The sequence below is a fragment of the Lithobates pipiens genome, unplaced genomic scaffold (genome assembly GCF_037356315.1).
Source record: "Lithobates pipiens isolate NorthernLeopardFrog02 unplaced genomic scaffold, aLitPip1_a1.2 Scaffold_13, whole genome shotgun sequence".
Classification (NCBI taxonomy): domain Eukaryota; kingdom Metazoa; phylum Chordata; class Amphibia; order Anura; family Ranidae; genus Lithobates; species Lithobates pipiens.
Genome location: NW_027507718.1, coordinates 528,394,463 through 528,538,641, shown reverse-complemented (window position 1 = coordinate 528,538,641; position 144,179 = coordinate 528,394,463). Strand labels below are relative to the sequence as shown.

The 144,179-nt window shown below is 43.7% G+C and overlaps 6 protein-coding genes and 1 pseudogene across 8 annotated transcripts; 1 reads left to right on the top strand and 6 right to left on the bottom strand.

Annotated features, from left to right (window-relative positions):
* Positions 1-24,104: 24,104 nt before the first annotated feature.
* LOC143975673 (gamma-crystallin-3-like) lies at positions 24,105-96,809 on the bottom strand. Of its 2 annotated transcripts, none has more exons than XM_077478168.1 (3): positions 96,774-96,809; positions 28,225-28,467; positions 24,105-24,427 (listed from the first exon to the last, which is right to left on the bottom strand). In XM_077478168.1, exons 1-3 carry the CDS (start codon positions 96,780-96,782, stop codon positions 24,152-24,154), a joined length of 528 nt encoding a protein of 175 aa, XP_077334294.1. In that variant the 5' UTR covers positions 96,783-96,809; the 3' UTR covers positions 24,105-24,151. The 2 variants fall into 2 exon arrangements, with proteins under 2 accessions (XP_077334294.1, XP_077334293.1); XM_077478167.1 differs by lacking the exon at positions 96,774-96,809 and adding an exon at positions 31,234-31,384.
* Positions 47,457-50,953, bottom strand: LOC143975678 (gamma-crystallin-3-like; annotated as a pseudogene). Its single transcript, XR_013272407.1, has 3 exons — positions 50,875-50,953; positions 48,032-48,274; positions 47,457-47,779 (listed from the first exon to the last, which is right to left on the bottom strand). The product of XR_013272407.1 is annotated as a gamma-crystallin-3-like (transcript).
* LOC143975669 (gamma-crystallin-3-like) lies at positions 69,597-72,825 on the top strand. Its single transcript, XM_077478164.1, has 3 exons — positions 69,597-69,725; positions 70,664-70,906; positions 72,498-72,825. Exons 1-3 carry the CDS (start codon positions 69,627-69,629, stop codon positions 72,771-72,773), a joined length of 618 nt encoding a protein of 205 aa, XP_077334290.1. The 5' UTR covers positions 69,597-69,626; the 3' UTR covers positions 72,774-72,825.
* On the bottom strand, positions 87,566-96,879 carry LOC143975676 (gamma-crystallin-3-like). The gene is made up of 3 exons (XM_077478170.1): positions 96,774-96,879; positions 91,286-91,528; positions 87,566-87,893 (listed from the first exon to the last, which is right to left on the bottom strand). Exons 1-3 carry the CDS (start codon positions 96,780-96,782, stop codon positions 87,618-87,620), a joined length of 528 nt encoding a protein of 175 aa, XP_077334296.1. The 5' UTR covers positions 96,783-96,879; the 3' UTR covers positions 87,566-87,617.
* A 12,821-nt stretch (positions 96,880-109,700) lies between these two features.
* On the bottom strand, positions 109,701-116,629 carry LOC143975671 (gamma-crystallin-3-like). The gene is made up of 3 exons (XM_077478165.1): positions 116,480-116,629; positions 114,842-115,084; positions 109,701-110,028 (listed from the first exon to the last, which is right to left on the bottom strand). The coding sequence occupies exons 1-3, from the start codon at positions 116,576-116,578 to the stop codon at positions 109,753-109,755; spliced, it is 618 nt and encodes a 205-aa protein (XP_077334291.1). The 5' UTR covers positions 116,579-116,629; the 3' UTR covers positions 109,701-109,752.
* Positions 116,630-123,094: 6,465 nt separating this feature from the next.
* Positions 123,095-126,256, bottom strand: LOC143975666 (gamma-crystallin-3-like). Its single transcript, XM_077478161.1, has 3 exons — positions 126,134-126,256; positions 124,526-124,768; positions 123,095-123,423 (listed from the first exon to the last, which is right to left on the bottom strand). The coding sequence occupies exons 1-3, from the start codon at positions 126,230-126,232 to the stop codon at positions 123,148-123,150; spliced, it is 618 nt and encodes a 205-aa protein (XP_077334287.1). The 5' UTR covers positions 126,233-126,256; the 3' UTR covers positions 123,095-123,147.
* A 7,595-nt stretch (positions 126,257-133,851) lies between these two features.
* Positions 133,852-136,889, bottom strand: LOC143975667 (gamma-crystallin-3-like). The gene is made up of 3 exons (XM_077478162.1): positions 136,789-136,889; positions 135,184-135,426; positions 133,852-134,180 (listed from the first exon to the last, which is right to left on the bottom strand). The coding sequence occupies exons 1-3, from the start codon at positions 136,885-136,887 to the stop codon at positions 133,905-133,907; spliced, it is 618 nt and encodes a 205-aa protein (XP_077334288.1). The 5' UTR covers positions 136,888-136,889; the 3' UTR covers positions 133,852-133,904.
* Positions 136,890-144,179: the final 7,290 nt, after the last annotated feature.

Below are 144,179 nucleotides of genomic sequence, written 5' to 3'. Positions count from 1 at the left end.
GACCCAGAGGACTCAGAATCGAATCCCTCTGCAAAATTACGCTGCATGGCCTCCCTGATTCTGCAAAGCCTGTGAAAAGACCCTAGGATTCGTGGAATCAAGGAGAGGGATCATTACTGGCCGGCAACCCTTCTTGATCCACGTTACAAGGGTAAGGTTGCAGAACTCATCCTGCCTTCGCAGAGGGAGCAGAGGATGAAAAAATCTTCAGGAGGCCTTGAAGAAAGGTTTTTGCAGCGCATTTCCAGACCCTGGGAGGTTACATGTTCCTGGTGCTGGACAACGTGTTGCTGAGGTTTCTTTCAGTCAGAGGAAGAGCAGTGGAGAAGGTGGCCGGCTGACCGATGCCTTTAGACAATTTTTCAGTCCTCAGCGCCAAGGTCTGATCGGTTCAAGCAACCATTGCCAGCGTCAGAATTACATGGTGCAGGAATATCTAGGGGCAAGAGCAGACTTGGAGACCTTTCCAACAGAGCATCCACTGGGTTACTGGGTCTTGAGGATGGACCACTGGCCAGAACTTGCTCAATATGCAATTGAGCTACTGGACTGTCCTGCATCCAGCATTCTTTCTGAACGCACATTTAGTGTTGCTGGAGGGTTTGTAACGGATCATAGAGTGTGCCTGTCCACAGACTCCATTGATAGGCTCACATTCATAAAAATGAATCAGTCTTGGATCAGCAGCTACAGACATGGCCAAAATTGTTGGCACCCCAGAGATTTTTCCAGAAAATCAAGTATTTCTTACAGAAAAGTATTGAAGTAACACATGTTTTGCTATACATATGTTTATTCCCTTTGTGTGTTTTGGGACCAAAGCAAATTGGACATAATGTCACACAGAACTCCAAAAATGGGCTGGTCAAAATTCTTGACACCCTTAACTTAATATTTGGGTGCACACCCTTTGGAAAAAAATAACTGAAATCAGTCGCTTCCTATAACCATCAATAAGCTTCTTACACCTCTCACCCGGAATTTTGGACCACTCTTCCTGTGCAAACTGCTCCAGGTCTCTCTTATTGGAAGGGCGCCTTTTCCCAACAGCAATTTTAAGATCTCTCCACAGGTGTTCAATGGGATTTAGATCTGGACTCATTGCTGGCAACTTTAGAATTCTCCAGCGCTTTGTTGCCATCCATTTCTGGGTGCTTTGTGACGTATGTTTGGGGTCATTGTCCTGCTGGAAGACCAAAGATCTCAGACGCAAACCCAGCTTTCTAACACTGGGCTCTACAGTGAGACCCAAAATCCTTTGGTAATCCTCAGATTTCATGATGTCTTGCACACATTCAAGGCACTCAGTGCCAGAGGCAGCAAAACAGCCCCAAAGCATTATTGAACCTCCAACATATTTCACGGTAGGTACTATGTTCTCTTCTTTGCAGACCTCATTTTTGTTTTTGGTAAATAGTAGAATGATGTGCTTTACCAAAAAGCTCTATCTTGGTCCCATCTGTCCACAAGACATTTTCCCAGAAGGATTTTGGCTTGCTCAAGTACATTTTGGCAAACTGTAGTCTTGCATTTTTATGTCTCTGTGTCAGCAGTGGGGTCCTCCTGTGCCTCCTGCCATAGCGTTTCGCTTCATTTAAATGTCGACAGATAGTTCACACTGACACTGATGCTCCCTGAGCCTGCAGGACAACTTGAATTTTTTTGGAACTTGTTTGGGGCTGCTTTTCCACCATCTGGACTATCCTGCGTTGCAACCTTTCATCAATTTTTCTCTTCCGTCCACACCCAGAGAGCTTAGCTACAGTGTCATGGGTTGCAAACTTCTTGATAAGTTGCACACTGTGGACAAAGACAGTTCTCTTCCCCTCTTTCTGTTGCCCATGCTTAGTGTGGCACACACAGACACACAATTTAAAGATTAAGGCTGGGTTCACACTGCTGCGGGGGGAGATCCGGATGTGATTCGCACCGCAAATCACATCCGATCTCCGTAGCGATGCGAGTTCAGCCATACAGATAGTATGGCTGAATTCGCAGCGCTCCCGCAGCAAACTCGCACGGGACCCTTTTTTTGGTCCGCAACAGAATCGGATCGCATGGGGGTTCACACCATGCGATCCGATTCCTGTGCGAGTCGGCAGATCGCATTGCGATATGCGGACGGATCTGGGGGTGTCATTAACATATCATTGACACTCCCAGCCGTCCGCATAGGGCAGTGTGAACTGCCGGCGGGAGTAATGCGATGCGGGAAAACGCCGCGGATTCGCGGCGTTCCCGCATCGCAGCGGTGTGAACCCGGCCTAAGTGTGAAAGTCTCTCCTTTTTATCTGCTTTCAGGTGTGATTTTTATATTGCCCACACCTGTTACTTTCCCCAGGTGAGTTTAAAGGAGCATCCCATACTTGAAACAATCTTATTAATCTTATTTATCCACAATTTTGAACGGGTACCAAGAATTTTGACCAGCCCATTTTTTTAATTTTGTGTGACATTATATCCAATTTGCTTTTTTTCCACCCTTATTTTGTTTTGTTCCAATACACACAAAGGGAATAAACATGTGTATAGCAAAACATGTGTTACTGCAATACTTTTCTGTGAGAAATACTTGATTTTCTGGAAAAAAATCTGGGGTGCCAACAATTTCGGCCATGACTGTATCAAGCACCTGATGCTGATGTAACTAATTGATTTTTCTATGGATGTGGGATCCCTTGAAGACTGCCTATGTTGAGTGACTATCCTATTCCTCCTCAATCTTGATGATGCTAGCTTCCAACAATACTTTTGGTTTAGGGCACTACCACCACTGCCTAAGGCCCAATTTTTCTGTCCCTGTTTAACAGGGGCATGTAATTACAATTTTTGATCTAATATTTCACACCAGGGCCCATTCATGCACCCAACAAGAGTATCTGTGAGGGGTTACAGTGTTGTGGCACCACCGCCACCACCACAGGCCCAATTTTTCTGCCCCTACCCCAGCAGCAGAAAAAAAGGACAAGCTTGCCCTACGGCCACCTGCAGAGGATGCACCATGTCCATGACCATCACTGTTGACTGTAGACACAAAGGCTGCTTGCCCTCTTTTAGTGGCCTGTGAGCATCTGCCTCTCCTTGGTGGCCTTCCGGACATGATGTATATTTTGTTTTGCAACACCACACTACACTGTATTGTCTACTGTGTACACCACCAGAAAAGTAGTAACAACTGCATTATGGCTGCACTGTATTTTGTAATGTGTACACCACCAGACCACGGAATATATAGGCTACACTATATATATATATATATATATATATATATATATATATATATATATATATATATATATATATATATATATATATATATATATATATATATATATATATATTAGACATATACTAGACTGTGTGTGTGTATACATATATATATATATATATATGTATATATATACAGTGGTGTGAAAAAGTGTTTGCCCCCTTCCTCATTTCCTGTTCCTTTGCATGTTTGTCACACTTAAGTGTTTCGGAACATCAAACCAATTTAAACAATAGTCAAGGACAACACAAGTAAACACAAAATGCAATTTGCAAATGAAGGTGTTTATTATTAAAGGTGAAAAAAAATCCAAACCATCATGGCCCTGTGTGAAAAAGTGATTGCCCCCTAAACCTAATAACTGGTTGGGCCACCCTTAGCAGCAACAACTGCAACCAAGCGTTTGCGTTAACGTGCAATGAGGCTTTTACAGCGTCCTGGAGGAATTTTGGCCCACTCATCTTTGCAGAATTGTCCTAATTCAGTTACATTAGAGGGTTTTCGAGCATGAACGGCCTTTTTAAGGTCATACCACAACATCTCAATAGGATTCAGGTCAGGACTTTGGCTAGGCCACTCCAAAGTCTTCATTTTGTTTTTCTTCAGCCATTCGGTGGTGGACTTGCTGGTGTGTTTAGGATCATTGTCCTGCTGCAGAACCCAAGTTCGTTTCAGCTTGAGTACACGAACAGATGGTCAGACATTCTCCTTCAGGATCTCTTGGTAGACAGCAGAATTCATAGTTCCTTTTATCACGGCAAGTCTTCCAGGTCCTGAAGCAGCAAAACAGCCCCAGACCATCACACTACCACCACCATATTTTACTGTTGGTATAATGTTCTTTTTATGAAATGCAGTGTTCCTTCTACGCCAGACACACACCTTCCAAAGAGTTCCACTTTTGTCTCATCGGTCCACAGAATGTTGTCCCAAAAGTCATGGGGATCATCAAGATGTGTTGTGGAGAAATTGAGACGAGCTTTGATGTTCTTTTTGCTCAGCAGTGGTTTTCTCCTTGGAACTCTGCCATGCAGGCCATTTTTGCCCAGTCTTTTCCTGATGGTGGAGGCATGAACGCTGACCTTAACTGAGGCAAGTGAGGCCTGCAGTTCCTTGGACGTTGTTGTGGGGTCTTTTGTGACCTCTTGGATGAGTCGTCGCTGCGCTCTTGGGGTAATTTTGGGCGGCCGGCCACTCCTGGGAAGGTTCACCACTGTTCCATGTCTTCGCCATTTGTGGATAATGGCTCTCACTGTGGTTCGCTGGATTCCCAAAGCTTTGGAAATGGCTTTATAACCCTTTCCAGACTGATAGATCTCAATTACTTTCTTTCTCAAATGTTCCTGAATTTCTTTGGGTCTCGGCATGATGTGTAGCTTTTAAGGATCTTCTGGTGGACCTTACTGTGTCAAGCAGCTCCTATTTAAGTGATGCCTTGATTGTGAACAGGTGTGGCAATAATCAGGCCTGGGTGTGGCTAGAGAAATTGAACTCAGGTGTGGACAACCACAGTTATAGTATGTTTTAACAAGGGGGGCAATCACTTTTCCACACAGGGCCATGATGGTTTGGATTTTTTTCACCTTTAATAATAAACACCTTCATTTACAAATTGCATTTTGTGTTTACTTGTGTTGTCCTTGACTATTGTTTAAATTGGTTTGATGTTCCGAAACACTTAAGTGTGACAAACATGCAAAGGAACAGGAAATGAGGAAGGGGGCAAACACTTTTTCACACCACTGTATATATATATATATATATATATATATATATATATATATATATATACACTACCGTTCAAAAGTTTGGGGTCACATTGAAATGTCCTTATTTTTGAAGGAAAAGCACTGTACTTTTCAATGAAGCTAACTTTAAACTAGTCCTAACTTTAAACAAATATACTCTATACATTGCTAATGTGGTAAATGACTATTCTAACTGCAAATGTCTAGTTTTTGGTGCAATATCTACATAGGTGTATAGAGGCCCATTTCCAGCAACTATCACTCCAGTGTTCTAATGGTACAATGTGTTTGCTCATTGGCTCAGAAGGCTAATTGATGATTAGCAAACCCTTGTGCAATCATGTTCACACATCTAAAAACAGTCTAGCTCCTTCCAGAAGCTACAAAACTGACCTTCCTATGAGCAGATTGAGTTTCTGGAGCATCACATTTGTGGGGTCAATTAAACGCTCAAAATGGCCAGAAAAAGAGAACTTTCATCTGAAACTTGACAGTCTATTCTTGTTCTTAGAAATGAAGGCTATTCCATGCGAGAAATTGCAAAGAAATTGAAGATTTCCTACAACGGTGTGTACTACTCCCTTCAGAGGACAGCACAAACAGGCTCTAACCAGAGTAGAAAAAGAAAGTGGGAGGCCGCGTTGCACAACTAAGCAAGAAGATAAGCACATTAGAGTCTCTAGTTTGAGAAACAGACACCTCACAGGTCCCCAACTGGCATCTTCATTAAATAGTACCCGCAAAACACCAGTGTCAACATCTACAGTGAAGAGGCAGCTGCGGGATTTTGGGCTTCAGGGCAGAGTGGCAAAGAAAAAGCCATATCTGAGACTGGCCAATAAAAGAAAAAGATTAAGATGGGCAAAAGAACACAGACATTGGACAGAGGAAGACTGGAAAAAAGTGTTGTGGACGGATGAATCCAAGTTTGAGGTGTTTGGATCACAAAGAAGAACGTTTGTGAGACGCAGAACAAATGAAAAGATGCTGGAAGAATGCCTGACGCCATCTGTTAAGCATGGTGGAGGTAATGTGATGGTCTGGGGTTGCTTTGGTGCTGGTAAGGTGGGAGCTTTGTACAGGGTAAAAGGGATTCTGAATAAGGAAGGCTATCACTCCATTTTGCAATGCCATGCCATACCCAGTGGACAGCGCTTGATTGGAGCCAATTTCATCCTACAACAGGACAATGACCCTAAACACACCTCCAAATTGTGCAAGAACTATTTACAGCAGAAGCAGGCAGCTGGTATTCTATCGGTAATGGAGTGGCCAGCACAGTCACCAGATCTGAACCCCATTGAGCTGTTGTGGGAGCAGCTTGACAGTATGGTACGCCAGAAGTGCCCATCCAACCAATCCAACTTGTGGGAGCTGCTTCTAGAAGCATGGGGTGCAATTTCTCCAGCTTACCTCAATAAATTAACAGCTAGAATGCCAAAGGTGTGCAATTCTGTAATTGCTGCAAAAGGAGGATTCTTTGACGAAAGCAAAGTTTGATGTAAAAACAATGTTATTTCAAATACAAATCATTATTTCTAACCTTGTCAATGTCTTGACTCTATTTTCTATTCATTTCACAACGTATGGTGGTGAATAAGTGTGACTTTTCATGGAAAACACAAAATTGTTTGGGTGACCCCAAACTTTTGAACGGTAGTGTATATATATATATATATATATATATATATATATATATATATATATATATATATAAATACACCACCTGAAGTATATTAGAAATAGTACAACATGGAATGAACTGTAGATATAGTCTACAGTGAATGCAGATCTCTCTATCTATCTATCTCTATATATATAGATCTATCTATCTATCTATCTATCTATCTATCTATCTATCTATCTATCTATCTACAGTGCCCTGCGAAAGTATTCGGCCCCCTTGAACTTTTCAACCTTTTGCCACATTTCAGGCTTCAAACATAAAGATATAACATTTTTATTTTTTGTGAAGAATCACCAACAAGTGGGACACAATTGTGAAGTGGAACGAAATCTATTGGATTTTTGAAACTATTTTAACTAATAAAAAAATGAAAAGTGAGGCGTGCAAAATTATTCGGCCCCCTTACGTTAATACTTTGTAGAGCCACCTTTTGCTGCGATTACAGCTGCAAGTCGCTTGGGGTATGTCTCTATCAGTTTTGCACATCGAGAGACTGAAATTCTTGCCCATTCTTCCTTGCAAAACAGCTGGAGCTCAGTGAGGTTGGATGGAGAGCGTTTGTGAACAGCAGTTTTCAGCTCTTTCCACAGATTCTCGATTGGATTCAGGTCTGGACTTTGACTTGGCCATTCTAACACCTGGATACGTTTATTTGTGAACCATTCCTTTGTAGATTTTGCTGTATGTTTGGGATCATTGTCTTGTTGGAAGATAAATCTCCGTCCCAGTTTCAGGTCTTTTGCAGACTCCAACAGGTTTTCATCCAGAATGGTCCTGTATTTGGCTGCATCCATCTTCCCCTCAATTTTAACCATCTTCCCTGTCCCTGCTGAAGAAAAGCAGGCCCAAACCATGATGCTGCCACCACCATGTTTGACAGTGGGGATGGTGTGTTGAGGGTGATGAGCTGTGTTGCTTTTACGCCAAACATATCGTTTTGCATTGTGGGCAAAAAGTTTGATTTTGGTTTCATCTGACCAGAGCACCTTCTTCCACATGTTTGGTGTGTCTCCCAGGTGGCTTGTGGCAAACTTTAGACGAGACTTTTTATGGATATCTTTGAGAAATGGCTTTCTTCTTGCCACTCTTCCATAAAGGCCAGATTTGTGCAGTGTACGACTGATTGTTGCCCTATGGACAGACTCTCCCACCTCAGCTGTAGTTCTCTGCAGTTCATCCAGAGTGATCATGGGCCTCTTGGCTGCATCTCTGATCAGTCTTCTCCTTGTCTGAGCTGAAAGTTTAGAGGGACGACCAGGTCTTGGTAGATTTGCAGTGGTCTGATACTCCTTCCATTTCAAAATGATCACTTGCACAGTGCTCCTTGGGATGTTTAAAGCTTGGGAAATCTTTTTGTATCCAAATCCGGATATAAACTTCTCCACAACAGTATTACGGACCTGCCTGGTGTGTTCCTTGGTCTTCATGATGCTCTCTGCGCTTTCAACAGAACCCTGAGACTATCACAGAGCAGGTGCATTTATACAGAGACTTGATTACACACAGGTGGATTCTATTTATCACCATCAGTCATTTAGGACAACATTGGATCATTCAGAGATCCTCGCTGAACTTCTGGAGTGAGTTTGCTGCACTGAAAGTAAAGGGGCCGAATAATTTTGCACGCACCACTTTTCAGTTTTTTATTTGCTAAAGAAGTTTAAAATATCCAATAGATTTCGTTCCACTTCACAATTGTGTCCCACTTGTTGGTGATTCTTCACAAAAAATAAAAATTTTATATCTTTATGTTTGAAGCCTGAAATGTGGCAAAAGGTTGAAAAGTTCAAGAGGGCCGAATACTTTCGCAAGGCACTGTATCTATCTATCTGTCTATCTATCTATATATCAAATAAACTGCCACTAAATGAATAACCTGCTTGCTTAATCTAAACCACGCTATCTCTCTGTCCTCGCCAACAACACTGAACAGGGCTGCCCTGTAGGCAGCCTTATATAGTGTGGGGCGTAGACTTAGTCCCCCTGAGCCATGATTGGCCAAAGGCACCCTGCCTTTGGCCAATTATGGCTCTCTTAGCAGAGGACACTGGGAAAGGCCAAAGCATGGAGGTCAGGTGCATGCTTTGGCCAATCATCATACAGCAATGCACTGCGATCTCGCAGTGCATTATGGGGTATTCTGTGGCGTTCGAAATTTTCCGTGAATGCCCCATAATGTTCATTTTTCGGTGAACGGGTGAACACCTGATGTTCGACCCGAACATTGAGCTCAACCCTAATACTCACCTTTACGCAATTTTCCTTTCCTGATGCATCTTCATGGCAGCATACAGATGCCCACCCAAACACCCAAATACTGAGAGTTACAGAGAATACTGTGAGCCAGGTCTGTCTTTGATTTATAGTTAACCAAGTCTATCAGGTTGTGGGGGGCGAGTCATAACCTATTGTATGCCCAAAGAAGACACTATTTTTTCCAGATGCTAAATACCTGCTCAATCTCTCAGAAATTGAGATTTGTTCAAAAAGGCTTTCTAGCTGTGTTGCAAACCAGTATGCTGTTGCCATCTTTAGTATTTTAAAAAAGACACTAAAATGTATTTTCTTATGGATGCTAATAGCCTGCTCTAGCTCTATGAAATTGTAGTCTGTTCCTGGTGCATCTTCATGGCAGCATAGAGATGCCCACCCAAACAGTCAAATGGTGAGAGTTACAGAGAATGCTGTGAGCCGGGTCTGTCTTTGATTTAGAGTTAACCAGTCCTATAAGGTTGTGGGGGCGGAGTCACAACCCATTGTACGCTGCCATGAAGATGCACCAGGAAAGAAAATTACGGAAAGGTGAGTACACAATTTTCCGATTTCTAGCTGTGGTTCAAACCTATAGGCTATTTTCATTGTTGGTGCTCAAAGAAGACACAATTTTTTTCCAGATGCTAAATACCTGCTCAATCTCTCAGAAATTCAGATTTGTTCTAAAAGGCTTCCTAGGCTAGCTGTGTTGCAAACCAGTATGCTGTTGCCATCTTTAGTATTTTAAAAAAGACACTAAAATGTATTTTCTCATGGATGCTAAATGCCTGCTCAAGCACTATGAAATTGTGGTCTGTTAAAAAAGCCTTTCGGGATGTGATGCAAACTAGTATGCTATTTCCATCAAATTAAGAAGCTAAATGCCTCCTCAAACTCTCAGAAACGTCAGCCTTTGGTGCAAACCTATATGCTGTTTCTATCCTCAAAGTCCAAAAAATGCACTCTAATATGTATTTTTTTTAATAGATAGGAAGCAGGGCTCGAGTCCTGCGGGAACGCGTGGGAACGGCGTCCCTGCACTTTTTTCACAGCAGGAACGCCATTCCCTTTGCAGGACTAGAGCCGCCTGAGCCGATCCTTCACTAAGCATTGCCGCATAGTGAAGGACGGTGTCCTCCCCTCCCTCGGTCCTCCTCCCAGGGCCGGTGCTACCACTAGGTGGACTAGGCACTGGCAGTCGCCTAGGGTGCAGCCACAGCCTCAGTGCGGGAGGAGGTGGGGAAGGATCTGGTAAAAGCAACAAGCCGGCAGAAGTAAGTGAGAGATGCAGGAATTAGTTCCAGTCACCGGAAAACCCATCCACCTTCTCCTCTCTTCCCCCTCCCTCGTCCGTCCTCTGCGCTCTGTCAGTGCCTGTGTGTGGACAGTGCAGGTGACGGCTCGGCAAGTATAGCTGTCCTAGGTGGAGGGGATGGATCCATTCCTCACGTTGCTCCATCCAACTCCACCTCCAGCATGCCTGGATGCAGCCTGTCCCAAGCAGCTTCACACACATCGCTTCTCTCGACCCCCTCCCTGCTCGCATCTTCAGTCTGTGAAGGAGAGGTGGGCGGGAAGATTAAAAAGAAGCAGCTGACAGACACACTGATACTGTACTGCTGATTAAATCAGAGAGCCTCCAGGAGCCTTCCAAGTGAGTGTGTGCACTTCCATTGACTCTCTCCGACCTCTCTCTCTCTTCCACACCCCAGCTTCTAGAAAACCTCCCTTTGCAGGGAGAATGGCTCTCACTTCCAGGAGCTCATATTCAGGGACAATCTCCCCATTCCTTCTCTTTGCATGTTTCCAACCTTTTCTTTCACTCTTCATCACTGAGGAATACCACACAGCTTTAAGGGTCCTTTCACACGGGGCGGATCAGTGCTGATCCGCCCCGTGGATATGCGCTTGCACAGCGGGGATGGCCGGAGCGATCTCGGCTGAGCAGGAAGATGACAGGTCCATCTCTGCACACTGCGCAGGGATGGACCTGTCACAGCGCCGCTCTCCCCTATGGGAGATCGGGTGACAACGGACCGCAGTGTCCATCTTCACCCAATCCGATGACGGATGGAAAAACAGCTTTTTCCTCCGTCACACTTTTTCGGATCCGAGCGGGTGGGATGTCAGCGGATTTCTCTTCCTGCAGGCAGCCAGACTATATTTGCAGCAAAGTGGACTGTGTTTTTAAAGCGGTTTTCCACCCTAAAGTGGAAGTTCTGCTCATGTGATCCCTCCCCCCTTCGGTACCACAATCGGCACCTTTCAGGGGGGAGGGAGGTGCAGTTACCTGGATAATCCAGGTATCTGCACCCACTTCCGGGACAGCCCGCCGCAGATGCCCCCCCCCCCATTGTATTCTGGGAAACACACAGTTCCCAGGACACAGCGGGGACCAGTGGAGACGCACAGCGTGACTCGCGCATGCGCAGTAGGGAGCTGGGCTGTGAAGCCGCAACTCTTCACTTCCCGATTCCCTGACAAAGGATGGCGGTGGGGGCAGCAGAGAGACGAGCGATCGCTCGTCATCTGCCGCTGACATCGCTGGACCCTGGGACAGGTAAGTGTCAATTTATTAAAAGTCAGCAGCTACTAATATTGCAGCTGCTGACTTTTAATATTTTTTTTAAAGGTGCAGAACCGCTTTAAGTTTATTTTATCGCTTTTGAGTATTTTTTTTTGCTTTTCATAAAATAAAAATCCTTTTTGAGTTTTATTTTGTGTGTTGGTCACAGCCTCATATTGGTGCAATTTTATATATTTTGATAAAATGTTATTGATTTAAAAATATTTTTAGATAATCTTTATGCACAATAACCCTTTCACACCCACAGCACCCAGGTGTCAGCGGTATTTTTAGCGGCACTTTTCAGTCATTTTTGCAGTGCTTTTCGAGAGTTAGCAGAGTACTTTTAATAGCTGCTAGCGGCCTTAAAAGGATTAAAAGCGTTGGCAAATTGCCACTGCAGCGGGTCGCTTTACTGGCACTTTGGCAACGCTGCCCTATTGATTTCAATGGGAAAGGGAGCTTTAGGAGTGGTGAATACACTGCTCCTATAGCACTGCAAAGATGCAGCTTGCAGGACATTATGCATTTGTATATGTATATGTATGGAACAGGGTGTATTTGTGTTGGAAATTCCCTGCGAGGGAAAGATAATCACCCACTGTGGTGATTATTCTGTTAGTTTGACAAGTTAACTTATTTTATTTTTGTAAACTGGCACTTTAAAATAAATGTTACACTGTATTTTCTGTGAAATATGTATGCATATGAGCGTATCATAATTTTTTTTTTTTTGGTGGGGGAGTGGATCTTGGGTGGGAGTTCCCACACTTTTTTCCCCAGGACTTGACCCCTGATAGGAAGTATTTCTAGACAGCCACACTCTGAAAAAATTACCTTTTAATCAAAAAAACACAGGATCAAAAATACATGCCACAGCAGAATGGACAGAGGAACTGACGCGTTTCACACTACAAACAGTGCTTACTCATATCTGTTTAAGCGGTTTGAAGAGGTTTACCATTGTTTGAGCTTCCTGAAGAGGTGACACTCCATCCTTTCTATTTTTTTTTTTTATGGGTGCTGAATGCTTGCTCAATCTTTGAGACTGAGAAATGTCAGCATTTCCAAAAAGACTTTCTATCTGTGGTACAAACCTGTATGCTATTTTCATCATTGGTGTAAAAAAAAAAAAAAAAAAAATGCTAAATAATATTTCCATTCTCAGTGGCCAGAAAAATATAAAAAAAATTTCTAGATGCAAAATAGCTGCTTAATCTATCAGAAATTGCAACCTGTCCAAGCAGGCATTTTAGCAAAAAAGCGAACTTGTATGCTATTTCTATAATTGGTGTAAAAATATACTCTTTTTTTATGGACTATAAATGCCTGTTTAATTGCTCATGAATTGCAAGCTACCCATGCAGGCTTAACCACTTTCAGACCGGACCAATTTGCTGGCCAAAGACCAGACCACTTTTTGCGATTCGGCACTGCGTCGCTTTAACTGACAATTGCGCGGTCGTGCGACGTGGCTCCCAAACAAAATTGACGTCCTTTTTTTCCCACAAATAGAGCTTTCTTTTGGTGGTATTTGATCACCCCTGCGGTTTTTATTTTTTGCGCTATAAACAAAAATAGAGCAACAATTTTGAAAAAAACGCATTATTTTTTACTTTTTGTTATAATAAATATCCCCCAAAAATATATAAAAAAACATTTTTTTCCCTCAATTTAGGCCGATACGTATTCTTCTACATATTTTTGGTAAAAAAATCGCAATAAGCGATTATTGATTGGTTTGCGCAAAAGTTATAGCGTTTACAAAATAGGGATAGTTTTATAGCATTTTTATTAATAATTTTTTATTATTTTTTTTTTTACTAGTAATGGCGGCGATCTGCGATTTTTATTGTGACTGCGACATTGTCGGGGACCCATCGGACATTTTTGACACATTTTTGGGACCATTGTCATTTATACATTAATCACTGCTATATAAATGCAGTGATTCCTGTGTAAATGACACTGGCAGTGAAAGGGTTAACCAGTGGGTGGCAGTATAGGGGTTAAGTGTTCCTAGGGGTGTGTTACTAACTGTGGGGGGGTTGGGCTTTCATTTAGTGTACACTGATCTCTGCTCCAATCACATGGAGCAGAGATCAGCGTCACTAGTTGCTAGGCAGAATGGAAAAATGTTGTTTATACAGCGTTTCCTCCATTCGGCCGCTCCGTGAGAGGATCGCGGGGATGCCCGTGGCGATCGAGTCCGCGGGTCCCGCGACTGGACTCACGGGGGTCCCGACCAGCGCTGGAGCGCGCCGCCGGCGGCGCGCTCCCGATGGCAGGGCGGCATTGAATATTGGACGTACATGTACGCCAATATGCCTGCCCGTGCCATTCTGTCGACGTACATCGTCGTGCGCTGGTCGGGAAGTGGTTAATAGCTGTTTGCAAAAGCGTGCCATTTTTTACATCTTTAGTTTTCCAAAGAGAGACACATTTCTAGGTACAAGCTGATTTCTCGCTCTCCTTCCAAAATGTTATGCCTATACGAGAAAGTGTTAAAAGGTGTACTTTAAAACGGTTCCATTTAAAAGCATAAATGTATTTTATTGGGATTTTATGTGATAGACCAACACAAAATGGTACATAAAGCCCAAGGAACACACCAGACAGGTCAGGGATAAAGTTGTGGAGAAGTATAAAGCAGTGTTAGGTTATAAAAAAATATTCCAAGCTTTGAACATCTCATGGAGCTCTGTTCAATCCATCATCTGAAAATTGAAAAAGTATGGCACAACTGCAAACCTACCAAGACATGGCCGTCCACCTAAACTGACCGGCCGGGCAAGGAGAGCATTCATTGGAGAAGCAGCCAAGAGGTCCATGGTAACTCTGGAGGAGCTGCAGAGATCCACAGATCAGGGGGGAGAATCTGTCCACAGGACAACTATTAGTCGTGCTCTCCACAAATCTGCCCTTTATGGAAGAGTGGCAAGAAGAAAGACACTGTTGAAAGAAAGACATAAGAGGCCCTGTTTGCAGTTTGCGAGAAGCCATGTGGGGGACACAGCAAACCTGTGGAAGAAGGTGCTCTGGTCAGATGAGATCAAAATTGAGCTTTTTGGCCTAAAAGCAAAAGCTATGTGTGGCAGAAAACTAACACTGCACCTCACCCTGAACACACCATCCCCACTGGAAACATGGTGGTGGCAGCATCATGATGTGGAAATGCTTTTCTTCAGTAGGGACAGTGAAGCTGGTCAGAGTTGATGGGAAGATGGATGGAGCCAAATACAGGACAATCTTAGAAGAAAACCTGTTAAAGTCTGCAAAAGACTTGAGACTGGACGGAGGTTCACCTTCCAGCAGGACAGCGACCCTAAACATACAACCAGAGCTACAATGGAATGGTTTACATCAGGGATATGCAATTAGCAGACCTCCAGCTGTTGCAGAACTAAAATTCCCATGAGGCATAACAAGACTCTGACAGCCACAATCATGGCACCCAGAGGCAGAGGCATGATGGTACTTGTAGTTTTGCAACAGGTGGAGGTCCACTAATTGCATATTACAGAATGGCCCAGTCAAAGTCCAGACCTACATCCAATTGAGAATACATGGCAAGACTTGAAAATTGCTGTTAACAGACTCTCTCCATCCAATCTGACAGAGTTTGAGCTATTTTGCAAAGACGAATGGGCAAAAGTTTCACTCTCTAGATGTGAAAAGTTGGTAGAGACTTCCCCAAAAAGACAATGCAGCTGTAATTGCAGCGAAAGGCAGTTCTACAAAGTATTGACTCAAGGAGGCTGAATACAAATGCACGCCACACTTTTCACATATTTATATATGTGAGTTGGTCTATCATATAAAATCCCAATAAAATTAATTTATGTTTTTGGCTGTAACATGACAAAATGTGTACAATTTCAAAGGGTATGAATACTTTTTCAAGGCACTGTATAACTCTAAATGTTCTTTTTTTTACATGTAATGTAATTTGCCAGCTAACTCCCTCTGAAATAGAAGAATGACAAGAAAGCTCCAAGATGGTTCCATAATGTGCTTACAATTGTTTAGGTATACAATCTGAGGAAAAAAGACAATGTGATTTGTTTATCCCCGCTAGGGATGAGCTTCGTGTTCGAGTCGAACATACGTTCGACTCGAAAATCGGCTGTTCGCCCGTTCGACGAATTCTGAACGTTATGGGCCATTCGCGCCAAATTCGCGTGGCGCTCACGGCCCACAATGCACTGCGTCATCGCAGTGCATTGCTGGCTCATGAATGGCCAAGTATGCACTGTGACCCCGCATGCTTGGCCAATCACAGCGCCAGCAGCGAGGAGAGCCATGATTGGCCACAGGCAGGATGCCTGTGGCCAATCATAGCTCAGGCTGTGTAGTACACGCCCCACACTATATAAGGCCGCCAGCGCGGCGGCCTAGTGTAGTGTGTTGGCGTCTGAAGCAGTTAGTGGGTGTTCTGTGTACCTTCAACACAGTACACACCGATCGTTTTGTGGCCAATTTTCGATCTTGCTGTTGTGTAGTGGTTGTTGTCTGTGTGCCCTGACCGCAGTATACACCGCTATATTCACCTCACCTATATAGCTAGTGATCTATCTTTTATAATAGAGCTTGCAGTCAGTAGTGTTAGGAGCTTGTGCGTGCTGTCTGCGTGCTCTGTACCCAGTACACACCGCTATATCCACCTACATAGCTCTTCTCTATTTGAGCCCACTTGTCATCTGCAGGAGTTATTGGAAGTTGTGTGTGCCTCCAGCACAGCACAGAATACATCTGTATATACCCCTTTATCTCTGCTGTTCTATAAAAAAGGCATCTACAGGAGTTAGGCCGCGTACACACGCGGGGACTGTTCGCCCAACTTTGTCCGCTGAACAGTGTTTCGGCGGACAGTCCGCCCGTGTGTGGGCTTTCAGCGGACAGTTTCAGCGAACAGTTTGCTGAACAAGGTTTTTCGGAATTTCCGAAAAACTGTCGGCTGAAACTTTGTTTCAGCGAACAGTCCCCTCGTGTGTAGGCTTGTTCGTCAAACTAAGTTCCGCGCATGCTCAGAAAGGATTTACACGCCGAAAGTTATAATGCAGTGTATAGGACGTCGTATTTTTCGTCCCGTCGTACGTGCCGTTCACGTCATCGCGCACGGTTTCAGCAAACTGTTCGTTCGTCGTGTGTGGCCATGTCCGTCCATGCTAATTTTGAGCGGACTGTTTGCCGAAACTGTTTGACGGACAAAGTTGGGCGAACAGTCCCCGCGTGTGTACGCGGCCTAAGTGGGTTTTTTGTGCCTCCAGCACAATATACACCTGTATCTACCCTTTATTGCTGTTCTCTAATAGAGGCATCTGCAGGGCTTAGTGGGTGTTATGTGACTCAATTACAGTATACCCCTTTATCTCTGGTGTTCTATAATAAAGGCATCTGCAGGAGTTAGTGGGTGTTGTGTGACTCCAGCACAATATACACCTGTATCTACCGTTTATTGCTGTTCTCTAATAGAGCCATCTGCAGGGCTTAGTGGGTGTTGTGTGACTCCATTACACTGCTGTTTTACCCAACTCCCTTCAGGCCATTACCATGTCTGGAAGGCCAGCAAGGAGAGGCAGACAGGCGCGAGCCGATAAAAGAGGGCAAGCAGGCTCTGTGTCTAGAGACAACAGTGCTGGTCGTGGACGCGGTGCATTGTCATCAGCACGTGGCCATGGGACACGCTTGTCCTTCTTTTCGGCAGCTGGACATGTTGAACCGCAACATCCCAACGACTTGGTAGAGTGGATGACCAAGCCCTCTTCATCCTCCTCATCCTCTCTCACCCAGTCTCAGGGTACTAGCAAAGCAGCTGCCAATGCATCGTCTTCCCTCCTCTCAATGTCATCATCAGTGACTCCTTCCCTAGACCCACCACGTCCTCCTGAGGAGTCTCCTGAACTCTTTGAGCACAGTGTTGGGTACATGCTCCAGGAGGATGCCCAGTGTTTTGTGGGCTCTGATGATGACACTCAGCTAGAGGAAGGCAGTAGCGTGAGCGCAGAGAGAGGGGGTGCTCAAGAAGGACAGCAATCTGGCAGTCATGTTCCACAAGCTGCAGCAAAAAGCCAGGTTTGCTACAGCGATGAAGAGGGAGGGGATGATGAGGGCACTGACTCCACGTGGGTGCCTGGAAGGAGAGAGGAGGAGGAGGAGGAGGCACATGTCCAACGAGGCAGGATGCCCTCCGGGGGCCAGCTTAGGGGCAGCACACCGACTGAATCACACCGCAGAGCTCCGCCTGTGCAGGGCGCTGCCTCTGCGCGTTATTCTAAAAGTTCTTTGGTGTGGGCCTTTTTTGAGACGAGTGCATCAGATCGCACCGCTGCTATTTGCAACATATGTCTCAAGCGTATCTCGTGTGGCCAAAACATCAGCCGCTTGGGCACCACATGCTTGACCAGACATATGTTGACCTGCCATGCAGCTCGTTGGCAAGCGTACCTCAAAGACCCACACCAAAGAACAAAGCGGACCTCTCCTTGCTCCTCATCAGCTGGCATCTCCAACCCCACTAGACCTTCAGTCCTCTCTGAAACCTGCTCTGAGAGGAATGAAGGTGTAGAATTAGGTGTGTCACAGCCAAGTGCTTCCGGGAACTCTGCTAGCGGTACACCCACGTCCGATTATAGCAGGCAAATGTCCCTGCCCCAGCTGCTGGACCGGCGAAAGAAGTTCACTCCCAGCCATCCACATGCCCAGCGGTTGAATGCTAGCTTGGCTAAATTGCTAGCACTTCAACTGCTGCCTTTTCAGTTGGTAGACTCGGCCCCCTTCCGTGAGTTTGTACAATGTGCGGTTCCTCAGTGGCAGGTCCCCAAACGCCACTTTTTCTCACGGAAGGGGATTCCGGCTCTCTACCGGCATGTGAAAGGCAATGTCCTTGCCTCACTGGACAGGGCGGTCAGCGGTAAGGTGCATATTACCGCTGACTCATGGTCCAGCAGGCATGGACAGGGACGTTACCTGTCTTTCACGGCCCATTGGGTCACTCTTCTGGCAGCTGGTAAGGATGCAGGACAAGGTGCAGTAGTGTTGGAGGTTGTTCCGCCACCACGCCTCCAAAATCCTACTATTGGTTGTGACACACCTCTCTCCTCCACCCCCTCCTCTTCTTCTTCCTCCATGGCCTCTTCCAGTGCTCTGTCCTCAGAACCAGCGGTGCTTCGTAGGCGTTCCAGGGGCTACGCAAGTACGCAGGCAAAACGATGCCATGCCGTGCTTGCGCTGGTTTGTTTGGGGGACAGGAGCCACACTGGGGCGGATGTTTTGTCAGCTCTGCAGGGGCAGGCCGAGAGGTGGTTGACGCCACGCCAGCTTAAGCCAGGAATGGTGGTTTGTGACAATGGCACCAACCTCCTCTCCGCCCTCCGACAGGGACAACTGACCCATGTGCCCTGTGTAGCTCACGTCCTTAACCTGGTGGTGCAGCGGTTCTTGGGCAGGTACCCCGGCTTACAGGATGTCCTGAAGCAGGCCAGGAAAGTCTATGTGCATTTCCGATGATCATTTAATGCCTGTGCTCAGCTGGCTGAGCTCCAAAAGGAGTTGAACCTGCCCAAGAACCGCCTTATATGTGACATGTCCACCAGGTGGAACTCAACGTTGGCCATGCTGCAGCGGCTGCACACGCAGCAGAGGACCATCAATGAGTACCTGTGCGACTACGGCACCAGGACAGGGTCAGGGGAGCTCGGTTTTTTCTCACCACGTCAGTGGGGCATGATCAGGGATGCATGCACTGTCCTGTCACCGTTTGAGGAGGCCACAAGGATGGTGAGCAGTGACAGTGCATGCATCAGTGACACTGTACCTCTTGTCCACCTCTTGGAGCATACGCTGCATGGAATAATGGACAGGGCACTTGAGGCAGAACAGAGGCAGGAAGAGGAGGACTTCCTAGCCTCTCAAGGCCCCCTTTATCCAGACAGTGTTCCTGCTGTGCCACCCATCACACAGGAAGAGGATGAGGAGGAGGAAGAGGAGGAGGAGGATGATTGTGTCAGCATGGAGGTGGAGGCTGGCACTCAGCATCAGCAGCAGCAGCAGTCTTGTAGGGATGATTTACAGTCCCAAGAAACACGTGGACTTGTACGTGGCTGGGAGGAGGTAGCTGCGGATCATGTTGTCCTTAGTGACCCAGAGGACTCTGGACCGAATGCCTCAGCTAACCTACGCTGCATGGCCTCCCTGATCCTGCAAAGCCTGCGGAAGGATCCTCGTATTCTTCGGATCAAGGAGAGGGACCATTACTGGCTGGCCACTCTCCTTGATCCACGGTACAAGGGTAAGGTTGCCGACCTTATCTTGCCATCGCAGAGGGAGCAGAGGATGAGACATCTCCGGGAGGCCTTGCAGAAAGGTCTGTGCAACGCGTTCCCAGAGACTGGGAGGTTACAAACTCCTGGTCCTGGACAACGTGTTGCTGAGGCATCGGTCAGAAGGAGCGGTGGAGAAGGTGGCCGTCTGACTGATGCTTTCAGACAATTTTTTAGTCCGCAGCCCCAAGGTATGATCGGTTCCAGCACCCATCGCCAGCGTCTGATTTACATGGTGCAGGAATACCTAGGGGCAAGGTCAGACTTGGACACCTTTCCCACCGAAAATCCTCTGGCTTACTGGGTCTTGAGGATGGATCACTGGCCAGAGCTTGCACAGTATGCAATTGAGCTTCTGGCCTGTCCTGCATCCAGCGTTCTTTCGGAACGCACCTTTAGTGCTGCTGGTGGCTTTGTTACCGATCACAGGGTGCGCCTGTCCACCGAATCAGTTGATCGACTGACCTTCATCAAGATGAATCAGTCTTGGATCACCCACAGCTACCAAGCACCTGAAGCTGATGTAACAGACATTTTGCATTCCTTCAAGACTGCCTATGCTGATGCTGAGTGACTGTCCTGTTATGTTGATTGTCTATCCTCTTCCTCCTCCGCTGATATGTTGGAAGAACATTTCTGGTTCTGGGTGATGCCTAAGGCCCAATTTTTCTGCCCCTGTTTAACAGGGGCGTTTAAGTACAATTTTTGATGCAATGCTTTGCAGCAGGGCTAATTCCTGCAATAAAACTAGAGTATATGGGAGAGGTTGCAGTGTGGTGTGTATATATATATATATATATATATATATATATATATATATATATATATACCTGACTATCAGCTAGGTGTAACGGTACAGAGCCTGAATCTGGGACACACATATTTGCCATCCTGGATGCAACCAGGTGATCTTACCTGCCTGTTGTCACATATGATATTTGTATTTTTGACATTTTACTGCTTTACACAGTACTGCATTGGTGGGGAATTTCTACTGATGTTTACACATTCTGCATACCTGTGACCCATTTTCACCGGACTAAAGTTTGCTGTCTGCTGATGTCACAGATCTGGTCCAGGCTCAGGCAAGATTTGCGACAATGGAGTTGGGACCCCCCTACATGCCTAGACCGGCACCCGGCTCAGCCTATAGCCTATGATTTGTTTAGTGTGCCGCTCAGGCTATGGGGAGCAGTGTGGGTCATACTGCAACCACTACAGGAGTGCCAGCAAGGAATGGAGCTTGTCCCAGCTCCTGTAGTCACTGGAAGGAAGAGAAGAAACATCCCTGGTGCCGCACATCCATAGAGTCCTATAGTGGTATGAGAGAGAGACAACCACAGCCTAGGCTTCCATCAGACCACGCCCCAATGCATTTCACTCTAGCCGCCAGAGCTTAGTCACCCCCATGGGGCAGTACCATAGTGGGAGAAAGTCCACAGACGATCTCCCAAAAATGTAAGCCCACGCTGTACCCGTCTTTCAGCTATAATGCAGGCGAGAATAGGTTAAGCTCATTCCAACGTCTCCAGATTTCATTAAATCTTGTATAGGAATAATTTTGTAACTGGATCAACTCTTCCAATTATCTGGTTCTATCAACTTCTCTAAACAATTCTGGCAAAGTTGGTATTTTCTTTGATTTTCAGTGTTTTGGGATTAATACTTTCGCTATAAAATAATGCATTTGGGTGGCAAAAATATGAATGCAATCTATGCACTGGGGGGAGAACGTCTGGGGGAATCTAGGATAGAAAAGAACCTGGGGGTCCTAGTAGATGATAGGCTCAGCAATGGCATGCAATGCCAAGCTGCTGCTAACAAAGCAGACAGAATATTGGCATCTCCAGAGATAAAACGATAATTCTCCCGCTCTACAAGACTCTGGTCAACCTGGAAAGGTTGCGAGCGCTGAACTTATTCTCTCTGGAGAGGGGATATGATGTCTTCATACAAATACCATACTGGTGACCCCACAATAGGAATACAACTTTTTCGCAGAAGGAAGTTTAACAAGACACGTCGCCACTCATTAAAATTAGAAGAGGTTTAACCTTAAACTACGTAGAGGGTTCTTTACTGTAAGAGCAGCAAGGATGTGGAATTCCCTTCCACAGGCGGTGGTCTCAGAGGGGGGCATTGATAATTTCAAGAAACTATTAGATAAGCACCTGACCGACCCCAACATACAGGGATATACAATGTAATACTGACATATAATCACACACATAGGTTGGACTTGGTGGACTTGTGTCTTTTTTCAACCTCACCTACTATGTAACTATTTAACTATGATTGGCCCTTTACCCCGATCTGTGATCAGCTGTGTCCAAAAGACACAGCGATCACAGATCCCTGCTGATGCACACCACAGGGATTAAGGCTGGGTTCACACCAGTGCAAATTGGAATGCGGTTTTCCCCACTCTATGGAGCCGGTTCACACATCTCTGGAGAGGCTCCGGTGCGAATTGCACAGGAGTCCTGTGAGTCTTCTAGTCCATTTCAGGTCTTAATTCAGCCAAAAACATGGGCTAAAATTGGACCTGAAACAGTGAATGGAGACGCACCGGACCCCCTGCTGTGAGCCTCTCCGTTCCTCAGTGTGAACCCAGCCTAATACTTTGGCTGCATTCAACAAAAATGGAAAAATATAAATTTTATATTTTTTCCTTGACTCGCTAGTGGCATGAAATAAACATTGCCAAGGGTCATGCCCAATTTCGGAGTTACTGATCATCTTAATTTTATTTACATTTTTTTACCTTGTATATCTTAATGATTAGACGGTGCCACCATATATGGGCATGTGTTCCCTCACCACCACATTCCCTCCAACATTCCGATGACATCCCTAAATTGTTCTTATGTAATTTTGATGGAACATAATACTTCCTAGTCAACAATGTATAGTTCATTTATTTTATCCTCATATCTATTGAGGTAGAGTATACATAGTATATTGCTGCATATACACGGTCGGACTTTCTGGCGGGAAATGTTCGATGTGAGCTTGTTGTCAGAAAGTCCGACCGTGTGTATGCGCCATCTAACATTTGCTGTCGGAATTTCCAGCCACAAATGTTTGAGAGCGGGTTCTCAAATTTTCCGTAACTTCACTTGTTGTCGCAAATTCTGATCGTGTGTACACAAGTCCGTCGCACAAAAGCTCACGCATGCTCAGAATCAAGCAGAAACACTGGCTATTGAACTTCCTTTTTCTCGGCTCGTCGTACGCCTTGTATGTCACCACGCTCTCACGTTTGTAATTTCTGAAAACATTTGTGTGACCGTGTGTATGCAAGACAAGTTTGAGCCAACATGCGTCAGGAAAAAAATCCATGGTCTTGTTTTTGGAAATTCCGATCGTGTGTACGCGGCATTAGACTTTACACTTTAGATCTTTTGAGATGGGTTCAAGCGCCCATCCATTCAAAAAACGTGAAACCCTGGGATCCAGGGATGACATCAGCTTTTTGTAGATATTAGAAATACCATGCTTAGTTGTCCCTTCCTGATCCATGAGTGTCTCCATTGGGTTAAACTCACAAATTGAGTAGAAGAAAGACCTTTAAGAATAATAATAATGCACAAACACAAGGGGTGGGGATATTTCATACCATACACAGAAAATGTATTGTAGCTAACATTTTTTATTTATTTTTTGATTATTTTGTGAGTGTGTTGCAAATTGCTTCTGAGAGTAACACTGCGTACACACGGTCGGAAATGTTCGATGTGAGCTTGTTGTCAGAAAATCCAACCGTGTGTAGGCTCCATCGGACATTTGCTGTCGGAATTTCCAACAACAAATGTTTGAGAGCTGGTGCTCAAATTTTCCGACAACACAAAATTCCACACATGCTCGAAATCAAGCAGAAGAGCCTCACTGGCTATTGAACTTAATTTTTCTTGGCTCGTCATACATGTTGTACGTCAGCGCGTTCTTGACGTTCGGAATTTCCAACAACATTTGTGTGACCGTGTGTATGCAAAACAAGTTTGAGCCAGCATCTGTTGGACAAAAATCCACGTTTTTTTTTGTCGTAATATCCGATCATCTGTACGTGACATAAGAATACATATTTTATACACCTAACATGTGTCTAAACAAGCATTGATATTAGTGTCTTTAATTTTCTTTAGTCCAATTGGTTGTGTGAGTACTGTACTTTGCATATTGTCATTACTCATGACCCCTCATCATTGAGTAAACTTAATTGTATAAATAAAAAAATAAAAAAACACATACGCAACAAAAGTAAATTTTCATAAGATTTATTTTAGGGCAAACAAATTTCTGTCCTGTTTAGAAGGAATGGCGAAGGCATCTGAAGGATCCAATCCTGGGGCTTGTGGCTCCCCAGTCGGTGTATCTCCTGTACTCTCCAGGTCTCAGGTAATACTGACGTCCCCTGTAGTTGGGCTCCTCATAGAACATCCAGAAGCCATCTTGAACTTGAACAGAGTGGATGTCATTATAGCGGAATTTTTCGTAGACATTAGGACAATCCTCATTGAACTCCATCATCTGACCTTTGAAGTCTTCTCTCTCATAGACCCTGATTTTGAAGGACCCTTGATGCTAAGAAAACAAATTAAAACAAATTGTGATACTATTAAAAAATAATGACCAATGTCCATTCATGTATCAATGACCTCAATATTTAAATGGAGCACTTGCCAAAGCTGTATTCTTTTGTTGAATAAAATAGGGTAGGGTTATTCGCATATCCAATGGCTACCCAAAATCCCTGAAGGAAGCTCTCCAACTACCTCCAGTGCCACTCTTTGTTGAACATTCCAATTCTTTTACAAGAAAATTAGAATTCTTTTTATTTTAAATGAAATCACTAGGAGAGCAATGACTACAGAAGCTCAGGTGATGGCAAAGAGTATTGCAGTGGAAGTCACACAGCAGTCAATAGCCCAGTTAGATTAAACCATCTCCCACAACTCAAAATATGAAAAAAAAAAAGTTTCTTATGTACATTGTACTAAAAAAGTCGGTTTATGGCTAGTGTACATTAGTTGAATGACATCTAAATCCAAGAACAAAAATGTATTATCAGTTCAGACATGGTAGCTGCGTTAATTTTTTTTGTTTGTTTTGGTATTTTTTGGGCTTTTCCCATAATTTTTTCCAAGCTCTCCTGCCTAACAAATTGTATGTCCTAGGTTGACAATGGTCACTGTTCCTATGTAGAACCAGCATTGCTGTTCAAGATTGCTCATCTGATTTGAACTATAGAACATCTTCCTTCCCTTACATTTTTATTATTATATATATATATACTGTATATATATATATATATATATATATATATATATATATATATATATATAGCACCAACAGTTTATGCAGCACAATTACAGTACAGTTCAATACAGAAGGGACAGGAGGACCCTGCTTGTAGAGCTTACATTCTAAAGGAAGGGGGTGGTGATACAAAAGGTAATAGATGTGGGGAATGATTTGATGGGGGTGGCTTGGGGACAGTTGTTAGGTGGGTGTGGGATAGGCTTACCGGAATAAGTGGACAGGTTAGGGGCTGATCAAATATATAGGGGTAGGGAGTTCCAGAGGATGGGGGAGGCTCTGGAGAAGTCCTGAAGGCGAACATGAAAGGAGGTAAGAAGGGAGCTAGAGAGCAGGAGGTCTTGGGAGGAGTGGAGGGGACGATTTGGGCGATATCTGCAGATGAGGTTGGTGATGTAGATGGGTGGCGATGTTGTGAATGGCCTCGTATGTTGTGGTTAGCATTTTGAATTTTACACGGTGGGGTAGGGGAAGCCAGTGGAGGGATTGGCAGAGAGGAGCAGCAGTCACGGATTGGTTAGTGAGGTGTACTAGTCTAGCAGCAACACTCATAATAGACTGAAGGGGGGATAGCATGTGAGCATGTGTAAGGGTAGGTCATTATGGAGAGAGTTGCAGTAGTCAAGGTGGGAAATAATCAAGGAGTAAATAAGTTGCTTTGTGGTGTCATTAGTTAGGAAGGGTCGAATTCTGGACATGTTGCGGAGGGTAGGGTGACAGGATTTAGCCAGTGATTGGATGTGGGGGCTGAAGGAGAGGTCAGAGTCCAGGATTACACCCAGGACGCTGGCATGTGTGGAGGGACCAATTTTTGCTACATCAACAATATTGGGGAAGGTTTTTTGTAATATACACATGGGAACTGGGAAGATTAACAGTAGTTAAGACTTTGGTTCAGTGTACAGTAGGGAACAAAGACATTACATTTTGGCAGGGTTCAAGGTACTTTTTCTGTGCTTCCATAAATTATCACTTAGCCTGAATAAATACAACAAATGAAACCACCACATACAAGGACTGGTAAGCTGAAATATATAAATTATTTTTCCTTCTTGTGTATAGATATAGTTTAACATCAGCTTACATTTTTAGGTTTTTTCATCTTTGTCTTTTGTTCTTCCTGCCTGTATACAAATAATATATTGGGATCTCAGGTACTGAGGTTATCGTATGCTTTAAAAATTCCCAAACCGATGAAGCTGCTTGTTGGTGTCTGACAGTGGGGGATTGAGGGACTTTGGTACAGCATGGACTGAGTGGGATGGGGAGGGGGTCCAGTGTAAGGCCACCTTCAAAATTTTCTGTAAAGGTGAACTTACACTTTAAAATCTGGTTTCAACGGGAAAGGATTTGTCCAATCAAGGCATTGCTCCCCTCCAATGCTGGCCAGACATGGATAGGAACTCAGCAAGGACTGGCTGAATTTTGATCCATGTGTGGCCACTCCAACTGACTACTGTTCAACCTCCCTGTCAGATAAAAGCCACTCAATAAGTGCAGCAGGCAATAGTCTGCAGTGCTGATCTGTTTATTCTGACAATGGGCAAGTCTGCTCACTGTCAGAATACAATGACACAGCGGAAGTATTCCCCCCATCCATCTTGAATGTGTGAATGGAGGAATTGAGTCAGTTAAAAAAAATCTACCCATCTATGGGCTGCTTAAGGCTCACTTTAATGCATCATCAATCACAGTGACGTAGCTTGAAGCTTGTGGGACCCGATGCAAAAGTTGACATGCCCCCCACCCCCACTACCACCTACCACCTCCACCATGCATGCAGATACAGCGACAGCACGCCTAGATACTCAAAGCTTAAGAGTTTAGAGTTTCCAGAGTTCCTCCTTTCATTAGAGGACAGGGATCACTGCTGGATAATCAGAGGACAGGGACCCCTAGTAGGTCACTTGGCAGAGCTATTTTCCCATCCCAGCGCTGTATACAGCTCCCCCCCCCCCCCCCCACACTACACAGGGCCAAAATCACATTCCTTTACACACAGTCTGTCAGCCTTCACAGGGTGTATCTGGCTTTGTATTGCTGTTCTGACCTGTGAAATTCTCTGGTCAGAACGGCAGTATAATGATACAACCTGTGAAGATCGTGGTTGACTGGTTGTGTTGTAAAGAAATGTGATTTGAGCCTTACGGAGGAGGAGCAGTATAGAGTGCCGTAATGGCAAAGGAGCTCAGCACCTGGGCATAGCATTCAGGGTGGAGGGGGTGGTCAGGGGACTTTGGGGGGGCACAACTTAGATCTGGGGGGGGGGCAAAGCCATGTGACACAAAATCTGGAGCATGCAGCCCCTTAGGAGATGTTAAGGGATTTGTTTTAGCAATTTCTGAAGGTTTCTCTGTCAGTGTTGGGGGAAGGTCACCTCCCGGAGGTGTGTGTCTTTTCCCCAGTTGTCAGGGAAGTGGGGGGGGGGGGGGGTACAAAGAATCCCAGCTGGTGACTAGGAGACACTGAGCAGTGTCATACCTCACCAGTAACATCAGTCCCATCATGGCTACAGGACGGCACTTTTCTCCTCTTAACTTGCTGAGCTTGGTTACCATTCCATGTTGCCAGCACTCAGCACAGACACTTCCCCATCCTGGGCTCTTCTCACCTCGTGCTCCTCTCCATTCAATAAATGGCTCACAGCTTCTCCCCAGCCAATGAGAACAGAGAGGTGTGGACTGTGGAAGGCAAAATGGAAGCCCAGTATTGGAGCGTGACTGTGGGGCCCTAAGGCAGATCAGAGCTGGACTTTGTGGAGGATATTGTAATAAGACAGGGAGGCTGCAGGGGCCCCCTGGAGCTTGGGCGGAGTTGTGATTGTGACCCCTGCAACCCTTTATGCTACGCCCATGGTCAATCACCCCATTTACAAATATTCCTTTAATCCCCCTCTGCTCCTTTTCACAACCAGAATGTTTTGTGGACCAACGTGTGCCCTACAAGAAAGCTAACACTTGGCCACTATTAAGTTATGCACTATGAACATGATCATTGCATTTTGTTTTTGGTAAATACCTGTATTGGCCATAAACCAACACTACATCATTGATTCTTAATACCTGGGGGCTCAGACGGCAAGATCGAATGGAGTCATTGTAGCCCATCCACTGCTGGAAGTCAGGATACTCTCCTCTATGGAGGAAGTACTGGTGTCCTCTGTAGTTGGGGAGCTCATACAGGATCCAGTTCCCACTTTCCACACGGATGGAGTTGCAGCGTCTGAAGTATGAGGACAGATCGGGGCATTCAGAGCTACACTCGTAAGAGCGACCCTGGAAGTTCCTGTCCTCGTAGAAGATGATCTATGAAATGGAAATAATACAATGTGTATTTATACATAGTATAATTAAATGCATGCACAGTTTAAGCTATGCTAAATGTATCCATACTAAAAGCGACCTTGTTCAGTTGAAAAAATAAAGATCATAGACCCCTGCAATCAAAGAGCTCTTAAATGTGAACATCTTCATGTCTCCTTCTCTATGACCCAATGTTGAAGCCTCTTCGTATTGGATCCTGTATTTCCCATAGCGTGCTATGGTCCTGTGGTTGGGTCCTCCAGCCCCTCGTCATTACAGGACCCAGCAGTGGCCAAGTGTTTTTGGAGGGGGACACTGGACTATGCCCTGAACATCATTACCCCAGTACTTAGGGCACTTGCTGTTCATCTCCTCTGCCCCTGATGACCCCTTCCAGCCAAATTACCAGCAAACCTCAGCTGTCACTGGAGGGACTTTCCCTCGTGATTGGCTGGGACACAACAATGGCGCCATTGGCTCCCGCTGCTGTCAGTTAGCCAATTAGGAGAGAGAGTGGGGCAGGGCCGAAGCGCGGCTCCATGCCTGAATGGACACAGGGAGCTGCAGCTCGGCTCGGGTACCCCTGTGGGGTCGCTCAACAGGAGGGAGGGGCCTGGAGCACTGAAGAGGGCCCCTGAGAAGAGGAGGATCCAGGCTGTTCTGTGCAAAACCATTTCACAGAGCAGGTAAGTATAAAATGTTTAATATTTTGATAGAAAAACAAACAAGACATTAGTATCAGTAAGTATAAAATGTTTGTTATTTTTATAGATATACAAGCAAGATATTAGTATCACTTTAATTAATAATTGCAGAATGTCTCACTAAAAAACACAATGTAGCAATAAAACATCATTATCGTTACATTGTATTTACATTAAAAAAAAAAGTTTTAGATTGAATTTGTTCCTACATAATCCCGTATTGAATGAATGAATGAATGAATGAAATACTTGTATAGCGCACAATGCGAACTGAATCGCCTCTAGGCGCTGTGGCGAGCTTTGATCATCTGCTAAGTGGGAAGGTCTTGAGTTTTTTCCTAAAAGCCAGGTGATTTTCTTCCAGGCGGATGTTGATTGGTAGAGCATTCCATAGCCGAGGCCCTTGGACAGCGAATCTCCGATCCCCCTTGGATTTATACCGGGCTTTGGGCACGAGGAGGAGGTTTTTGTTGGCTGATCGAAGACCTCTTATTAGTTAACTTTAATCAGACCTAATTAACTAAATTCTTCCCTTTTTTTCCTTGGCCATTATTTTCTGCTTTTTCTTTTTCTTACTACTAATTTTATTTTTATTTTTTTTCACATTAATTAGCTTTTTTAGTGTTTCATTAAAAATGCACAAAAATGACAAAAAAAATACGTATTTATTCCTCAATAAGTTTTGTATACAAAACACAATTTCTTGGCATTCTTATTGGAACAAATTACAGTATAGAGGAAACATTTGCATTTTTTTATCCACAGTAACATTAAGCTATAAAAAAAAGTTGGTGTTGTTACATCTTTGCTCAATACATTGTATAGAAAATAAAATAATTTGTGGAAGACAATATTGCAAAAATGAAGCCTTGTATGTACCAAGGAAAATAGGATGTGTATTACTTTGTTATCTTAAATTGCCAGAATGTATTTTACAGAATGTTTTGCATCATGCTTCAATGTATACAGTTCTCCTAAGCAGATTTTTAATTTTTTTAACTAGTTCCTATTATAGGGGGTGCTTAAAATCTGACTTATCTTAGTGCAGACTTATGGGGAAATCGGTTTGTCAATCACAGGCAAAAATAAATAAAAATACACTTTTGGAGGTGTTCTATACACCAAACGTGTACACAAGGCTTCAGCTTGCCACATTGCATTGAATTTTACAGAAAATTACACAGGAGGCAGATTGAAAATGAACGTTAATTTTCAATTACATTAAATTGCAATATGGCTTGCAATTTAATGTTATTAATTGTATATGCCATTATATATATATATATATATATATATATATATATATATATATATATATATATATATATATATATATATATATATATATAATATTATTATTATTATTATTATACAGGATTTATATAGGGCCAACAGTTTGCGCAACGTTTCATATAAATATATATAAATTGTATACGCCATGTCGTTATTTTCCATTTATTTATTTTTTTCCATGAAACTACCATGAAAGTAGAGTTGCCACTTAAATAATGACAAGGTTATTTGCAAATCAATACTTTGAAAATTAAAAAATTGCTCTGACCTAGGCGAATATAGTACAAAGTACCAACAATAAAAAATAAAATACTAAGTATAAATAGTAATATAAGCACTATTAAAAATATATAAAAAAAATAAAAATAAAACAAAAAATGTAAATAAAAAATACAAAATGTAAAAAATAAACTAAAAATATACTATAAAAATAAAATATGCTAAAGCAACATAAAATAATATAAAATACTAAAATACTTAAATAGTAATTAGTTATGAGCCACACTAACTAAACACTTTTTAAATCATTTATATTATTTGCTTTTCTAATTTATATATATTTTTCTTCTTCTTTTTTTTGCAGCGTAACAAAGCTTTAAAAGTTACCTGGTATTAAAAGTTTAGTGAAAAATATTTATTTATATTATTTACTTTTCTAATTTTTTATTTTTTTTTTGCAGCGTAACAAAGCTTTAAAAGTTACCTGGTATTAAAAGTTTCGTGAAAAATATTTTTTTTTCTTGTTAATGAAATTTTCATATATTCTCCTTACCTTTCCCATTTTGCTCGGTTTGTCAGTGGGCTCACTTGTTTAATCCGCGCTGATACACTACTGGGGGGAAATGGCCTTTATATACCCTGTACAGATCCTCACGTGTTAACGTTTAGACCAGTAATCAAAATGAATAGCTATTTTCCCCTTTATTATGTTGAGGATTGTTCAGTGTTTCTGTGTGACTATTGTGCGTGTCTTTTTTTTTTTTTTTTTTGCTATCATCAGCACCCAAACTGCTTTACTTAGGCCGTCTAACTGGAACAAATCCTTTTCTGACAGCAGACAGTCATGTGAATGGTCTGAATTCTCTCTATAGGTGTGCTTTATGTAGGTAGTTACAGTCTGTCACTAAATGTCACTAACTGTGAAAAACACAAAAAAAAAAATCTTTTATGTATTAATGAGACAAAAGGGACTGCTGAAGGTACAAGTTTAGGTGTTAAACTGAAAAAAACTATTTTTTTTTTATTAGACTAATTTGAAGTGATGAACACATTGGCTGGGGTTTGGTTTACAGAGGGTCAGGCACATTGAATTAGGATTTTTGCAAATACGAAGTTAGAGTTGAAGTCGATTAAAGTTTACAGAGAAGTTTGTAAATTCTGTCCATTTTATGAATAATTAGCAAGCTCTTGTAAAAAAAAAAAAAAAATGGTTAAAAAAACAAAAAAAAAACAAGGCAGCAATAAAAAAAGACCAAGAATTGGTCTTTAACCATGACCTACGTTACTAGAAAGCAGTAGGGATTGGGCGAACATCCCCCCCCCCCCCAGTTCGGTTTGCGTCAGAACACCTCGATCCCTATTAAAGTCTATGGGAAATGAACATGAAAAATCAAAAATCCTAATTTTAAAGGCTTATATGCAAGTTGTTGCCGAAAAAAAGTGCATGGGGACCGGGTATTGCCCCAGGGGACATGCATCAAAGCAAAAGAAAGTTTTTAAAACAATCGTTTTTTAAAGGAGCAATGATTTTAATGATGCTTAAAGTGAAACAATAACAATGAAATATTTCTTTAAATATCCTGCATGTGGGGGTCCCCTTAGTATGCCTGTAAAGTGGCGCATCTGTACTGTGTATAGAACCTGCCGCAGCAATAATGACATTTTTAAATGAAAAAAAATTATTTAACTACTTATATTGTTTGTTAACCCAAAAAAATGAAAAATAAAGGTCCTGCTGCAGATTCACTGCAGGCAAAATGGCACAGCGGGGCGAAAAGACGTTACCTTACGTCGCTTCGCCACGCCCACAGTGTGTGCCCGAAGACAAAGCGAGAACCGGGATCTGTGTGTGTGTGTAAACACACAGATCCCAGTTCTCTCAGCAGAGTAGAGACAGATCGTGTGTTCATACTATGTATGAACATTGATCTCTCTCTCCTCTAGTCAGTTCCATCCCCCCTACTGTTAGAAACACCTCCCAGGGAACACATTTACCCCCGTTTAACCACATTTAATGCCGAACAGCGAACAATATGCAAATTCGAGTGCCACGGAACACTCCATAATGCACTGTGAGATTGTAGCGGCCGTACATAGTGTAATTAATGAGAGCAGCAAAATGAAATTTCTAAAGGAAAACATTTTATTTAAAACTGCTCGTGGCTCTAATGTATTGTCGGATCCCGGCAATATAGATAAAAATCATTGAAAAAAATTGCGTGAGTCCCCCCCCCCCCCCCCCCAGTCCATTACCAGGTCCTTCAGGTCTGGTATATATATTAAGGGGAACAACCTGCCAAAATTTGAAAAAAAATGGCATGGGGCCCCCCAAAATCCATACCAGGCCCTTCATGTCTGGTATGGATTATAAGGGGAACCCCACACCAAAAATAAAGTCCATACCAGACCTTTATCCGAGCATGCAACCTGGCAGGCCGCAGGAAAAGGGGTGGGATGAGAGAGCAGCCCCCCTCCTGAACCATACCAGGCCACATGCCCTCAACCACAACCACCGGGCAAGGGTTGCGAGGGTGAGGCCCTTGTCCCAATCAACATGGGGACAATGTGATTTTGGGGATGACCCCAAAGCACCCTCCCCATGTTGAGGGCATGTGGCCTGGTATGGTTCAGGAGGGGTGGTTCTCTCTCACCCCCCCCCCCTTTTCCTGCAGCCCACCAGGTTGTGTGCTTGGATAAGGGTCTGTTATGGATTTTGGGGGGACCCCACGCCATTTTTGTTTTTTACATTTTGGCACAGAGTTCCCCTTAAAATCCATAATAGACCCGAAGGGCCTGGTATGGATTTTGGGGGCTCCCACATGCCATTTTTTTTAAATATTGGCACGGGGTGCCCCTTAATATACATACCAGACCTGAAGGGTCTGTTATGGACTGGGGGGGGGGACCCACACCGTTGTTTTCAATGATTTTTATGTATATTGCCAGGATCTGACAATACATTACAGCCATGAACAATTTTATATTAAATTTCTTCCTTTAGAAATGTGATTTTGCTGTGGTACTATTATAAACATGGGAAAGATGCACTACTTTACAAGTAGACTAAGGACATCCCAGGCACAGTATTTAATTACATTTTTATTGTTTCTGTCAGGAAAGGCCGGCTGGGGACAGTGGTCCATCACCTGTCGCGTGCGGAAACTTGTGCGTGCGGTTACCGGTGCCAGGCGGGCTATTTAAACCCAGTTCTCCCTTCAGATCTTGCTGCTTGAGCCACAGCGTTCCTGAGCTTATTGTCTGATCCGATCTGATCTTGTGTTGACCCGGCCTGACCTGTGACCTTCCCTGCCTTCTGCCTGCCTCTGACCTCCGGCTTGTCTACGACTCTGCATCTGTCATATCCCCTGGTCCATCCATGCTCATCTGTTGCCGACCCGGGCTGTTTCATGATCCTGTCTCTGCCTTCTGGATCTGTTCCTGCACTGACCATCTGGTTTGACCCTGCTTGCCTGACTCTCCTGTGTGCCTGCTCCTGAGGGACCTATCTGTTCCTGTGGTTTCCCTGCTGTCCACTGCTGCTAAGGTCTAGCAGCTCCAGCTACAGTTTCCTGAAGACTGCCTGATCCATCCTTTGACTGTTGATCCTGCCAGGCACTCACGCTATTTTTGACTCCCGTGCCTCCTGTCTCCACTATCAGGGCTCCCGCTGCTATCAATCAAATGCTGTACCAAGCGAATGGGCAGAGCAAATGCAGACAGGACGGCTCAGGAGCAAGCCTGCATGGGTACCCCTATGGAAAGCCACTTGCTGAAGACGAGCCTAGAGTGTCGGCGGCGGACTCCAGAAGAAGAGGATTGGGGCTGCTCTGTGCAAAACCATTACACAGAGTAGGTATAACATGTTTGTTAGTTTAATAAAATAAATTAAGCTTTAACCGCTTCCGCCTCTGAAGATTTTACCCCCTTCCTGACCAGAGCACTTTTTAAGTTTCGACAATTGCGTGGTCGTGCGACGTGGCACCCAAACAAAATTGACGTCCTTTTTTTTCCCACAAATAGAGCTTTCTTTTGGTGGCATTTGATCACCTTTTTTTTTTTTTTTTTTGTGCTAGAAACAAAAAAGAGCGACAATTTTGAAAAGAAAAGCAATATTTTTTTACTTTTTGCTATAATAAATATCCCCCAAAAATATATAATTTTTTTTTTTTCCTCAGTTTAGGCCGATACGTATTCTTCTACATATTTTTGGTAATAAAAATCGCAATAAGTGTATATTGATTGGTTTGCACAAAAGTTATGCGTCAACAAAATAGGGGATAGATTTATGGCATTTTTTTTTTCTATTAGTATTTGCGGCGATCTGCGATTTTTATCCAGACTGCGACATTATGGCGGACACATCGCACACTTTTGACACTATTTTGAGACCATTGTCATTTATACAGCAATCAGAGCTATAAAAATGCACTGACTATGTAAATGACACTGGCAGGGAAGGGGTCAACCACTAGGGGGCGATGAAGGGGTTAAGTGTGTCCTAGGGAGTGATTCTAACTGTGGGGGGGATGGGCCCCAGGTCACTTAACAGCGATCACTGCTCCCGGTGACAAGGAGCAGTGATCTCTGTCATGACACAAGCCAGAACGGGGAAATGCCTTGTTTACATAGGCACTTCCTCCTTCTGAGGCTGAGACATTGAGTCCGCCGGTTCCGCGGGCATGGTCAGGCTGTACGCGGAGGGTGAGTGCACGCCTGCTATCCCCAGCTCTTAAAAGTGACGTACAGGTCAGGTACGCCCATTTGCCCACCAATGCCATTGTGCCGACGTATATTGGCGTGCAGCAGTTGGCAAGTGGTTAATATCGCTTTAAATTTAACTTTATTGCTATCACAAGGGGTATGTCTTCTTGGAAGCATCAAAGGTCTTCTACCCCCTCCTCCGCAATCTTTTCTGCCTTCCACTGCAGATAATTAAAGTGGGAGTAGACTCCCACGTAAGACATTTACCAATAGGTAATCCTATAAAAAGGCTTACCTATAGGTACTGTAAATATCTCCTAAACATGAACTGTTTAGGAGATATTTACCTTAGATGGGGCCCGAGACGTCACTGCGCATGTGCTCTGAAGGAACAGCATACCCATGCCGTAAACAGCGGCTCCCGCACACACATGCACAGGAGTGATGTCATTGCCTGCTCGACCAATCAGATAGCCAAAGCCTGTGAACCCGGAGGATGGAAACGTCTTCAGCGGTGACAGCGTCCCACTTGTGGGCTTCCTTCTCAGGTTAGTCTTTCATAATCTGCTAAAAACATAACATGTCAGGAAACATAAAGAAGAGGCCGACACTCCACATAGCATAAAACGGTTCCAAAGTTTATTATACAGTAAACCCAAAAAAAAAAAAAAATTCACATTTTAAGAAACAAACGGCGTTGTAGAAAGAAAACACTTGGGGACATAGAACACTTCCGCATGTGTGATGACATCACAGTGTCACCTCTGTGTGAAGCATGGAGGAGGAGCACAAGCGGGCTGTGGATGACACACAGGGGAGGTTTTCTTATGCTATCAATGTGGTTTATCTTTCCCATGTATGAGATTGAATTTCAGAGAGATATCTCTAATATTGGTTATGGTGGAGGACACTCGTATGTGTTATAGCACTGTTTGAAGGGTATTTTTTTTTGTGGGGGGGGGGGGGAGTTCCTTGCAGAAGTTGTGCTGTTTTGTGCTGGTCTATACAATGACGATTAAAGTGGTTGTAGACCTCAGACATGAAATACGAACAAAGCACATCCCTCTATGGTGTGCACTTGTCTTTTCTGTCTGCTGTCCAATTTCTGTCTGCTGCCTCCTTCCTCTGCTATCAGCAGGAGTCACTTCTGACAAGTTTTCCTGACAACCAAAATAAAGAAGGGGACAGAGGAGGGATTTCCAGCTGATTGACAGCCTCAGCTCCGTTCCTCAGCTGTGTGTGTGTAGGGGGGGGGGGGGGGGGGTGTCTCTTCTCTCCAATCAGCTCTCAGAGCTCTCCTCACTGAGCTCTTCAGAGTGTAACTTCAGCTGTCCACCCGCTTTTATCTGAGCACTCAGACAAGCTTTAAAATTTATCACTTTGAACAGACGTAGATAAGTGAAATCGGCAGATAATCAGGTACAACTTGTGTAGGAGGATTTGTCCCTTCACTGGGCAAAGCTTTTTTTTCTCAGGGAAATAGGTGCAGGTACTCCCTCTTTTTAAATCACCCCTGGTCTCTGCCCCCGACCCACCTCTAAGCACCATCCCTTAGTTCCACTCTCTACCCACCTCCGAGGGCCATCCCTTGGTTCCACCCCTACCCACCTTTCCGTCCCTTTCAGGGAATACAGAACCAAGTAATTTGTATGGTATGGGATACTGATAACAAGAAAAGCAATAACATAGATCTCCTGCAGCCCACAAAAGTAGACACCCCCCATCTATACTAGACCACCAGCAACAATAGAAGTCAGAAGAGCTTCACCTCATTCACTAAGCTTTGTGGGGGAAATTGCCTTGCAATTTGCCTATTTGCTTTTAGAAAATCAACACCAATGTGTGGCGATGACTCTCAAACAGGGGCGGACTGACCATTTGGCCACTTGGGCATTGCCCAAGGGCCCGGAGCCACTAGGGGGCCCCGTCAGGGTTGCCAGCCTCAGTAAAACCAGGAACACCATGTAAAAATCTGTGTTTTTTTTTACATCTGTCTCTGAAATGTCCCTTGCCGACATCCTTTTGGTCTAAAAATCCAGAGATTATAGCTGCCCCACCTCTCCAGTACCTTCTCAGCCAATAGAAACATGTCTGTGTGTACTGTGTGTACATGTCTGTGTATACTGTGTGTACATGTATGTGTATACTGTGTGATTGTATACTCTGTGTTTGTGTGTGTGTGTGTATACTGTGTGGCCCCATAATCTCTGATTGCCTGGGGGCCCTATAATCTCTTATTGCCCGGGGGCCCCATGAGTTGTCAGTCTGCCCCTGCTTTCAAAGTCTCTGTGATGCCAGCTGAGAGCTGTTCCAGTACCCACACTGCCATGGTCTGTTCTGGCATGGTGTAAAATGTCAATATAATAATCCGCTCTTGTTGTAAGAGAAACTCAAATGGATTGTAGGGATTTGTTTCCTAGCAGCCTCACCATATTTTGTTTGTGTAGTCTCTCCTGTATTAAGCATGGAGAAGGCTCCTGAGTCATGTGTCAGGGGTGGTTACAGGGAACCCTGTATATTTGATCAGCTTGCCAATCCCTGGTGAACGTGCCATCAATCGTTTGGACCTAGTTTTTACAAAATAGGGTTGTAATGGTTTGGAAGGGCCCTTTCACAGTCCCCCCCTCCTGAAAAAAGGTGTCTTGTTTCACATCCCAATTTTGGCAAAGTTTTTTGCCTTTCCTTCTCCTAAGGAGAGGGGGGGGGGTGGCTCTTTCAGCCCTTCCCATGCGGGGGAATGGGTGTTTGCTAGCAAAATATGTGTATCTGTTTTTAGGCCCCAGGGCTGGAGTTAGGGTCTAGAGCAGTGATGGCGAACCTTGGCACTCCAGATGTTTTGGAACTACATTTCCCATGATGCTCTGGCACTCTGCTGTGTAGTGGAGCATCATGGGAAATGTAGTTCCAAAACATCTGGGGTGCCAAGGTTCACCATCACTGGTCTAGAGGATATTGGGAGCTTGGGCCTAGAGGATCTTTATGGCAGGTCATGTGGACCTAAGAAGATATTTTCTGCTAGAGACAAGACTGGAACAGAGTTGCACCACAACCTCCTAGTTTGTGGGCTATGTACACCACAAGAAATTCTATGCAACATTTATGCATGCTGTGACCCACCTAGTGACTGCTAGCCAAGGAGTTGTAGAAGTCCGGTGTAAGTTTTGGGTATTCAACTCTTCTGCTCTTCTGTCTGTACTTAAAAAGTTTCATGAGGAACTTTACTTTACTTACCTGGTTGCGCAGGTCCTGCACATTTAGAGGACTCACACACACCCAGTGGATCCAGTGTTGTCCTGCTGCGGTCTGCTTCTTCTTCGGTCTGCTTCTTTTCTGCACCCCCCTCGGGCCATCCTCTTCTGTGGCGTCTCATCGGTAAGCTGCCGGCTCTTTTGGGTTAAGCTTACCAATGACGCGCTGCCTGGCCCTGCCCTCTCCTCTTTTCCCAATGATGGACTAAGTTTCCTGGGATATGGACGTCTCATATCCTGGGAGGTATAGACCTTTATTGGGCAAAGCGATGTGGGCATACGTTTGTGTGTGTGTATGTTAGTACATGGGTGTATGTAGGGGTTGGGGGCCTCAAACATTTTTTTTTAGAAGATTTTATGTGCTTGGGTGTACCTTCAATTTTTTACAGTTTCAAATTTTTTATTTTTTTTACTTAAAGTGGTTGTATAGTCATTTTTATGACTTTTACCTACAGGAAAGCCTATAATAAGGCTTACCTGTAGGTAAAAAAAATATCTCCTAAACCTGTACGGTTTAGGAGATATTCCCCTCGCAATGCGCCACTGACTGCAGCGGCGCATGCGCACAGGGAATTCTTAGCTGAAAGTCCAGCAGACGCTGGACCCTGCCGGAAAGTAATCTCCCAATGCGCATGCGCGGGAGTGACGATATCGCGGCTCCGGCCACTCACAGTGCAGGAGCCGCGATACCTGGAAGAAACACAGAGGGAACATGTCAGCTTCCTCAGCGTGGATCGGGCCAGATGTCGGGGCCTCGTTCTAAGGTAAGTATTTCATAATGAGCTAGTATGTGGTGCATACTAGCTCATTATGTCTTTTTCTTTGCAGGTCAGGGAAAAAAAAAAAAAACTTCAGTGGGTATACAACCGCTTTAACTTATAGGATCCCCTATGTAATGATATTTTGGTGACAAGTTCTCTTTAACCGCTTGCTGCCCACCCACTGTCAAATGACGTTGGGGCGGTGCAGCTCTTGTTCTGCGGCGGGCCAGAACGGCCATTCTCACGTGCCTGCGGGAGTGCGCAGCGCGTCGATCGCGGCCGAACCATGTTGCCAGGAAACGGTGCGACCCCGATCTGTGTAAAGAGCCGTGTCCGCGGCTCTTTAACCATGTGATTGGCTGTGTCCAATCACAGCCGGTCACATGTAAACACGGAGATGCCGGTAATCGGCTCTCCTCACCTCACACTGAAAGAGTGCGAGGAGATCAGCGGCATCTCTTCACAGGGGGACATCTAGGGACTGATCATCAGTGCCCTGATTACAATATATAAAGTGTAAAAATGCAGTGCCCACCAATGCCAGCATACAGTGCCCACCAATGCCAGTGATCAGAGCCCACCAGTGGCAGCAATCAGTGCCCACACTGCTCACAAGTGCCACAATACAGTGCCCCATAGCCATGCCAGTCAATGCTGGCAATTAGTGCCGCCTATCAGTGCTGCCCATCACTGCTGTCCATCAATGCCCAGCAGTGTCGCCCATCAGTGCCACCCATCAATGCCCATCAGTGCCCATCTGTACCGCTTATCCATGCCGCCTATCCGTGCCCACCAGTGCCACTTATCAGTGCCCGCCAGTGCCGCCTATTAGTGCCCATCAGTGCCGCCTATCAGTGCTCATCAGTGCCACATATCAGTACCGCCTATCAGTGGCCATAAGTGCCGCATATTAGTACCTCCTCATCTGTGCCACCTCATCAGTGCCCATAAGGGCCACCTCATCAGTGCCCATCGGTGCCGCCTCATCAGCACACAACAGTGAAGGTGAAAAATTACTTAGTTACAAAATTTACTGAAAAAAAGTAAAAAAAATTTTTTTTTTCTCCAAAGTTTTTGGTCTTTTTTTTTGTAAAAAATAAAAAAACTCAGCAGTGATTAAATACCACCAAAAGAAGAAAATTATAAAAAAAATTGTTTGGGTACAGTGTAGCACAACCGCGCAATTGTCATTCAAAGTGTGACAGCGCTGAAAGCTGAAAAATGGCCTGGGCAGGATGGGGGTGTTCATGCCTGGTAGGCAAGTGGTTAATGAAACACCCTGAATGCCCCCCCCCCCCCCATGCTCCAATGAATGTAATGCAATGCATTACATTCTTTCCCGGTTGGCTTTGGGAATTCTGACAAGGGGACCCGGAAATGATGTTTCACACGTTGCTTACAGGTCAGCAACAAGAAGGAGAGGGGAATGGACGCATGTTCACTCAGCCCCCTCCCCTCTACCCAACGGCACCTGCTATGCCAGTCCTGGGCCCTCAGATAGACAAGCATCCATGCCCTCATTGATGTCATTTGTGATGAAACCAATAGGGCGGACGCGGATACAGGCTACTGAGCATGTGCAAATGAATAGTGGCCATGTTTTGATGCTGGAATTTCATGTTGCTGTACCATGTGTGTTACTTATGGACGTTTGTAAGTGCTTCGACTTAATAAATTCCTTTTTATGGGTGGTTTTAGGGAATGTTTTTTTTTTATGTGGAGTGTCTCTTTTATTATATGTGCTTCGTTTCCTGCTGAGCTAATTCCCTAGTGGTGCAGCGGTTCCCTGCAAGTTGTGGATGTATATGGTGACAACTGACCGCAAAATTCCTAGTGAGGCCCAGAACAGAAAAGACAGAAAAGAAAAAGTAGTGCAGGGCCGGGCATGACCATGTGTTTAGGGGAGACAATGCATGGGTTAATATGAAGAGCTAAGAGGGGAGGGGACAGTGAGTAAAGTCCAAGGGGGAGTGGTAATATGTAAGGAGGAGGCGGGGCTGGGCTGGGGAACAGAAAGTTGTGGGGAAAGAAAGGAGGAGGCAGTTTTTCCCACCCGCCCTCCCTATATGTTGTCTGTGTATGTTGGTTTATGTGTTTTCTTTCTTTCAGGAGCATGGCAGATGGTCCTCATGGCAGCTGTGGATTGGCAGTGTTTTGTTGGTCTTTGACGGTGGCAGTAAACATATGTGATGGAAAGGGGTGGGGGGCTCATCGGTAGTATGTGCCCCTCCGGTGTATTCCAGCGAAAGGTTAGCTGGAATACTGTAATGGTTGCACTGCGGGAAGGGGGTTTTCTCCGAGCTGATTATCCGCTGCAGGCCTATCGTGTGGAAAAAGGTCCCGCAGTGTATTGGTGGAATATGTGTTGGAGTTCGGGGGGTGCTGTCAAAGACCAACAGACTGGAGTTAAACAAGTTGTTACGGAGGTGACACTCAGACGATGTCTATGAGGACGAAACGCGTCAGAGGGACTCCACTGCAGCCAATTTTTTTTTTTTTTAAACTAAGAGTTTATTAATAATTTTCATGGTACACAGATGTATACAAGCTTTACAGAAGTGAAAATGTGAGTACAGTTTGTTACAAGAAAAGAACATAAGAGTTCCGTTATATAGCCGTGTTCGTCAACAACGATTGGTAGTAGGAGTAGTAACAACATTACTGATAGAAAGGGCGAACATGGAACAACAACATAGGTAAGGACATGGCTGAGAGGCCATGCGGCCACATTACAGGACCGCAACACAGGATACATACGCTGATTAGTATAAGTATTGTATATACCTAACCTTAAACTATAAAAGAGAACAACAAGAGCGTGGTACATAGCAGAACTTTACGCTGCGTGAGTCTGGTGCCAGAGATCATGTTAGATGTATGCTCCTCGGATCATTGATCCAAGGGTCCCAGTCCCTGAGGAACTTTTTTGTTGAGAGGTGAGCCTTGGAGAAGTTGTGTTCCAGATCAAAGTTGGAGTTTATTACTTCTCTGATATCTGGAGGTTGTGAAGATTTCCACTTTCGAGCAATAGCCAATCTTGCGGCAATTAAAATGTGGTTGGCTACTGTTTGGAGTTTTTTGGGCCAGGATGGAATCGTTAGTCCGATAAGGAGATCCAAGGGTGTTAGGTTTGGAGCAGCACAGTTAATTGAATGGAGAACAATCTTAATTTGGGACCAAAAGTCCTTTAGAGAGGGGCATTCCCACCAGATGTGAAAAAGAGAGCCTATGGATCCGCAACCCCTCCAGCATAGGGGTGATACATCTGGAAAAATCCTACTGCAGCCAATTTTTATTTGAAAAGCGCTTGATTCACTTCATAAATGTAAGTTTGTTACTATTATTACTACTTTTAGTCCAATATTCTGAGCTGGACCTCTACACAGCTGGAGAAAACCTATTACTATCCACTATATGGGCGGAGACATTGTTCTGATGCTTTCTTGGTGATTCAACCTTCGCGAGTGTGAATTTCTACTGATACTACACAAGCCTGTGTGACCCTTTTTTTGGGTCAGATACGTCCGGTAAGCCCGCATTCACAGTGGTGGTGGGATTGTCACGTGGTGTTCACATGTCATCCCTTTAAGAGTGAAGGTGGATTGAGAATCTGATTACACACGTGGGATTTGATTATTCTTATCAAACAAAGAGATTTTATTGTTCTTTTTTTTGAACCATCGAACATTTTGATTTTGGAGCACAAAGTAAAATAACTCTATGTGGCAATTGTCCTTATATACACATCTTTAAGTGGCAGATTGTCTTATTAACACAATTTTGGTGTTTATCTAGATTAATGTTCTCATCATAAGGAACATTGATGGAGCCCTAGGTGGTGGCACACGGGGTTATTATATAATTTTGTGTATTTTTTGCACATTTTCTTGTTCTCTTGTATTTTTGTTTAGCGCTACACTTTTGTATAGATTGTACACTTTTTATCTTTTTTTTTTCAAAATTTTCATTTTTTTTTCTTTTATGACGCAAAAATTAAAAAACCCAGTGGTGATTAAGTACCAACTGGGAGGAAAAAAAATACCACCAAAAAAGTGCTCTATTTGTGAGGAACAAAATGATAAGAATTTTATTTGTGTGCAGTATTGCGTGACTGAGTAATTGGCCTTCAAAGTGTAAGAGCGTTGAAAGCTGAAAATTGGTTTGTACAGGAAGGGGGTATAAGTGCCCAGTATTGAAGTGGTTAATAACTAAGACCCCAGTCATGCCGAGCCGCCCATAGCGTCGGCGGTAAAATGCCGCTATTTTTAGGACTAGGAATACTGTTGGATTTGCGGCGCATTTCGGCCGCTATTGGGAAGCTTTTAAAACCACCCGCAATGCGCCCCAATAGCAGTGTTTTGCCGGCGGTATAACTGCCCTGCCCCATTGATTTCAATGAGGAGCAGTGGTGGAGGAGCGGTAAACACACCGCTCCTCCACCACTCCAAAGAAGCTGCTGGCAGGACTTTTCCTGATGCCCTGCCAGTGGACCGCTCCAGTGTGAAAGCCCTTCAGGCGTTATTTTTAACGCTATAGCGTCTGCAAAATGCCCTCAGTGTGAAAGGGGTCTTAGTCTTTTTAAAATTTGGTACAACTCCAAACTAAAAGGTGAGAACTGCAGTAAAAAGCTGTTTTTTTTTGTAATTTTACCGTTTTAATAGTCTATTTATTTTCATTCTGTAAGATTTCTTGTGTTTATAAAATACAGGCTGTTGGTCTGACATGATCATGATCCATCTCAACTAATGTATCCAATATCTAATGAGAGGATTCAATTAACGTAACAGTAAAGTAGCTATATCTGACCATTTTTTTTAAAACATACGTTTATTTTAATGTAGGAATATGGACTACCATTGCAACGAACAGCTATTCCCTGCCCTATCAGCATAGCATATTATCCCTCTAGTGCCCAGCTTTACTAGACTGACATCATATGTCTGAGCCCAACCAAAGAGTTTGGGGATTGGTAGTTCCATCAGATGGCTGTTCCCTTGCACTACTATATACCCGGACTACATATCCCAGGGATCTTTGCTACCCCCAGGGAGAGTGCTAGGGAGAGCTATAAAAGACGCCAGAGACCCGCCCCATGCTCTCTTTCCACCTGGGCCTCGTGTGTGAAGGATCTCTCCGTGCCTAGGGAGTGAGGCCGCTGCCTACCACACGGTCCACATTTTCCTGCCTGACCGAGATGGTATCCAGCGGTGCCTGCTGTTCATCGCACATTTGACGAGCATCACTTCTACAGTGCAGCAACCCACGCTTCGGTCGTTAGTGAGAGGGCTACTACCCATCTTTGCAAACCTTTCTTTTAATGTTTCACTTGGACACTGTGCACAGAGAGCTTTACCTTGGGAACACTTCACTGCACCTTGATTTGAATACATAAGTACCTTTAGCCAGTGGCGTATCTAGGGTATGGCACATATGGCAAGTGCCATTGTCGTCATATGAAGGGGGGGCGCTCTTGAGTGGCTGGGCAGGAAGCAGTGTTGCCAACCGCGGCCACCCATATTTTTCAGCAGTCTCCGAAGCAGCCCGATCCGATCCTGTATTGGGCCAGCGGGCAGGGCCGCCCAGCCCCGAGGGCGGATTTGACAGAGGCTAGGCGGGTGGCGTGCTACTACTGGTGGTAGGTGAGTGATGTCATGGGGCATCCCGCCAAGCATGCCAGAATTTAAAAACAGTCACCAGGGGCAAGAGGCGAGCTGTGCAGGAGGAATGGAGGAGCCCTCATAGTGGTCTGAGTGTCCTGACGATCCAGAGAGTGAGGGAAAGAGTGACAGCATGAGTGTGACAGCCCAGGCCAGGCATCCGCAGCACGAACAGACCAACCCAGGGCAGGCAGGCACATCTTAAAGTAATACATAGAGGAGGTGATAGAGGCAGGAGGGGTGGATCATGGAGGCAGGAGGGATGGTGTGGTGGTGACAGGAGGGACAGTGTGATGGTGACAGGAGGGACGGCGTGATGGAGGCAGGAGGGATGGTGTGATGGAGGCAGGAGGAATGGATCATAGAGGCAGGAGGGATGGTGTGATGGAGGCAGGAGGAATGGATCATAGAGGCAGGAGGGATGGTGTGATGGAGGCAGGATGGATGGTGTGATGGAGGCAGGATGGATGGTGTGATGGGGCAAGAGGGATGGTGTGATGGTGACAGGAGGGATAGTGTGATGGAGGCAGGAGGGGTGGATCATGGAGGCAGGAAGAAGGGATAATGGAGGCAGGAGGGACAGTGTGATGGTGACAGGAGGGATGGTGTGATGGAGGCAGGAGGGATGGATCATGGAAGATCAAAGAAAGGCAAGGCAATCGGTGATGGTCTTGGTGACTCGGAGGCAGTGGCACTCCCCTACAGAAAAGATGGTCAGGACACCACACTACTGTGGGGGGTGAATTGGACAGAGGAGGATATACTACACTATTGTATATAATATAATTTGTTAAATGAAAGATTAAAGAGCTTGACTTGTAGTTTTGTTAGCTGTTTTTTTTTTTTTTTTGTTAAGGTTGGGTTTCAAATGTTTTGACAGGGGCGCAGTTTCAGTGTTTGCCGTAGGTGCCCTTTTCACTAGATACGCCTCTGCCTTTAGCTACAGTCACCACAAGATATACTACCACTCTGTTACTACACCTTATTGGATACAATTAATGAGCTGAGTTTGGGCTGTTAACCTCAGCTGAATTATCACCTCTTTTGTACAACCGTATCTTAAAGTGGCGTGTAAACCCTTTACAACCACTTTAACCTACAGGTAAGCCTAGATTAAGGCTTACCTGTAGGTGCTTGAAATATCTCCCAGACCTGCACAGTCTAGGAAATATCTGCAAATCCCCGTAGGGCAATTTCTTCTGTCCATGTGCAGGGGTTAGAAAGGGCGCGCTGTGCCGTTTCTAGCTCCGGTCATGCCATGCACAAGGCGGCTCCCATGCACATGCGCGGGAGTGACGTCACGCGACTCTGGCCAGTCACAGAGGCCGGAGTTCGCAGCCCCAGAAGGAAGAGGGGTGAAGAATGGACGCTCGCTACTAGCGAGGATGATAGGAACATTGCGGGCTTCTCTTGCAGGTAAGTGTCACATAATGGGTTATTATGCGATGCATAGTAGCCCATTATGCTTTACCTTTGCAGGGAAACAAAGAGGAAGTAACACCCATCAGGGTTTACTTCCTCTTGAACTGAAATATTTCAGTAATCGTTCATAGAATATAAACATCTTGATTGCTGTCTTATTACGTAAAGGTGTTGCAATGATGTCTAAACCAAAAGTGTCAGGTGGGTTGGGATGTTCACAGGGTCATGGCAATGCAGATAAGCAGGTAAATCCAAGCAGTCCACAAGAGGGCCGTTCTACATTAATATTCAATTTGTATTTTGTTAAGTGGATATTTGATATAAATTCATAAATTAAACTCTAATGTCTTATACAAGCACACACGGATCTATTTTATATAGGAGGACTTATGCCGCGTACACACGAGCGGACTTTTCAACATCCAAAGTCAGACGGAATGATTCCGTCAGACTATTCGATCGTGTGTGGGCTGCAACGGACTTTTGATTCGCAAAAGTCTGACGGACTTTAGAAAAAGGAACATGCTTCAAATTTTTCCGACGGAACTCCGCCGCACCCGGTCCCTCCGAAAAATTCGCTTGTGTGTATGCTATTCCGACGGACTAAAACCGACGCTAAGGCAGCTATTGGCTACTGGCTATGAACTTCCTTATTCGAGTCCAGTCGTACGTCATCACGTTCGAATCCGTTCGAGTTTGGTGTGATTGTGTGTGGCCAAGTCCGCTCAGTCGAAAAATCCGTCAGAACTCTGTCGGAACTCCGGCAGAACTCCTTCGGAAGTCTTTCGTACATAAGTCCTCTCGTGTGTACAGGGCTTTAAAGTATTTCCAAAAAGATATTTGTCACCTGTTGTCTTTAGTTTAATATTACATTTTTTGAAAATTGTGTTTGTTACTAATTGCTCCTCTTCCCATTGAAGGGTGACATTGCACGGATAGTAGTTTTTGTAACTACAGACAAATATATGTGGAATGGACTGAAAAAGGTCATTTTTAAATCAACTTTATTGTAGTGATCATTCATTTTTATGACTTTAGTAGGAGTGGTGGAGACGTCTGAAGGACCCAATTCTGGGGCTTGTGGCTCCCCAGTCGGTGTATCTTCTGTACTCTCCAGGTCTCAGGTAATACTGACGTCCCTTGTAATTGGGCTCCTCATAGAACATCCAGTAGCCTTCATGGACATGGACAGAGTGGATGTCATTGTAGCGGAATCTCTCATAGACATGAGGACAATCCTCAGTGAACTCCATCATCTGACCTCTGAAGTCTTCTCTCTCGTAGATCCTGATTCTGAAGGAACCTTCATGCTGTTAAAATAAATCATAGCAGAACAAAATAAAAAAAAGTTAGTACTCAAAAAAATTACAAGTCACCTCTGTACTACTAAAATTACAATTTCAAGTTGAACTTCGCCCAAACAAAGAATATATACTTCTACCCTGGCCTCTGACCTTCTGCTTGCCATGGAAGGTCCACTTTTATGACCCAGATGTAGGGTTTGTGCAAGACTTTGTGTTTCTCTTTACCAAAGTAAACATTTTAGCTGTTATTTTTATTACCTGGGGGCTGAGGCGACAAGACTTTATGGAATCATTGTAGCCCAACCATTGCTGGAAGTCAGGATAGTCTCCTCTATGGAGGAAGTACTGGTGTCCTCTGTAGTTGGGGAACTCATACAGGATCCAGTTCCCATTCTCTACTCGGATGGAGTTGCAGCGTCTGAAGTATGAGGACAGGTCGGGACATTCAGAGTGACACTCGTGGGAGCGTCCCTGGAAGTTCTTGTCCTCGTAGAAGATGATCTGTAAAGTGGAAAGAGAAGATTCAGGAAAGGAGAGCTAAGTATTATCTTTTTTGTGGAACCTTTTCCAGGGCCTTCATTTAAGTTGATAAGGACACGTTAACCCACTTGCTGCCAGAGCCATTTTTGCATTTTTTTCAACACATGTTTAAAAATAAACATTTCAGGCCTGGAAATTACTTTAAACACCCAACACATGATATATTTTTTGAAAGCAGAGACTCTTGTGCCGCATACACACGATCGGAATTCCGTCCAGAAAAAGGCCAATGAGAGCTTTTCATCGGAAAATGCGACCGTGTGTAGGCTCCATCGAAATTTAGCTGTCCGAATTTCCGCCAGCCAAAAATTGATAGCATGTTCTCAATTTTCCCAATGGAAAAGCTTTCTATCGGTAATTCTGATCGTGTGTATGCAATTCCGACATGCCAAAAATCACGCATGCTCAGATTCAACTACGAGATAGAAGCTATTGGCTACTGGCTATTGAACATCCTTTTTCTAGTCCCGTCGTGCATGTTGTACGTCACCGCGTTATAAATGATCGGAATCTGATGTGACCGTGTGTAGGCAAGACAGCTTGAGCGGATTTCCCTCGGAATTCCGTCGGGAAAACCAACAGAGCTTTTTCCGACGAGAATTCCGATTGTGTGTACGCAGCACTGGAGAATAAAATAGTAATGGTTCCAATTCTTTGTGAAAATTTTGTGCAATGGTTTATCAAGCAATTACCTTTTGTACCACCACCCCCTCCCTTTAGAATGTAAGCTCTACGAGCAGGGCCCTCCTGTACCTTTTGTATTGTACTGTAATTGTGTTGTCCCCCCTATACATTGTAAAGCGCTGCGTAAACTGTTGGCGCTATATAAATCGTGAATAATAATAATCGTGAATAATAATAATCAAGTGCAAATTTCCAATAAAAAATACATTAACCACTTCCTGACCATAGGACATCCATGGGTGTCCTTGGGTTGGGGTATTTATACTGGGGTGATGTCTGCAGCTACAGAATTAACATCAGCCACAAGCAGAAGTGATTTGAGTGGCTGAACAACCGCTCTATCACTTCCGTGGGCGGCGGAAAGGGGTCCCCCTCTCACTGCCACCTTTTCCAAGCTTTTGTGTCCGATTGCAGAACCTGGGAGCGCTGTAGTCAGGGGCAACAGCTGAAATACCCAGACAGAGAGGAACTGACATCCTCCATCTCCGTGACCCTGGGAACCAGAAGCAACAAGGATTTTTTTCAGACCATTGACAGCTGATCACATGATGTAACAGAAGAGCGGTAATCATTTTTTTTCCTCCTCAAGCTAAAATAAAAGTGTATCACCGGCTTCTGTGCAAGGGACATCGGCCCCGAAAAGGAAGAGGCGAAGCCGCCTCATCTGTGCCCACCAGTACTGCCTGCCAGTGCCCACAGTGCCACAAATCAGTGCCCACCAGTGCATAAGTGCCAGCAATCAGTGCCACCTATCAATTCCCACGAGTGCCACCTAACAATGCCCACCAGTGGTGCCAATCACTGCCTCATCAGTGCCACCTAGCAGTGCTGGCTATCAGTGTAACCTAACAGTGCCGATCTGTGCCCATCACTGCCACCCACCAGTGACCATCACTGCCACCTATTAGTGCCCATCACTGCCACCTATCAGTGCCCATCACTGCCAGCTATCAGTGCCACCTATTAGTGCCCTTCAGTGCCACCTATCAATGCCCTTCAGTGCCGCCCATCAGTGCCACCCATCAGTGCCACCTCTTAGTGCCCACCAATGCCACCTAGCAGTGTCCACCAGTGCCACCTCATCAGTGCCCACCAGTGCTGCCTATTAGTGCCCATCAGTGCTGCCTATTAGTGCCCATCAGTGCAGCCTCATCAGTGTACATCAATGAAGGAGAAAAATTACCTGTTAGCAAAATTTATTAACAAAATATAAAACGGAGTTGTATTTTCTTTTTGAATTTCGGTCTTTTTTAATAAAAAAAAAAAAATCAAAAACCCAAAGGTTATTAAATACCACCAAAAGAAAGCTCTATTTTTGGGGGAAAAAAATATAAAAATTCCATTTGGGTACTGTGTTGTATGACCGCATAATTGTCATTCAAAGAGTGACAGCGTTAAAAGCTGAAAATTGGTCTGGGCTGGAGGGGGGGGGGGGGGGGGGGGTGTGTTTAGGTGCCCGGTAAGGAAGTGGTAAAAACCATAATTAACTGTGAATAATGGGCCTAGAATTGTTTCTGTCACCCCAGTGTGTGTGTAACTATGTAACATGTGTAGAGCAAGAGATGTTTTTTTCATGTAGGCAAGGCATATTTGTATGCTCATATATGTACGGGCTAGGTGGGCACAATTTTTTGGGGGGGGAGGGGCTTTAAGTGCTTTAGCTTTAAATGTCTAATATTCATTGTTTCATTGGAAGGAATATTGATAGAATCTAGAAGTGATACATGAATTTCATCACACTCAAGAATCCGGGCATTCAGTTTATGCAAAAAATATACAAAATATAAAGCATATTTTAAAAATGTAAGTTAGCAATTTGCCAATTTTTCTAATTTGCCAACAAATGTACTCATCATTATTCATATATTTTTTCTCACCTTTCCCATTCTGCTTGGCTTATTGGTGTGCTCCTGTACTGCCAGCTCTGGTATACGGCTGGATGGACATGGTCTTTATATACCCTGTACAGGGGCCCACATTGTGACGTTTTGCTCAATAATCAGAATGAATAGCTTTTTTTTTTTTTTTTTTACTATGTTGGATTGTTCAGTGCTTCTATGTGACTATTGTTTGTATATTTGTGCTTGCATCAGTACTCATATAGTTTACCCAGGCTGTCTAACTCATACAATCCCTTTCTGCTATACTCAGTCACGTGATTAGGCTGCAATCGGAAAAAAAATGTGTGTTTTCTGTATGTAGTCCCAGTATATAACTAATTTCTGTAGCACGACACAGCACACAAAATTCATTACGATAAAACTGTAGAAAGGGGGAGAAGAATACAATATTGCTTGTTTAGTAGACCAGAAAATTACACTTTATGTTTTCTGAGTTGTTTTAATTAAAGTCTAACCCTAGACACAACTTTGTATTTAATTTTTTAAAATATTATTATATTTAATAAATATATATATATATATATATATATATATATATATATATATATATATATATATATACCATTTATTTTATTAATAATTATATAAATAATTATTTAAATGATCCACCATACACAAAGTAAGCAGTAATTGGGGACTCCAAACTTTTCAATATGAGGGCACATTATATTTTTTACAAGTAATCGCAGGCTGAAAAAAATCTGTTTTAAGAAAAATTTAATGAATAATGAATGAATGTCTGACTCACTTTTTAGGGATCAGCATGATATGATTCAGTCAAAAAAAAAAAATAGAAAGGAGATAAGTAAAACAAAGAGAAGTCCTTCTTACATCAGGGTCCACATCAGAGGACATTCTCATAAAAGTCCATTCTCTTACATCAGAATCCCTCTTAAATCCTAGTCCCCATCAGAATCCCCTCTTACATCAGTGTCCTCAACATTAGCATGCCCCCTTAGATCATTATTCCCATCAGAATACCCCTTTCAGAGACCTCTTTAGATCAGCGTCCTCATCAAAATCCCCTCACATTAGGGTCTCCATCAGAGCAGTTCTTACGTTTGGGACGCCATCACAGTCCCTCCTTACACTTGAGTCCCCATTAGAGTCTACCCATATCCCCTTACATCAGAATGTTCATTCGAGCTCCCGCTGATATCAGGATCTCTATCAGAGCCCCCTTTTACATCAAGGCCCACATCAGCAGAGACCAACTGACCAAGTTCCCCGCACTGTGCACATCAACTGTGGGAAAGATAAACATTTTCGGGGGGCTGGATGTGTCCCAGGGGCTATAATCTAGAAACCCTTGGTAAAAATTGAGATTTAGAAGTATATGCTGATGTTTCAGATATAAAGGGTACCATGGGGTGCCAGGAAGGGGAAAGCATTAGATGGAAATGGCCTAGTGCCCAGAGTTAGCAGAAAAAATAGTATAAATTGTGTAGGAATGTTTTTTTCCGTGGGCAATCTGTAATCTAGCTGTTAAAGTTGAATTCCAGGTATGATGGATACTATGAGATATATGAATGGTGCACATGCCAAGAGGCCTGACTCCTGTTCACAATGCAGCAGGGCAGCAACTAGGTATGAAACCTGGAAGCCAGTGGAGATCACTGGAGTAGCTGTGTCTACTACATGTGGATCCCCAGAGGCATAACCAGAACCTTCAAGGCCCCAGTGCAAAAAAAAAAACATGAAGGGCCCCCTGACTCACTGGTCCTGAGGCCCTTCCCTCCATGCCCATGCGCCTTTGCTCCCATCATGGGGCCCTTTTATTATGACCCTGCAGTGGGACCTTTTCACATGTTCTGCAGTGGGCCCCCTTCCTACCACCTTGGAGCCCCTCGTAGTGGTGGAACAACAGGGCCTGGTCACAAGTATGACCTTTACGGCCCTGGTAGCTCTGTCACTGAATGAAATACTCTGCAGTGTCATGGAATGGGTAGAATGCTCTGCAGTGTGTCATGTGATGGGTGGAATACTCTATGGTGTGTCATGGGATGGGTGGAATGCTCTGCAGTGTGTCATATTATGGATGGATTGCTCTGTGGTGCGTCATGGGATGGGTGGAATGCTCTGCAGTGTGTCATGTTATAGGTGAAATGCTCTTCCATGTATCATGGGATGGGTGGAATACTCTGCAGTGTGTGATGTTATAAGTTGGAATACTCTGCAGTGTGTCATGTGATGGGTGGACTGCTCTATACACACATATAAACAGATAAACACACACACACACACACATACACACACACACACAAATGCAGACTCCTGCACTGGGAAAGAGGTGAGGGAGCATGTATAGGTGAGAATATGTTGTGGGGAAGCTATCAGGAGGCAATACTAGTTGGCAAAATAATCATGTCCTTTAAAATTTTTTAAAAGTTCAGTTCATGAAATTGTAAAAATGTCAAATATGTAGCATCAAAAGAGTGGTAGAGGAAGGCTTGTGGCTTCATATTCCTAAACCAGGACATGTCCAACTATGGTTATCACTTAGTATATATATGTCTTTCTCTTAACCCCTTCTTAGAAGTCTCCATAAAACATATGGTACAACAAAAAAATTAGGTAAAAGACAAAACGTAGATCAGTCATCTACTGTAAGCCTGGGGATTCAAAACAGAGCACAGGATTCAATATCTCCTGTAAAAGATATATGGTTGGATACCTCTACACCGGTAATTGTGGTAGAAGTGGGCCGAACAACCCCCGGGTCAGTTCACGCCAGAACTTTAAAACATTGCAAAAGTTTGGAGCCGAACAATGAACCCCATTGAAGTCTGTGGGTCCCAAACTGTGAAAATCAAAAGTGCCCATTTTGAAGGGTTATTTGCAAATTATTGGGCATATAAAAAGGTTATGGGGGTCCAGGTACACCCCCCCCCCCCCTCTGGGGGACATGTATGAATTAAAAAAAAAGTTCTGGTGTCTGTTTGGCAGACTTTGCATGGAAGTAACAAGTTCTGAAATATTGGTCTTTGGGAATTGGTGGTGCCTTCACACAGTAGCCCTGTAGAAGTACTCTTGATGAAAGCAAGAATTGTCCTTCCTGTCAAAATTTTTTATAATATGCCCTGGTCAAACAAGCCTATAGAGGTATTCTTGATGAAAGCAAGAATTGGCCTTGCTGTCAAAAATTGAAATTATATGCACCTGTCAAACAGGTATGGAAAAATTGGTCCTTGGGTGTTAATTGTGCCCATGAAACCTATACTAAAAATATTCTTCACAATAAAATCAACACCCACAAAGTTAAGCAGCCTAGACAGTCTTGCACAGATTCCACATCCCAAAAACACTTAAAAGGCAACATCAGCATTAGGGGCTTGCTAGCTGCTGCTAATCCAGGAATGATTCATTTTGATAAATGGCAGCCGGTCAACAGAGTATGTGGACAGACGCACTCTTTTAGCAGTCACAAAAGCACTGAATGCTGTTCGGAAAGAATGCTGGATGCAGGGCAGCCCAGCAGCTCAACCGCATACTGGGCACATTCTGTCCAGTGGTGTATTCTTATGATTTAGTAACCCAGTGGATTGTCAACTCAAAAGCTCTCCATGTCTGTTTTTGCCCCTAGATAATCTCCCACCATATGATACAGACGCTTCTGATGGGATGTGGAAGCTGACAGCCCTTTTGAAGTGCGTAACTGAGGCATCCAGCTTCTCCACTGCTCCTCTCTTGACAAACAGAATCCTCAAAACTAGCTTTTCCATAAGACTGTAACCTACCAGTTGCCAAACAATAGTGATCCTTCTCTTTAATGTCACAAATTCTCAGGCTTTGAAGAATGAGGCAGCCGATGCACCACAAGTTTGCAGAGGCAAGAGAAGCAGAGTTCTCGAGGTCACTGAGGATTACAATATCTGGAACTGCCTCCTACCAGCCACGTACTACTCCCAAGGGTTCTGGGGGCAGAAAACCATCTCTTAAGGATTGATGTATGCTTTTCTCTGCTTCAATGCCTCTAAAACTGAAAGAATCCTCTTCCTCCTCCTCCTCCTCCTCCTCCTCCTCCTCCCTCTCCTCTTGGTAAATCTGTGGCATCACAAGAATGGTGTCTGCTTAAAGTGGGCCTTGAGAGGAAAGGAAATCCTCCTCTTCCTCCCACTGCTCTGCCTCAAGTGCCCTGTCCATAATGCCATGCAGAGTCTGCTCCAGCAAGAACTCAAGAGGAATTGTGTTACTTATGCATGCATTGTCATGACTCACCATTCTTGTGGCCTCCTCAAATGGTGACAGTACAGTGCATGCATCCTTTATCAGCAGCCCCTGGTGTGGGAAAAAACAGCAGAGCCGCCATGAGCCTGTAGTTGTGCCATATTCACACAGGTACTCATTGACGGCTCTCTGCTGCATGTGCAGCTGTTGTAGCATTACCAAAGTTGAGTTCCACCTGGTAGGCATGTCACAAATCAGGGGGTTTACAGGCAGGTGGAATTCCTGCTGAATTTCAGCCAACTGAGTACTGGCTGTGTATGAAAGCCTGAAATGGCTATAGACTCTTCTGGCCTGCTTTAGCAGATCTTGCACCCTTGGGTACCTGTTTAAGAAAAGCTTCACCACCAAATTGAGGACATGTGCCAGGTATGACACATGTGTCTACTTTTCCTGTTGAAGGGCGGACAGGAGGTTAATGCCATTAACCCACACCACCATTCCTGGCTCAAGCTGGCATGGCGTGAACCACCTCTGGGCCTGCACCTGCAAGGCTGAAACACTGCATGGTATCTTTTAGCCTGACTCATTAAATAGCCCCTTGAAAACTTAGGGGGTACTGGTGGTTCATAGGATGATTCAGCAGAGGAGGGCATGGGTGAAGAGAAGGAGGAGGGGGTGGAGACAGGCAGGTACTGGCCATCAGGACTACAGGGAATTTCCCGGTAGGCCGATGGCTCAGTGGGCCAGTCAGGTGCAGTCCTGGAGCCACTCCTGACAGTGAGTGATCGCGATTTCACTCCTGTCACCAACCCTTGCTGTAGAGAGGATTAAGCTTTCTGCTCCCTCCTGGGGGAGAAAGACAGCCGGCTGAGTTTCCTTCCTCTCTCCCCTTATCACAGTGGCTGGAGAGAGGAACTAGAAGCTGCCTTCAGTACTGTGAGTACACGTGGGAGGGTGAGGAGAGTGGAGACACGATGATCTAAGGGGGGCGCCGATGGGGACACGCTGATCTACGGGTGGCCGCCGATGGGGACACTCTGATCAAAGTGGGCCAGTCTGGATGATGTCCAGGGCTACATTTTTGTCCCAGTCCAACCCTGGGTGGAGATGGCAAAACTTGCATCATCACCACCAGCTGTATGGAGACATGGCAGCAAAACAAGCTGCAGCACTGAACCCTGTCCTGCATCCTTTTGAGTTGCAAGCAGAGTTACCCAATGTGCTGTGAACGAAATATATCCTCCCTGACCATGCTTGTTGGACCATGTGTCAGCAGTACCTTGCAGCTGACTTTCTTGTCCAAAAATGCCACAACATTGCCTTCCTTGTGATGGTACAGAGCTGGAATACTGACTGGGAACCTGACATTGTGGTACAGCACATTCTGCAAATTCACGGAAGGGGGCAGAATCCACGAGATGGAAAGGCAGGAGTTAGAAAAGCCAGCAGCTTTGGCAAGCTGGAATTTAAATGGAATTTAAATTCTGGGCATGTGGGTGGCAGTGACTGTATTTTTTTTTTTGCTGCAGCAGCTGGGGTAGAGAAATGTTCCTGCTATACAGTCCGATGGTGTGCTGCTGGCAGACGTGCTGCAAGGATGTGTGACACCCTTCGCTATACCATCATCCTTGTCAGGGAGGGTGCTGGGAGGTCATGAGCTATAGCGGGGGTAGACCTGAAAGGTTAATAAGAGTAAGGAGGAAAAGAATTGCATCCCCCTGTGTTGTTTTCAGGTGCTTGTGATAATGGGCTGAGTGATGGGATGTTAAATGCCTTGTCAACCACGTGGTATGCTTGAGGCAAAGTTTTCAAATTGCAACAGTGCGATCACTGCACATGTGCTAAGAAAGGCCCAGACTGCTGAGCTGTGGGAAGTGGGCCAGAAGGTAGCAGCTCCACAATGTGATGGAATAGGTTGGCTGCTCTCTACCCTTCCATGATGACTGCCTTGTTGGGGTTTTGCCTCACCTTCACTTTCCTCCTCTGCCCCTACCGGCAACCAAGTCATGTCAGTGACCTCATCATCACCCCCCCCCCCCCCCCCCATCCTCATCATCACTGGAGCCAACTTTGCAATACGCTGTGGCTGGGGAACATGATTGCCAATTTGTTGTTTACCAGTGTTCTCCCCTTTCTGTAGGCTCTCAACCTCAGAACCAAAATCAAAATCAAGTAATACCTGTGCAGCGTCAAGAAGCAAGTTGCTAATGCTGTATTCAAATAATTCAGCTGACTCCTCTGGCCTATTTGGCAGCTGCAGTGGACTGTGCACTAGTCTCTGGGTGATAGACTATGAGGAGGATGAGGATGGACAGCATTGGCAACATCACTAAACAGAGGAAATAGTGCCCTGCCTGAGGACAGACCACGTCCACCATTGCCTGTGGACACAGATGCTACTGGCCCCCTCACAGTGCCTTGGGAACATCTGCCTCTCCTTGTTGGCCTCCCAGGCATGATGGGGGGATTATAACCAAACTGTAATAGAGACAGCGAAATGTGCACTCAGATGCACTTTAAAGAGGAAGTAAAGCCAAAATAAAAATAAAATAAAAAAATAGACCCTGCAAGGCAAAGGCATAATGAGCTAGTATGCATAGCATACTAGCTCATTATGAATAACTTACCTGAGATGGAAGCCCCCGAAGCAACTCTCGTTGTCCTCCTCCGACGCCGCCATCTATCCCGGAGTGACTTCCGGCTATTGTGGCTCCGGCCAGTCACAGTCGCATGCATGTGGGAGCCGCCACTAACGGCTTGATCGGCATTAGCAGCAGCATGCTCAGTGCGCCTGCATGCCACTGTCTAAGGTGCATGCGCCATAGACAGAGGTGCCTGTCTTTTGCAAATATCTCCTATACCGTGTAGGTTTAGGAGATATTTCTTGCACCTACAGCTAAGCCTTAATCTAGGCTTACCTGTAGGTAAAAGTGGTCTGTAAGGGTTTACAACCACTTTAATCAGTGGAAAGTTGTGTTTGGTGCACTTTAACCTGAGGAATCACTATACAGACACACTACACTGACACACTACAATATACTGCAGTAAAAGTGCACTAATGCACTTCAATATATTGCAGTAAAAGTGTAATAACGTACCTCAATATACAGCAGTAAAAGTGCACTAATGCACTTCAATGTACTGCAGTAAAAGTGCCCAGGTGCACTTCAATATACTGCAGTAAAAGTGCACTGACACACTTCAATATACTGCAGTAAAAGTGCCCTTTCACACTTCAATATACTGCAGTAAAAGTGCACTGACACACTTCAATATACTGCAGTAAAACTGCACTAATACACTTCAATATATTGCAGTAAAAGCTCACTAACACATTTCAATATATTGCAGTAAAGGTGCAATAACGCACCTCAATATACAACAGTAAAAGTGCCCTGATGCACCTCAATATACAGCAGTAAAAGTGCCCTGAGGCACTTCAATATACTGCAGTTAAAGTTCACTAACACATTTCAATGTACCGCAGTAAAAGTGCACTAAGCCACTTCAATATACTGCAGTAAAAGTGCACTAATGCACTTCAATATTCTGCAGTAAAAGTGCATTAACGCAATTCAATATGCTGCAGTAAAAGTGCCCTGACACATTAAACTTACACGAAATAAAAAAAGGAAGTTCGCACTACACTCACACTGCACTATCACTAGATTCACACTATACTGATACTTTACACTCACCATAGATTCACCATAGCACACTATAGCACAATAACATGCTAGTAGCAATGAACAGAGGCCTGTTCTATCTACCTCCACTCCAACATCACACTGCAAATGGCTGCTCTGGGAATTAACCTTTTATAGTGTGGGGTGGGTCTATGAGCAATGAGCCATGACTGAGCACACTCATGTGTGCAGTGCATTGTGGGGCATTCAGCGGGCTGAACAAACACTGAACGTCCCTGCAATTTGGGTGTTCACTGAAGGGGCGAACAGCTAATATTCAGGCCAAACTTATGCTCGGCCCAAACCGTTTGCCCAAGACTAAATTGTGGCTCAGGTCTTCAATTGTTGACTGAGCACAGCTCTGACTTGCAGTTCCTCCCTTGCCAGATATTACTAAGGGTTACTATGGGACTGACTGCTTGCTGGTGTTGCTGGGATTCTTATTTATCCTGGTTTCAGACCATGGGATATTGTCCCAGGAAACCCATTGTGAAGTTTTGGACGTATAAGCCTACTTGGGTTGCTGGCATCCCCTAATCCAGTTCTTCCTTCTTCTGTGTACCAAAATAACCACAATAAAAGTCATGCATGTTGGGTCCTGTGATTGGCCACCATGTTCTCTGCTCTCCTAGTTTTTCACAGTTTTTCACAGAAGCCTAAATGCCCAGACCAAATTTAGCAACGCTAGCATTAGTGATAGGCCAAACACCCCCCCAGTATGGTTCGCCACCAAAACACCCGACCATGGAAAACATTCGGACATAATCCCAGAACCCTATTTAAGTCTATGGGATCCAAACTCAAAAAGTCCCCACTTTGAAGGCTTATATGGAGGTTATTGGCCATAAAAGTGTATGGGGGGGGGGGGGGGGGACTGCCCTGGGGGACATGTATCAATGCAAAAACTTTTTTTTAAAAAGATTGTTTTTAAAGGAGCAGGGATTTTAATGATGTTTAAAGTGAAACAATAAGCATGAAAAAATCCTTTAAATATAGTGGGGGGGGGGTCACCTTAGTCTGAATCTAAAGTAGTACATCTGTACTATGTATAGAACCTGCTGCAGCAAAAGTGACTTATAAAAAAAATAACATTTAAATTGATTTTCCCAGCTGCAAGTTTTCTTGAAAAAAAAAAAACATTTGCGGAAATATAAAAATATATAATCCATACCAGGCAGTGCATTGTGAGGTGCTCAGCTTGGGTGTTCAGCAAACACCGGAACCAATGCTCAGCCCGAACCGTTCGCCCATCACTAGTTAGCATGCATGAATTAATTTGAAAATAACTTGAATTTCCTCTCTAAATAATTTTTGCATTCTTTTATTGGAGAAAATAATAGGTTTTTATTTAGTATATTTCCACCAATGGAACAAAGAGTTAGTAGTGACTGAGGTGCCTATATCAGCCATTGGCTGCTGAGATGAATTGTGGTATTGCTTCTTTGCTGAGAGAACTTCATCACTTTTCTACCTCAAACATCATGGAATTTTCATTTCACATTAACTACCATACATATTTGTAATCTTTTATTTTTTTTGTTTTTTTGTTTTTACCAGTAAAAAAAAATAAAAGTATTGGGACACCTGCCTTCACACGCACATTAACTTTCATGGCATCCCAGTCTTAAACTGGCCATACTGTACATTATACAATTTTATTCAGATTTACCTTCAACTATGTAGTGCAAGGGAATGCCTGGTTGCATACAAAATTGAAAGTGTGTAGGTGCGACCTTATACCATATGGATTTGGTAAATCTAAAGGAAAGTTGTAGAAGAAAATTGTATAATTTATGGCCAGCCTTAGTCTGTAGGGTTCAATTTTGAGTTGACCCACTCTTTATAGCTATAACAGCTTCAACTCTTCTGGGAAGGCTGTCCACAAGGTTTAGGAGTGTGTCTATGGGAATGTTTGAACATTCTTCCAGAAGCACATTTGTGAGGTTGGATGAGAAGGCCTGGCTCGCAGTCTCCTCTCTCTAATTCATCAAAAGGTGTTCTATTGGGTTGAGATCAGGACTCTGTGCAGGCCAGTCAAGTTACTCCACCCCAAAAGCGCTCATCCATGTCTTTATGGACCTTGCTTTGTGCACTGGTGCTTACTTATGTTGGAACAGGAAGGGGCCATCCCCAAACTGTTTCCACAAATTTAGGAGTATGAAATTGTCCAAAATGTCTTGGTACGCTGAAGGCTTAAGAGTTACCTTCACTGGAACTAAGGGGCCAACCCCAACCCCTGAAAAACAAACCCACAACATAATCCCCCCTCCAACAAATGATTTGGACCAGTGCACGAAGCAAGGCCCATAAAGACATGGATGAGTCCTGACCTTAACCCATTAGAACACCTTTGGGATGAATTCAAGTGGAGACTACGAGCCAGGCATTCTCGTCCAGCCTCAAAAAGGTGCTTCTGGAAGAATGGTCAAACATTCCCATAGACACACTCCTATACCTTGTTGATGGCCTTCCCAGAAGAGTTGAAGCTGTTATAGCTGCAAAGGGTGGGCCAACTCAATATTGAACCCTATGGACTGGGATGCCATTAAAGTTCATGTGCTTGTCAAGGCAGGCGTCCCAATACTTTTTGTAATATAGCTTATGACGTGGTTGGGAGCATGAAATTGATCAAAATCTCTTGGTATTCTGACGCCTTAAGAGTTCGCCTCACTGGAACTAAGGGGCCAAGCCCAACCCCTGTAAAACAACCCCACACCATAATTCCCCCCTCCAACAAATGATTTGAACCAGTGCACAAAGCAAGGTCCATAAAGACATGGATGAGCGAGTTTGGGGGTGGAGGAACTTGACTGGCCTGCACAGAGTCCTGACCTCAACATGAGTCGAACACCTTTGGGATGAATTATGGCGGAGACTATTTCAGTAAATATAAACTGATAAATATCTTTTCTCATCAGCAGTATACAGTAATAGCAGTCTTTTGATGTCTATCAGTGCCTGGTTAAAGCTTGTAGGAGGAGTTTTCATTTTCCCACGATTGTCCTATCAGGCTGCAGGACCCCTGACCCTCTCTATGGACAGTGCTGAATGGCCCTGTGCTGATCACATGCACTCTCCCAAAAAAAAAAAAAAAACTCTCTAGCAATACACACCAAACTGAGCATGTGTAGCCTGACTCTATTAACTCTGTTTTATCTGGACATGTTCTGGAGTCAGTGGAAGACGAGGAGGCTCGGTGCATATAGGATCAAACAGCCTTACTACCCAATGCAGAGGATTAACCCCTTAGGTTCCACAGTGAGTATAACCAGCATGCTTTACTGCAAATACAGACTGATTTTAACGTTGTGGGTTTAGTAACACTTTAAGGCCCCATTCACACTTTTAACACTTTTTTTTATATGATTTTAAAATGCGTTTTTGAATGGGTCTCCCTCCGCTCTAAAAACATGCTAAAGAAGCTCCTGTTCCAAATTTTGTAAATGATCCAAATGTATTGCAATTTTTTCACGTGTTTTGTTGCACGAAAAACACGTGGAAAAATGCTCGTTGGAATTATTGTGGGGAGTGTTCTTTAGCTGGATGATTGCTTTTCATAAGGCTCGGTTCACACTAGCCCGACTTTAAAGTCATGCGACTTTCAGTGCAACATTGGAGTCTGACTTTGATAAGACTTGGATGAGACTTTTTACATTTTGTGGCATTTGAAGTCATATCAAAGTAGTGCCGGAACCTTTTCTAAAGTCGGACAGACTTGTGCCGTATAAGTTAAGACAGCTCTCATAGAGAAACATTGAATTTCACAAGCCATCTTACTTGGGGGGGGGGGGGGGGGGGTCTTAGAAGTCCAATCCTATGGCGCATCATGGTGAACCAAGCCTAAGAATGAGATATTGAGTAAAGGCAATACATTAACTATTTATTAATGGAATACAATTTTCTGGTTCAGCTTTAACCACTTCAGCCCCCTGGAAGGTTTACCCCCCCCCCCCCCCCCAGTCCATTTTTTTGCAATACAGCACTGGGTTATTTTAACTGACAATTGCGCGGTCGTGCGACGCTGTACCCAAACAAAATTGACGTCCTTTTTTTCCCAAAAATCGAGCTTTCTTTTGGTGGTATTTGTTCACCTCTGTGGTTTTTATTTTTTTGCGCAGTAAAACAAAAAAAACAAAAAAAATATGAAACAATATTATTTACTTTCTTTTTTTTAAGTATAATTCTTTATTCTAAATATTTTTCCATTGATAAGGAAACATCTTCATAATAATGAAAAAAGGAAATAGATCAATTTTAGAAGGAAAAATAAATCGAAACCAACCTCATAAATCAAATATAACAGATAGACCAGCAACGACACATATTAAATTCATGGACAAAGATAAAGGATAGTTCAATAATAATACGCCACCCTAATAAAAATTCCTTATCAAATCTAATAGGGTCCTATAGCCTCGACATCATCATTCACCTATAATACATTATATTTATTATAGGAAGAGTTGTTCACTCCCTCCCAGAGGATTTTTGTGATACCACCATTTTCTTATTTGGGATAATGCTAGCTGGGATCTGGATCCACCATATTGAATAAATAGTTAGACTTCTATCTATGGGCTTTTTTGTGACTTAAGGATCTTTTTTGATCTATTCATCATGGTCAACGGCATACAACTCTCCCATCTAATATCCCTGTTCAATAAGATTTTGATGATCAGCTCACAGTTGACCTCTATTGGTTTTGGCGGTATTGAGCTGCTTTGCCCCTGAGTTTTTTTCGTATGTTTTTCTGTATTGAAAACCATTTTCTGTCTAATCACGATTGACTAACACGTATTTACATGATCCTCCTGCAAGATAGTGAGATCCGTCTCTTCTTTTCAATTTCTGAACCCCAAATGTGTTCTGAAGAAGTGTACAACAAAACGGGTAGACACATTAGGGCTCTGAAGTAGAATTGTAAAGTATCGAACCAGGCAGAACTTAAGCAATGCAGGTTTATTGACAGCTGATTACATACAGGTTTATGTTCAAAGTATTACAACATACAGGTCTAATTTATACAGTTTCTTACAGTGCTAGCATATTAGATATAGGTATTCTTAATCCCTAACCAAATTGAAACAATTGTGAATTGTTCTCACCTTGAACCAGAATGGGTCTTTTCTGGCAATTCTTGGGAACCTGTCACCTAATAGGGACCAGCTGATTGACCAGTGGTCCGGTCCCCTCAGAGTTCTGGGTTCCAGCTTGACCAAGTTCACGAGGGAAATTCACCTGAGACCACATTCTGGAACAAGTTGAGAAGTCTTCTCTGACTCGTACGAGAAGACAAGTTTCGGACCGATATTTGCCCATTGATTCTAACCTCTATGACCCATGCAATTGGGCTGCATACACAGAGTTCAGCCTTATGAGCTCCTATCTGACTTGTCTGACTAACAATTGTAGAGCTTGCATTTATATACCCTTTTACAAGCCTATCTCAGCCATCTGTCCTAGATATGATTGGTCGCTAAGATCTACATCAGTGTAACCAACCATAAATCTGACACCTGCTCTACAACCAGATCAACTTAATTACTCCCAGAATTCCTATATGTTCATTAAAATGATTTATAACTACTTTTGTCCAATTAAAAACACCTGAATCACAAGATTTATGACCTTGAGAAAATGAACTTTCAATAACCCCACCAGATGTGTTATATGTGTTAATGTATAATCCTATGTGTAAAAGTACTGTATCACCTACAATATGTATACCAATTACTTATTCAATATTGTCTAATTATTAACATACATAGATATACATAAATATATACTTCCTTATTCATTTGTATTTTAACAGTTTTAATGAGGGCTCAAGCAGACGTTTCTTTGACCTTGTCAAACTTAATTTAATGTACTGTACATAACTTTCCCGTATTCCACCTAATTATTTTAACCACCTGTTTTTCTTATCTTTGACGGCTTAACTTTCTCTATATTTATAGATTAATAATTATTGTTTTACTATTTAACAAAAATATTGATAAGACCACTACTATATAATAATAATAATAATAATAATAATAATAATAATAACAACAATTATATTATCGATAAAACATATGCAAATCAATGAGAATAATATGAAATACATTGGCTAATATGAAATTCTACAACAGCTCACATCATGTATCGATTCTTTATTTGTAAATGTGATTTTTATTATTTCTTTCATGTCTCTGGTCTTTATACTATATGTACTTTTCAATAAATGTTAAATCATTTTTTGTACTCCCAGTGTTTGTTGTGCCTTTAAAGTCCGACACAGGTTTTCTTTGAATTCCTTTTTTTTTCTTTTTACTACATTTTATTTATATCGCTGCTTAATATCGTCCTTTGTTATTCCTAGGCTTATCTACTTTTAGGATAAGAAAATAAACTTTCCTCCAGACCTCAACATTAGGGATCTGGTAACAAAATCTACTAAAAAAAAAAACCGATAAACAAACGCAACAAAACAAAACCAAACAAAGCAAAAAAAAACCTCAGAACTTTATGGCTTCGACCCCCCCCCCCCCCCCGACTTAACCCGTTGAACCCAGCCTGCCAATATATAGATCTTCATGCCTAACCTAGACAGGGAGGCAATCGACATACTGGGGTGTGGAAGCAAAGGTCGTCCATGGCCGCCAGGTATCCTTCTCTCCACCATAGAGAAAAACAGTCATATATTCCATTGTCCTAATTTCATCTATTCTAGAAAAACAATGTTTCAAAAAAGGTGTAATGGTAGACTTCCACAGGTCTGGGATACATGCCCGAGCAGCATTCTGCATATGAGATGTCAGTGACTTTTTATAATGATGAAGAGGCAGCTCATTTAGATGCAGAAGGTATCCCAAAGGATCTGAACAAAGGTCGACTGATGTCAAATAGTTCATAGTTTCATAGTTTGTAAGGTTGAATAAAGACTCCAGTCCATCCAGTTCAACCTGATTGAGTGTCTACAATTGCCCCTGTACATTGCACACTCTCATTGGTCCCTACCTTCAAAGAGCCACAATCCAAGGTCCCCATTCTTATACTAGGGCCAATTTTGGACAGAAGCCAATTAACCTACCTGCATGTCTTAGGATTGTGGGAGGAAACCGGAGTAAACCCGCGCAGGCACAGGGAGAACATGCAAACTCCAGGCAGGTAGTGTCATGGTTGGGATTTGAACCAGCAACCTTTCTTACTGCTAGGTGAGAGTGCTAACCACCACACCACTGTGCCGCCCAAATGTTTGATCAGGTTTTTTACTTTCTGCTGTAAAACATATCCAATAACATTTGAAAAAAATATATAATTTCTTCATCAATTTAGGCCAGTAGGTATTTTGCTACATGTTTTTGGTAAAAAAAAAATCCAGATAAGTGTATATTGATTAGTTTGTGCCAAAGTTATAGTGTCTACAAACTATGGAATATTTTTATGGAATGTTTTATTTATTTACGACTTATAGTGGGACTGTGACATTGCGGAAGACAAATAAGACACTAATGCCGTGTACACACGATCAAACAATCTGGTGGAAAATCCCCCCGTGTGTGGGCTCCGGTGGACTTTTTTTACCCAAAAGTCCGACGGACTGAGAAAGTAGTTTTTGCACCAAAATATGTCTGCCAAACTCGCATTGCGGCGGACAATATGGCCGTGTGTGTGCTAGTCCGCTGTACTGTTGAAATGAACATACTTTTTCCACCCGGAGTAAAGTCCTCCCAGTAGCCGGGACCAGCGAAGGAGGCGTCACTGGCACTGTCTTCAGATTTACCAAAAACATATAAGATGAGGTCAAACCTTAGGGTCTTACTGTGAAGAAACTTTTCAGTATTCTCCAGATGCAAAGAGTGTCCCTTGTCATTTGCAATCACCGTAAATTAAATAACTTTTCTTCAAGTACATTATATGGACTGTTTACGTACCTATACTGTGCATGATGATCATATCACCCCTTAAACATATCTTCTCAACTAATCCTCATAGCTGAGCTCCTCCATGCCTCTTATCAGTTTTCTGCACTTTCTTTAGTTCCCCGATATCCTTTTTGAGAACTGGTGCCATAAATTGAACTGCATATTTCACATGAAATCTTAATAATGCTTTGCACATGGGTAGATTCTCTCTCTCTCTCTCCCTCTCTCTCTCTCTCTCTCCCTCTCTCTCTCCCCCTCTCTATCTCTCTCTGAAGTCTATACCTTGACTGTAATAAAAGTAATGCCAACATGTGCATAACTTTCTTTTTATTAAAGTACATAGGGTGTTCAAAATCCACATGTTTGTAAAGTAACTCTTCCTGTATTATAACTTTTGTTCTTTTTCCTTTTCATTGCAGGTAAATGATGGATTCCCAGCTAAAGCAATGTTCCTTCATTGAGTTCTTGAAGAAAGAGGGGTACAGGCTGTTCAACATCCACAGAAGACTACAGAATGTTTACAGAAAGGACACTGTTGACAAGGGCAATGTGCACAGATGGATGAAGAAGTTTAAAGAGGTTCTTCAGTCCCCCTTACCCCAAAAAAGTTAGCAGCTACAAATACTGTAGCTGTTGACTTTAAATAAAAGGGCACTCCCCTGTCCAGGGATCCAGCGCTTTCTTCACCTGGGTTAATTCTTCAGTGGTCTTCGGGTCCCCGGTGCCCCCATGCTAATTGTGGGAAGCTGGACATGACTCCTGGCACATGCACAGCTGGCTCCCCACTGTACATGTGCAAGCCGCACTGCGCTCTGCAAATGGTCCTGTAGCTTCCTGGGACCTGTGATGTGTCCCAAGAAGTTGGGGATGGGGGGGAAACAAATGTCCGCTCAGATTGCCTAGGCAATCCAGGTGGAAGCGGGTACCTGTGCCAACTAGGTACCCCCTCAAAAAAAAATTAAAAAGGAGGGGGGGGGCAGAAAAGTGGAACTTCCCTTTAGGGGTAAAGTTCAACTTTAAAGAAGGGAAAGCCAGCGGTAAAGACAAACCAGGCAGTGGGAGACCACCAAATGTGACAACTGCCGGAATTTCTCCATTGTCAAGAACTGAATGACGGTACATTGCTTCTGCTTAAAAAAACACACCTGCAATGAAAAGGAAAGGAAAGCATTACTATAAAGGAAGAGATACTTTTCCAACATGTGGATTTGAATGACCTATGTTATTGTCAGGACTGGCTTCTAGCAGCTCTCTTCTCAGTACTCAAGGCTGCTCATCTGTCAAATAATTACCAGCCATTCATTGTTTCCACAGTGACTCACCTGGTTACCATTACCTGCCTCTTTAGTCCAGCCTACAGCTAGCCCCTTTTTGCTATTTGAATTGCCTTGCTCATTCCTAGTGTGCCTTCACCTGGTTAACATATCCAGTGCGTATCTGCTGTGTTCCTGTTAAGACTTTGCCTGGTTTAATGTTTCTTCTGGTTCCTGATCCTGATCTTTGGCTTCTGACAATGTGGACTCCTGGCTCCCTGACTCCGGCTCTTCTATTTACCCATTTTGGCTTCCTAACCTTGGCTTCTGTTTTTGACTACGTTCCTGATCTGTATTATTTTTTACTATTACATTAAAGGTGGGATTTTTACTGCATTTTCTGTCTCTGCCTGGTTCATGGTCCCTGACAGTCTGTTATATGTTAATAAAAAAAATTATGCCCATGTTTGCATTACTTTCAGTGCAACCATTGCATCTTGGTTGCATTTGGCATTCCATGCTGTTATTATGTATGACGCGTGCATGTTTTAGCCCCCCATTTTAACAACTTGCTTACTGGGCACGTAAACCCCCTTCCTGGCCAGGCCAATTTTCAGCTTTCAGCGCTGTCACTCTTTGAATGATAATTGCGCAGTCATGCGACACTGTACCCAAATTAAATTGTTACCCTTTTTTTCACACAAATAGTAGTATTTATTCACTGCTGGGTTTTACATTTTTTGCTAAGGTAATTTTTCTTCTTCATTGATGTGCACTGATGAGGCAGCACTGATGGGTACTGATAGGTGCACTGATAGGCGGCACTGATAGGTGGCACTGGGTGGCACTGATCGGCAGCACTGATGATGAGGCACTGAAGGGCACCGATTGACAGCACTGATAGGCACTGAAAGGTGGCACTGATGGGCAATGGTAGGTGGCACTCTTGGGCACTGGCAGGTGGCACAGTTGGGCACTGCTTAGCAGAAGTGGGTGTCCATGTGCCAGATCGATGTCCCTCTGACAGAAGCCAGTCATCAGCTTTTTGTTTCTCCTTACACTGTCAGCTTTAGGGGAAAAAAAGCTGATTACAATCTTCTGTTTACATCACTTGATCAGTTGTCATTTATTGATGGCTGATCACATGGTAAGTGGCCAGGATGGGCCCTTTACTCCGATCTGTGATCAGCCAAGTCTCATTGACCCGCATCACGTGTGGGCCGCAGGGGGTGCGCAGGCAGCACATGCTCGGGAGGACGTACATGGATGCCCTCCCGGCAATTTAGGTCCATGCTGTAGCCATCTTTTGGCTATAGCGCAAGCGTGAGAAGGTTACATTTATAAACATATAACTACATTGGCCACATACTTGCAAAATAAGAGCATCCAGGTCAGATTGTAAGTCAGAGATATCCTAAAGGGTGTTTATTCCACTACGTAGTTTGGTGTCATTTGCTGGAAATAAAAATGGTACTATGAATCCAAAACCCTATACCACATAACATCTTACATAAAACACACACATATACACAGATTCCAACCCATTCAAGTGACCGGTTGCTGCAGCAAAGGTTTTGTTTCAGTTAGGCAGTCTAGGTGAAGCATTTGGGTGCTGATGCAAGGGGAAAGGCACAAACAATGGTCTCACAGAGACACCGAACAATTCTCAATAGCATGGGATAGCTATTCATTCTGATTGGGCAAAGCCCGAACATATGAATAATGTTGCAGGGTATATAAAGGCCATTTCCCACCAGCTATCTACCAGTGCAGACCAACAGGAGCAAACCGACAAGACAAGCAAAATGGGAAAGGTAAGAATTGAAATATCAAATGAATATTTAGCCAATGGTTCAGCCAGTGGAAATTGATTGTTAGCTGCATAGTTACGTTTACGTTTTATACAATTATGTGCATTTGTAACAAAAAATAAATACCGAGGTCTGTTTTATAATCAGCTTGTCAGACGACCATTATTTGGCACAGCTGAGGCTGTCATATACATTATATGGCAAAACATTTGTGAATACTTGACCATAACACCTATATGAGATGTTGGACATCCCATTCCAAGACTTTGGCCATTAATATGGAGTTATTTTCCCTCCACTCTTTTGGGAAGGCTTTCTATAATATTTTGGAGTATTTCTATAAGAATTTAGGACCATTTAGCCAAAAGATCATTTGTAAGGTCAAGTACTGATGTAGGTCAAGACTTGGCTTACAATCTGTATTCTAATTCATCCCAAAGATGTTCAATGAGGTTAAGGTCAATGGCAGAAGTCTGTGATATATAAGGCGGTAGTGATCCAATTAAAAACAATCTTCCTCAACCCTTTTACTCCAGAGGAACCCTTGAAATAATTTCACATCTCAGGAAAATCCCTGCTAGGATTAGTCCAATGGGGGGTCATTAGGACAAATGCCCTTTACATTTTTGGTTCAGTGGGAAGAATGCCTCCCTTAGAGTGGTGGTTAGAATGCCACTCTTCCAGACAGCTTAAAGATCATTGGCGCCATGCTACTGGCTCCGCCAAGTGGTGATGAACCTGGATCTATGAAGGCACCATCAGATTGGAGGTCAATTAGCCACAGCTCAAGGAAACCCCAGCAACCTCTGGAGGAACCCTAGGATTCCAATGGACCCTGGTTGAAAATGGCTGTATTCAAAAATATTGTCCATACTGTTTCATTTAATTCTAAAACTTGACCATTCTATTGATCCTGAATTGATAGTTTTATTATTCAACAGATCATCTTCTACGAGGACAGGAACTTCCAGGGTCGCTCTTACGAGTGTAGCTCTGAATGTCCCGACCTGTCCTCATACTTCAGCCGCTGCAACTCCATTCATGTGGAAAGTGGGAACTGGATCCTGTATGAGCAACCTAACTACAGAGGATACCAGTACTTCCTCCATAGAGGAGAGTATCCTGACTTCCAGCAGTGGATGGGCTACAATGACTCAATCAAGTCTTGCCGTCTGAGTCCCCAGGTAATACCATATTGCATACTCTGGTTAGGGGCCAAAGCTGTCTATGGCTTTTAGGTGATAATGTCCTATATAGTCTAATTTTTATGAGGTTAAATGCCTGATTTAGGTGATCATTGATTGTACAGGTAAGAAAACCTATTTTAAGCTTCACTTGTCCTGCCAGTATAAGCTGCACCAATCGAGTTGTTCTTCTCCTTTCTCCTATTGCCCTGTTCTGTAGGGCTAAACAAAAATCCCTAACTCAGCCAAGGATTTTAATGATGGCAAAATAAATAGTGAAAAGTGATGGAGCCCAGTTGGATTATACATGGCCAAGTACCCTAATTTGTCTGTGGGCAGTGTTTATCATACTGGTGTCAAATGCACATTACACTCTCAAGGGAGTACTGTGCTGGGGGGCATTCGCCCCCCCTGGCCAAGACTAGTAAAAGATGTTGTACTGGTGTCACTAGATGGAGATACTGCACCATTCAGACCTCCATCATAGCCAAACCCCCAGTCAGCAGGTCACGTACCTGGTTAGTGAGCCTGACATGAAATGGAAGGTCTCTTGTACAGCTCTGGCTGGGGACCACTGGTAGTGAGACAGCAGCCATGAGAGCTTGGTGGGGCATGAGTGCTTGTGATCAGTAGTCTGCATGGTAACAGTTGTCAGCGGGCAAATATGGCAGCAGGACAAGCTAGTGACAGATGAGCTGGCACAGAGCTTGGTTGGTGGCAGACTGTGGAAGTGCAGCAGGAAGAAGGAGCCAGGGTCAGACAAGCCGAGTCGGTAACAGACAGACAGATCAGGCATAAACGTTAGGCAGAAGAGTAACCAGGTCACAGGCTAGTGTAATCCACTGTGGGGCAGATTGGGAAAGAACAGAAGGCAGAAGCAGAATCCAGGGACAAACCCAAGGTCAGGGCAGGTAGCAGGTAAATGTAGTCAAGAGCAAGCCAGGTCAAGATGAGAGGTCAGGCACAGGAATCAGGGATAAACACACAGAATTCTGTAGCTCAAACAGCAATGAGCCAATCCTGCAGCCTTGTTTAAATAGCCCATTTAGTGCCAGGATTGGTGACAGGCACGTGCCTGGCCACACGCATGCACATTTACATGCTCGCGTGCCTGTGCCTACTTTTATGCACATCTGCTCAGCCATGCTCCGGGAAATGTCACCCGTGCTATGGGCAAACCTTCTCTGACACAGTAACTAACATTGACTTGTGATTGTGGATTCAGGTAATTATATAAGAGAGGAGTAGCGTCTATAAATTTTAGTGAGGTCAAGGGGGTTAAACCAGAAGAAAAGCCTTAACAGACAGCTCAATCGGAGGTTTCAATCAGACAAATTTAACCTCAAAGCGGGTAGTATATCATTAGCTAACCCATAGTTTTTTTAAATCCCTTGTAAGGTTAAAAAAAATCCCCAAATCATTAACATTTCATGTGGGGGGATTTTGAATATTTCTACGCTCTATCCAAACCTAAAAAAACAAAAAACAAAAAAAAATCTTTGGGTGGAAGTTTTACTTTAAATGAAAAGCAGTAATGTGGCCTTTTCTAACATTGCTTTGTGTTTTTTTATGGTGTAACTTATTTTAACAGCACCAAGGTTCCTTCAGAACCAGGATCTACGAGAGAGAAGACTTCAGAGGTCAGATGATGGAGTTCACTGAGGATTGTCCTCAAATCAATAAGAGATTCCAGTACAATGACATCCACTCTGTCCAGGTCCAAGACGGCTACTGGATGTTCTATGAGGAGCCCAACTACAGGGGACGTCAGTATTACCTGAGACCTGGAGAGTACAGGAAATACGCTGACTGGGGAGCCAAAAGCCCCAGAATTGGGTCCTTCAGACGTCTCCATCATTCCCATTAAATGTTTTAAAACATTCTAAGTTTTCTGCTTGACAATAAACTTGATAAAGACATGTTTCTGTTTGTTTTTCACTTATGCGATGTAGATTATCTATGAGAATTTGTAAGTAAAGTGTAGCAACCTCTACAACCAGTCATAGTTCTATTGTTGTGCCTAGTTTACAAAACGGGAGTGTATGGTATCCTCATCCTTATATATTAACTACAAAGAAAATTTTGGGAGAAAAAAAGGGAATTTATACATGGAACATCATAACCATGATTTACCCTGAAATCACCCAGCAAAGTGACGGACTATCTTGATACCAGTTTATAAAAATACAAATGTTTATTATTATATATAAAAAGTTTTTTTAGAAAAAAGAGGAATTATATAAACATAAAATTTCAATAGGTGCACAATATAGCTATAACATAGACAAAAAAATATTACGACGATATTTAGTGTCCAATTCGGTCTTTAGTTTCTACTAGTTTCGCAACTTTTCTGTCGCTTCTTCAGGAGACCTTGTTTGTCTGAAATCAGAGTTTATCACAGTTTACTTAACAGGAATAACATAGTTCAACATATTTGATGTATTATTTTACAGAAAAAACCTTAGAGCAAAAGGGAAAAGAAAGCAAAGGGTAGAAAACGAAGTGTGCAGCTCACCACCACAAAGATATCGAATCGCAAAGCATTTGGAGTTCGGGTAGTCCCTGCCAACTAGGCTTTGACCACCCTTTGGGGCGGACACGGGAGGTTCAAAGTCAGCTACAAAACAATAATCATAAATTCTTAATAATAGGCATGTGTAATTAAAAAACATAGCATTTATATCTCGATATGGGTACAAAATCCACATACCAATGTAGCCAGATCCTTTTGAATAGTGCAGCGTAGGAAAAGGTACGTCAATTCGGCAACGCTAGGGTCCGAGTATGGATGTTAAACATGCCCAGGAAGGTATTGTAATGGATCTGGTTCACAATAGACAATGCGCCCATAAAAAGTGCAGTGGGGGATCCAGGTCTCTGCCCAATGCACCATGGGTATCTATATGTGCAAAGTTAACCTAGTAAAAACATACATACATATGAATCAGCCAGAGGGTATGTACTATATAGGTGGCTCTAGATTAATGGCCACCATAGAGGACGTTTAGGAAGAGGGGCGCTTACCGGTAGACGAGATCCCCCCACGCCACACAGGTATTCACCATCGGTATCAGCCACAAGTGGTGAAATTCTTTGTCCTCGAGGTAATTTATGAGGACACTCGTGGTGGTGACTGGGATAGGGAAATTTTAAAACGAGAAACCCTATGGATAGAACGTTTAGACGCCCTGGTCCCACCTGGCTTGAAAGAAACAAAAACATACAAATATTTTCTTAAGTGAGGCAGTCTCTTTATATATATATAGGCTCTCACGGCAAATATGAACTAATTTTTCTTCTCATTCCTTTCCCCCTTTTTCTTTTTTCTCACACTCTTCCCTTTTTCTCTTCTCCTTCTGTCTCTTGTTTTTTGTTTCCTTTTCTTTCCTTTTTTCTGTTCCCTTTCTTCCCCCCTATTCTTCCTTTTTCTGTCCTTAAGCTGTCTGGTATCCTGTGAGCTCAATTTCCCGACATTTCCGATATCACTGCGATTTTTTGGTACTAGCAAACAATATACTTTGTGGACAGCAGTCCGTCTTGACTTAGTACCCTAATCTATTTTATCTTGTTTTTGTATCACCTTCTCCTAGACAAGTGCTACGTATGGTGAGAATTATAGATAAAAAAATATCTGTAAAAAAATGCTGCCAATTTAATTGATTCAACACTTTATTTCCTGTTTACCCTTTGCACGTATTGATTTTTGTAATGTTAAGCGAAGTGTGAGATACTACACAAGCTATCTGTGATCAAGCTATCTGACATCGTTATGGTGTATAGAGTGGAGTATGGGAGGAGACTCCCAGGGGCGGGCACGCGCCTCTCCGGCAGCCCTGTAAGACTCCCACCTGTGGGTGGTACCAGGTCCGCTCTAGCAATGAGTCACCGAGGGTTTCCACGGTGACTCAAGCTGATGCGCGCCGCGACGTTTTCGCGCATGCGCAGTAGGAGCGGCGGACCCGGCGACGTCATAGCTCGGCGTCTGCGTCGAGCCTCTGACGTCGCCGGGCCAGAGGTTAAAGGTGCGCCATCATGGCGCACATCTACAGCAGCAGAACGGAGGACCGAGGGCCTCCAGGCTAGAGTTGTCATGGGGGGATCTCGCCTACCGGTAAGCGCCCCTCTTCCTAAACGTCCTCTATGGTGGCCATTAATCTAGAGCCACCTATATAGTACATACCCTCTGGCTGATTCATATGTATGTATGTTTTTACTAGGTTAAGTTTGCACATATAGATACCCATGGTGCATTGGGCAGAGACCTGGATCCCCCACTGCACTTTTTATGGGCGCATTGTCTATTGTGAACCAGATCCATTACAATACCTTCCTGGGCATGTTTAACATCCATACTCGGACCCTAGCGTTGCCGAATTGACGTACCTTTTCCTACGCTGCACTATTCAAAAGGATCTGGCTACATTGGTATGTGGATTTTGTACCCATATCGAGATATAAATGCTATGTTTTTTAATTACACATGCCTATTATTAAGAATTTATGATTATTGTTTTGTAGCTGACTTTGAACCTCCCGTGTCCGCCCCAAAGGGTGGTCAAAGCCTAGTTGGCAGGGACTACCCGAACTCCAAATGCTTTGCGATTCGATATCTTTGTGGTGGTGAGCTGCACACTTCGTTTTCTACCCTTTGCTTTCTTTTCCCTTTTGCTCTAAGGTTTTTTCTGTAAAATAATACATCAAATATGTTGAACTATGTTATTCCTGTTAAGTAAACTGTGATAAACTCTGATTTCAGACAAACAAGGTCTCCTGAAGAAGCGACAGAAAAGTCGCGAAACTAGTAGAAACTAAAGACCGAATTGGACACTAAATATCGTCGTAATATTTTTTTGTCTATGTTATAGCTATATTGTGCACCTATTGAAATTTTATGTTTATATAATTCCTCTTTTTTCTAAAAAAACTTTTTATATATAATAATAAACATTTGTATTTTTATAAACTGGTATCAAGATAGTCCGTCACTTTGCTGGGTGATTTCAGGGTAAATCATGGTTATGATGTTCCATGTATAAATTCCCGTTTTTTCTCCCAAAATTTTCTTTGTACTCTACAACCAGTCAATAGGCACTCTTAGTCAGAGACACAATCATCTATATGAGAACATACTATACACTGGATGAGAGTCGCACTCCATCATAAAATCACTTATTGATTTATTCCATGCAGAATAAGTTGGTTGCTTATACTGTATACATACTGGAGGAGATTTACTAAATCAGATGATGGATTTGACTGAGGATTGTCCTCATATCCATGAGAGATTCCGCTACTGTGACATCCACTCTGTCCATGTCCATGATGGCTACTGGATGTTCTATGAGGAGCTCAACTACAAGGGACGTCAGTATTCCCTGAGACCTGGAGAGTACAGGAGATACACCAACTGGGGAGCTACAAGTCCCAGAATTGGGTTTTTCAGATGTCTTCATTATTTCCATTAAAATAAAATAAAAAATACAGTTCTTCTACAATAAAAGTGATTTAAAAACTATATAACTTGAAGTGTATGTGTTTGTTCCTGCGCTACTTTGGTCTGACTTTAATTCGACTTCAGTGCCACAGAGTGTAAAAAGTCTCATCAAGGTCATATCAAAGTTGCACTCCAAAGTTGCACTGAAAGCCAGGCGACTTTGAAATCGGGCTAGTGTGAACTGAGCCTTATGAAAAGCAATCATCCAGCTAATGAACACTCCCCACAAAAATCCAACATGCATTTTTCCACGTGTTTTCCACGCAATAAAACGTGAAAAACTTGCAATATATTTGGCTCATTTTCAAAATTTGGCTTTTTTAGTGTGGTTTTGGGATTGGACTGTTCTAAACAGGGGAAACACGTGCCACTTTACAGGCATACTATAGACACCCCCCAGGTACGAAACTTAAAGGAATATTACACTTTTATTGTTCCACTTTAAGCATTATTAAAATCACTGCTCCAGAAAAAACGGCTGATTTAAAAAAAAATTTGCATTGATACATGTCCCCTGGGGCAGGACCTGGGTCCCCAAACCCTTCTTATGGCAATACCATGCATATAAGCCACTTTTGATTATTCATGTTTGTGTCCCATAGACTTTAATGGTGTTTGCATGTTCGGAGAAATTTTTTGCCTGTTCGCATGATCTGGTGTGAACCAAACGGGGGGGGTGGGGCGGGGAGATGTTTGGCTCATTCCTATTGGGCAACTATGTGACAACTGAGGTTTAATGTTGATAAATATAAAGTTATGCACTTAGTGGCCAAGAATTTGCATGCATCATACATAATAGGGGGAGTACAACTGGAGGAATCCATAGTGGAGAAGGATCTGGGGGTTCTGGTAGATCATAAGCTCAATAATAGCATGCAATGATAAGCTGCAGTTTCCAAAGCGAGCAAAGTTCTTTCTTTTATTAGGAGAGGTATGGACTCCAGAGAGAAAGATATCATTGTGCCCCTGTAAGCCCTTGTACACATGGTCGGACATTCTGACCGAAAATGTCCGATCGGACCGTGTTGTCAGATAATCCGACAGTGTGTGGGCTCCATCGGACTGTTTGCGTCGGAGTATCCGACGGACCAAGTTTTCCAGCCGGGCTATAAAATTTTCCGACAACATGATCCGATCGGACTTTGTCCGATCATGTGTAGAGAATTCCGATCGGACAAAGTACCACGCATGCTCAGATCAAATTCCTAGACCAAAGCTATTGGCTACTAGCCTGAACGTAGTCCCATCATAACAAAATAACATCATCACGTTAAGTACGATCGGATTTTCTGACAACTTTGTCCGACTGTGTGTATACAACAGTTTCGGACAATCCGAATTGGTTGTCGGAATGTCCAACCGTGTGTACAAGGGCTAAGACCTCATCTGGAATATGCAGTTCAGTTTTGGGAACTGGAGAAAGTGCAGAGAAGGGCAACCAAACTGATAAGAGGCATGGAGGAGCTCAGCTATGAGGAAAGATTAGAGGAACTGAATTTATTCCCTCTGGAGATGAGGAGTGTGTTTGTTAATCCAATAAAAAAAATTTGCAGATCATGGTCCCTTAAAGCTGATTATACAGCACAGCACTTGTCCTGTGTAATCTGCCCCCCTCTAAACTGTAAAAAAAACTCCCCTGAAATTGCCACTTCCTGTATGCCCTCTCTAAACAGACCACGAAAGTCAGGGCTGCTCTGCCCTGATCACCGTGGTCTAATTGCGTCCCTATATCATACCTATTTGTCCCCTCTGCTCTCCCCCCTCCCCCCTCACCCCCACCTTCCTGTCTGTCATCCCCCTCTGTGTCTGTCTCCGGCCCAGCCCCGCCCCCCCGCTGCTATTCTTGTAAAATAAAATCCCCAAATTTTCACTGCAAGCCTCTCTGTTAGAGGCTAGCATAGCACACTCTGTCAGTAGTTTTCAAAAACGAGTGTTCTAAATACCTAATTTGAGCTGTCTTCAGGCCGGTCACCAGTCATGGTGCGTCCATAAGGGCGCACGGGCGCCGCCCCCTTTCTCCAGCCACCCCATCTGTGTAGAATGGATAGATTCAGGCATTGCATGACACCCCTATTCAAGCAACCGACCCATTTTCGGGCAGGGGGTGTTTTTGATGCACCTGATTAGAGATATAGGCTCTAATAGGTTTCAAAAAAGCATTGCGCTCGCAGTTCACCCAGCTAGGTTAGTAAAGCAAATGAATATTTGCTTTGCTAACACTGAGCCGCCTCTCAGCCAATCAGGAGGAGTGGACCTAATACCTGTCCCCCGATTGGCTGAAGGTACAGGCACAAGGAAGAGAGTAGGGGACCTGAACGGGAGAGGACAGAGAGCCACGAAGGACACAGGAGCATGCTGCATGTCCCACACCTCGCTACCGTCACCCGCCACCAGTATGGGGTATGTGCATGCTGGTCAGACGGTGAGCAGGGGGGGGTGTCACACAGGCTGCATATGATGGGCAATACAGGGGAAGGCAACATGTCGTCATCTTTGTATATGATGGGCACACAGGATACATATGATAGGCACACAGGATACATATGATGGGCACAGAGGCTGCATATGATGGGCATACAGGCTGCATATGATGGGCTCACATGCTACATATTTGTGTGTAGCGCTGGTACTCCAAACGAGTACGCGCTATTTGTTAAATTTTGTTTTTTTGTCCAAAACTGTAATGAGTCTAATGGGGCTAATTGTGCTAAATTGTACTTTGGTATCAGTTTGACTGGGTTGTATAGAAGTTCTGCCTGGTCATAGGTGGGGTTGTATACCTGTAGGAGGCTTTAGAATGCAGTCTGGTTGAACGCATTGGGTACCAATCTCTGTCTCAGAACCAATCAGTGGGAGTTTGTCTCACTGCGTAATCCGGGAAGGGGTACTTAAGGTGCCGAAGTCACGTGGTTCAGAAGTTATTGCCGACTCTGTGGTCCTGGTCCTCCTGACCAGCCCCCAGGGGCCCTCATGGCCTGGGGTGCGGATCCATGCATTACTGAGCCTCAGAACTGGCTAGTTCGAGGCACAGTAACTGGAAGGAGGATTCTAAGGTGGTCCAGTGCCGTCTCGGGTTTTGGAGAGGCCCAGCAACTCTACATGCGACCAGGGGAGGACTCTTCGGAGAGCGAGCCATGTACAAGGCTGGCTGCTCAGTAAGAGCCTGGAAGCTGAGCTGCCATGGACATTGATTGAATCCATAATTCTTAGCCCTTGTACACAGGGTCGGACATTCCGATGAAAAATGTCCGATCGGACCGTGTTGTCAGATAATCCGACTGTGTGTGGGCTCCATCGGACTGTTTCCGTCGGAATATCCGACGGACAAAGTTTTAGAGCTGGGCTCTAAAACTTTCCGACAACATGATCCGATCGGACTTTGTCCGATTGTGTGTAGAGAATTACGATTGGACAAAGTGCCACGCATGCTCAGATCAAATTCCTAGACCAAAGCTATTGGCTACTAGCCTGAACGTAGTCCCGTTGTAACGAAATAACGTTGTTACGTATGATCGGATTTTCCAAAAACTTTGTCCGACCGTGTTTATGCAACACAAGTTTTGGACAAAATCAGACGGATTTTGTTGACGGAATGTCCGACTGTGTGTACAAGGGCTTACGGTATTGCCGGACTGGCTTAAAGATTCTGGTACAGTAAGGAAAGTTCCTATTTCTACCCTTCCATTTGTAACTACGTTTCCAAGTCTTCAACCAAGTCTGTGTGAGAGACTTTGAATTCTAGAATTACCTGTTGGCTACTATTCTGTACATAGAGAGAGACTTTTATTGAAGTCAGCAGTTCCAAGCGCCTGAGCTAAACTCTACCCTGATACCCTCTATTCCCAACTTAGATACTGAGTTTGTTCAACCTTTTTATGCAAAATAAAAATCCTAACAAGAAATTTTTGTGTCGGTCTCTACAATTACTGGGTTACCAACCATGGGAACCCCTAGACAAGGACAACGAGTATGAGCTGGAGGAGGTAATCGGTAAGCCCAGGAAAATTTCAGCTGCTCCTTCGGGGGATAAGTGCTACATGTGTATACGGGATTGTATGATTTTTTTTTCTCTTTTATTGGTACTAGATAGACTTGTGTCTTTTTTCAACCTGACTAACTATGTAACTACAAGCTTTAACCAGACACTGATAGAAGTCACAAGACTGCTATATACTGCTGATGAGTAAATTTATTAGCAGTTTATATTCATATTTATAATAAATGAAAATATATTTATTATTTACTAAAATGATTGCGTTTCCATGTTCTGTGTACTCTGGGCGACCAGATATGGTGAATGCAGGCTCCTGGGTTTAGTAACACTTTACAATTTTAAAACTTTAATATTTCTTAACTGTGGGATAAAAGTGAATTGGTGGAGTTGGGCTTTAACAATTTGAACATTTATAATGTACTCTATATATTTAATTGAACGTATGGTAAAATGTCACTAGTATCTTGGAGTTCAGCTTTACAAATAAAGGCTGGATGTGTTTCTTAGCCCTTGTACACACGGTCGGAGATTCCGACAACCAAATCCATCGGATTTTGTCCGACGGATTTTGTCCGAAACTGTTGCATACACACGGTCGGACCACGTTGTAGGAAAATCCGATCGTTCAGAACGTGATGACGTTATTTCGTTACGATGGGACTATGTTCAGGCTAGCAGCCAATAGCTTTGGTATAGGAATTTGATCTGAGCATCCGTGGCACTTTGTCCGATCGGAATTCTCTACACATGATCGGAGTATGTCCGATCAGAGAATTTTGTCGGAAAATATTTCCAGCATGTTGGAAAATTTGGTCCGACGGATGTTCCGACAGAAACGGTCCGATGCAGACCACACACAGTTGGAATATCCGACAAAACGCTCCGATCGGACACATTCCGTCGGAATCTCCGATCGTGTGTACAAGGGCTTAGAATATCCTGAAGCTGGCTATTAACATGTATATGTAAACTTACTGTAGATTTTGATCCAAGTAATATGCCATTGCCTTGGGGGATCAGGAAGAATTTATTTCCCATGCTGAAGCAATCTGGACCATGCTTTAGAAGGATTTTCTGCCTGTCTCTGAATCAGCAGAGGGTTGAGGTTTCTGTCGATGGATGTAGGAAATGTATTCATTTATTCTTCATTTGGTTGAACTTGACGGACATGTGTCTTTTTTATTCAGCCTGGCTAACTATGGAAATATTTAGCTATGTAAGTAAGTTTTGTTTTTTCACTGAATCTATACGATATTGTCAAAAGTAGTGGAACGCCTGCCTTACCTTTACACACACGTGAACTTTAATGGCATCCCAGTCTTAGTCCGTAGGGTTTAATTAGTGGTGGCCCACCCTTTGCCGCTATAACAGCTTCAACTCTTCTGGAAAGGCCGTCCACAACATTTAGGAGTATGCCTATGGGAATGTTTGACCGTTCTTCGCCCCTGTACACGCGGTCGGAGAATCCGTCGGTATGTGTCCTATCGGACCGTGCCGTCGGATAATCCGACTGTGTGTGGTATGCATCGGACTGATTCCGTCGGAATATCCGTCCAACCCAATTTTCCAACATGTTGGAAATATTTCCCGACCAACTGGGCCGGTCGGACATACTCCGATCATGTGTAGAGAATTCCGATCGGACAAAGTGCCACGCATGCTCAGATCAAATTCCTACATCAAAACTATTGGCTACTAGCCTGAATGTAGTCCCATCGTAATGAAATTACGTCATCACGTTCTGAAAGATCGGATTTTTCGACAACTTAGTCCGACCGTGTGTATGCAACAGTTTCGGACAAGATCCGACTGAGAAAATCCGACGGATTTGGTTGTCGAAATCTCCGACCGTGTGTACAGGGGCTTCCAGAAGCACATTTGTGAGGTCAGGACTGCTGGACAAGGAAGCCTGGCTCGCATTCTCCACTCTAATTCAAAGGTGTTCTATCTGGTTGAGGTCAGGACTCTTTGTAGGCCGGTCAAGATCTTCCACTCCAAACTCATTCATCCATGTCTTTATGGACCTTGATTTTGCTACATTTTGGAGTGCTCTACTGCCGATTACGTGTTTTATGGACCTTGCTTTGTGCACTGGTCCAAATCATTTGGTGGAGGGGGGATTATGGTGTGGGGGTTGTTTTGCAGGGGTTGGACTTGGCCTCTTAGTTCCAGTAAAGGGACCTCTTTTTTATAACTTTATTCTTTATTGAATTTTTTAAATATTATTACAAAATTATTAAAACTTATTGTACGTATATTACTTTATCAGGTATCATTTACATTAACATTCATAGAGTTATTTAATCCCCAAACCTTAATATAAGAGAGCATCTTAAAGAGGATGCATCAAAGCTACAAAAATAAGAGAAAAAAAAGGCAGTCAACCAAAGAGACGCAACAGGGAGATCGCAAATATATTGGCCCACCCCCACTTTCTCCTTTTGTCTTTGTTTATAGGTTTGGTACTTCTATCATATTCCTATTATCCTCTCCCCCTCCTTCCCCTACCAGTACCTCTATATATTAACTTCCTATTACATTTTTATATTTTCTTTCCAACCAGGGTCTTGCGTCTCTTTGCATAATCTGCTCTTTCTTTGGGAAGGGTTTCATTCACTGTATCTATCCAATTTCTAACTGTAGGAGGCATCTTTGATTGCCATCTTGTTGCAATCAGCTTCCTGGCTTGAAATATACTTCTCCAAATATCTACCGTTGTGCTTTTCTTCTCTCCCTGCTCCTGCCTATATCCCAGTAAACATACCACAGCCTCTTTTTCCAACCCAATTTCAAACATTTCTTTCAAAATGTTAATCACTCCTTCCCAGTAACAGAACAGTTTGGGGCACTTCCACAGAATATGTAGGAGATCCCCAGATCCTTGGCATCTCGGGCAGCTATCATCAGCTCTTTTTCCAAACTTAAATAATAGTTTAGGGGTATAATATGCTCTATTTATCAACATTAAATGCGATATCTTCTGCGACGGGAGAACAATACCGGCGAGGATGCCTCTAAAATTCTCCTCCATTGTTCCTGGGGTATTACCCCTAAATCCTGTTCCCGTTTTATTTTTACTGAGTCTAATTTCTCCTCCCCATTAGCCTCTTTACTTATTTGCCTGTATATTTCTGAGATCAGGCCCTTGGTAGTGCTCCTCCGGGATATATGCTGCAAAAGGGGGATTTCTTTCCATTGCAGAGGTTGGCTTCTGAATTGGGCATCCAAAGCATGGCTCACCTGAAGGTAAGTGTGATATGTGTTCTGGGGGTATATTAAATTCCCTTTTCAACTCATCAAATTTTTTAAGGGTATTTCCCACATAAAGTTGTCTCAATCTCTTAATTCTCTGTTTTTCCCCTTCCTTATTTTTTCCTATCGGAAAGGATTTCCTGCAAGTTACTATTATTCCAAATGGGAGTATATGTATTAAACCCTTTATATTTCATCAGCTTTTTAACCACTTAAGAACCGACTCACGCCGATATACGTTGGCAGAATGGCACGGCTGGGCACAAGCCCTTTAAGTGCCCAGCCGTGGGTCGCATGCGAGCCACTGGCGGCGCACTTGCAACCCGGTTCTGAGCTCCGTGACCGTGGCTGCAGGACACGCGGACCCGATCGGTCACAGAGCTGAAGAACGGGGAGAGGTAAGTGTAAACAAACCTCTCCCCGTGCTTCCTAGTGAGCCTGTCACTGATCGTCTGTTCCCTGTCATAGGGAAAGACAATCAGTAACATCACACGCCCAGCCACGCCCCCTACAGTAAAAAAAAAACACACACACACTTAACCCCTACACTGCCCCCTAGTGGTTAACCCCTTCACTGCCAGTGACGTTTTTACAGGAATCAGTGCAGTGCGGGAATCATTTTTAATCGCACTGATCTCTATATTAATGCCAATGGTCCCAAAAATGTGTCAAAATTGTCCGACGTGTCATAATGTCGCAGTCACAATAAAAAATCGCTGATCGCTGCCATTACTAGTAAAAAAAAAATATTAATAAAAATGCCATAAAACTATCCTCTATTTTGTAGATGCTATAACTTTTGCGCAAACCAATTAATAAACGCGTATTGAGATTTTCTTAAACAAAAATGTAGAAGAATACGTATCGGCCTAAACTGAGGAAGAAACGTGTTTTTTTATATATTTTTGGGGGATATTTATTATAGCAAAAAGTAAAAAATATAGAATTTTATTCAAAATTGACGATTTTTTTTGTTTATAGCGCCAAAAAAATAAAAACCGCAGAGGTGATCAAATACCACCAAAAGAAAGCTCTATTTGTGGGAAAAAAAGGATGCCAATTTTGTTTGAGAGCCACGTTGCACGACCGCGCAATTGTCAGTTAAAGCGGTGCAGTGCCAAATTGCAAAAAGGGGCTTGGTCCCTTAGCTGCAAAATGGTCCGGGGCTTAAGTGGTTAACTGTTTTTCAAATTCTGGATATCATTTTAATTGTTGGATACCTATAACAAAAGGAGTCAGCCTCCAATACCTCTATTATTGTGTCGTGCAATGCTCTCGTTAGCAAAATTTTCCCATTAGGAGTTCCTCCATTTGGATTGCCACATCCCACCCCAGTAAAAGGAACTCTTAAGGTGTCAACATACCAAGACATTGTAGACAATTTCATGCTCCCAACTTTGTGGGAACAGTTTGGGGGTGGCCCCTGTATGTTCCAACATGACTGCGTACCAGTGCACAAAGCAAGGACCACAAAGACATGGATGAGCGAGTCTGGGGTAGAGGAACTTGAATTTTTTTTTCTTTTTTTTCACAAATTCAGTCGAAGTTGATCAAATGATTGACTTCTGTTAAACGAGGACAGCCACTGATTACAATTCAGCTGGTCCCAGCTGGACTGACTGACTTTTAGATTTATCACCAGTCCTCTTCTGGATTCATTGATGCCAGTGTCATTAAACCCACTTCCTGCAAGCCCGGGGTTTCAAGAAACCACTACCTTGAAAGTGCATCCTTCACCCCTACTTTCTATCCTGCTGGATTCACCCCTACTTTCTGTCCTACTGACAACAGTTTTACCAGACAAGAAGTAATGGGAACTCTGCAACAGGGACACCGGCAGAAGCAAAACATCCAACAGGAGATCTAGCCTTCCTCTACTCTACCAAGGAAAAAAAAACTCATGTTGCTTTTAAAAATTTCCACTCATTTCCTATTTGGTAAATTTCAGTTAGACGTTGCAATTTAAGATTATAAACCATGCTCCTAGGTTGAAGTTTTATGAAGTGCTGTTTGTGCACTCTATAATTGGGAGTCACTCCATTCTGCTTGGCATGGGTGGTGTGTGGTGTTTAGATTTGGACCGAACTCCCCCTGCTTCAGTTTGCACCAGAACTCTCTGACATCTTAAAGTTCGGACCCAACCTCAGAACCCCATTAAAGTCTATGGGATCCGAACTTGAAAAATCATAAGTGCCCCTTTTTAAGGCTTATATGCAAGTAATTGGTCATAAAAAGGGTATGGGGGCCCTGAGTACTGCCCCGGGGGACATGTATCAATGCAAATTTTTTTTTTAAAAAGATTGTTTTTACAGGACCAGTGATTTTAATGATATTTAAAGTGCAACAATAAAAATGAACAATTCCTTTAAATATAGTGCCTGGGGGTCCCCTAAGGCTGAATTCCCACCTATGCAGTTTTAGGGCTTTTTGCATTTTGCAGATTTGCACTGCAGTCCATTTAACATGGTTTACTATGGAACGCGTTCTGTAGAGCAAATCAGCAAAGTGCAAAAAGCACAAAAAATGCCATAGGTGTGAATCCAGCCTTAGTCTGCCTGTAAAATGGCACATCTGTACCATGTATAGAACCTGCTGCAGCAAAACTGACATTTATAAAGGAAAACATAAAATTTCTGTTGCTGGCAATACAATATCATTGCCAGCAATAGAAAATGTTTAAAATAAATGTGTGGGGGTTCCCCCCCCCCCCCCCATCCATACCAGATCCTTTGTGTCTGGTATGGATTTTAAGAGGAACCCAATGCCAAAATGAAAAAAAAAATGGCATGGGGTCCCCCCAAAATTCATACAAAACATGCAGCCTGGCAGGCCATAAAAGGGGGGGACAAGAGAGCACCCCCCCTGAACCATACCAGGCTATGTCTTCAACATGGGGGGTGCTTTGGGGCTGGGGTGCCCAAAGGGACTGATATGGATTGGGGGACCCCCACACCGTTTTTTTTTTTCATTTTTCTTTTTCCAGCATTTTTTTTTTTTTATTCAGCTGTCAGCAGGGAAGCCTGTTGACAGCTGATGGCTCATCCATTGTTAAGGAAGCCTGCTCCTTAATTTCCAGCTCTTCACTGTGTCCTGATTGGGTAAATCTTTGCCAAATCAGGGATTAGAATGCACTGTGCAGAGTGCAGTGCATTGTGGGCCGCTCAGAGGGCGAACATCCTGCTGAGTGCCCAGCAAATTCGAGTGTTTGCCGAACAGGTTACCTGACGATGTTCGGGTGAACTGTTCGCCCAACTCTAGCGATGTTTACCAACTGGGTTATCAAAATCTTTCTGCGATCCACACCTATTGCTTTATTGGAAGTCCATTCATTTCTTCAGTGGTGTTCATTGGGATTAAATGTGTTTTCACCAATGTTTTATTTATTTATATAACAATTTATTATGGCGGACTGTGTTTTATTTTACCATTGTAAATGTATTACTTTGGCACGTAAACTTTTGTTACCTTCATACCTTCTAGAGCTAATATCTATCCCAAGTTTACACCTGAGTTTCCTGAGAGGATTTATATTCACCTAATTTCATTTGTTTTGTTTATTGTGTTTTTATTTCAGCACTGCTTTTTTGGGGGGTTTTGAAGTGTAATGGTGTGTTTAACTGACTGAGGGTGACACCCGGTTTTCTGGGTTACTGCAAAGTATACAATGCCATTAGAGGTTGTTTCACATTATTTTACAGGGCTAAGTAGTTAAGTACAAAATACTAGTGACAGTTATTATTTTTAATAACTACAAATATACAGTTATTGTTTTTTTTAATCAAGTTTACTGTAGGAAAAAAAAAAAATCCTACGACTTTAGTTAATACGGATCTTTTGACTGGTTGTATAGGTTGCTGCACTTTACAAATTCTCATTGAAAATTGACATTGCATAAATGAAAGACAAACAGAAAAAGTTTATTTATCAAGTTTATTGTGAAGCAGAAAACTTAAAATGTTTTTAAGCATTTAATAGGAATGATGGAGGCGTCTGAAGGACCCGATTTTGGGGTTTGTGGCTCCCCAGTCGCTGTATCTCTTGTATTCTCCAGGTCTCAAGTAATACTGACGTCCCCTGAAGTTTGGCTCCTCGTAGAACATCCAATAGCCATCATGGACATGGACTGAGTGGATGTTATGGTGACGGAATCTCTCATGGACATGAGGACAATCCTCAGTAAACTCCATCATCTGACCTTTGAAGTCTTCTTTCTCATAGATATTGATTCGGAAGGAACCTTGGTGCTGTTTTTTATATAATGTGTATCAAAATAAGGATAAAAAAAAAAAACAACTCATCAAATGTCAAGCAGTCAAATATACAATATTAAAAATATCACTTAAAACTTGTGTTGTTTTTGAATAGATTGTAAAGGGGTTACGTACTCCTCAATTTGCCTCAATCTGCCTCAATTTGCCCCAATTTGCCCCACTTTAGAGCATACTACCCTGGGCCGACCGACCTCTTCTTCTTCTCCTTAAAAAAACCTAATCTCTTCTTATATGCCTCTCTTCTACCCTTTTCACTCTTAGCCCTTGTACACACGGTCGGACATTCCCACAACCAAATCCGTTGGATTTTGTCCGACGGATTTTGTCCAAAACTGTTGCATACACACGGTCGGACGAAGTGGTCGGAAAATCCGATCTTCGTTACAACAGAACTACCATCAGGCTAGTAGCTAATAGCTTTGATGTAGGAATTTGATCTGAGCATGCGTGGCACTTTGTCCGATCGGAATTCTCTCCACATGATCGGAGTATGTCCGATCGGAGCATTTTGTCTGAAAATTTTACCAACAAGCTGGAAAACTTGGTCCGTCAGATACTCCGACGGAAACAGTCCGATGGAGACCACACACAGTCGGAATATCGGACAAAATGGTCCGATCGGACACATTCCATTGGAATCTCCGACCGTGTGTACAAGGGCTAAGCCTTTTTCTTTCTCCCTCCCCTCTCCTCCTCTCCAAACCTGAAACTATCCCTTATGCAGTACCTGCATTCCCTAGTTGGACTGTGCATATAACCTAGAGAGGACCGGGGACACCTGTTCCAGGGTGTATCGGAGTCCCTGGCCTCCGTTGAGTACTCTGAAGTGTGCTCCCATTTCAGTTCTACTCCACCCGTAGTAACCTAGCCCACCCGGCTAGGCATTTGTGTACAAGGAGGATATGTTACCACTGTTGTGCTCATGATGCTATGTCAAAATGCCTTGTTCATCACATTGTCACTACGTACTGTGTACTTGTTCTACTGTACACTAATAAAAATTTGTTAAAGATTGTAAAGGGGTTTACTGCTTTGCTACATGTTTCTGTTATCTTTGACTCCAGTTTCAAAATCTTTAGTGACCTTTTAAGCAGATACTTGTAGAGTGCCATTACATGTGGTTTTGCTGTTTTATTGTTTTGTACTGTGTAGCTTTGAAGCTAACTAATCTGCCCAGATAAGGGAAGGATTAACTGTATCTTCCGGGTCTCTTGTTTTGGGGCCCTTCTGCTGGGCTCTACCCTCCTCGTGGTGCATACACATTTAGGAAGGAGACACTACCTACAGGAGTTTCAGACACATAGGAAGCAAGGTAGGCTGATTGCTGAGATATAACCCGATCCTCCAGCAACCACCCGAGGGCTCTGCTCTTCTCTGCCTTCAGCTACCAAAAACTCTGACTGTCATCACTGAAGATTATCAGCCCGAGTAATCTGACAACATGCCTGGGGATGTTGAGACCTCTAGTCCTCCCTGCAAAACACAAGTTTTGAAAATCTGCTACTGTGGGCTCTGCTGTATCTTGCCACTGCAGGTATGCTGGGGCAGCCACAAATTGAGTTAAGGATTAGTTTAGGGAAAGACTGTTATCTTTGTTTTACTGCTTTGCTCAAATTGTCCAGTAAAGCTTTTGAAACTTTGCAATGCTTGGTATTAAGTTACTTAAAGGGGAGCACAGTGGTAATGACATATGGAAGAACAGGGCCTGTAATGCACATACAACGGGTGAAGTGGTGACATCCCATTGCTAGGGGCAACAAGCACAAGAGAAGGATGATATGACAGCCAGACAGCAGGAGTGATGCTAGCAGGGGTGACGGGTCATATGTATAGTGAGGGGAGCAGTTTGTGGCCTACCTCCTGAGTGGTCAGTGCAAACAGGATTAGGCCCACGTGCAAGAGACCCTAGGGACCTAACGGTATGGTACGGACGAGAAAAGAGTTAATTATGCATGGAGTCCGTATGACCCCGTTCTTTCATTGGGAGATAGGTGGCAGAGTCAAGCTGGACTGGTGGAACGGATCACTGCAATGTGGTGTCTCTTTCAAAATTGTGCATCCTGAGCAGATGTATGTATCGTGGGACTGGGAAGCACCTGTATGACAGTGTCGAGTTGTGATAGAGACCCCGGGGTGTACAGCTCACTTCTAAGTTGGGTTACCACCATAATGTTGATGTCACATGAACATGGCTGCGCCTGGTCCCTGGCATTAGCGAGCACATACACCAGAGAGTCCGGAGGATGGAGAAGAGGGAGAGAGAGCAAAAAGGCTCCCTGTGCACCGGGCTAGTTGTGGAAGCCTATGGTTCTTGTAGGGCATACTAGGGTTTCCTTGAGCTGTGGCTGTTTAACCTGCCATCTGATGGTGCCTCATTAATTCTGGGTTCAATGCCACTCAGTAAAGTCAGCAACATGACACCAATAATCATTTTAGCCGTATGTAAGTATTTGATCACCATTGTAAGGATTACATTCTTCCCACTGTACCCCAAATAAATAATTTTAGCAGAGATTCCATAAGACCTAAAAAATATTTGACAGGTTCCTCTGGGGTTAAACAATTGAGAAAGCCTACCCTAGAAGATCTGTTACACTATAACATCAGCTAACAGTTGAGCACTTGCTGTCACATTTATATTTCAAAAAATTGCAGAATATATTAGTTGAGAAAGTACTGTTTAAAGCGGAGGTCCACCCTAAAGTGGACCTTCCGCTCATTGGAATCCTCCCCCCCTCCGGCGCCACAATTGGCACCTTTCAGGGGGGAGGGGGGTGCAGGTACCTGTACAGTACAGGTATCTGCACCCACTTCCGGTGTAGATTCTGCAGAAGGTACGCCCCTTTCCGCAGAAGCTACGCCCCTTTCCGCAGAATCTATGCCCCTTTCTGAAAGTCCCCTGCTGCCTGCTGGGAAACACACGTATCCCAGAGACAGCGGGGACCATCCTTATTGCGCAGCGCAACTCGCGCATGCGCAGTAGGGAAACGGGAAATGAAGCCTAAAGGCTCCACTTCCTGATTCCCATACCCAAGATGGCGGCGGCAGCACCCGAGAGACGATCGAGAGATCGGCTTCGGGTGCCGACATCGCAGGCGCGCTGGGCGGGTAAGTGTCATTATTTTTAAAGTCAGCAGCTGCAGTATTTGTAACTGCTGGCTTTTAAAAAAAAAAAACGACGGAACTCCCGGCGGACTCCCGCTTAAAAGGTTTTTTTTTGGGCCTCTGTTTTCTAACGTCCTAACACTTATTGGTTGGGTCACAGGCATTAATATGTTAAGTTGCCTAAACATATTAATTGCAGACATTTTCTAATAGCTAGGGCGATTGAATGCTTTAATTTATGTTGCACACTGTTATATTACCTGAGGACTCAGACGACAAGACCTAATGGAGTCATTGTAGCCCATCCATTGCTGGAAGTCAGGATACTCTCCTCTATGGAGGAAGTACTGGTGTCCTCTGTAGTTGGGGAGCTCATAGAGGATCCAGTTTCCACTTTCTACACGGATGGAGTTGCAGCGTCTGAAGTATGAGGATAGGTCGGGACATTCAGAGTGACACTCATAGCAGCGACCCTGGAAGTTTTTGTCCTCGTAGAAGAAGATCTGTGGTATAAAAAACAAATAGTTTACGTAAACCATAAAATAAATATTACTACTTGATCTTATAATCCTATGTACAGTTACTCAAAGTGGATCTGTTCAATAGACATGGGAAAGTTTACTGTTAGGCCGCGTACACACGCGGGGACTGTTCGCTCAACTTTGTTCGTCAAATAGTTTCAGCAGACAGTCCGCTCAAAATTAGCATGGACGGACTTGGCCACACACGACGAACGAACAGTCCGCTGAAACCCTGCGCGATGACGTGAACGGCACGTACGACGGGACTAGAAAACGATGTCCTATACACTGCAATGCAACCTTCGGCGTATAAATTCTTTCTGAGCATGTGCGGAACTTAGTTTGACGAACAAGCCTACACACGTGGGGACTGTCCGCTCAAACCAAGTTTCAGCGGACAGTTTTTCGGGATTTCCGAAAAACTTTGTTCGTCAAACTGTCCGCTGAAACTGTCCGCTGAAGCCCACACACGAGCGGACTGTCCGCTGAAACACTGTTCAGCGGACAAAGTTGAGCGAACAGTCCCCGCGTGTGTACGCGGCCTTACTGTATGTGGGATAAAATCTGAATAAAGCAGTTATTGGATGTTGAAACATTTTTCATTAGCTCTAAACAGATGATCCAAACATGGCATAAAAATTCTATCTTTCAAGTAAACGTTCTTATGTAAGATATTATAATTGTTGTGCAATTACCGTATTATACAATGCGTTTTATCCAGTGGGATATCATCAAGGCTTCCTGATGACGTCCTATAGGACGAAACACATTTGGAGAAGCTTTGACTGATGGACGGCAGTGGGTTGCTTTTGCTTCATTTTTTTTTTTTTTATTTATAAATGCAATTGCTACACTATTAGATGGTCCCCTTTATTTTCATAGTCACAGAGAATCAACTTTACCAGAAAGACCCTGTCACTTTGCTGATGATCTGAAAGTGCTTTTTGACCTCTAAAATAATTAAATCGAAAGATCTGGTGAATGTGCATCTTTAACATTTGGTGACCGGGATCATCAGTGGATTATCACTATAATGTGCACATTTGGCCTCTTTTTCTTCGGGGTCAATACATCTGGTCAGTGGCATTATTTATCACTGTGGTTGGAGTCATAGAAAAGGATTGTAAAAAGTCATATTCCCGATGCTGCAACTGGGTTAATTAGGAGTTTCATATTTTAGTGATAAAACTATGGTTCACGTATTTTGGCTACTTGTTTTTCTCAGACAAATTACTCTACTATGACACAATTAGGGGTACGCTAAATGATTGCTTGCTGTAAAAGGTCCTGTGCAGGATTATAATTTTTTCTAGAATGCCATTAACATCTATACATTACTGAGACCACACTGTTTCCTGTAACCCCTGGGGGTTTGGGGCCCTCAAGTTCCTCTGTTGCTTTCTCTTTGGTTATTGACTTTGGCCTTGCATCTGTAGCCTGCCTGAACCTTTGGACTGTCCACATTTCCAAGACTGCTTATTGATTTAGTACTTTTGCCGCGTACACACGGTCGAACTGTTTGACGTACTTAGTCCGTTGAAACACATTTCAGCGGACAATCCGCTCGTGTGTGGGCTTCAGCGGACTTTTTCAGCGTGCAGTCCGGAGTACTAAGAATTTCGTTTTTTCCAAAAATCTGTCCGTCGTACTTTGGTTTCAGCGGACAATACGGTCCTCAGTATGCTAGTTCGACGGACTAAGAATGGCGCATGCCCAGAAAGGATTTACAGGGCTTTGCTGTGTCTTGGACTTCCTATTTCTAGTCCCATCGTACGTGCTGTACGTCATCGCGCAAGCTTTCGTCGGACTGTTTGTGTATCCGTGTGTGGTCAAGTCCGTTCAGTGGAAAGTACGTCGGATTGTCCGTCGGATTGTATGACGGACTAAGTACGTCATGCAATCCGCTCGTGTGTACGCGGCATTAGTCTTACTGTCTTATTTTTCTGCTCAGCTTCCATCCGCACTGGTGCATGTAAGGGCCACAACCTAGGAACATGCAGCAAAGCCCGTCACTCCTTGCACGGTAAGCTGCTGAATACAAAGTTGCTTCTCGGACTTTGCACCTCAGGCTTTTTTAGGGTTGACACTTACTTCAACCATGCTGATGAACCAAAGAGTCCACCATCCCCTAGCTCATAACAACTGAGAAGTATTATAAAGTAAAAATGTCTAACCGGATTTCTTGTTTTAGGTCAGGGAGTTAAAGTATCAAAAACAGAAATAAGGATTAACAGACAACTAATATTTTCAGAAAGAGTTCAGAAATCTGCTAAAATCTAAACTATCATGGATAATGGTGAATGAACGCCTCTCTGCAATTCTAAACGTTAAGGTAGCTTTGTTTGACAAAATATGGGACCCCTGGATTAACTACGTCTCGGCTACATAATGAGATGGGATTCGCTCGGGAGTACTTTTCTCCAGGGCCGGAGTGCACCCCCCTTCTCTCTCTTTTCTTTCAACTTGAATTTGCTTCTAAGGGTCCATGGACCAATTATGGCCCCTGGGCCCATTCGGAAGTTAAATTAGTTGGTTGCACCTAGTAGTGGTAACAAAGGGAGATGGGGATCCTCCCCCCATGATTCCCCATGCTACATGTTGGAGTACACCTGCGCACCACCTAGGAGTTTTTTCAGTTTAGGTTTGGCCATACTATGTAAATCTAAAATGAGGGCGATGATACACAAAACCTCATATAAATACAAGATAGTTTGTGATGTAACTGACTCATAACCAATTTGTTAAATGTACCATTACTCCCTACTACGATGGTAAATGTTGATCGTGTACTTTTTCTGAATAAAAATTATTAGAAAAGAAAGAGTTCAGAAATGGCATTCTCTGTGTTCTTCTGACACTTCTTATATAACTGAGGGCGGGGCCACCCGGTGACCCCGCTCCCAACGCACAGGGAATTACCTATGGCTTTCTTGCGGTGTCAGAGAGGGGCAGGGTCACCCGTTACGTTATCGGGTGGCCCCGCCCCCTCTGACGCTACAGGGAAAGCCATAGGGATGTACCTGTGCGTTAGAGGGGGCAGAGTCACCAGGTGGCCCCACCCTCAGTTATATAAGAAGTGTCAGAAGAACAGAAGCATCACACAGCAAGAGCCTCCCATTGAGGCGGATCATCTGGACTCTGGAGTATGAAACGGGGAAGAATCCGGAGGAAGATGCGGAAGAGAAGATCGAAGGAAGAAGAATAGGACCGGAGAAAGAAGAAAAGGAAGAAGCGGGGGAAGAACAAGATGGAGGAAGAAAACGTAACGAAGACCAGAAGAATAGGGAAAAAGAAGCAGAGAAAGAAGAGATTAGAGAGATTAATAAAGGAATTGTCAAAAACCATCTCAGAAAGTTTCCCCAGGGGATTTTTAGCAGCAGAGAATTTGTATAAAAATGGTTGATGTAAAAAAATAATTTATTTAACAGACAATAATAATTTCACATGAACAATGATGAATCATCCATATAGGTGGTGCGACACAAAAACGCAAACATGGAACATCACTCATAGCAAAAAATACTCTATGTACAAGCATGGTTTGCCAATTGTAATTGTAACATATGTATCCACATGAAAAACCCCAATGCATTTCGACCCTTGCAATTTCCGGTCTCTTCCGGGGGATTTATATTCAATGGATGGATGAAGACATGAGGATGTATTGCACAAACCAGCATTGCAGGATTGTAGTTGTCCAATGATCCCATTGTTGCTGCATGTCCCCCCGGCGTCCTCCGGGTGGTTGCATAGTCAACCGAGCTTTGCAGGGGGCCATGTTCTGGGACCAAGAGAGGAGGATGGGGGGTAAAACACCAAGCACTCCATCAGTCTTGTATTAGTATATGACAACAATACCAGGAAACACCCAGGGTTGTGGGGATGAGGCCCTTCTCCCTATCTACATGGGGACAAGGTGCTTTGGGGGGGCACTACCCCAAAGCACCCTCCCAATGTTGAGGGCATGTAGCCTGGTACAGTTCAGGAGGGGGGCACTCTCTGGTCCCCTCCTCTTTTCCTGCAGCCTGCCAGATTGCGTGCTCAGATAAGGGTCTGCTGTGGATTTTTGGGGGGACCCCATGCCATTTTGGCATGGAGTTCCGGTTAAAATCCATACCAGACCTGAAGGGCCTGGTATGGAATTTAGGAGGACCGTCATGCATTTTTTTTTAATTTCGGTCCTAAGTTCCACTGTGGGGAATTTCCGTGCCGTTTTTATGAATTAACTTTTATGTGTATTGTCGGACCGACAATTCATTATAGCCCCGAGTATATTTAAATGACTTTTTTTCCTTTAGAAATGTCATATTGCTCTCGGACTGTTCTAAACATGGGAAACATGCGCCGCTTTACAGGCATACTATAGACACCCAAGCCCCCCCCCCCGGGTATGAAGGAATATTACACTTTTATTGTGTCACTTTAAGCATAATTAAAATCACTGCTCCCGAAAAAACGGCTGTTTTTAAAACTTTTTTTTGCATTGATACATATCCCCTGGGGCAGGGCCCAGGTCCTCAAACCCTTTTTATGACAATAACTTGCATATTAACCTTTAAAATTAGCACTTTTAATTTCTCCCATAGACTTTTAAAGGGTGTTCCGCGGCGTTCGAATTTGCCACGAACACCCCAAATTGTTCACTATTCGGCGAACGGGGCGAACAGCCAATGTTCGAGTCTTTGCCCCTGTACACACGGTCTGAGATTTCGACAACCAAATCCATCGGATTTTGCCCGTCGGATTTTGTCCGACGGATCTTGTCCGAAACTGTTGCAAACATACGGTCGGACAAAGTTGACGAAAAATCCGATCTTTCATAACGTGATGACATAATTTCGTTACGATGGGACTACATTCAGGCTAGTAGCCAATAGCTTTGATGTAGGAATTTGATCTGAGCATGCATGGCACTTGGTCCAATTAAAATTCTCTACACATGATCGGAGTATGTCCAATCGGCCCAGTTGGTCGAGAAATATTTCCAACAAGTTGGAAAATTGGGTCCGACGGATATTCCGACAGAATCAGTCCAATGCATACCACACACAGTCGGATTATCCGACAACACGGTCCGATAGGACACATTCATACGGATTCTCCGACCATGTGTACAAGGGCTAACTCATTTTGGAACCGAACAGACAGCCCATCCCTAGTGCCTACAGTCCATTCTGACCCTATCCTATTCTGATCTCATACTAGATTTATGTTAACAATTTCTTACCTTTCCCATTTTGCTTGGTTTGTCAATGTGCTCCTGTTAGTCTGCACTGGTACATGATAGGGGAGGAATGGCCTATATATACTCTGCACAAGTGCTCATGTCCTGGTTTTGCCCAGTAATCAGAAAAGCTATTGACCACTCAGCTATACATTGATCATTGTTTATGTTGCTATTGTCTGTATCCTTTTGTTTGCATTTGTACCCATATGCTTAAACCTGTACTACCTAACTAAAATGAAAACAACTTTTTTTTTGTAGCTCCTAGTCACATGAATGAGCTGAACTGTGCATATATGAATGGGCTGAAATCTGTGTATAGGTGACTTGCATGTACACGTTTCTAGTTTATCTGTAAACCTAGGCGTGTTACCAACACAAAACCGATTGCTGAGGGAAGAGGTTCCGCTCTGAAAATGTGATACATTACATCATGCCTGGTTGTAGGAAATGGTCAGCATATTTTTTTTCTGAGTTAAATGTCTTTCAATTGATTTTCTTATTGTAGATAGAACTGTGTTAGGGTTGAAAAAGCCGGCCTTCCTAAATCCCCAATTTGCAGAAATTCATACTTGAGGTGTTTGGTCAAACTGACGTTCATTTTTGACCATAGTGAGGAGAAAATGTGTGGACATGTGCACCGCCGAAAAATGTGTTTGTTTTCGTTTCATTCGTTTTTTTTATTTAGTTTTTTTTTTCGTTTTTTTAGGTCATTCATTATGATTGCAATTCGTAAATTCGAAAAAATTCATAAATTCGTAAATTTGAAAATTTGTAAATTTGAAAAATCTGAAAATAAGATAGAAAACCCTTGATAGGGCGGCCTTGACTTTTGGGCTTACTGGTTACCTCTGCTTGGCTTGTTCTTCCACGTCTAGGGGTTCCCAGAGTTAGTACCCAACACTTTGGATGCTGACACCATAAAAGTCCTTTAGAAAAGGTTTTTATTTGCAGGGGTAACATCCAATAAATACATTCTCGTATGGGAACAGAGGGCAAGGGTGAAGAAACTCAGGCACCTTGAACTGCTAATCACTAGAAAGTCTCTAATACCACCCATTAGTAGCCATTTGCAACTGGGTTCCTCAAAGCTGAACAAATTAGCCAGAGATTATGGCAGTCAGCACTTTGATTCGGAACTTGTGAAATCTCTGACCTTGAGTAATTTGTAACCCGAAAGTGAACAGGAACTTTTTCCTCAGTACCTGGAAAGTTCTCTTCCTCCTTGGCAGTATTGGAAAAGAGTGGATTCATTTTTGTCCTTCACAACCCAGCAACCAGACACTTATTGGGATGCCAGCTTGTTGGCCCTCCTCCGAAGAGTCCTCCCCCGGTCGCTTACACAAGCTTGTTGGCCCTCCAAGCCGAGAGCACACCCGGACGCTTTGAATCCTCCCTCAGTTACTGCGCCTCGGACCGGCCGGTTCCGAGACTCGAGAACAAACGGATCCTTACCACAGACCAGACGGGTCTATTGGGGTTAGTCAAACGAACCATCTTGCGGAGCGACGCACGCTCCCGTGACCGGGACCCCTCGCGGGGCTACCCCGGCCCAGAATCAGGAACAGGCAACTATCGCCTCACGAACAAACCCTGAACACGCGACTTCAACATCTTAAGGACCTTCCCCAGACTCCTCAGCAGGGCTCGGCACACCCACTGATTGGTTCTGGGGAACGCCGATACCCAAAGCGTCCAACCAGGCCTGGTTCTGAGCTTGTCATGTGCAATTAACTGTACACAAGACCAGGCAGAACTCTAACATAGCCCAGCTAAACTGACGTCAAAGTTAACCCTACACAATCAACCCTCAGAACCCCTTTACTGTTCTGAGGTAAAAACTAAATTTGTACATAGCAGACACCTTGTCCACGGTGTCGCAGCTACACTAATAATAACTAACTATTAAATTATAGGTATTGGAATTCAAATTTGCCTGTTTGAACATAATGAATAAAAATTTATCCGAAGTCATGAATTATCAGAAATAACGAATGCCGCATCTAAACAAATGGAACAGAACAAATTAATAATACATAATAATAATAATAAAAAGTTGATTAATATTGTTATTTATTTTTATTAATTTATTACGTTCTATTCGTTTAGATACGGCATTAGTGATTTCGGATAATTTGTACCTTCGGATACATTTGTGTTTTGTTGCGTTCACTTACAGCCAAATTCCAATACCTATAATTTAATAGTAATACTTAAGTTATTATTAGTTAATCATTATTTCAGATTTTCTCATTTTCCGGTTTTTTCGGATTTTCATATTTTAGAAAGTTCACATATTTTGGGATTTTCGAATTTACGAATTTTTGAATGTTCAAATTTGTCAGCAAATATACATCGGCAGAATGGTACGGCTGGGCAAAGTAACGTACCCGTACATTACTTTGAATTTCCCACCAGGCGTGTGCGCCTGCCGCGAGCTCCGTGACCATGCCCGCGGGACACGCGGACTGGATCTCTGCGGGGGATACCTGCGATCATGTCATAGAGCTGAAGAACGGGGAGATGCTGATGTAAACAGCATCTCCCCATTGTGCCTAGTGACAGGACACTGATCATCTGCTCCCTGTCATCAGTGTCATGCCACCGTTAGCCTATCCCCCAGACAGTTAGAAACACTCCCCAGGACACACGTAACCCCCTCCCTGCCCCCTAGTGGTTAACCCCTTCACTGCCAGTGACATTACTGTAATTTTTACAGTAATCAATGCAATTTTAATAGCATGGATCGCTGTATTAATGTCAATGGTCTCAAAAATGTGTCAAAAATGTCGCAGTCACGATAGAAATCGAAAAAAATATATATTAATAAAAATACCATAAAACTATCCCCTATTTTATAGACGCTATAACTTTTACGCAAACCAATCAATAAATGCTTATTGCGATTTTTTATTTTTTTTTACTAAAAATATGTAGAAGAATATGTATCGGCCTAAACTGAGGAAAATTAATTTTTTTAGATATTTTTGGGGGATATTTATTATAGCAAAAAGTAAAAAAGAATGCGTTTTTAAAAAAAAAATTCACTCTTTTTTTTGTTTATAGCACAAATAATAAAAACCGCAGAGATGATCAAATACCACCAAAAGAAAGCTCTATTTGTGGGAAAAAAAGGAAGTCAATTTTGTTTGGGAGCCACGTCGCACGACCACGCAGTTGTCAGTTAAAGCGACGCAGTGCCGAATCACAAAAAGTGCTCTGGAAAGGAAGCGGGTAAATCCTTCTGGGGCTGAAGTTGTTAAACGGATTTTCGTTTATTCGGATATTTCAGAATTAACACATTTGTCAAATGCGTTGAAAAACTAATTTGGAACGAAACGAATTGCACATGTCTAAAGGAGTGGGATGGAATATTTTTTCTCTCTTGAGCGAATGTGGTTTTCCTTTAGGAAACGCCATTCATTCCAAAATCAAATGTTAGCAAAAGCAAATCTAAAATTTTTTTCAAATACTTTCGAATGACATTCACCATCTCATCACCTGTACTAATGATACATTTTTTTTTTTTTTTTTTTAACCGCTTGTCTCCTGGAAGATTTTACCCCCTTCATGACCAGGCCATTTTTTGCTATATGGCACTGCTTTACTTTAACCGAACATTGCACAGTCATGCGAAACTGTACCCAAACAAAATGTATGTCCTTTTTTTAGTGGTTTTTGATCAGCACTAATTTAAAAAAAATATCCCATTAACGCATATATTGATTGGTTTGTGCAAAAGTTATACAATCTACAAACTATGGGATATACTGTATACTGGAGTTTTTATTTATTTATTTATTTATTTATTTATTTATTATTTTTTACTAGTGTAGCACTGACCCCCTAAGGAGCGGCTGGTTTAATTGGGCTTACCGTTACCTTCTCGACGTGTACGTCTAGGGGTTTCCCGGGGTAGGTGGCCCAAAGAACTTCAGAAACTGACACTGGATTCACTTTTAGGATATTTATTTGACAACAAGTAGACAGAACAGTCTCTCAATGAAGGGTAGAGGGTTAGGTAGGTAGGAAGTTCAGATAATCTTGGAACGGCAAAAGATAGGAAGTCTCTCACTATAGAAATCCAGAGAATGGCCACTCAGAACTGGATTCTCACAGCTACCGGATAGACCTCCTCTCACTAGGCCTAGCAGCCGATAGAGTATTTGAGTAAAGCAAAGCCTCTGCCACAGACTTGATATAGAACACTTGTGAATAAAGTCTCTGCCACAGACTTGGATGTAACTGAAGGATACAGATAAATTTAGAGAGTTATCATACAGTACCAGTATCTCACAGCTGGTCCGGTGATACCGTATGAATGTAGATTCATTTGGTGTCTTTCAACTGAGCCTCCAGGCTCTTCAGCGTGGCCTTCTCCCAAAAAGTCCTCCCCTGGTTGCTTCTCCGGTTGCTGGGCCTCTCCACAGATGAGATGGCACTGGGCCACCTTTGAATCCTCCTTCCAGTTACTTTGCCTCGGGCTAGCCAGCCCCAAGACTCGGAATTGGATGGATCCGCACCCCAGGCCATGAGGGCCATGGGGGCTGGTCCAGAGGACCAGGACCAAAAAAACAGAAAGATCTTCTAGACCGGAACCCAGAAGCATGTGATGTCAGTACCTTAAGTACCCTCTCCCAGAATGCACAGCAAGATGACACTCCCACTGGGCTGGTTCCGAGAAAGAATGGCACTCAATGCACCTAGCTAAACTACGTTCTCGCACTTGCCCATAGTAACAGTGTCACCTGTGGCCAAGCAGAACCCAGTGCAATCCAGCTAGACTGGTACTGAAACCATAATTTGGTATAATTGACCCTAAAACCCAACTGTGGTTTTAGGAATGTTAAATAGGAAAAAACACATAGCGCGTGCTCTTCAGGAGCTGGCACTACACTAGTATTTTAATGATGGCAATCAGCAACTTACAGGGGGATTGCGATATTGCAGTGGCCAAATCAGACACTAACTGACACTTTTGACACTTTGTGGGAACCAGTAACATTAATACAGTGATCAGTGCTAAACATATGCACTTTCACTGTACTAATGACACTGGCTGGGATGCGGTTAACATCTAGGGAGATCAAGGGGTTAAATGTATGCCTAACACTGTGTAAAGTGTGCTGCTTTTTACTAATGATCTCTCAATTTCAAAGTAATTGACAGATCGCTCCCTGTGTACAGAGTTCTGAAAAAAGGAATTACTGCATCAATGTGGCGTGGCATGGAGGCAATTAGCCTGTGGCACTGCTGAGGTGTTATGGAAGCCCAGGTTTCTTTGATAGCGGCCTTCAGCTTGTCTGCATTGTTGAATCTGGTGTCTCTCATCTTCCTCTTGACAATACCCCACAGATTCTTTATGGGGTTAAGGTCAGGTGGGTTTGCTTGCCAATCAAACACAGTGATACCATGATCAATAAACCAGGTATTGGTACTTTTAGAAGTGTGGGCAGGTGCCAAGTCCTGCTGGAAAATTAAATCAGCATGTCCATGAAGCTGGTCAGCAGAGGGAAGCATGAAGTGCTCTAGAATTTCCTGGTAGAGGGTGGCACTGACTTTGGATTGGATAAAACATAGTGGACCAACACCAGCAGATGACATGGCATCCCAAATCCTCACTGGCGACTTCACACTGGACCTCATGGAACTTGGATTCTGTGCCTCTCCACTCTTCCTCCAGACTCTGGGACCTTAATTTCCAAATGAAATGCATAATATTAAATATAAATATTTTCCACAGTCCAATTTGGGGAGCCAGTGCATCTGCTAAGGTTGGTCCACTGTGTTTTATCAAGTCCAAAGTCTGAAAGGAGCCTCCCTAAAGCTGGATACACACGTACTGAAAATTGGTCGGTTCTGCAGAAACAGATTTTATCCGTGGCCCTTCCCCTCTGACCCCACAGGGAAGCCATTGGGAAGTCTCCAGAGGGGGGAGGGATCACCCGGGTACATAAATAAATAATAATAATAAATAAATAATACAAATATTATTATTTTTTAATAAAGGACTTGTCCCAAGATGTGTCTTGTCATTTCTACTATTTTGACACTTTTTTTTGTGAAATGGTAAGGGTACATTTGTACCCTGTTACCATTTCACACAGGGAGGTGGCCGGGATCTGGGGGTCCCCTTGTTAAAGGGGGCTTCCAGATTTCGATAAGCCCCCCGCTCACAGACCCCCACAGCTACCGGGCAAGGGTTGGGGGGAAGAGGCCCTTGTCCCCATGAACATGGGGATAAGGTGCTTTGGGGGAACTACCCCAAAGCACCCTCCCCATGTTGAGGGCATGTGGCCTGGTACGGTTCAGGAGGGAGGGGCACTCCCTCGTCCCCCCTCTTTTCCTGGGGCCTGCCAGGTTGCATGCTCAGATAAGGGTCTGGTATGGATTTTTGGGGGAACTCTCTCGCCATTTTTTTAAATTTTTGCACGGAACTCCGCTTAAAATCCATACCAGATCTGAAGGGTCTAGTATGGATTTTGAGGGGGACCCCTAGGCCATTTTACAAAAAAAAAATTGCGCAGGGTTTCCCTTAATATCTATACCAGACCTGAAGGGCCTGGTATGGAATTTGGGGGGACCCCCACGCATTTTTTTTATTTTGGCTTGAGGTTCCCCTTAATATTCATACCAGACCCAAAGGGACTGGTATGGATTTTTGGGGGTCCCCATGCCATTTTTCTCAATAACTTTTATCTGTATTGCCGAGACCCGATAATTCATTATAGTAGTATATGTAGTATAATAGTATATGTAGTTTTAAATGACTTTTTTTCATTTAGAAATGTCATTTTGTGCAGGGACTGTTGTAAACATGGGAAAAATGTGCCACTTTACAGGCATACTATAGACACCCCCCCAGGTATGAAATTTAAAGGAATATTTCACTTTTATTCTTTAACTTTTTATTGTTTCGCTCCCGAAAAAAATGCAATTTTTAAAACTTTTTTTTGCATTGATATGTCCCCTGGGGCAGGACCCGGATGCCTAAACACTTTTTATGACAATAACATGCGAACAGGCGAACAGCCGATGTTCGACTCGAACTTACGCTGATTGTTTTTGCTTCTAAATGTGAGTACCCTGTAGTTATTTAATAAACGAGCTTGAGTTTAAATTACTACACTATCAAGTATTCTCCTTTACGCCTTTGTGAGGTATACCCGCCCTGGGGACATCCCGTTTGGGGACGCAGAGAGGCCCTTTTCAATTCTATGGCCACGCTGTAACCTTACAGCAGAAAGGTAAGGGGACACCCATCCACCCACCGAACGGAGTGAAGGAAAGGAATGTCTCACCCTTATATCTGCATGATCCTTAGAGCACTGGCACTTTATCTTTGGATTTTCTGTTTCTGATCGTTGCATTTGCAGTGTTTGCACATTCATCTTTATGGACTGTCCAACTCCATGATCACTTAATTCTATGACTCATAGAGCACTGGCACTTTACCCCTGTATTCTTTGTTTTGTCCTTTGTATTTTTGCAGTGTTTGCACATTTATTTATATGGACTGCACAGATAATTAATTTCTGCTCAATATATTGGTTGTAATATTTTAGTTTTTTTGCAGTATTTGCACAGGTAAGTTTTGGCACTTGGCATTTTCTTTTCTTTATTGCTGGATTATCACAAATTATGCACTGCACATAATTTTTACGATATATATTTTTTTATGCTTTCATTCATTTTGATTATTATTCGATATAATCTTGTTTGATTATATATATCTTCTATTCACACTCACTGTTCATGTTGTATTGAAGGAGTGTTTATTAGTACAATGTCACAATTTATCTTTAATTTCCTTCACCTATCCCTTTTCCTTTATTCTTTTCACTCTGGGCATTTTTCCTTCTTACTTTCTTCCCCCTCTCCGTTTTTTGTTTCCTACCCACTTGCCTCTCAAACCCCTTCCCCCGTTTCATTTTTTTTTTCTTTCCCCTCCTTTATTTTTTATTATATATAGATGTGAATCACATGCGTTGTCTGTGAATGCACTGGTGCGAACCTGTGCTCAAGTGGTCCTGAAGCTGTCCTGAATGGTCTGGAGGAAGCTGCACCAAGGAGGAGACCCAGGAGAAACCCCTTGCTGTAGAGAGCCAAGAATAAGTCTGATCTTTCTCAATTGGAGAACGCACTGAAATTTGTGGGACTGTGCTTATAGTATTGCCAGGTCGGTTAAATGTTCTGGCACTGTGAAGCTAGACATTGATCTGGATCTGGAGTGTGTGTAAGTGATCTGCTATGGTATCTCAGACCACTAACCCTCACCTACTTAACCGTTCTGCAATAAAACTCTACATAGATAAACATGCACCCAATATCCTTCTCGCCCCCAATTTTAGCCATGGACTAAGCCCTGGAGAGAATGTTACCCCAGCCCTGGCCTCTGGAGGTGCTATTCTGCCTTTGGGGTGTCAGAGGTGTGCTACATATATCTAAGCCCTTGTACACACGGTCGGAGATTTTGGCAACCAAATCCGTCAGATATTGCCCGTCGGATTTAGTCTGACGGATTGTGTCCGAAACTGTTGTATACACACGGTCGGACTAAGTTGTCGAAAAATCCGATCTTTCAGAACGTGATGCCGTTATTTCGTTACAATGGGACTAGATTCAGGCTAGTAGCCAATAGCTTTGATGTAGGAATTTGATCTGAGCGTGCGTGGCACTTGGTCCGATCAAAATTCTCTACACATGATCGGAGTATGTCCGATCGAACCAGTTGGTCGGGAAATATTCCCAACATGTTGGAAAATTGGGTCTGACGGATATTCCGACGGAATCAGTCCGATGCATACCACACACAGTCGGATTATCTGACGACATGGTCCGATAAGACGCATTCCGACGGATTCTCCGACCGTGTGTACGTGGCATAAGAAAGCACAAACTTGAGCATATGTGAGAAAAACATTCAATAATTAACCACTTGCCGACCGCCGCACGACGATGTACGTCGACAGAATGGCACGGGCAGGCATATGGGCGTACCTGTACGTCCCTGCCTTCCCGCGGGTGGGGGGCCCGATCGGGCCCCCCCCGGTGCCTGCGGCGGTCGGTATTCGTTCGGGAGCGATCCGGGATGAGGGGGCGGCCATTCATTCATGGCCACCCCCTCGTGATCGCTCCCGACTAATGGAAATCCTTCGTGACATCACTTCCTCTCCTGTAATGTAAACACAGGAGAGGAAGTGATGTAATCTCTCCTCCGTGTCGGTATTTTTCTTTCCGACACCGAGGAGAGAGGATCGGTGAGTTGCACCAACACGACACTTCACAGTAGAACATGCCAGGCACACTCACACCCCCCCCTTTACCCCCCGATCACCCCCCCAATTACCCCTGCCCCCCCAGTCACAGTGACACCAATGCATTTTTTTTTTTTTTTTGCATTGGTGTCATTTGTGACTGTAATAACTGTTAGGGCAGTTAGGGTTAGCCCCCTTTAGTTCTAATGTACCCCCCTAACCCCCCCCAATAAAGGTTTAACCCCGTGATCACCCCCCGTCGCCAGTGTCACTAAGGCTGGGTTCACATTGCAGCGGTTTATGAGAACGGATGTGATTCGCACCGCACTGCAGTGCAAATCACATCCGATCTCTGCGATTCGAGTTCAGCCATTCGCCGCACCCGCCGCAAATTCACACGGGACCCTTTTTTTGGTCCGCAGCAGAATCGGATCGCATGGGTGTTCACACCATGCGATCCGAGTTTGCAGATCGCACTGCGATATGCGAACTGATCTGGGGGTGTCATTAACATTTCACTGACACTCCCAGCAGTTCGCATAGGGCAGTGTGAACTGCCGCCGGGAGGCATGCGATGCGGGAACCCGCCGCGCATTCGTGGCGTTCCCGCATCGCTCCAGTGTGAACCCAGCCTAATAAGCGATCATTTTTCTGATCGCTGTATTAGTGTCACAGGTGACGCTAGTTAGGCAGGTAGGTATTTAGGTTCGCCGCAGCTTTTTATAGCGCCAGGGACCCCCATATACTACCGCATAAAGCCCCCTGATTGCCCCCTAGTTAACCCTTTCACCAGTGATCACCATATAACTGTTACAGGTGACGCTGGTTGGTTAGTTATTTTTTTATAGTTTCAGGGCACCCGCCATTTATTACCTAGTCTCACTAGTGTACCCGTAAATTTAGGGGTGTCTACTTTCCAAAATGGGGTCATTTGGGGGGGGGTTTGTGCCATCTTGGCATTTTATGGCCTTCAAAACTGTAACGCCCTTAGAAAGCCTGAAGGCGGTGCTTGGTTTTCGGGGCCCCGTACGCGGCTAGGCTCCCAAAAAGTCCTACATATGTGGTATCCCCGTACTCAGGAGAAGCAGCAGAATTTATTTTGGGGTGTCATTTCACATATGCCCATGACATGCGTGAGCAATATATCATTTAGTGACAACTTTGTGAAAAAAAAAAAAAAAGTTTGTAATTTTCCCGCAACTTGTGGCAAAATATAAAATATTCCATGGACTCAACATGCCTCTCAGCAAATAGCTTGGGGTGTCTACTTTCTAAAATGGGGTCATCTGTGGGGGTTTTGTGCCATCTTGGCATTTTATGGCCTTCAAAACTGTAATAGGTAGTGAGGAGTGAAGTCAAATATTTACGCCCTTAGAAAACCTGAAGGCGGTTCTTGGCTTTCGGGGCCCCGTACGTGGCTAGGCTCCCAAAAAATCCCACACATGTGGTATCCCCGTACTCAGGAGAAGCAGCAAAATTTATTTTGGGGTGTCATTTCACATATGCCCATGGAATGCGTGAGCAATATATCATTTAGTGACAACTTTGTGAAAAAAAAATAAAAAAAAATTAAAGTTTGTAATTTCCCGGAACTTGTGGCAAAATATAAAATATTCCATGGACTCAACATGCCTCTCACCAAATAGCTTGGGGTGTCTACTTTCTAAAATGGGGTCATTTGTGGGGGTTTTGTGCCATCTTGGCATTTTATGGCCTTCAAAACTGTAATAGGTAGTGAGAAGTGAAATCAAAAATTTACGCCCTTAGAAAGCCTGAAGGCGGTGCTTGGTTTTCGGGGCCCCGTACGCGGCTAGGCTCCCAAAAAGTCCCACATATGTGGTATCCCCGTACTCAGGAGAAGCAGCAGAATTTATTTTGGGGTGTCATTTCACATATGCCCATAGCATGTGTGAGCAATATATCATTTAGTGACAACTTTGTGTAAAAAAAAAAAAAAAAAATTTTTTGTCATTATTCAATCGCTTGAGGCAAAAAAATAAAATATTCAATGGGCTCAACATGCCACTTATCAATTTCCTTAGGGGGTCTACTTTCCAAAATGGGGTCATTTGGGGGGGTTTTGTACTGCCCTGCCATTTAAGCACCTCAAGAAATGAGATAGGCAGTCGTAAACTAAAAGCTGCGTAAATTCCAGAAAACGTACCTTAGTTTGTAGATGTGACAACTTTTGCGCAAACCAATAAATATACAGTTATTGACTTTTTTTTTACCAAAGACATGTGGCTGAATACATTTTGGCCTAAATGTATGATTAAAATTGAGTTTATTGGATTTTTCTAATAACAAAAAGTAGAAAATATCATTTTTTTTCAAAATTTGCGGTCTTTTTACGTTTATATCGCAAAAAATAAAAATCGCAGAGTCAGTCAAATACCTTTAAAAGAAAGCTCTATTTGTGGGAAGAAAAGGACGCAAATTTCGTTTGGGTACAACATTGCATGACCGCACAATTACCAGTTAAAGCAGCGCAGTGCCAAAGTGTAAAAAGACCTCTGGTCATTTACCAGCAAAATGGTCCGGTCTGAAAGTGGTTAAAAAGACATGAGGTATTTTCTGCCCAACACAATATATTATTTATTTTTTGCTTTTAATTTATTATAATAAATATGTGCACAGATGATTGTGTGTGTTGTTGGCTGGAAATCACATCTCACATCCCTTGAATAATGTTGTTACATTTTATTATGCAACAATGATATAATACAAAAAAAAACAAACACATACACTTCAAGTTTTTTTTTTATTCATTTTTATTTTTTTTATCAAGTTTATTGTAGAAGAACTATATCTTTTGTAATTTTAACGAAAATGATGAAGACATTTGAAGGACCCAATTCTGGGGCTTGTGGCTCCCAAGTTGGTATATCTCCTGTACTCTACAGGTCTCGGGTAATACTGGGCTCCTCATAGAACATCCAGTAGCCATCATGGACATGGCAAGTATTTATGTCATGGTAGTGAAATCTCTCATAGACATGAGGACAATCCTCAGTGAACTCCATCATCTGATTTTAGTAAATCTTCTCCAGTATATATATAAGCAAGCAACTTATTCTGTATGGAATAAATGAATAAGTGGTTTATGATGGAGTGCGACTTTCATCCAATGTACAATATATTCTCATATAGATGATTATGTCTTTATCTAAGCCCTTGTACACACGGTCGGACATTCCGACAACCAAATCTGTCGGATTTTGTCCGAAACTGTTGCATACACACGGTCGGACAAAGTTGTAGGAAAATCTGATCGTTCAGAACGTGGTGACGTTATTTCGTTACGATGGGAATACGTTCAGGCTAGTAGCCAATAGCTTTGGTGTAGGAATTTGATCTGAGCAGGCGTGGCACTTTGTCCGATCGGAATTCTCTACACATGATCGGACAAAGTCCTATCGGATCATGTTGTCAGAAAATTTTACCGAAAAGTTGGAAAACTTGGTCCGTCAGATACTCTGACGGAAACAGTCCAAAGAAGACCACACACAGTCGGATTATCCGACAAAAAGGTCCAATCGGACACATTCCGTCGAAATCTCCAACCGTGTGTACAAGGCCTGAGAGTGTCTTTTGACTGGTTGTATAGGTTGCTGCACTTTACAAATTCTCATTGAAAATTGACATTGCATAAATGAAAGACAAACAGGAAAAGTTTCTTTATCAAGTTTATTGTGAAGCAGAAAACTTAAAATGTTTTTAAACATTTAATAGGAATGATGGAGACGTCTGAAGGACCCAATTCTGGGGCTTGTGGCCCCCCAGTCGGTGTATCTCCTGTACTCTCCAGGTCTCAGGTAATACTGACGTCCCTTGTAGTTGGGCTCCTCATAGAACATCCAGTAGCCGTCTTGGACATGAACAGAGTGGATGTCATTGTAGCGGAATCTCTCATAGACATGAGGACAATCCTCTGTGAACTCCATCATCTGACCTCTGAAGTCTTCCCTCTCATAAATCCTGATGCTGAAGGAACCTTGGTGCTGTTAAAATACACCACAATAACATATAAAGCACTATTAAAAACGCCAACTGGTCATATTACTGCTATCATTTGCAATAAAAATGCACCCAAAGATTTTTTTCAGGTTTGGATAAAGTGTAGCAATATTCAATATTCCCTCACATGTTACAATGAAACATTAATGATTTGGGATCAATAGAACTTTCCTTTAACCCTACACAGTATATTATTAACCACTTCCCGACCGCCGCACGACAATGTACGTCGACAGCATGGCACAGGCAGGCATATGGGCGTACCTGTACATCCCTGCCTTCCCGCGGGTGGGGGGCCCGGTCGCCCCCCCCCCCCGGTGCCAGCGGCGGTCGGTATCCGTGCAGGAGCGATCGGGGATGAGGGGGCGGCCATTCATTCATGGCCACCCCCTCGCGATCGCTCCTGACGAATGGGAGTGAAGCATTGCATCACTTCCTCTCCTGTAATGTAAACACAGGAGAGGAAGTGATGTAATCTCTCCTCCGTGTCGGTATTTTTCGTTCCGGCACCGAGGAGAGAGCATCGGTGAGTTGCACAAACACTACACTACACAGTAGAACATGCCAGGCACACTCACACCCCCCCTTTACCCCCCGATCACCCCCCCCAATTACCCCTGCCCCCCCCAGTCACAGTGACACCAATGCATTTTTTTTTTGTTTGTTTTTTTGTTTTTTTTGCATTGGTGTCATTTGTGACTGTAATAACTGTTAGGGTAGTTAGGGTTAGCCCACTTTAGTTCTAATGTACCCCCTAACCCCCCCCAATAAAGGTTTAACCCCATGATCACCCCCCGTCGCCAGTGTCACTAAGGCTGGGTTCACATTGCAGCGGTTTATGAGAACGGATGTGATTCGCACCGCACTGCAGTGCAAATCACATCCGATCTCTGTGCGATTCGAGTTCAGCCATTCGCCGCACCCGCCGCACCCGCTGCACCCGCCGCAAATTCGCACGGGACCCTTTTATTTGGTCCGCAGCAGAATCGGATCGCATGGGTGTTCACACCATGCGATCCGAGTTTGCAGATCGCACTGCGATATGCGAACTGATCTGGGGGTGTCATTAACATTTCACTGACACTCCCAGCAGTTCGCATAGGGCAGTGTGAACTGCCGCCGGGAGGCATGCGATGCGGGAACCAACCGCGGATTCGTGGCGTTCCCGCATCGCTCCAGTGTGAACCCAGCCTAATAAGCGATCATTTTTCTGATCGCTGTATTAGTGTCACAGGTGACGCTAGTTAGGCAGGTAGGTATTTAGGTTCGCCGCAGCTTTTTATAGCGCCAGGGACCCCCATATACTACCGCATAAAGCCCCCTGATTGCCCCCTAGTTAACCCTTTCACCAGTGATCACCATATAACTGTTACAGGTGACGCTGGTTGGTTAGTTATTTTTTTATAGTTTCAGGGCACCCGCCATTTATTACCTAATAAAGGTTTAACCCCCTGATCACACGGCGGGTGTCATTTGTGACTGTAATAACTGTTAGGGCAGTTAGGGTTAGCCCCCTTTAGTTCTAAGGTACCCCCCTAACCCCCCCAATAAAGGTTTAACCCCGTGATCACCCCCCGTCGCCAGTGTCACTAAGGCTGGGTTCACATTGCAGCGGTTTATGAGAACGGATGTGATTCGCACTGCACTGCAGTGCAAATCACATCCGATCTCTGTGCGATTCGAGTTCAGCCATACAGATAGTATGGCTGAATTCGCGTTGCACCCGCCGTACCCGCCGCAAACTCGCACGGGACCCTTTTTTTGGTCCGCAGCAGAATCGGATCGCATGGGTGTTCACACCATGCGATCCGAGTTTGCAGATCGCACTGCGATATGCGAACTGATCTGGGGGTGTCATTAACATTTCACTGACACTCCCAGCAGTTCGCATAGGGCAGTGTGAACTGCCGCCGGGAGGCATGCGATGCGGGAACCCGCCGCGGATTCGTGACGTTCCCGCATCGCTCCAGTGTGAACCCAGCCTAATAAGCGATCGTTTTTCTGATCGCTGTATTAGTGTCACAGGTGACGCTAGTTAGGCAGGTAGGTATTTAGGCTCGCCGCAGCTTTTTATAGCGCCAGGGACCCCCATATACTACCGCATAAAGCCCCCTGATTGCCCCCTAGTTAACCCTTTCACCAGTGATCACCATATAACTGTTACAGGTGACGCTGGTTGGTTAGTTATTTTTTTATAGTTTCAGGGCACCCGCCATTAATTACCTAGTCTCACTAGTGTACCCGTAAATTTAGGGGTGTCTACTTTCCAAAATGGGGTCAATTGGGGGGGTTTGTGCCATCTTGGCATTTTATGGCCTTCAAAACTGTAACGCCCTTAGAAAGCCTGAAGGCGGTGCTTGGTTTTCGGGGCCCCGTACGCGGCTAGGCTCCCAAAAAGTCCCACATATGTGGTATCCCCATACTCAGGAGAAGCAGCAGAATTTATTTTGGGGTGTCATTTCACATATGCCCATGGCATGCGTGAGCAATATATCATTTAGTGACAACTTTGTGTAAAAAAAAAAAAAAAAAGTTTGTAATTTTCCCGCAACTTGTGGCAAAATATAAAATATTCCATGGACTCAACATGCCTCTCAGCAAATAGCTTGGGGTGTCTACTTTCTAAAATGGGGTCATTTGTGGGGGTTTTGTGCCATCTTGGCATTTTATGGCCTTCAAAACTGTAATAGGTAGTGAGGAGTGAAGTCAAATATTTACGCCCTTAGAAAGCCTGATGGCGGTGCTTGGTTTTCGGGGCCCCGTACGCGGCTAGGCTCCCAAAAAGTCCCACATATGTGGTATCCCCGTACTCAGGAGAAGCAGCAGAATTTATTTTGGGGTGTCATTTCACATATGCCCATAGCATGTGTGAGCAATATATCATTTAGTGACAACTTTGTGTAAAAAAAAAAAAAGTTTGTAATTTTCCCGCAACTTGTGGCAAAATATAAAATATTCCATGGACTCAACATGCCTCTCAGCAAATAGCTTGGGGTGTCTACTTTCTAAAATGGGGTCATTTGTGGGGTTTTTTTTGCCATCTTGGCATTTTATGGCCTTCAAAACTGTAATAGGCAGTGAGAAGTGAAATCAAAAATTTACGCCCTTAGAAAGCCTGAAGGCGGTGCTTGGTTTTCGGGGCCCCGTACGCGGCTAGGCTCCCAAAAAGTACCACATATGTGGTAACCCCGTACTCAGGAGAAGCAGCAGAATTTATTTTGGGGTGTCATTTCACATATGCCCATAGCATGTGTGAGTAATATATCATTTAATGACAACTTTGTGTAAAAAAAAAAAAAAAATAATAATTTTTTTTGTCATTATTCAATCGCTTGAGGCAAAAAAATAAAATATTCAATGGGTTCAACATGCCACTTATCAATTTCCTTAGGGGGTCTACTTTCCAAAATGGGGTCATTTGAGGGGGTTTTGTACTGCCCTGCCATTTTAGCACCTCAAGAAATGAGATAGGCAGTCGTAAACTAAAAGCTGCGTAAATTCCAGAAAACGTACCTTAGTTTGTAGATGTGACAACTTTTGCGCAAACCAATAAATATACAGTTATTGACTTTTTTTTTACCAAAGACATGTGGCTGAATACATTTTGGCCTAAATGTATGACTAAAATTGAGTTTATTGGATTTTTCTAATAACAAAAAGTAGAAAATATCATTTTTTTTCAAAATTTGCGGTCTTTTTACGTTTATATCGCAAAAAATAAAAATCGCAGAGTCAGTCAAATACCTTTAAAAGAAAGCTCTATTTGTGGGAAGAAAAGGACGCAAATTTCTCTTGGGTACAACATTGCATGACCGTGCAATTACCAGTTAAAGCAGCGCAGTGCCAAAGTGTAAAAAGACCTCTGGTCATTTACCAGCAAAATGGTCCGGTCTGAAAGTGGTTAAACAGTTTATATCCTTTTTAAAAAAAAAAAAAAAGATAAACAATTAACACATGACAAGGGATCTAAAGAACTATGGGTTAGCTAATGATACAGCACCTGCTCTGAGGCTGCATTTATCTGATGCCCCCCCCCCCCCCTTGTTACTGTGTTTAATTGTGTTGGGTCATGGCAGATAGACAATGGTCTGGAGACAACTCCCAGCAGGGGATGTGTAAGGAGGGGCTGTCTGCTTATCATAACCCCTTTATGTGTTTCAACTGTAGTTGTTTGAATATACGAGTGTTGAGTTTCCATTGGTTCTTCCTTGTCCCCTACCCCCTCTATGACAAGGCTAAGGGGAGTGTCCCTAACTGTGTTTAAAAGTGTATGTTTGGTACTTAATAAAGAGTTTTTATGCTCTGCATGTTTAACCCTCAACACCTGTGTGGCTTGTCTCGCGATTGAGGGGTTAAGGGCTGGTTATGGAGAATCTGCAGTCTGCAGGTGCATTTGGAGGACAGGAGACACAGGTCTGGCGGAGGGTCCCATACGGGGTATCCGAGATCCATCACAGAAGGTTACTTGGACATGCTTAATACAACTGTGCTCCATCAATTTTTGCAAATTTTTAAAATAAAATTAAAATCCTTAGCTGAGTTGAGGATTTTTGTTTAGCCCTACAGAGCAGGGTGAAAGGAGAGAGGAGAAGAACAACCCCATTGGGGCAGTGTATACTGGCAGGACAAGTAAAGCTTAAAATAGGTTTTCTTATCCGTACAATCAAAGATCACCTGTAATTATAGGAGTGGTGGGCATTTCATCTCATAAAAATGACACTGATTACAATAGGACATAATCATCTAACAGCTATAGACAGCTTTGGTCCTTAACCAGAGTGCACAATGTATTATTACCTGGGGGCTCAGACGACAAGACTTAATGGAGTCATTGTAGCCCATCCATTGCTGGAAGTCAGGATAGTCTCCTCTATGGAGGAAGTACTGGTGTCCTCTGTAGTTGGGGAGCTCATACAGGATCCAGTTCCCACTTTCCACACGAATGGAGTTGCATCGTCTGAAGTATGAGGACAGATCGGGACATTCAGAGCTACACTCATAAGAGCGACCCTGGAAGTTCCTGTCCTCGTAGAAAGTGATCTGTTGAATAATAAAACAAGATCAGGTCAATTCAGGACCAATAGAATGGTTGAGCTTTAGAATTACATGAAACAGTGTGGACAATATTTTTAGCCATTCTCAATCAGGGTTTATTGGAATCCTAGGGTTCCTCTAGAGGTTGCTGACGATTCCTTGAACTGTGGCTTATTGACCTCCCACCTGATGGTAGCTTCATAGATCCAGGTCCATCACCACTTGGCAGAGCCGGTAACATTGCACCAATGATTTTTAAAGCTGTAAGCCCTTGTACACGCGGTTGGAGATTCCGACGGAATGTGTCCGATCGGACCGTTTTGTCGGATATTCCGACTGTGTGTGGTCTCCATCGGACTGTTTCCAGCGGAGTATCCGACGGACCAACTTTTAAAACTTGCCGGTAAAATTTTCCGACAAAATGCTCCGATCGGACATACTCCGATCATGTGTAGAGAATTCCGATCGGACAAAGTGCCACGCATGCTCAGATCAAATTCCTACACCAAAGTTATTGGCTACTAGCGTGAACGTAGTCCCGTCGTAACGAAATAACGTCATCACGTCGGATTTCCCGACAACTTTGTCCTACCGTGTGTATGCAACAGTTTCGGACAAAATCTGTTGGACAAAATCCGATGGATTTGGTTGTCGGAATCTCCGACCGTGTGTACAAGGGCTAAGAGTGGGATTCTAATCACCACTGTAAGTGGAGGGGAGGGGGAATTCTTCCCACCGATCAGCAATGTAAAGGGCATTTTTCCATATGACCCCCCATTGAACTAATCCTAGCAGGGTTTTCCCTGAGATGTGGACATTTATTTTAAGGTTTCCTCTGGGGTAAAAGGTTTGAGAAAGACTGTTTTTATGTGAACCACTACAGCCAAATACATCACAGACTTTCATAATTGACCTCAACCTCATTGAATATCTTTGGGATGAATTAGAATACCAATCGTAAGCCAAGCATTCTTGACCTGCATCAGTACGGGACCTTATAAATGATCTTTTGGCTAAATGGGCCCGCATTCCTACAAAAATGCTCCAAAGTATCCTAAAAGCCTTCCCAAAAGAGCTGGCAACTGTTTTAGGGCGTGAAGGGGAAGCAATTCCATATTGATGGCCAAGGTTTTGAAATGGGATTTCCAACAAGCTCCTATAGGTGTAAGGGTGCAGTATTCACAAATTTTTGGCCATATAATATAAATGACAACCTCAGCTGTGCCAGATAATAGACATCCGACAAGCTGCCTAGAAAACAGACCTTAATATTTACAAATTCAAACAATTTTAAGAAAAAAACTAAAGCAGGGTGATGGCGCTACTAACAATCAATATCCACAGACTGAACCATTAGCTAAATATTAATTTGATATTTAAATATTTTTAAGCCCTTCTTACCTTTCCCATTTTGCTTGTCTTGTCGGTTTGCTCCTGTTGGTCTGCACTGGTAGATAGCTGGTGGGAAATGGCCTTTATATACCCTGCAGCATTGGTCATATGTTCGGGCTTTGCCCAATCAGAATGAATAGCTATCCCATGCTATTGAGAATTGTTCGGTGTCTCTGTGAGACCATTGTTTGTACCTTTCCCCTTGCATCAGCACCCAAATGCTTTACCTAGACTGCCTAACTGAAACAAAACCTTTGCTGCAGCAACCAGTCACTTGAATAGTTTGGACTCTGTGTATATGTGTGTGTTTTATGTAATATGTTATGTGATATAGAGTTTTGGATTCATTGTACTATTTTTTATTTTTTTTTGCAAATGATGCTAAATTATTTTCCTATACGGTGTTTCTGACTTACAATCCAACCTGGATGCTCTTATTGGGCAACTACAGTGTGTAGCAAATTAAGTTTAATGTTTATAAATGTAAAGTTAAGTATTTGGGGACTAAAACATGCACGCGTCATACGCTATATTACCAAAAGTATTGGGACACCTGCTTTTACACGCACATGAACTTTAATGGCATCCCAGTCTTAGTCCGTAGGGTTCAACATTGAGTTGGCCCACCCTTTGCAGGTATAACAGCTTCAAATCTTCTGGGAAGGCCATCCACAAGGTTTAGGAGTGTGTCTATGGGAATGTTTGACCATTCTTCCAGAAACAAATTTGTGAGGTCAGGCACTGATTTTGGAAGAGAAGGCAGTCTCCGCTGTAATTCATCCCAAAGGTGTTCTAACAGGTTGAGGTCAGGTCAAGTTCCTCCACCCTAAACTCACTCATCCATGTCTTTATGGACCTTGCTTTGTGCACTGGTCCAAATCATTTTTTTGAGGGTGGGGGGGGGGATTATGGTGTGGGGTTGTTTTTCAGGAGTTAGACTTGGCCACTTATGCCTTGTACAAACAGTTGGACATTCCAACAACAATATCCGTTGGATTTTTTCCGACGGATTTTGTCCTAAACTGATGTTGCATACACATGGTTGGACAAAGTTGTCGGAAAATCCGGCCATTCGGAACGTGATGACGTTCCTTCATTACAACGGGACTAAGTTGAGGCTACTAGTCAATAGCTTTGGTCTGGGAATTTGATCTGAGCATGCCTGGCACTTTGTCTGTTCGGAATTCTCTACAAACGATCGAAAAAAAGTCTGATCGGATTTTTTTGTCTGAAAATTTTAGATCCTGCTCTCAAATCTTTTCCATCTGAACTTCCGACGAGCATACCAAGATATTTTGGACAATTTCATGCTCCCAACTTTGTGGGAACAGTTTGGGGATGGTCCCTTCCTGTTCCAACATGACTGCAGTTAGGGGTGGAGGAACTTGTCTGGCCTTCACAGAGTCCTTACCTCAACAAACACCTTTGGGATGAATCAGAGCAGAGACTACGAGCTAGGACTTCTCTCCCAACATCAGTGCCTGGCCTCACAAATACACTTCGGGAAGAATGGTCAAACATTCCCATAGACACACTCCTAAATCTTGTGGACGGCCTTCTCAGAAGAGTTGAAGCTGTTAAAGCTGCAAAGGGTGGGCCAACTCAATATTGAACCCTATGGACTAAGACTGGGATGCCATTAAAGTTCATGTGCGTGTAAAGGCAGGCGTCCCAATACTTTTGTTAATATAGTGTACAAAATAACAGCATGGAATGCAAAATTGCAGTTTCTAATGCAACCAAGATACAATGGTTATACTGAAACTAGTGCAAAAGTAGGTATAATGTTTTTATTCATTTATAACAGCACTCAAAATTTTGCATTAAGTGAGTGAAAATAGGCTGAGGCCGAGTGTGTCGCCGCATTGGAGGGGGGGGGGGGGGGGCGGGGGGGGGCAGGCATCGCCGGCAGGCGTGGTTGAACCGGAGCCGATTCTCCTCCCAGCCACAGCCATTGTCATTCTCTTAGTAGGACCTGGCATACAGCGGGAGGTAGGGATGGGACGGGAAGAGAGTTTTGGGTAGGAGCTGCAAAAGTTTACCTTTCCTATTAACAAGCTGGTGATTGGTTGTTTAGACCGCCTGGCAACCAATCACCAGCTTGTTAATAGAAAAAGATAACTTTGGCAGCTCCCGCTCCCCTGTCCAGTGCTGTAATCCACTGTAAGTCTCTCTGCATCCTAAATCAGTCAAAGTTACATAGTTAGTAAGGTTGAATAAAGACACCAGTCCATCCAGTTCAACCTGAGTGAGTGCCTACAATTGTCCCTATCCATTGCACACTCACATCAGTCCCTACCCTCAAGGAGCCCACAATCCAAGGTCCCCATTCATATACTAGGGCCAATTTTGGACAGAAGCCAATTAACCTACCTGCATGTCTTTGGAGTGCGGGAGTAAACCGGAGTACCCAGAGGAAACCCATGCAGGCACAGGGAGAACATGCAAACTCCAGGCGGGTAGTGTCATGGTTGAGATTTGAACCAGTGACCCTTTTTACTGCTAGGTAAGAGTGGTAACCACTACACCACTGTGCCGCCCAAAGTGTTAATCATTGGTTTTAATTTTTGTAATGCTATATTTAATATAACATTAAAATATTTACTTAACAAGGCAGTAATGATGTGCACAGTGCCTATAGTAGCCAATCATATTGTATCCTTATTTTATCCCCTTCCCCTCGGGTAAAAGGGGGTAATACCAGGATGATGCCCACAGCTGCAGGCATCATCCCGGTACTGTTTTTTAGAGCGGGTGATCGGCTTTCCAGGGATGACAACCAATGCAGCTAAAAGCCACTCGATTGTTATCTCGGAGGGCACCCCCCCCCCCTCCGGCCACCTTCTGCAGCTCTTATCGGGCCTCCCGTCCCACTGGTAGAGTACCTGTCACCACCTATTTACATCACAAGGGATGTTTACATTCCTTGTGACAGCAATAAAAGTGATCAAATTTCTTTTTTAAAAACACAATGTAAAAAATAAAATTTTATTAAAAAAAAGCACCCCGTCCCCGCGAGCTCACGCAGCAAAGAAACCGCATACGGAAGTCATGCCTGCATTTGTAAACGGTGTTCAAATCACACATGTGAGCTATTGCCGCAATCGTCAGAGTGAGAGTAATAATTCTAGCACTAGACCTCCTCTCTAACTCTAACCTGGTTACCGTTATTCTTTTTAAAATGTCGCCTATGGACATTTTTAGGTACCGTAGTTTGTCGATGTAACGACACCCCGAGTAGGAAAGGGGTTAAAGTTGTTTAGGACATTCCAGACCCGAACACAAAGGCAGCTACCGAACACTCCAATCAGCCAAACAAGAAACCCATACGAATAATTCTCCCCCAAGTACGAGACAAAGCTCTGTGTTGAGGGTCAAGCAGGAAATCAGACGACACCAGTGTAGAATGGCAAAACTAATTTATTATCACACATTGACACAACAGATAAAAAAACTCAGAGACTCTTTCCCTCACCCTTGGAAAACAGGGCGGGGTAAACTGTCCAATGACAATAGACACACAGGTCAGGTGTGTTCAACTTCTCATCAGTAAACAGTCTTATCAGCATGGGGGCCATTGGAGGAATCCCCCCTCCCTCCATAGAGATAAACATCCCCTAATATCCAAGGCAGACAGACACAATAGAACATTGGACTACAAGCACACCCCAAACGATTACAGAAAAGAGTCCACAACAAAATGAGACAATATACAATATATACATATATATAAGATTGAGTCAGATTAGTACAGATCAGACTGTATTACTCATTCATCTCACAAAGAGTATTGTTCCCTTAAAATCCAGGGCCCATAAGAAGAATCAAGAAGCCAGGATTCAGTCCTCTCCCAAAGCCTCTGTCACAGTCGCCATTCCACGAGTGTGCGCAATTTTAAAGTGTGACATGTTTGGTATCTATTTACTCGGCGTAACATCATCTTTCATATTGTACAAAAATTGGGCTAACTTTACTGTTTCATTTTTTTTTTTAATTCATGAAAGTGTCTTTTTCCCCAAAAAGTTGTATTTTATGCACAAATACCGTGTGGCATAAAATATTGCAACAATCGCCATTTTATTCTCTAGATTCTGTGCTAAAAAAAATATACATAATGTTTGGGGGTTGTAAATAATTTTTAACTTGTTAACATCAAATGTCAGAAATTGGCTTACCGTAGTCATGAAAGAGTTATAAATCACAGTCAGATCAATGAAATATGCATTATCCACTTGCCAACCTCACCATAGCAGCTTTACTGCTACAAGGTGGCCACACCATGCAGGATCACGTATATACAGTTGTGCTCATAAGTTTACATACCCTGGCAGAATTTATGATTTCTTGGCCATTTTTCGGAGAATATGAATGATAACACAAAAACATTTCTTTCACTCATGGTTAGTGTTTGACTGAAGCCATTTATTATCAGTCAGCTGTGTTTATCCCTTTTAGATCATAATCACAACAGAAACTACCCAAATGACCCTGATAAAAAGTTTACATACCCTGGTGATTTTGGCCTAATAACATGCAGACAAATTGACACAAAAGGGTTTGAATGGCTATTAAAAAAGCTGCACTGACTTACTGGATTCTGAGTCATGGGGAAAGCAAAAGAATTGTCAAAGGATCTGCGAAAAAAAGGTAGTTGAACTGTATAAAACAGGAAAGGGATATAAAAAGACATCCAAGGAATTGAGAATGCCAATCAGCAGTGTTCAAACTCTTATCAAGAAGTGGAAAATGAGGGGTTCTGTTGAAACCAAACCACGGTCAGGTGGACCAACTGATAGTTCAGCCACAACTGCCAGGAAAATTGTTTGGGATGCAAAGAAAAGCCCACAAATCACTTCAGGTGAAATACAGGACTCTCTGAAAACATGTGGTGTGTCTGTTTCAAGATGCACAATAAGGAGGCGCTTGAAGAAAGATGGGCTGCATGGTCGAGTCGCCAGAAGAAAGCCATTACTACGCAAATGCCACAAAGTATCCCGCTTACAATACGCCAAACTGCACAAGCCTCAAAGCTTCTGGCACAAAGTCACTTGGAGTGATGAGACCAAAATTTAGCTTTTTGGCCACAACCAGAAACACTACATTTGGAGAGGAGTCAACAAGGCCTATGATGAAAGGTCCACCATTCCTACTGTGAAACACGGAGGTGGATCGCTGATGTTTTGGGGATGTGTGAGCTACAAAGGCACAGGAAATGTGGTCAAAATTTATGGCATGATGAATGCAGTATGTTATCAAAAAATACCAGAGGAACATTTGCATTCATCAGCCAGGAAGCTGCGCATGGACGTGGACATTCCAACATGACAGTGACCCAAAACACAAGGCCAAGTTGACCTGTCATTGGCTACAGCAGAATAAAGTGAAGGTTCTGGAGTGGCCATCTCAGTCTCCTGACCTCAATATCATTGAGCCCCTCTGGGGAGATCTCAAACGTGCCGTTCATGGAAGACAGCCCAAGAATTTACAGGAACTGGAGGCTTTGTGCCAAAAGGAATGGGCAGCTTTACCATCTGAGAAGATAAAGAGCCTCATCCACAAATACCACAAAAATACTTCAAGCTGCCATTGATGTTAAACGGGACAATACACGGTATTAAGAACTGTGTAAACTTTTGATCAGGGTCATTTGGGTAGTTTCTGTTGTGATTATGATCTAAAAAGATTAAACACGGCTGATTGATAATAAATGGCTTCAGCCAAACACCAACCACGAGTGAAAGAAACGTTTTTGTGTTATTCATATTCGTGTACAAGGGCTAACCCTCGCCTCCTTAACCGTTCTGCAATAAAACTCTACATAGATAAACATGCACCCAATATCCTTCTCTGCCCCAATTTTAGCCATGGACTAACCCCTGGAGAGAAAACTACCCCAGCCCTGACCTCTGGAGGTGCTATTCTGCCTTTGGGGTGTTAGATAGGGTGTCAGAGGTGTGCTACATATATCTAAGGAAGCACAAACTTGAGCATATGTGAGAAAAACATTCAGTAATTAAAAAGACATGAGGTATTTTCTGCCCAACACAATATATTATTTATTTTTTTCTTTTAATTTTTTATAATAAATTTGTGTACAGATGGTTGTGTGAGTTGTTGTTTTTTGTGTTTTTTTTTAATCAAGTTTATTGTAGAAGAACTATATATTTTGTAATTTTAATGAAAATGATGAAGACATTTAAAGGACCCAATACTGGGGCTTGTGGCTGCCCAGTTGGTATATCTCCTGTACTCTACAGGTCTCGGGTAATACTGGGCTTCTCATAGAACATCCAGTAGCCATCATGGACATGGCAAGTATATAAGTCACGGTAGCAAAATCTCTCATAGACATGAGGACAGTCCTCAGCGAACTCCATCATCTGATTTTAGTAAATCTTCTCCAGTATATATATAAGCAAGCAACTTATTCTGCATGGAATAAATGAATAAGTGATATGATTTGGTTTATGATGGAGTGCGACTTTCATCCAATGTACAATATATTCTCATATAGATGATTTTGTCTCTATCTAAGAGTGTCTTTTGACTGGTTGTATAGGTTGCTGCACTTTACAAATTCTCATTGAAAATTGACATTGCATAAATGAAAGACAAACAGAAAAATTTTATTTATCAAGTTTATTGTGAAGCAGAAAACTTAAAATGTTTTTAAGCATTTAATAGGAATGATGGAGACGTCTGAAGGACCCAATTCTGGGGCTTGTGGCTCCCCAGTCGCTGTATCTCCTGTACTCTCCAGGTCTCAGGTAATACTGACGTCCCTTGTAGTTGGGCTCCTCATAGAACATCCAGTAGCCATCTTGGACATGAACAGAGTGGATGTCATTGTAGCGGAATCTCTCATTGACATGAGGACAATCCTCGGTGAACTCCATCATCTGACCTCTGAAGTCTTCTCTCTCATAAATCCTGATGCTGAAGGAACCTTGGTGCTGTTAAAATACACCACAATAACATATACAGCACTATTAAAAACGCCAACTGGTCACATTACTGCTATCATTTGCAATAAAAATGCACCCAAAGATTTTTTTCAGGTTTGGATAAAGTGTAGAAATATTCAATATTCCCCCACATGTTACAATGAAACATTAATGATTTGGGATCAATAGAACTTTCTTTTAACCCTACACAGTATATTTTTAAACAGTTTATATCCTTTTTTTTTTTTTAAAAGATAAACAATTAGCACATGACAAGGGATCTAAAGAACTATGGGTTAGCTAATGATACAGCACCTGCTTTGAGGCTGCATTTGTCTGATCCCCCCCCCCCCCCATGTTACTGTGTTTAATTGTGTTGGGTCATGGTAGATAGACAAAGGTCTGGAGACAACTCCCAGCAGGGGATGTGTAAGGAGGGGCTGTCTGCTTATCATAACCCCTTTATGTGTTTCAACTGTAGTTCTTTGAATATACGAGTGTTGAGTTTCCATTGGTTCTTCCTTGACCCCTACACCATCTATGACAAGGCTACGTGGAGTGTCCCTAACTGTGTTTAAAAGTGTATGTTTGGTACTTTATGAAGAGTTTTTATGCTCTGCATGTTTAACCCTCAGCACCTTGTTGCATGTCTCGCAATTGAGGGGTTAAGGGCTGGTTATGGAGAATCTGCAGGCTGCAGGTGCGTTTGGAGGACAGGAGACACAGGTCTGGTGGAGGGTCCCATACGGGGTATCCGAGATCCATCACAGAAGGTTACTTGGCCATGCTTAATACAACTGTGCTCCATCTATTTTTGCAAATTTTTAAAATAAAATTAAAATCCTTGGCTGAGTTGAGGATTTTTGTTTAGCCCTACAGAGCAGGGTGAAAGGAGAGAGGAAAAGAACAACCCCATTTGGGGCAGTGTATACTGGCAGGACAAGTAAAGCTTAAAATAGGTTTTCTTATCCGTACAATCAAAGATCACCTGTAATTATAGGAGTGGTGGGCATTTCATCTCATATAAATGACACTGATTACAATAATACATTATCATCTAACAGCTATAGACAGCTTTGGCCCTTAACCAGAGTGTACAATGTATTATTACCTGGGGGCTCAGACGACAAGACTTAATGGAGTCATTGTAGCCCATCCACTGCTGGAAGTCAGGATAGTCTCCTCTATGGAGGAAGTACTGGTGTCCTCTGTAGTTGGGGAGCTCATACAGGATCCAGTTCCCACTTTCCACACGAATGGAGTTGCAGCGTCTAAAGTATGAGGACAGATCGGGGCATTCAGAGCTGCACTCGTAAGCGCGACCCTGGAAGTTCCTGTCCTCGTAGAAAGTGATCTGTTGAATAATAAAACAAGATCAGGTCAATTCAGGACCAATAGAATGGTTGAGCTTTAAAATTACATGAAACAGTGTGTATTTTTAGCCATTCTCAATCAGGGTTTATTGGAATCCTAGGGTTCCTCTAGAGGTTGCTGATGATTCCTTGAACTGTGGCTTATTGACCTCCCACCTGATGGTGGCTTCATAGATCCAGGTCCATCACCACTTGGCAGAGCCGGTAACATTGCACCAATAATTTTTAAAGCTGTAAGCCCTTGTACACGCGGTCGGAGATTCCGACGGAATGTGTCCGATTTGACCGTTTTGTCGGATATTCCGACTGTGTGTGGTCTCCATCGGACTGTTTCCGGCGGAGTATCCGACGGACCAACTTTTCCAAAAATTTTCCGACAAAATGCTCCGATCGGACATACTCCAATCATGTGTAGGGAATTTCAATCGGACAAAGTGCCACGCATGCTCAGATCAAATTCCTACACCAAAGTTATTGGCTACTAGCGTGAACGTAGTCCCATCGTAACGAAATAACGTCATCACGTCGGATTTCCCAACAACTTTGTCCTACCATGTGTATGCAACAGTTTCGGACAAAATCTGTCGGACAAAATCCGATGGATTTGGTTGTCGGAATGTCCGACCGTATGTGCAAGGGCTAAGAGTGGGATTCTAATCACCACTGTAAGAGGAGGGGGGGGGGATTCTTCCCACCGATCAGCAATGTAAAGGGCATTTTTCCATATGACCCCCCATTCAACTAATCCTAGCAGGGTTTTCCCTGAGATGTGAACATTTCTTTTAAGGTTTCCTCTGGGGTAAAAGGTTTGAGAAAGACTGATTTTATGTGAACCACTACGGCCAAATATATCACAGACTTTCGTCATTGACCTCAACCGCATTGAAGATCTTTGGGATGAATTAGAATACCAATCGTAAGCCAAGCATTCTTGACCTGCATCAGTACCGGACCTTATAAATGATCTTTTGGCTAAATGGGCCCGCATTCCTACAAAAATGCTCCAAAGTATCCTAAAAGTCTTCCCAAAAGAGCTGGCAACTGTTTTAGGGTGTGAAGGGGAAGCAATTCCGTATTGATGGCCAAAGTTTTTAAATGGCATTTCCGACAATCTCCCATTGGTGTAAGGGTCCAGTATTCACATATGTTTGGCCATATAATATAAATGACAAGATAATGGACATCTGACAAGCTGTCTCGAAAACAGACCTTAATATTTACAAACCCAAACAATTTTAAGAATAAAACTCAAGCAGGGTGATGGCGCTACTAACAATCAATATCCACAGACTGAACCATTAGCTAAATATTCATTTGATATTTAAATATTTTTAAATCCCTCTTACCTTTCCCATTTTGCTTGTCTTGTCGGTTTGCTCCTGTTGGTCTGCACTGGTAGATAGCTGGTGGGAAATGCCCTTTTTATACCCTGCAGCATTGGTCATATGTTTGGGCTTTGCCCAATCAGAATGAATAGCTATCCCATGCTATTGAGAATTGTTCGGTGTCTCTGTGAGACCATTGTACCTTTCCCCTTGCATCAGCACCCAAATGCTTTACCTAGACTGCCTAACTGAAACAAAACCTTTGCTGCAGCAACAGGTCACTTGAATAGTTTGGACTCTGTGTATATGTGTGTGTTTTATGTAAGATGTTATGTGATATAGAGTTTTGGATTCATTGTACCATTTTTTTTTTTTTTTGCAAATGATGCCAAATTATTTTCCTATAGGATGTTTCTGACTTACAATCCAACCTGGATGCTCTTATTGGGCAACTACAGTGTGTAGAAAATTAAGTTTAATGTTTATAAATGTAAAGTTAAGTATTTGGGGACTAAAACATGCATGCATCATACTCTATATTACCAAAAGTATTGGGACACCTGCTTTTACACGCACATAAACTTTAATGGCATCCCAGTCTTAGTCTGTAGGGTTCAATATTGAGTTGGCCCACCTTTTGCAGCTATAACAGCTTCAACTCTTCTGGGAAGGCCGTCCACAAGGTTTAGGAGTGTGTCTATGGGAATGTTTGACCATTCTTCCAGAAGCACATTTGTGAGGTCAGGCACTGATTTTAGAAGAGGAGGCAGTCTCCGCTGTAATTCATCCCAAAGGTGTTCTAACAGGTTGAGGTCAGGTCAAGTTCCTCCACCCCAAACTCACTCATCCATGTCTTTATGGACCTTGCTTTGTGCACTGGTCTAAATCACTTGGTGGAGGCAGGGGGGGGGGGGGGAATTATGGTGTGGGGTTGTTTTTCAGGGGTTAGACTTGGCCAGTTATGCCCTGTACACACGGTCGGACATTCCGACAACAAAATCCGTTGGATTTTTTCAGATGGATTTTGTCCTAAACTGATGTTGCATACACATGGTTGGACAAAGTTGCCGGAAAATCCGATCATTCAGAACGTGATGACGTTCCATCCTTACAACGGGACTAAGTTGAGGCTACTAGTCAATAGCTTTGGTCTCGGAATTTGATCTGAGCATGCGTGGCACTTTGTCCGTTCGGAATTCTCTACAAACGATCGAAAAAAAATCTGATCAGATTTTTTTGTCTGAAAATTTGAGATCCTGCTCTCAAATTTTTTCCATCTGAACTTCCAACGGAAAAAGTCCGATAGAGCACACACATGATCGGAATTTCCGAAAATATAATCCGATCGGACCCTTTCAGTCAGAATTTCCGACCGTGTGTACAGGGCATTAGTTCCAGTGAAGGGAACTCTTGATGCGTCAGCATACCAAGATATTTTGGACAATTTTATGCTCCCAACTTTGTGGGAACAGTTTGGGGATGGTCCCTTCCTGTACCAACATGACTGCAGTTTGGGGCGGAGGAACTTGACTGGCCTTCACAGAGTCCTGACCTCAACGAACACCTTTGGGATGAATTAGAATGGAGACTACGAGCTAGGACTTCTCTCCCAACATCAGTGTCTGACCTCACAAATGCTCTTCTGGAAGAATGGTCAAACATTCCCATAGACACACTCCTAAACCTTGTGGACGGCCTTCTCAGAAGAGTTGAAGCTGTTATAGCTGCAAAGGGTGGGCTAACTCAATATTGAACCCTACAGACTAAGACTGGGATGCCATTAAAGTTCATGTGCCTGTAAAGGCAGGCGTCCCAATACTTTTGTTAATATAGTGTACAAAATAACAGCATGGAATGCAAAATTGCAGTTTCTAATGCAACCAAGATCCAATGGTTATACTGAAACTAGTGCAAAAGTAGGCATAATGTTTTTATTTATTTATAACAGCACTCAAAATTTTGCATTAAGCGAGTGAAAATAGGCTGAGGCCGAGTGTGTCGCCGCATTGGAGGGGGGGGGGGGCAGGCATCGCCGGTAGGCGTGGTTGAACTGGAGCCGATTCTCCTCCCAGCCACAGCCATTGTCATTTTCTTAGCAGGACCTGGCATACAGCGGGAGGTAGGGATAGGACGGGAAAGGAGTTTTGGGTGGGAGCTGCAAAAAGTTTACCTTTCCTATTAACAAGCTGGTGATTAGTTGTTTAGACCGCCTAGCAACCAATCACCAGCTTGTTAATAGAAAAAGATAAATTTGGCAGCTCCCGCTCCCCTGTCCAGTGCTGTGCTCCACTGTAAGTCTCTCTGCATCCTAAATCAGTGAAAGTTACATAGATAGTAAGGTTGAATAAAGACACCAGTCCATCCAGTTCAACCTGAGTGAGTGCCTACAATTGTCCCTATCCATTGCACACTCACATCAGTCCCTACTCTCAAGGAGCCCACAATCCAAGGTCCCCAATCATATACTAGGGCCAATTTTGGACAGAAGCCAATTAACCTACCTGCATGTCTTTGGAGTGCGGGAGGAAACCGGAGTACCCAGAGGAAACCCACGCAGGCACAGGGAGAACATGCAAACTCCAGGCGGGTAGTGTCGTGGTTGAGATTTGAACCAGTGACCCTTTTTACTGCTAGGTGAGAGTGGTAACCACTACACCACTGTGCCGCCCAAAGTGTTAATCATTGGTTTTAATTTTTGTAATGCTATATTTAATATTACATTAAAATATTTACTTAACAAGGCAGTAATGATGTGTACAGTGCCTATAGTAGCCAATCATATTGTATCCTTATTTTATCCCCTTCCCGCCGAGCGTAAGCAGATATGCGGCCTCGGGTCAAAGGGGGTTATACCAGGATGATGCCCACAGCTGCAGGCATCATCCCGGTACTGTTTTTTAGAGCGGGTGATCGGCTTTCCAGGGATAACAACCAATGCAGCTAAAAGCCACTCGGTTGTTATCCCGGAGGGCACCCCCCCCCCCCCTCCGGCCACCTTCTGCAGCTCTTATCGGGCCTCCCGTCCCACTGGTAGAGTACCTGTCACCACCTTTTTACATCACAAGGGATGTTTACATTCCTTGTGACAGCAATAAAAGTGATCAAAATTTCTTTTTTTAAAACACAATGTAAAAAAAAAATTCAATAAAAAACATAACACCCCGTCCCCGCGAGCTCACGCAGCAAAGAAACCGCATACGGAAGTCGTGTCTGCATTTGTAAACGGTGTTCAAATCACACATGTGAGCTATTGCCGCAGTCGTCAGAGTGAGAGTAATAATTCTAGCACTAGACCTCCTCTCTAACTCTAACCTGGTTACCGTTATTTTTTTTTAAATGTCGCCTATGGAGATTTTTAGGTACCGTGGTTTGTCGATGTAACGACACCCCGAGTAGGAAAGGGGTTAAAGTTGTTTAGGACATTCCAGACCCGAACACAAAGGCAGCTACCGAACACTCCAATCAGCCAAACAAGAAACCCATACGAATAATTCTCCCCCAAGTACGAGACAAGGCTCTGTGTTGAGGGCCAAGCAGGAAATCAGACAACACCAGTGTAGAATGGCAAAACTAATTTATTATCACACATTGACACAACAGATAAAATAACTCAGAGACTCTTTCCCTCACCCTTGGAAAACAGGGCGGGGTAAACTGTCCAATGACAATAGACACACAGGTCAGGTGTGTTCAACTTCTCATCAGTAAACAGTCTTATCAGCAGGGGGGCCATTGGAGGAATCCCCCTTCCCTCCATAGAGATAAACATCCCATAATATCCAAGGCAGACAGACACAATAGAACATTGGAATACAGCCACACCCCAAACGATTACAGAAAAGAGTCTACAACAAAATGAGACAATATACAATATATACATATATATAAGATTGAGTCAGATTAGTACAGATCCGACTGTATTACTCATTCATCTCACAAAGAGTATTGTTCCCTTAAAATCCAGGGCCCATAAGAAGAATCAAGAGGCCAGGATTCAGTCCTCTCCAAAAGCCTCTGTCACAGTCGCCATTCCACGAGTGTGCGCAATTTTAAAGTGTGACATGTTTGGTATCTATTTACTCGGCGTAACATCATCTTTCATATTGTACAAAAATTGGGCTAACTTTACTGTTTCATTTTCTTTTTTTAATTCATGAAAGTGTCTTTTTCCCCAAAAAGTTGCATTTAATGCACAGATACCGTGTGGCATAAAATATTGCAACAATCGCCATTTTATTCTCTAGAGTCTGTGCTAAAAAAAATATACATAATGTTTGGAGGTTGTAAATAATTTTTAACTTGTTAACATCAAATGTCAGAAATTGGCTTACCGTAGTCATGAAAGAGTTATAAATCACAGTCAGATCAATGAAATATGCATTATCCACTTGCCAACCTCACCATAGCAGCTTTACTGCTACAAGGCGGCCACAACCATGCAGGATCACGTATATACAGTTGTGCTCATAAGTTTACACATCCTGGCAGAATTTATGATTTCTTGGCCATTTTTCGGAGAATATGAATGATAACTCAAAAACATTTCTTTCACTCATGGTTAGTGTTTGGCTGAAGCCATTTATTATCAATCAGCTGTGTTTATCCTTTTTAGATCATAATCACAACAGAAACTACCCAAATGACCCTAATAAAAAGTTTACATACCCTGGTGATTTTGGCCTAATAACATGCAGACAAATTGACACAAAAGGGTTTGAATGGCTATTAAAGATAACCATCCTCATCTGTGATCTGTTTGCTTGTAATTAGTGTGTGGATAGAAGGTCAATGAGTTTCAGGACTCCTGACAGACCCTTGCATCTTTCATCCAGTGCTGCACTGACTTTCTGGATTCTGAGTCACGGGGAAAGCAAAAGAATTGTCAAAGGATCTGCGAAAAAAAGGTAGGTGAACTGTATAAAACAGGAAAGGGATATAAAAAGACATCCAAGGAATTGAGCATGCCAATCAGCAGTGTTCAAACTCTTATCAAGAAGTGGAAAATGAGGGGTTCTGTTGAAACCAAACCACGGTGTCACGTACCTGGTGGAAGGAGCCCGGAGTGCAGGGAGCGGCCTCTCGTAAGCCTCTGGCTCGAGATCCCCTGAGAGTGGGAACAGGGACTCTAGAGGTCAGAGGGCACAAGTGCCAAGCAGATGATGGTAGGTTTGGCCCTGGAGCTGGCGTCAGCCAGAGGAGGATGCAGGCTGGTGGTTCTGGAACAGCTGGTGAGCAGTCAGCGGCTGGCAGCGGGTACAGGTGATAGTACTGGAGCGGCTGGCAGGCAGGCAGCAAGCAGCAGTGGACACAGATGGCTGACTGGAGCGGCTGGCAGGCAGGCAACAGGCAGCAGCGGTCACAGATGGCAGACTGGATCAACTGGCAACAGCAGGGTCAAACACAGGCCAGGTCGTCAACGGGCAGGCAGCAGAGGTACAAAGGAGAAGGCAGAAGCGTGGTCAGACAGTCCGAGGGTCAAGGCTGGAAGCAAGCAGGAGTAGTCAGGAACAGGCCGGGTAGATCAGAGCAGGAACAATCAGGTTAGCAGAGGTAAATCACAGGAACGCTGTAGACTGGACAGCACTGGGAGACTGTAACAGGTTCCTTAAATAGCCCTTTGGGCGCCAAGAACGGTCGCACGGCGTGTTTGTGCGTGCCCGTGCAAAACCGTGCAGCCGTTCGTGACCCCGCGCACCCGCGTGCGCCCGTTCGTGCCCTCGCGCACCCGCGTGCACTCGTTCGCCACATCGCGCACCCGCGTGCGCCCGCTCGTACCTATACGCACCCGTGTGTGTTTGTTCGCGCCAATGCGCGCCCATGGGTACCTATTGGCTCTGAACGAAGAGATAACGTGGGCAGGCCTTCCACGAGTCACTGGATTCCGGGAACGACCATGACACACGGTCAGGTGGACCAACTGATAGTTCAGCCACAACTGCCTGGAAAATTGTTTAGGATGCAAAGAAAAGCCCACAAATCACTTCAGGTGAAATACAGGACTCTCTGAAAACAAGTGGTGTGTCTGTTTTAAGATGCACAATAAGGAGGCGCTTGAAGAAATATGGGCTGCATGGTCGAGTCACCAGAAGAAAGAAATTACTACGCAAATGCCACAAAGTATCCCGCTTACAATACGCCAAACTGCACAAGCCTCAAACCTTCTGGCACAAAATCACTTGGAGTGATGAGACCAAAATTTAGCTTTTTGGCCACAACCAGAAACTCTAAATTTGGAGAGGAGTCAACAAGGCCTATGATGAAAGGTCCACCATTCCTACTGTGAAACACGGAGGTGGATCGCTGATGTTTTGGGGATATGTAAGCTACAAAGGCACAGGAAATGTTGTCAAAATTTATGGCATGATATCAAAAAATACCGGAGGAACATTTGCATTCATCAGCCAGGAAGCTGCGCATGGATGTGGACATTCCAACATGACAATGACCCAAAACACAAGGCCAAGTTGACCTGTCATTGGCTACAGCAGAATAAAGTGAAGGTTCTGGAGTGGCCATCTCAGTCTCCTGACCTCAATATCATTGAGCCCCTCTGGGGAGATCTCAAACGTTCATGGAAGACAGCCCAAGAATTTACAGGAACTGGAGGCTTTGTGCCAAAAGGAATGGGCAGCTTTACCATCTGAGAAGATAAAGAGCCTCATCCACAAATACCACAAAAATACTTCAAGCTGCCATTGATGTTAAAGGGGACAATACACGGTATTAAGAACTGGGGTATGTAAACTTTTGATCAGGGTCATTTGGGTAGTTTCTGTTGCCATTATGATCTAAAAAGATTAAACACGGCTGATTGATAATAAATGGCTTCAGCCAAACACCAACCACGAGTGAAAGAAACGTTTTTGTGTTATTCATATTCGTGTAAAAGGGCTAACCCTCGCCTCCTTAACCGTTCTGCAATAAAACTCTACATAGATAAACATGCACCCAATATCCTTCTCTGCCCCAATTTTAGCCATGGACTAACCCCTGGAGAGAATGATACCCCAGCCCCGACCTCTGGAGGTGCTATTCTGCCTTTGGGGTGTTAGATAGGGTGTCAGAGGTGTGCTACATATATCTAAGGAAGCACAAACTTGAGCATATGTGAGAAAAACATTCAGTAATTAAAAAGACATGAGGTATTTTCTGCCCAACACAATATATTATTTATTTTTTTCTTTTCATTTATTATAATAAATGTGTGTACAGATGGTTGTGTGAGTTGTTTTTTTTTTTTGTTTTTTTTTAATCAAGTTTATTGTAGAAGAACTATATATTTTGTAATTTTAATGAAAATGATGAAGACATTTGAAGGACCCAATACTGAGGCTTGTGGCTCCCCAGTTGGTATATCTCCTGTACTCTACAGGTCTCAGGTAATACTGGGCTCCTCATAGAACATCCAGTAGCCATCATGGACATGGCAAGTATATAAGTCACGGTAGCAAAATCTCTCATAGACATGAGGACAGTCCTCAGTGAACTCCATCATCTGATTTTAGTAAATCTTCTCCAGTATATATATAAGCAAGCAACTTATTCTGCATGGAATAAATGAATAAGTGATATGATTTGGTTTATGATGGAGTGCGACTTTCATCCAATGTACAATATATTCTCATATAGATGATTTTGTCTCTATCTAAGAGTGTCTTTTGACTGGTTGTATAGGTTGCTGCACTTTACAAATTCTCATTGAAAATTGACATTGCATAAATGAAAGACAAACAGAAAAATTTTATTTATCAAGTTTATTGTGAAGCAGAAAACGTAAAATGTTTTTAAGCATTTAATAGGAATGATGGAGACGTCTGAAGGACCCAATTCTGGGGCTTGTGGCTCCCCAGTCGCTGTATCTCCTGTACTCTCCAGGTCTCAGGTAATACTGACGTCCCTTGTAGTTGGGCTCCTCGTAGAACATCCAGTAGCCGTCTTGGACATGAACAGAGTGGATGTCATTGTAGCGGAATCTCTCATTGACATGAGGACAATCCTCGGTGAACTCCATCATCTGACCTCTGAAGTCTTCTCTCTCATAAATCCTGATGCTGAAGGAACCTTCGTGCTGTTAAAATACACCACAATAACATATACAGCACTATTAAAAACGCCAACTGGTCACATTACTGCTATCATTTGCAATAAAAATGCACCCAAAGATTTTTTTCAGGTTTGGATAAAGTGTAGAAATATTCAATATTCCCCCACATGTTACAATGAAACATTAATGATTTGGGATCAATAGAACTTTCTTTTAATCCTACACAGTATATATATAACAGTTTATATCCTTTTTTTTTTTTTTAAAGATAAACAATTAGCACATGACAAGGGATCTAAAGAACTATGGGTTAGCTAATGATACAGCACCTGCTTTGAGGCTGCATTTGTCTGATCCCCCCCCATGTTACTGTGTTTAATTGTGTTGGGTCATGGTAGATAGACAATGGTCTGGAGACCAGATCTGCTTATCATAACCCCTTTCTGTGTTTCAACTGTAGTTGTTTGAATATACAAGTGTTGATTTTCCATTGGTTCTTCCTTGACCCCTACCCCCTCTATGACAAGGCTAAGTGGAGTGTCCCTAACTGTGTTTAAAAGTGTATGTTTGGTACTCAATAAAGTGTTTTTATGCTCTGCATGTTTAACCCTCAACACCTGTGTGGCTTGTCTCGCGATTGAGGGGTTAAGGGCTGGTCCCATACGGGGTATCCGAGATCCATCACAGAAGGTTACTTGGCCATGCTTAATACAACTGTGCTCTATCAATTTTTGCAAATTTTTAAAATAAAATTAAAATCCTTAGCTGAGTTGAGGATCTTTGTTTAGCCCTACAGAGCAGGGTGATAGGAGAGAGGAGAAGAACAACCCCATTGGGGCACTGTATACTGGCAGGACAAGTAAAGCTTAAAATAGGTTTTCTTATCTGTACAATCAAAGATCACCTGTATTTATTGGAGTGGTGGGCATTTAATCTCATAAAAATGACACTGATTACAATAGGACATAATCATCTAACAGCTATAGACAGCTTTGGCCCTTAACAAGAGTGCACAATGTATTATTACCTGGGGGCTCAGACGACAAGACTTAATGGAGTCATTGTAGCCCATCCACTGCTGGAAGTCAGGATAGTCTCCTCTATGGAGGAAGTACTGGTGTCCTCTGTAGTTGGGGAGCTCATACAGGATCCAGTTCCCACTTTCCACACGGATGGAGTTGCAGCGCCTGAAGTATGAGGACAGGTCGGGACATTCAGAGCTACACTCGTAAGAGCGACCCTGGAAGTTCTTGTCCTCGTAGAAAGTGATCTGTTGAATAATAAAACAAGATCAGGTCAATTCAGGACCAATAGAATGGTTGAGCTTTAGAATTACATGAAACAGTGTGGACAATATTTTTAGCCATTCTCAACCAGGGTTTATTGGAATCCTAGGGTTCCTCTAGAGGTTGCTGACGATTCCTTGAACTGTGGCTTATTGACCTCCCACCTGATGGTGGCTTCATAGATCCAGGTCCATCACCACTTGGCAGAGCCGGTAGCATTGCACCAATGATTTTTAAGCTGTAAGCCCTTGTACACGCGGTTGGAGATTCCGACGGAATGTGTCCGATCGGACCGTTTTGCCGGATATTCCGACTGTGTGTGGTCTGCATCAGACTTTTCCAACTTGCCGGTAAAATTTTCCAACAAAATGCTCCAATCGAACATACTCCGATCATGTGTAGAGAATTCCGATCGGACAAAGTGCCACGCATGCTCAGATCAAATTCCTACACCAAAGCTATTGGCTACTAGTGTGAACTTAGTCCCATCGTAACAAAATAACGTCATCATGTCGGATTTTCCTGACAACTTTGTCCTACCGTGTGTATGCAACATTTTCGGACAAAATCTGTCGGACAAAATCCGATGGATTTGGTTGTCGGAATCTCCTACCATGTGTACAAGGGCTAAGAGTGGGATTTTAATCACCACTGTAAGGGGGGGGAATTCTTCCCACCGACCAGCAATGTAAAGGGCATTTTTCCATATGACCCCCCATTGAACTAATCCTAGCAGGGTTTTCCCTGAGATGTGGACATTTATTTTAAGGTTTCCTCTGGGGTAAAAGGTTTGAGAAAGACTGATTTTATGTGAACCACTACAGCCAAATATATCACAGACTTTCGTCATTGACCTCAACCGCATTGAAGATCTTTGGGATGAATTAGAATACCAATCGTAAGCCAAGCATTCTTGACCTGCATCAGTACTGGACCTTATAAATAATCTTTTAGCTAAATGGGCCCGCATTCCTACAAAAATGTTCCAAAGTATCCTAAAAGCCTTCCCAAAAGAGCTGGCAACTGTTTTAGGGCGTGAAGGGGAAGCAATTCCATATTGATGGCCAAGGTTTTTAAATGGCATTTCCAACAATCTCCCATTGGTGTAAGGGTCCAGTATTCACAAATGTTTGGCCATATAATATAAATGACGACCTCAGCTGTGCCAGATAATGGACATCTGACAAGCTGCCTAGAAAACAGACCTTAATATTTACAAACCCAAACAATTTTAAGAATAAAAAGAATAAAAGCAGGGTGATGGCACTACTAACAATCAATATCCACAGACTGAACCATTAGCTAAATATTCATTTGATATTTAAATATTTTTAAATCCCTCTTACCTTTCCCATTTTGCTTGTCTTGTCGGTTTGCTCCTGTTGGTCTGCACTGGTAGATAGCTGGTGGGAAATGCCCTTTATATACCCTGCAGCATTGGTCATATGTTCGGGCTTTGCTAAAATCAGAATGAATAGCTATCCCATGCTATTGAGAATTGTTCGGTGTCTCTGTGAGACCATTGTTTGTACCTTTCCCCTTACATCAGCACCCAAATGCTTTACCTAGCCTGCCTAACTGAAACAAAACCTTTGCTGCAGCAACAGGTCACTTGAATAGTTTGGACTCTGTGTATATGTGTGTGTTTTGTGTAAGATGTTATGTGATATAGAGTTTTGGATTCATTGTACCATTTTTTTTTTTGCAAATGATGCCAAATTATTTTCCTATAGGGTGTTTCTGACTTACAATCCAACCTGGATGCTCTTATTGGGCAACTACAGTGTGTAGCAAATTAAGTTTAATGTTTATAAATGTAAAGTTAAGTATTTGGGGACTAAAACCTGCACGCATCATACTCTATATTACCAAAAGTATTGGGACACCTGCTTTTACACGCACATGAACTTTAATGGCATCCCTGTCTTAGTCCGTAGGGTTCAACATTGAGTTGGCCCACCCTTTGCAGCTATAACAGCTTCAACTCTTCTGGGAAGGCCGTCCACAAGGTTTAGGAGTGTGTCTATGGGAATGTTTGACCATAATTCCAGAAGCGCATGTGTGAGGTCAGGCACTGATTTTGGAAGAGGAGGCAGTCTCCACTCTTTAATTCATCCCAAAGGTGTTGTAACGGGTTGAGGTCAGGACCAGTCAAGTTCCTCCACCCCAAACTCACTCACCCATGTCTTTATGGACCTTGCTTTGTGCACTGGTCCAAATCATTTGGTGGAGGGGGGGGGGGGGTTATGGTGTGGGGTTGTTTTTCAGGGGTTTGACTTGGCCAATGATGCCCTGTACACACGGTCAGACATTCCGACAACAAAATCTGTTGGACGAATTTTGTCCTAAACTGATGTTGCATACACACGGTCGGACAAAGTTGTCGGAAAATCTGATCATTCGGAATGTGATGACGTTCCTTTCTTTATGAAAGGACTAAGTTGAGGCTACTAGTTAATAGCTTTGGTCTTGTAATTTGATCTGAGCATGCCTGGCACTTTGTCTGTTCGGAATGCTCTACAAACGATCGAAAAAAAGTCTGATCGGATTTTTTTGTCTGAAAATTTTAGATCCTGCTCATAAATCTTTTCCGTCTGAACTTCCGACGGAAAAAGTCCGATAGAGCCCACACATGATCGAATTTTCCGACAATATAATCCAATCTGACCTTTTCCAATCAGAATTTCCAACTGTGTGTACAGGGCATTAGTTCCAGTGAAGGGAACTCTTAATGCATCAGCATACCAAGATATTTTGGACGATTTCATGCTCCCAACTTTGTGGGAACAGTTTGGGGATGGTCCCTTCCTGTTCCAACATGACTGCAGTTTGGGGTGGAGGAACTTGTCTGGCCTTCACAGAGTCCTGACCTCAACAAACACCTTTGGGATGAATCAGAGCAGAGACTACGAGCTAGGACTTCTCTCCCAACATCAGTGCCTGACCTCACAAATACACTTCTGGAAGAATGGTCAAACATTCCCATAGACACACTCCTAAACCTTGTGGACGGCCTTCTCAGAAGAGTTGAAGCTGTTATAGCTGCAAAGGGTGGGCCAACTCAATATTGAACCCTACGGACTAAGACTGGAATGCCATTAAAGTTCATGTGCGTGTAAAGGCAGGCGTCCCAATACTTTTGTTAATATAGTGTACAAAATAACAGCATGGAATGCAAAATTGCAGTTTCTTGATCATACATCACGGGACACAGGAGCTTCATTACATAGTGGGTTATATAGGCACCTCTGGTGATTGGACACTGGTTGACCCTAATTAAGGAGAATTCCTCCCCTATATAACCCCTCCCATCCGGGAGGCACCTCAGTTTTTTCGCCAGTGTCTGGTCGATGGTCACGTAAAACTTAGCTCTATGCGGGTCCCGGCGAGGGCCGAAGGGCTACAACAAACCGGATCCATACCTCGGGCCGATATTTGACTCCCAAGATGGTATGGTACCCGGGCCTCGTCTGCCGAAGACACGAGGTTTTGCCTGTAAGTCCTCTCCATTGGAAGACTGGACTCTGGGACAACCAGACTTGGGGTACTGTTGACTCAGGGCGCCCGTAAGTTTCTGGCAGAGTTTTTTACAAGGCCCAGGTAGGAGGATCTTTTCGTAAGAACCCCAGATACGCCTGAAGGTTGGCTAACAATACCCGCCGTGATGGGTGAAGGCTGGAATTGGTCTGAACACAGCAATTCCTGCGGCGGGGAACAGGTATGGGAAGTCATCCTATATATTTAATATATGAATGGATTTCTTCATTGTGAGTAGTTGTATGTCTTACCTGGTTTCCACCACTTGAGGGAGTAAGAGCAGCCTGATGCATACTTACATGCCTTTCAATACAAACACGCTCAGTGAAATGCCTGGTTCTCCCAGCTACTCACGTCTCCTTGCAGTCCCTGCCACAATAAAGGTAAAAAAAGGGGTCCCACGCAGATCAGGGGGTCCCATGTCACTCCTTTTTGGTTCTCCTCCCCCCCCCGGATCCCGCGGTCCTCGTGCACGCGCGCGGGCGCGTTCACGCGCGCCGGGCACGCTCCCGGCCTAATGGGGAAGGGGGGGGGTGTGGTTGCCAGCTGTGCACAATCAGGTACTCTATGCTGCAATGCAGGCGCCAAAACGGCCGATTTAAAAGCCCAGAGCGTCAGGGGACTGTAAGGTGAGACACAGGAGCTGTGGGCTGTAAGCATCCGTGGGATTGGATCCAGGCGAACCTTAAGACACCTACTCAGCATCATATTGTGCAGTTAAGCTAATATTGATTTATTGTGAGACTTTAAGCACAAATTTTACATTAGTAACTCTGCTTTGTAGCTCAGTACTATGTCTCCTCGTAAGAGGGTTTCAGGGGCAGGTAACAAAAGCACTGGCAAATCACCGCCTAGGTCCAGGGGTTCCAAGAGTGCATGCAGATTACCATCCCCCTCTGCAAGAGTGGAGCCTGCATCTCAAGACGAGTCCGTGCCCTTTTCAGGCTTTGCAGCCTCTCCTAATGTCGCAGCCCCGGTATATGTCACTGAGGACTCCCTTAGGGCTTCATTGGAGAGTTTTGAAGGGAGGATAATGAATTTTATTTCTGCTTCCCTAAAAGATAGCAGAAAAAGGGGTAGATCCCCTCCCTCTGCTGAAATCCCTCTCTCAGACAGTTGTTCTGAAAATGAGGAGAGATCCCTATCTTTGGATAGGGATCATGAGCAGTCGGATCAGTCAGAGGATGAGGAGTTAGTCCCCTCCTCCCAGGCACTCAGAAAGCAGGTGCAGTATTAAACTGAATTGGTGCGTACCACATTCAGAATGCCGGCTACTGAAATCGCTACATCCTCTGTCTCTTCCCTGGGAGTCAGGAAAGCCCCACAGACTGCCTGTTCCTTTCCAATTCATCCTTTAATGGCTGACTTGATGTATAAGGACTGGGGACATCCCGATAAACTGTTTTCTCCTCCCAAGAGGTTTTCTATGTATTATCCCGTGGAGGAAAGTTTCACCAAGAAATGGGGGGCCCCATCTGTCGATGCGGCTATCTCTTGTGTGAATAAAAACCTAACTTGTCCTTTGGATAATGCGCAGGTATTTAAGGATCCAGCTGACAAAAGGCTGGAAACCTTGTTAAAAGCCTCCTTTTCCATGGCCGGCGCTGTGGTGCAACCTACAGTCGCAGCCGTGGGGTTGTGTCAGTTCCTTAAGGAACAGGTTAAACAGATGTTTGAACTCCTTCCCAATGAGGAAGTAGAGAAATATGCAGAAATGCCTCACATCTTATGTTTCATAATTGATGCAATTTTGGATTCTGTCCAACAAGCATCACGTTTGTCCCTCATGTTGGTACACATGCGTAGGGCTCTATGGCTAAAAAATTGGGCTGCTGAGATGTCATGCAAAAAGCATTTGGCTGGGTTCCCGTTTAAAGGGGAACGGTTGTTTGGAGAGGAATTAGATAAATTCGTCCAAAATATTTCGGGAGGTAAATCTACACTCCTTCCAGTCAAGAAGAGTAAACGTCCTTCATTCAGGCGTACTCTTTCTCCCGAAGCATCAAGCTCTAAACAGTGGCGATGGCCTTCCCAGCCCTCCTCGGCTGGAAAGCCTCAGGGCCGAGCCCAGGGACAGAAAAAGACTTGGGGGCGGAAGCCTGCCAAGCAGACCTCCAAGACCTCCTTGTGAAGGGGCGCCCCCGCTCGGCCGAGTGGGGGGAAGGCTCCTGCAGTTTGCAGGCGCCTGGCGGGAGGAGATTCAGGACAGATGGGTGATCTCTTCAGTGTCTCTGGGCTACAGGCTAGAGTTTCAGGAGATTCCACCTTCTCGTTTTCTAAGGTCAAGGATCCCCAGGGATCCGATAAAGCAGAAACCGCTATTTCTGGCCTTAGATCAATTACTATCCCAGGGTGTGATAGTAGAAGTGAGCCCGAAAGATCAGGGTTCAGGTTTTTATTCGAATCTCTTCACCGTTCCAAAACCAAACGGAAGTGTCAGACCTATCTTGGATCTGAGAGACTTAAACCGGTTTCTACACATCCAGACCTTCCGGATGCAGTCAATACGCACTGTGCTCTCCTCCCTACAAGGAGGAGAATTCATGGCATCAATAGATATCAGAGACGCATATCTTCATGTGCCAATATTTCCCGCACACCAGAAGTTTCTGAGGTTCGCGGTAGAGCAGCGCCATTTTCAATTTGTGGCCCTGCCGTTCGGCCTAGCCACGGCCCCCCGAGTCTTCACGAAGATTCTAGACCCTCTCTTAGCAATCTTAAGAGTTCAGGGCATAGCCGTCATGGCTTACCTAGACGACTTGCTTCTCGTAGAGAGAACTGCAACATGCCTAAGTCGCAGCGTCACCAAAACGCTAGAACATCTGGGCCACCTAGGTTGGATTATAAACCTAGAAAAGTCGTCTTTACAACCGACCACCAGGTTGGATTACCTGGGTCTGATTATCGACACCGCTCAAGGCAGGGTGTTCCTTCCAAAGCCAAAGGCCTTGGCCATTGGAGATCTGGTGCGCCTGATTCTGGGCAGAAGATCTTCCTCCATTCGGTTGTGCATGAGACTGTTGGGAAAAATGGTCGCCTCTTTCGAGGCCGTTCCATTCGCCCAGTTCCACTCAAGGCCCCTGCAAAGATGCATCCTTGCGATTTGGAACAGGAAGCCCCAATCCCTGGATCTTCCTATGCGTTTATCCCCTCGGGCACGCAAAAGTCTTGTCTGGTGGTTACAGACCAAAAATTTGCTGGAGGGCAAAACCTTTCTTCCCCTCTCATGGAAGATTGTCACCACGGATGCCAGTCTGACAGGCTGGGGAGCCTTGTTACAGGGAACATGCTCGCAGGGAAAATGGTCTGCGACCGAAAGACTGCTGCCCATAAATATCTTGGAGATTCGGGCAGTTTACATGGCACTCAGAGAGTGGTCTCACAGACTGCGAGGTTTCCCGGTTCGGATTCAGTCCGACAATGCCACCGCAGTGGCTTATATCAATCACCAGGGCGGTACCAGAAGTCTGGTGGCCCAAAAGGAGGTGAATCGCATACTTGTCTGGGCAGAAGAGCATGTTCCGTGCCTCTCTGCAGTCTTCATCCCAGGAGTGGACAATTGGCAGGCGGATTATCTCAGCCGCCAGCAGTTGTGCCCAGGAGAATGGGCTCTGCACCCCGATGTGTTTCAGGACATATGTTACAAGTGGGGCACTCCAGACGTGGATCTGTTTGCGTCCAGATTCAACAGGAAACTGGACAGCTTTGTATCAAGGACAAGAGATGCACTTGCTCAGGGGTCAGATGCTCTGACAGTTCCCTGGGATCAGTACAATCTGATCTATGCCTTCCCCCTGAGCCCGCTGCTATCGAGGTTCCTGGGAAGGGTCAAGAGGGAGACAAAGCCGGTCCTTCTAGTGGCCTCGGCTTGGCCCAGGCGACCATGGTTCGCAGAAATCATGAAGTTGGCAGTGGGCAGGCCATGGACCCTCCCTCTCCGGCCAGATCTGCTCTCACAGGGTCCAATTTACCATCCTGCTTTACGCAGTCTGAATTTGACGGTCTGGCTGCTGAGACCCACATTTTGAGAGGTCGTGGTCTTTCGGGGCCAGTCCTTTCCACTCTGGTCAATGCCAGAAAACCGGCCTCCAGGCGTATCTATTACATGATCTGGAGGACATATGTTTCCTGGTGTGAACCCAGGAGATGGCATCCTAGAAGGTATGTCATTGGCAGAATCTTGGCCTTTCTCCAGTCAGGCCTTGAAATGAATTTGGCCATAAGCACCATCAAGGTGCAGATTTCGGCCCTATCGGTCTTTTTTCAAAGATCGCTTGCATCACATTCCCTAGTACGGGCTTTTATCCAGGGGGCTATGCGGATGAGACCGCCAGTCAAACCTCCGGTATGCCCTTGGGATCTGAATTTGGTTCTCTCGGCCTTAGAAGCCCAACCATTTGAACCTCTGCATCTAGCTGCTTTGACTCTCCTGACAAAGAAGCTGGTTTTCCTAGTAGCCATATCCACGGCTAGAAGGGTATCAGAATTGGCAGCTCTTTCCTGTAAAGAGCCCTATTTAATTATCCATAAGGACCGAGTGGTCATGCGTCCCAACAGGTCCTTTCTACCTAAGGTAGTTTCAGGTTTCCACCTAAATCAGGATGTAATCCTACCATCCTTTTTTCCAAATCCTCAGTCCACAGAGGAAGAATCCTTACACACTTTAGATGTGGTTAGAGCAATCAGTCTTTATCTTCAAGCAACTGCTCAGATAAGAAAAACTGACTGTTTATTTATTCTGCCAGAAGGCCCTAAAAGGGGTCAGGCAGCGTCAAAGTCCACTCTCTCAAGGTGGATCAGACAGGTTATTTCTCAGGCCTATGACTTAAAGGGGAAGATTCCTCCTTTTCAGGTGAAAGCGCACTCTACTAGGGCTGTAAGTGCTTCTTGGGCAGTGCATCACCAGGCCTCCCTGGCTCAGATCTGTAAGGCTGCGACTTGGTCATCAGTCCACACATTCACCAGATTCTATCAGGTGGATGTCAGAGGGCAAGAGGATATCGCCTTCGGGCGCAGTGTACTGCAAGCTTCAGTTTAGGTCCTCAGGTCCCTGGCGGTCTATGTTTACGATCTGTGTCTCCCTCCCCTCAACCTGAGCATTGCTTTGGGACATCCCACTATGTAATGAAGCTCCTGTGTCCCGTGATGTATGATCAAGAAAATGGGATTTTTATATACAGCTTACCTGTAAAATCCTTTT

Coding starts and splice junctions, on each gene's coding strand:
- LOC143975669 (XM_077478164.1), top strand. CDS start 69,627: ATGAATAATGTTGCAGGGTATATAAAGGCCATTTCCCACCAGCTATCT. Junction 69,726..70,663: donor AGACAAGCAAAATGGGAAAG/GTAAGAATTGAA, acceptor ATTATTCAACAG/ATCATCTTCTACGAGGACAG. Junction 70,907..72,497: donor CTTGCCGTCTGAGTCCCCAG/GTAATACCATAT, acceptor TTATTTTAACAG/CACCAAGGTTCCTTCAGAAC.
- LOC143975673 (XM_077478168.1), bottom strand. Junction 24,428..28,224: donor CTTGCCGTCTGAGCCCCCAG/GTATTAAGAATC, acceptor TTGTTTTCTTAG/CATCAAGGGTCCTTCAAAAT.
- LOC143975676 (XM_077478170.1), bottom strand. Junction 87,894..91,285: donor CTTGTCGTCTGAGTCCTCAG/GTAATATAACAG, acceptor TATAAAAAACAG/CACCAAGGTTCCTTCCGAAT.
- LOC143975671 (XM_077478165.1), bottom strand. CDS start 116,578: ATGACCAATGCTGCAGGGTATATAAAGGCCATTTCCCACCAGCTATCT. Junction 115,085..116,479: donor AGACAAGCAAAATGGGAAAG/GTAAGAAGGGCT, acceptor ATTATTCAACAG/ATCACTTTCTACGAGGACAG. Junction 110,029..114,841: donor CTTGTCGTCTGAGCCCCCAG/GTAATAATACAT, acceptor GTATTTTAACAG/CACCAAGGTTCCTTCAGCAT.
- LOC143975666 (XM_077478161.1), bottom strand. CDS start 126,232: ATGACCAATGCTGCAGGGTATAAAAAGGGCATTTCCCACCAGCTATCT. Junction 124,769..126,133: donor AGACAAGCAAAATGGGAAAG/GTAAGAGGGATT, acceptor ATTATTCAACAG/ATCACTTTCTACGAGGACAG. Junction 123,424..124,525: donor CTTGTCGTCTGAGCCCCCAG/GTAATAATACAT, acceptor GTATTTTAACAG/CACCAAGGTTCCTTCAGCAT.
- LOC143975667 (XM_077478162.1), bottom strand. CDS start 136,887: ATGACCAATGCTGCAGGGTATATAAAGGGCATTTCCCACCAGCTATCT. Junction 135,427..136,788: donor AGACAAGCAAAATGGGAAAG/GTAAGAGGGATT, acceptor ATTATTCAACAG/ATCACTTTCTACGAGGACAA. Junction 134,181..135,183: donor CTTGTCGTCTGAGCCCCCAG/GTAATAATACAT, acceptor GTATTTTAACAG/CACGAAGGTTCCTTCAGCAT.